Source organism: Orcinus orca, chromosome 1, assembly GCF_937001465.1.
Source record: "Orcinus orca chromosome 1, mOrcOrc1.1, whole genome shotgun sequence".
Lineage (NCBI taxonomy): Eukaryota > Metazoa > Chordata > Mammalia > Artiodactyla > Delphinidae > Orcinus > Orcinus orca.
The window spans coordinates 191368318-191491639 of NC_064559.1; the positions used below are offsets into that span (position 1 = coordinate 191368318).

General features: G+C 48.8%; 6 protein-coding genes and 1 long non-coding RNA gene across 18 annotated transcripts; 4 read left to right on the forward strand and 3 right to left on the reverse strand.

Moving 5' to 3' along the window:
- Positions 1–46605: 46605 nt before the first annotated feature.
- On the forward strand, positions 46606–71489 carry WASF2 (WASP family member 2). The gene is given in 10 exon segments (XM_012531900.3): positions 46606–49119; positions 50259–50431; positions 57153–57287; positions 57816–57969; positions 60080–60197; positions 61220–61350; positions 64049–64204; positions 65976–66336; positions 66338–66491; positions 67448–71489. Coding segments are annotated over 9 exon segments (1497 nt in total). The 5' UTR covers positions 46606–49119; positions 50259–50301; the 3' UTR covers positions 67606–71489.
- A 7009-nt stretch (positions 71490–78498) lies between these two features.
- Positions 78499–81687, reverse strand: GPR3 (G protein-coupled receptor 3). Its single transcript, XM_004266612.3, has 2 exons — positions 81562–81687; positions 78499–80506 (listed from the first exon to the last, which is right to left on the reverse strand). Exon 2 carries the CDS (start codon positions 80499–80501, stop codon positions 79509–79511), a length of 993 nt encoding a protein of 330 aa, XP_004266660.1. The 5' UTR covers positions 80502–80506; positions 81562–81687; the 3' UTR covers positions 78499–79508.
- Positions 81688–84346: 2659 nt separating this feature from the next.
- On the reverse strand, positions 84347–85588 carry LOC117200180 (uncharacterized). Its single transcript, XR_004481658.2, has 2 exons — positions 85160–85588; positions 84347–84893 (listed from the first exon to the last, which is right to left on the reverse strand). It is a non-coding gene; the product is annotated as an uncharacterized LOC117200180 (long non-coding RNA).
- A 2659-nt stretch (positions 85589–88247) lies between these two features.
- On the forward strand, positions 88248–92352 carry CD164L2 (CD164 molecule like 2). Of its 4 annotated transcripts, none has more exons than XM_033422458.2 (6): positions 88248–88456; positions 88881–89048; positions 89149–89220; positions 89709–89753; positions 91319–91463; positions 91739–92352. In XM_033422458.2, the coding sequence occupies exons 1-6, from the start codon at positions 88369–88371 to the stop codon at positions 91755–91757; spliced, it is 537 nt and encodes a 178-aa protein (XP_033278349.1). In that variant the 5' UTR covers positions 88248–88368; the 3' UTR covers positions 91758–92352. The 4 variants fall into 4 exon arrangements, with proteins under 4 accessions (XP_033278349.1, XP_033278350.1, XP_004266661.1 ...); XM_033422459.2 differs by having other exon boundaries at positions 88249–88456; positions 91742–92352; XM_033422460.2 differs by having other exon boundaries at positions 88251–88456; positions 92026–92352.
- A 3275-nt stretch (positions 92353–95627) lies between these two features.
- On the forward strand, positions 95628–99736 carry FCN3 (ficolin 3; the record flags this gene model as incomplete). Its single annotated transcript, XM_033421763.2, is given in 8 exon segments — positions 95628–95865; positions 96212–96256; positions 96486–96518; positions 96741–96861; positions 97445–97454; positions 97981–98110; positions 98217–98345; positions 99380–99736. Coding segments are annotated over 8 exon segments (948 nt in total), but the record flags the coding sequence as incomplete, so codon positions are not given.
- A 1602-nt stretch (positions 99737–101338) lies between these two features.
- MAP3K6 (mitogen-activated protein kinase kinase kinase 6) lies at positions 101339–112814 on the forward strand. Of its 7 annotated transcripts, XM_033422462.2 has the most exons (30): positions 101345–102107; positions 103189–103205; positions 103299–103328; positions 103417–103440; positions 103716–103906; positions 104023–104191; positions 104576–104682; positions 105105–105275; positions 105376–105488; positions 105885–106044; positions 106250–106412; positions 106489–106608; positions 106718–106767; positions 106857–106952; positions 107105–107192; positions 107274–107407; positions 107811–107938; positions 108176–108312; positions 108633–108738; positions 109234–109391; positions 109495–109687; positions 109791–109929; positions 110227–110386; positions 110555–110731; positions 111011–111116; positions 111394–111565; positions 111656–111741; positions 111835–111908; positions 112199–112275; positions 112498–112814. In XM_033422462.2, the coding sequence occupies exons 1-30, from the start codon at positions 101765–101767 to the stop codon at positions 112586–112588; spliced, it is 3780 nt and encodes a 1259-aa protein (XP_033278353.1). In that variant the 5' UTR covers positions 101345–101764; the 3' UTR covers positions 112589–112814. The 7 variants fall into 7 exon arrangements, 5 of the variants coding, with proteins under 5 accessions (XP_033278354.1, XP_033278353.1, XP_033278352.1 ...); XM_033422461.2 differs by having other exon boundaries at positions 101346–102107; positions 103189–103328; XM_049712077.1 differs by lacking the exon at positions 101345–102107 and adding an exon at positions 102172–102353 and having other exon boundaries at positions 103186–103328.
- Positions 112815–112968: 154 nt separating this feature from the next.
- On the reverse strand, positions 112969–121541 carry SYTL1 (synaptotagmin like 1). 3 transcript variants are annotated; one of them, XM_004266615.3, is made up of 15 exons: positions 121386–121541; positions 118991–119219; positions 117860–118008; positions 117565–117637; positions 117438–117483; positions 116892–116964; positions 116543–116646; positions 116275–116388; positions 115871–116037; positions 115502–115598; positions 115003–115161; positions 114649–114727; positions 114426–114525; positions 113412–113617; positions 112969–113203 (listed from the first exon to the last, which is right to left on the reverse strand). In XM_004266615.3, the coding sequence occupies exons 2-15, from the start codon at positions 119179–119181 to the stop codon at positions 113064–113066; spliced, it is 1698 nt and encodes a 565-aa protein (XP_004266663.1). In that variant the 5' UTR covers positions 119182–119219; positions 121386–121541; the 3' UTR covers positions 112969–113063. The 3 variants fall into 3 exon arrangements, with proteins under 3 accessions (XP_004266663.1, XP_033278361.1, XP_049568057.1); XM_033422470.2 differs by having other exon boundaries at positions 114426–114549; XM_049712100.1 differs by lacking the exon at positions 121386–121541 and adding an exon at positions 120231–120252 and having other exon boundaries at positions 114426–114549.
- Positions 121542–123322: the final 1781 nt, after the last annotated feature.

The following is a 123322-nucleotide window of genomic DNA, read 5'->3' on the forward strand; positions in this document are numbered from 1 at the left end:
GCGTTTTTACACTTTCTTAGGTGGGATTTTCCTACTTTGAATTTAGGAGTTGGTTTAGTTTAAAATCCACCCCCACTTCACTTGGTTTGCCCCTTGCTGTTTACTCCGATTACGGAAGTAGCTCGGGTGGAGCTCCCGGGACAGTACCCTTGAGTACGTCGTTTGCGTAACTATTTAACTGACATTCTACTCAGGCCAATGGAATGCCCGGAAGCACCAGGCAGGTGGGGCAGAGAGCCAATCAGGGCGTTTGGCGGGGTGTGGCTGCGTCCCGGGGCGGGGAATCGCGTAATGGCGGACGCGGGCCGGTTTAGCGCGGCTGGGGGCGTAGCGCGCTGAGGGGGGTCTGGCTGTGTGGCAGCCCGCGACGCGGCCGGCGAGAACAGACCCCGTGCGGAGAAGGGCGGCCGGCCGACCAGCCCCTCTGTTGCTGAGGGCGACCGCGCGAGACCAGGTGAGCATCAAGTCCCCGCGGGCTGGCCCGGCCGTGAGGCGCCGGGCCTGGTCGGGCCGCCCCTCCCAAGCAGCGCAGGGTCCTGGGGGAGTGGGTGCCGCGCTTCCTGCCGCAGACCGGCAGAGACCCGGTGAGCGGTCAGCGAGGGGTGGCGCCTTACAATACACTCACCTCCCCAGGGAGAGGTGTGCCGGAGATCCCCTCGGAGGCTTGGAGGGGCCCGCGAGTCTGTGAAGCTGCGAAAGTGTCCCAAGCTGACCTAGCGCTGCCACCAGCTCGTCGTGTGACCTTGGGCAAGTCACTTCTCTCTCTGGGCCTCGTTTTACCCATTTGTAAAACGAAGGCTTTGCAGGCAGATGTACATGAGTTGGATCCCAGACGTTGTCTGAGATCTTGGGCAAGTTCTTCTCCAGGCGGAGCCTCAGTTTCCATATCTGGACCATGAAGGCGTTGAAGTGCTCTTTGAGACCTCTGGCCTAAGTTGCAGAGTGGAGGAGAGGAGTGTGTGTGTGTGTGTGTGTGTGTGTGCGCGCGCGTGTGTGTGTACGTACGTGTGTGTACAGGATGGTCTGCAGAGTAAGGAGGAGAGTTAGCTAAAGGGGCCCATTGAGGAAGGCTCTGGATGGACCCTAGGCTATGATGAGGTGGAGTCCCGTTTTCTTGGTCCTCCAGGATCCTAGAGCCTCTGAGATGGGGGAAGTTTTATACAGTTAGTTCTCCATAGAATCAGAGAAGAGGAAGGAATCCTTGGAGCCTTTTGGGGCTATGATTGAAATTTAGGCCCCAAAGAATTCAGGAGGGTTAGGAGGAGGAGGAGGGGGAACATTTATGGTGCTCCTACTATGCGTCAAACATGTTCTTGTTTAATTTTTACAGCCTCATTTGAGAATTTACACATAAGGAAACTAAGTTTCAGAGGAGTTAAGTAACTTGCCCAAGGTCACACAGTAAGGTACACAGCTTACCATCATTAAGGTGTTTTCCTTTGAGAGTCACTGGGCAAGGGGGAATTGTCCACTTAAAGGAAGTTTGCTTTGTCACAGATGGGGGTCAGGTTCCAGTCCCAGACACTTGAATTGACTTCTAGCATGGAGACAGGATGGGTCTTGATCTCTGGATGGTTAATTATAAGTACGTCCCCTTTGTGCAGTCTGTGAGTTGGAAAGGACAGTTACTAAATTGGAAAAGTCACTTTGAAGTGGATCAGAACCTCAGAGAACTCAGTTTGAATCATGACTGCATGGCCTGTGGAAGAAAGTTCACCAACTATTGGTGCATAGACTTGACTCGGTTCAGAGCGGTGCTAGCCCAGTAGCTTTTTCTCTTCCCTAAGAAGGCCAAGTTTTCCTGGGGTGGAAGAAATTTCCCATTTGTTAGTGCAATCCAAAGTCTTTGGATTCCTGGGGTGAAAGGTTCAATAGCCGGCCTCTTGATTAAGGGAAATACTCCTTTCTTTGTGCTCCCTGTTATTTGACTTCTAGATGAGTGAAGATTGTGGACTTGGAGTGGGTACTATAGATAAATTGCAGCCCTTAATTTTTCCAAGCCTCAGAGCTTTTTGTTAATCAAAATGGTAGGACGGCAGTGTGTATTGTTCTCGTATGTCAACGGTAGGGAAGAAAATTGGAAGAGGAAGTTGCTGAGAAAGAGGGCGTTTCTTAGCATTGGAGCCAATATGTATTTCTTTGTTTGAAATTCTAAAACCAGAAAAGCAGCAGCTGAAGGAGGAAGGAAGGAAAGAACTGTGAAACTCTTCTTCGCTTTGAAATATCTTTAAGGACTGTTCTGTTGTTGTCCCCTGTCCAAGGCTCTGTTTTCACAGAAAAAGTCAATTGTAATTTGTTCAACGTTCAGAAGTTGTATTCTAGAATGAAAGAATTTTAAATCTTAAACTTTCTGAGATAATTTTTAAAAAATCAGAACCGAATATGTTGTTTATTAGTGGATGATTCTTTCAACATAATTACCAATCGCAGCCTTTGGGTTTTTTTTTTTTTAAACTGTGATTTAAATTAGTGGATTTCAATCTAAGAGGAATTGATCTAGATATTGCATGATGCAAATGTCCCCATCACCTGAAAAACACGTAATGGTGTGTTCGTTTTTTGACGTTTGTTAAGTCTTTATAATGCTTTATTTTACCGGATTGTGTATGTGTGAATAGTTAAGACACGGAGTTTATTGCATGTAAAATCTACATTCACTCTCAGTATTAGTTATATTTTCTATGTAAGATTTAGTCTTAATTAGTATACCAGTCTACAGTACCTTGGGGCCAAAAAAAAAAAAAAAAAGGTTCTTGGGGCCAGTTGTGCTTCTGAAATAAGAATTTTTTGAATTTTGGATAGGGAATATGGTACATATACTGTATGTTATGTAACATCCCAGAAAGGTGTGGGGCAGCACCTTGTAATCAAATGCATTACTATTTCTTCGGTAAAACATCAGAATGTTCACACCAACTGGGATAAATAAATACTATACATAGCCTCATGTCATTTCATGTCAGGATTTGCCGCCAAATGAATAATGAAAAACTTGTTTGTTTATACCTTTTGGATTTTGGAATTGAAGTTAAGGGATTGTGGACTTTTATGGATAAAACTTGTATGATGACAATAACAATTACAAGGACAAATATTGTAAACCAAGCTAATTTTAAAGTCATGGATCCTAAAAACAGTATTACGTAGAAGACACATTTTTTTCTTTCTTTCACATGGCAGTCTTATTCTAATTAATATATGCCAATATTCATTTTTCCTTAAGTACCAGATTTTACCTTTTAATACTGTCATTGGGCCCTGTTTTAGATGTTTGAATGACACCCTGCCCTGTTTTTTTTAAAAGTAATTTATAGGGTCTTGTGCTCATCAATTTTTGTACAGCAGTTAAGAGAATTGTACCTTTTCCTATATAATTCAGAGAGAGACGAATCAGGTGAGGATCTGTAGATTCATGTTTGCAGAATTTTAAAGCTGATGTTCCCTTCCAGGTGGTCTTTAGTATGAGGTCGTTGCTGCTGGATGAGATTTAGATCAAAATCTTTTAATTTTTTAAGCCTCCACAATTTGTTCATCTTAGTAAGGAGTTTACTAAAATATATTTAGAATTTTTTTTTTTTTTTTTTTTTTTTTGCGGTACGCCCACCTCTCACTGTTGTGGCCTCCGGACGCGCAGGCTCAGCGGCCATGGCTCACGGGCCCATCCGCTCTGCGGCATGTGGGATCTTCCCGGACCGGGGCAAGAACCCGTGTCCCCTGCATCGGCAGGCGGACTCTCGACCACTGCACCACCAGGGAAGCCCTAGAGTATTTTTTATTTCAAGTGTATGCCATTTGAAAAACTAGAGTTTACCAGTCTTATGAATTTGGGTGATTTCTTTAAATGGCCAAGGACCTCTAGGAGCAAATTTACAAAAATTCAGTCTACTCTTTGCTTTTCTTGGGCACTTCAACTATAGAGTGAGGTGGACTGGTATTGTTGGAGGTTAAAGAATTATTTCTTCTCTTTATTTATTAAAGAATATTTATTTATTCATTTGGCTGCATCAGGTCTTAGTTGAGGCATGTGGGATCTTTCATCGCGGCGTGCGGTCTTCTCTAGTTGTGGCGCGCGGGCTCAGTAGCTGCGGCGCTCAGGCTTTCTAGTTGTGGCACACGGGCTCTAGAGCGCGTGGGCTTAGTTGCCCCACGGCATGTGGGGTCTTAGTTCCCCAACCAGGGGCCGAACCCGCATCCCCTGAATTGGAAGGCAGATTCTTAATCACTGGACCACCAGGGAAGTCCCTGTTTCTTCCCTCCCTCCCTCCCTTCCTTCTCTTTCTTTCCTATAAATTTATTTATTTATTTTTGGCTGCGTTGGGTCTTTGTTGCAGTGCGGTGCACAGGCTTCTCATTGCGGTGGCTTCTCGTTTCTGAACATGGGCTCTAGGCATGCAGGCTTCAGTAGTTGTGGCACATGGGCTCAGTAGTTGGGACTCGCGGGCTCTAGAGCGCAACGGGCTTAGTTGCTCTGCGACGTATGGGATCTTCCTGGACCAGGGCCCGAACCCATGTCCCTTGCATTGGCAGGCGGATTCTTAACCACTGCACCACCAGGAAAGTCCCTCTGTTTCTTCTCTTTAAAAGAAGGCCCTTGACGGCATGAATTTGAGAGATTCTGGTCTTCAGGACAAACAACCACCTCTTTTGAGGGCCTCAGTTCATCTTCCTACTTGGGTTATCTCCATAGTTCTTGAGAATGGTACTTTCACTGTCTGGGAGATAGAAGGGGTATGGAACAGTGTATCAGGAGTTGAAGGTGCAGTTGGTGTGTGACTGGACTGGGGAATAAGAGCAGTTGTTATCCAGACTACCTCAGTTTCTTTTGTTTCATAAGGATTGATAATATTGCAAAAGGGTTACAAATTAGTGAACAAACATACTATTACAAGTTACTCTGTTGTGACTGTGGATAAACTCTTCAACACAAGAACTGTATTTTATACTTCTTTTGTATTCTTTAACACCTAAAGGCCAGGGCATCAGACATGTTGCATCAGAATTTACCATCAAAAAATAAATTATATCTGGGAACTCCTTTGTCAGTAAACAACCAGGGTTGAGAACCATTGAGGTAAGCACATGGTAGGTGTTCAATAAATATATGTTGATTAATTTGCTCTTGGTTCTGGCATGAATTGGGTAGGGTGGAAGAGGACCCAGATTTTTTATAAAGTAAAAATAGCTTTCCAGGATACCAACACACATCCAACAGTTGGCAGATCTGGATCCATAGTCAGTTCATTGCTAGTTACTCTACCAGCATAACCACCCTGACTTTGTGATCTAGGCAAGATTGAATACAGTCTTGTCAGCAGGCAACTGAAAGTTTTATTTAATCCTTGGGTAGTGGCCTTACTGATTAATAAGATTGGTTGGGGTGACAGTCGCTAAATTGAAAGAATTCTTGGGGATTTGGGTTGGGGAGGTAGGCTGCTGGGCACCAGCAGTGCCAGGGGAAGAAGTAGAAAGTTATAATTTGACTGTGTCTCCAACACATAACACAATGTATGGAACATAATTGGTGTTCCATAGTTTTTGTTGACTGAAGAAATGAATGGTTCTTTGTTTGAAAAGAGGCATATAAGTTGTGAAATAAGATGCTTCCTACTCATCCTTCAGAACTGAACTAAGATGTCATCTGTTCCATGAATCATTCCTAGGAAAAGTTGAGTGACTCCCTTGTATGTCTTCTCCTTCATTAAAGCATTTATCAGATATTATCAGATATTGTCAAATCAGATATAAAACTCTTTCCCCTACCTAATAATGAGCTCCATAAGGGCTGGGCTGTATTGTTCATTTTTGTATGACTGGTGTGTAACACACAATAAAGCCTTTTTTTTTTTTTTTTTTTTTTTTTTTGGCCATGTGGCACGTGGGATCTTAGTTCCCCGACCAGGGGTTGAACCCGTGCCTCCTGCTTTGGAAGCGAGGAGTCTTAACCACCGAACCGCCAAGGGAAGTCCCAATAAAGGCAAAATAGATTCTAGTAATGTTTAATTTAGGCCTCTGTCTTCTACTTCATTCTTGTAGGCTTCTCTTTCTTCCAGTTCATGGTCTTTACTTTTCAGTTCAGATCAGCAAACATCTATTGAGAGGTAGGTCTTTGTTGGGCCTTGGGGTAGGGTTTCTCATCCTTGGTGCTGTTGACATTTGGGCTGGATAATATCCTGTATTGTGATAGGCTGTGCTGTGCATATTTAGCAGTAGTCCTGACCTTTACCCACTACCTAGTATCACCCTTCCAACCCCCACCCCAGCTGTGACAACCAAAAATGTCTCCAGATATTGTCAAATGTCCTTTGGGGAGCAGAATTGCTCCCTGTTGAAAACTATGTCAAGGGTAGTGGGTTCATAGAGGGAAATAAGTGTAGATGTCCTCACGTGTGTACTATCCTTTCATTTGTTCTTTCTGGTTATACAGTCTCATGTCTCTGACTTTTGGATAAGAAAGAAAAATGAGGGAAATCAGCAGGTGACAGCCTTAAAAAAGCACCATTGGGCTTCCCTGGTGGCGCAGTGGTTGAGAGTCCGCCTGCCGATGCAGGGGACGCGGGTTCGTGCCCCGGCCAGGGAGGATCCCACATGCCGCGGAGCGGCTGGGCCCGTGAGCCATGGCCGCTGAGCCTGTGCGTCCAGAGCCTGTGCTCCGCAACGGGAGAGGCCACAACAGTGAGAGGCCCGCGTAATGCAAAAAAAAAAAAAAAAAAAAGCACCATTATTTTTTTTCTGTCTAAATTTTATTTTATTTGGTTTAAATATATTAGAGCAGTACAGACAGCTGAATTATTTACACAGATTTTTGTAAATTCAGTTTCCACCACTGATTAGGTGGAGTAAAGAACTACTAGAATATTACTACCTTGAATAAAAGACTCAGCTTTTCTCAGAAAAGCTGTTTAACACCTAAAGAATAACCAGCATTTTTTTTTTTTTTTTCTCCAGTACGCAGGCCTCTAACTGCTGTGGCCTCTCTCGTTGCGGAGCACAGGCTCCGGACGCGCAGGCTCAGTGGCTATGGCTCACGGGCCCAGCCGCTCCGCGGCATGCGGGATCTTCCCAGACCGGGGCACGAACCTGCATCCCCTGCATTGGCACGCGGACTCCCAACCACTGCGCCACCAGGGAAGCCCCCAGGATTGGTTTTATAGAGAACCTGCCAGGACTTGTCAGGATTCTTCTCAGCTAACTTTTTTTTTTTTTTTTTTTTTTTTGCGGTACGCGGGCCTCTCACTGTTGGGGCCTCTCCCGTTGCGGAGCACAGGCTCCGGACACGCAGGCTCAGCGGCCATGGCTCACGGGCCCAGCCGCTCCGCGGCATGTGGGATCCTCCCTGGCCAGGGCACGAACCCGCGTCCCTTGCATCGGCAGGTGGACTCACAACCACTGTGCCACCAGGGAAGCCCTCAGCTAACTTTTGAGCTTCATGGCTAAGATATAATATATCTTTTAGTGTTCCTACATAGATACTTTATAACTCTAAAAAACATGTTTAGCTAATGAGCATGCTTTTCTAAGCTCAGTATTTTTTGTGATAGGTAGATTGGTCAAGGCAGTGGTCGTTGGTGCCAGTGGGCATTCATAAAATGATGACAGATTAGTAGTAACACTGGGGAACTTCGCGCCTTTGGCCAGCCTTCTACAATATAACATAATCATTCATGTCTTAGTCACCATTAAAGTGAAGTTGAATGAGTGTTTTTTTTTTCCTGTTCCATTTGAAGTTATGAATAGTACTCTAGAGAATTCAAATGTATAGTTATGAATGGTATCTCAGAATAGTTACCATTTATGCAAGTGAGACACACTTCTTAACTTAGGAACCAAACAGAATTGAATTAGAAAAGAGAAGAATAGAAACAAGAATTGTTGAATGCTTGCAGAGGAAATAATGTTCAGATAAAGAAGTACCTCAGGAAACTTTGGTCTCCATCATGATTTCTATACACTAATAAAGAAAAAACAGTTTGAGGTTGATGGGAGAGGCTATTAAACTTTGCCTATGATATTACCTTTCAAGCTGTTTTTCTTTTCTGGTAAAATATGGAAAAGCTCAAGACATAGTCTCTTAGTTATAAGATTAATTCTAGTTGAACCAGGTTAAGTTTCTTAATTTTTTTAAAAATTTTATTTTATTTTTGGCTGCATTGGGGCTTCCTTGCTGTGCAAGGGCTTTCTCTAGTTGCGGCGAGCGGGGCTACTCTTCGTTGCGATGTGCTGGCTTCTCATTGTGGTGGCTTCTCTTGTCGCGGAGCATAGGCTCTAGGCCTATGGGCTTCAGTAGTTGTGGTTCGCAGGCTCTAGAGTGCAGACTTAGTAGTTGTGGCACACAGGCTTAGTTGCTCTGCGGCATGTGGGATCCTCCTGGACCAGGGCTCGAACCTGTGTCCCCTGCATTGGCAGGTGGATTCTTAACCACCGCGCCACCAGGGAAGCCCGAGTTTCTTACTTTTAAATTTATTTATTTTATTTATTTATTTTTGGCTGCATTGGGTCTTCTTTGCTGCACATGGGCTTTCTCTAGTTGCGGTGAGTGGGGGCTGCTCTTCTTTGTGGTGTGCAGGCTTCTCACTGCAGTGACCTCTCTCGTTGTGGAGCACGGGCTCTAGACGGGCAGGCCTCAGTAGTTGTGGCAGGCGGGCTCAGTAGTTGCGGCTCATAGGCTCTAGAGCACAGGCTCAGTAGTTTTTGGCGCGCAGGCTTAGTTGCTCCGCAGCATGTGGGATCTTTCCGGATCAGGGCTTGAGCCCGTGTCCCCTCTATTGGCAGGTGGATTCCTAACCACTGCGCCACCAGGGAAGTCCAAGTTTCTTATTTTTAGAATATAGAGGCCCTCTTGGGAAGAAGCAGTGGTTCAACTCAGTTCCAGTTTGAGTGAATATGTGTGTGTATATGCACACATACATACTTACACATATATTTATGATGTGGCTTACGGGGACATTTGAATTTTGTAATTGACATAGTAATGAGCAATTCTTTTACTCATGTATTTAGAATTGAGACCTTTTTCTCCTGTGATTATGCCATTGTTCTAGCAAGTCCTCAGTCTAGAAAGCTTTCTTCAAATCATATCTTGAGTAATTGTTTTTAACTGTGTAGAAGGAGGTCTTAGGTCATGTCCATGATGTTCCCTTCCATTCACAATTGAGAACTGTAAGTAAATTTCCCTTTTTAGAATACTGCTAGTCTTTAAAGAATAGTTTTCCTGATAACAAAGCCATTTGTGGAATTATGAGAAGTATAAGACCAACTTTGCCCCCTTTTTACCTTTAAAGTTCCTTCAACATTCATTGGGTGATAATTTGCAAAGCACAGTGATATGTATTGTTACAGTCAGTCCCCAGCATTGAGATAAATTATGTTATGCTGCATTTTTAAAAAAATATATTTATCTATTTGGCTGTGCTGGGTCTTAGTTGTGGCACGTGGGATCTTCCTTGCAACATGCGGGCATCTTTTAGTTGCGGCATGTGGGATCTTTAGTTGTGGCATTTGGGATCTAGTTCCCTGACCAGGGATCGAATCCGGGCCCCCTGCTTTGAGAGCTCGGAATCTTAAACCACTGGACCACCAGGGAAATCCCAGTAGCTACATTTTGCACAGATAAACAGGCTCAGAGAGGTTAAGTAATTTCCTTAAAGTCACTCAACTAATAAATAACAGATTTGAGATTGAACCCTGTCTTTTTTTTTAATGAGTTTTTTTAAAGGTAAGATTTACATACAGTAGAATGCATAAAAATGCACGTATATAATTAGATGCGTTTTGACAAATGTAAAGACATGTGTGGCCAATACCCAGTCAAGAGAATATTTCCAGAACCTTCCAAAGTTCCCTCATACCCCCTTCCAATCAGTCCCTGCTATCTTACAGGCAACCACTGTTGTGATTTCTATCCTCACATGTTAATTTTTCCTGTTCTTCACTCATACAATATGCACGCTTGTGTCTGAATTCTTCTGTTCAACGTAAAGTTTTCGAGATTAATCCATGTTGATGTGTATATCAGTATCAACCCAAGCCTTTTGGTGTATATCTGGAGTTCTTTCCAACAAACTACAACTGCTCATTTGCTAATTCTTACATCACATCCTTTTTTTTTTTTTTTTTTTGCTTTGGTATTTGCATGTAATTTACTTCCTTTTTCTAATATACTAGATGTATTTATTTTTAAAATCGCTTTGAAATTACAAAAGTAATACATGATCATTGCAACAAATTACACAATTAGAAGTGAATAAAGCGTGAAAGTTTCCTCAGATTTATTTTTATTTCTGCCTTTTTCCAATTATGAAAATGAGTGCTCTTTGTTTAAAAAAAAAAGCCAAATTCAAAAAATATGAAGCAGAGAATAAGAATCGCTCATAATCCCACTAGTTAGCATTTTGATATCTTTTCCTCTTTCTCTGCACTTTGTTTACCATGGCTGAGACCACAGTTTAGGGATTTTTAGGCTTCCCTACTTTTTTTTTTTTTTTTTAAATTAATTTATTTTGGCTGTGTTGGGTCTTTGTTGCTGTGTGCAGGTTTTCTCTAGTTGCAGCAAGCGGGAGCTACTCTTTGTTGCGGTGCAGTGCACGGGCTTCTCATTGCGGTGGTTTCTCTTGTTGCAGAGCACGGGCTCTAGGCACACAGGCTTCAGTAGTTGTGGCATGCGGGCTCAGTAGTTGTGGCTCGCAGGCTCTAGAGTGCAGGCTCAGTAGTTGTGGCGCACAAGATTAGTTGCTCCGTGGCATGTGGGATCTTCCCGGACCAGTGCTCGAACCCATGTCCCCTGCATTGGCAGGTGGATTCTTAACCACTGCGCCACCAGGGAAGTCCGAGGCTTCCCTTCTTGTATTAGGTTTCTCACATCCTCATTAATCAGGTCTTATTATTTCAGTGTTCATGCTTGTTGGCCACCCTAAATCTGAGTATCTATCTGGCAGTGTGACCTTGGCTGGGCTGGGCTCATCAAGCAAACTGTACACTCCTTCATCACTCACCTCATTCTTGCATACCCAACACCCAACATTTCTTGCAAAGTAGGAGGCAGTTAGTTCTGTGGTTATGAGTATAGATTCTGGAGGCAGTCCATCTGTTTTCAAATGTAGGCTCTGCCACTTACTATCTCTGTATGTACCCTTAGGCAATGAATCTCTTAGCTTCAGTTTTCTCATCTGTAAAGATGGGGACCTGGCTAATTTTACTGTAAAATATGGAGCATATCTCAAAGGATTTTAGAAGGATTAAATGACATCATTACTTAGTCCATTGCTCAAATAATGTTAACAGTTGTTATAAATTAAGACAATCAATGGCATGTTTGGTTGGATATGTCATCTATCTAGCCCAGAATTCTGCTGCTTGTGGGAAAGGGATGAAAATGTCAACTTCAAAATTTAGGGCTATGTTGCCCAAAGTTTATAATTTCTCTTAGGAAGGAGGTTCTTATGGAAATGTTGCCTATGAATTTATCTAGACTATCTAGACTATCTTTGAATTATTTTTTCTTACGTTCTGTACTCCCCATCTGAGTAATGAGTTTTATTACTTTATACACTGGATTGGGCAGTAAACTATTACTTTTTATTAGTCCTAATAAAAGTAGTAAGTGTATACTATGTGTCAGGCATTGTGCCTATTTCTATCCTCATAGCAGTCCTTCAAATTAGTTATTTACAGATGAGAAAAGCGAGGCTCAAAGAAATTAAGCAACATGCGCACTGTCACACAGCTAAACCTACTGGAATTAGAACTCAATTCTTTCCTCCCTCCACTTTCTTTCCCTTCCTCTTACCCCTTCCCTTCCCTTTTTCTACATAAAACTTCTGTCTTTGTGATTCTAAAACCTGGGTTTAAAATTTTTTTAAAAATATACTTTATTGTTTCTTTAGACTTCTAACTACATTGTAACTTCTAAGATTTGATGCAGTCTCTACCATTTCACACCCTTTTTGTTTCATACTAATATGTCCTTTATATATCTATATCTATATTAAAAAATATGTATGCATACATAAGCTCCTCTGTCCTTTGGTCTTTTGGGATACCTTTCTAGGCCTTGTGTATCTATTTTACCTTTTTTGTGCTATGATGGCCACAACTGCACATTCTATTCTAGGTACAGATACGCTTTGGTTTGTACAAGGGCAGGATAATGTGTTCTGTGTTTTCAAAGCCTTCGTAATAACAGCCAGCATTTTGTTGCCTTTTTGTAGCTGTATTCAGCATAAGTCCAGGGACTCTGAAACCCTTTTCTTGTATTGTAACAGGTAGCTTTAGAGCTCATCATCTGATAATTACAATTTGGACTATTTTTCCATTACTGCATTACCTTATTTTTGTCTACATAGAAGCTGTTTTCCACATTTCTCAACACACAACTTTGTACCATCATATTTCTAGCTACTGTTTTAGAGTCATCTGCAAACTGGGAAGATGTCACTAGACAGTTTTTTCTAGATAATTTCTAAAAATGTTACTTGTGATAGGTTTCAGCATTAATCCTTGGGGGACCCCTTTGTTTATACATCTTTATCTAGAGAAGGTACTATATCAGAACACTCTTATTTCTGTTTCTAAGTGAAGTCTCTGGGGAAAAAAATTAGTCTTCTTAAATAATATTTATTTACTGTTTTCAGTAGCCTTTGGAAGAGTTTTTTTTTAATTTTAATTCTATTTAATTTACATTATATCACATATCCTTTCACTTCAGATATGCATATGCTTTACCTGAAACCTTGCAAACAGTAGGTTCTCTGTAAGGCTTTGATATATTAAATGTTCAACAATAAGATAATGCCCAGTATTGGTTTATTAGTTTAACATTCAACAAATAATTATTGAGTATATGTTATGTGCCAAGTATGAAGAATACAACTCAGTGACTATGAGAGGTAAGGTCCCCAGTTTAAGAAGCCTTGGGTAGACAATAAACAAACACATAAATAAAATATTGAAAGATTGTGATATGTTAGGAAGAGAATAAAATAGGGTGCTATAATAGAGATAATAGAGGAACTTAGAGATGGTCAGGAAAGGCTTCTCTGAGGAGGTGACAAACCAAAACTGAAGAATGAAAATGAATGAGCCAAATGAAGAGGTGAGGAAAGTGTTCCAAGATAGAAGGAACTAAGAGCAAAGGTATTTCAAAGCTTTGTAGGACTGATAAAGGAGTTTTATTTTTAAGTAAAATGGGAAGTCTTGGTGAGTTTTTTTTTTTTAATTGAGGTACTTGAAAAGTTTTTTTTTTAACTTTTTTTTTTTTTTTTTTTTGGTGGCCGCACTGCAAGACTTGTGGGATCTTAGTTCCCTGACCAGGGATTGAACCCAGGCCTCGGCAGTGAAAGCATGGAGTCCTAACCACTGGACTGCCAGGGAATTCCCTAAAAAAACTTTTTAATGCAAAATTTCAAGCATATATAAAAGTAAATGGTATAATGAACCCCTGTGTATCTGTTTCCTAACTTCAACAATTATTAATGCGTGACTAATCTTTTTTCTAATATCCTATCTCCTCCCCTAATATTTTTTTCAACAGTTAATGTAGCTTTTATTTATTTTTATTTTTTAAGCTTTGAGATATAATTGACAAACAAAAATCTTATATATTAAGGTATACAACATGATAGTTCGATACATGTATACATTGTGAAATGATTAACCACAATCAAGCCAATTAACACATATTGATACATCACCTCATGTAGTAACCATATTGATGCATCACCTCACGTAGTAACCATTAATAATGTAACTTTTATTTAAAATTACTATCTAACCTGTAGACTGCAGCAGTTTAAATACTTGAATTAACAGTGCTTTTGTTTCATTTTTACAACAGTTTTATTGAGATATTATTGGCATACAATAAACCCCATACATTTAAAATATAAAATTTGATAAGTTTTGACATATGTATATACCATTAAAGCCACCACCATAATCAAGATAATGAACATATTCATCATCCCTAAATCTTTCCTCCTTTGTAATCACTCCCTCCTGCTCCGATGCCTCCCCCCACACCCCCAGGCCATAGGCAACCACTGACCTGCTGTCTATCACTATAAATTATTTTGAATCTTCTAGAATTTTATATAATCATACAGTATGTGCTCATTGACAGGGGACGGAGATCTGGTGTCTTTCATTTGGGATAATTATTTTGAGATTCATCCATGTTGTTGCAAGTTTCACTAGTTGCCGAGTAATAATGCATTACATGAATATAGTAATTTGTTCATCCATTCACCTGTTGCTGGACATTTGGGTGGTTTCCAGTTTGGGGCTGTTACAAATTAAGCTGCTGTGAACATTTGTGTACAAGTCTTTTTGTGGACTTTTTTTTTTTAAATTAATTAATTGATTATTTGTTTATTTATTTCTGGCTGTGTTGGGTCTTTGTTGCTGTGCGCAGGCCTTCTCTAGTTGCAGTGAGTGAGGGCTACTCTTCGTTGTGGTGCTCGGGCTTCTCATTGCGGTGGCTTCTCTTGTTGCGGAGCACGGGCTCTAGGCACGCAGGCTTCAGTAGTTGCAGCACGCGGGCTCAGTAGTTGCGGTGCGCAGGACCTAGAGTGCGCAGGCTTCAGTAGTTGCGGTGTGCAGGCTCAGTAGTTGTGGCGCACGGGCTTAGTTGCTCCACGGCATGTGGGACCTTCCCGGACCAGGGATTGAACCCGAGACATTTCTTTTTAATTTTTAAAACTGAAATACAATTTACATGCCAAACAATTTAGCCATTTAAAGTGTGGCATTCAGTGTTTTTTAGTATATTCACAAGGTTATGCTGTCATCACCACTGTTTAATTCCAGAACATTTTTATAACCCCAGAAAAAAACCGCATACCTATTAGCAGTCACTCCTCATTCCCCCCTCCCCATGCCCTACAAAACCATTAATCTACTTCCTATGTCTGTGGATTTGCCCATTCTGGACATTTCATATAAATTCAGTCATACAATATGTGGTCTCTTGTAATTGCCTTCTCTCACTTAGCATAATGTTTTCAAGTGTTCATCATGTTGTAGGCTTGTATCAGTACTCCACTGTATGTATGTAACACTTTTATTTATCTATTCGTCAGTTGATGGACATTTCAGTTGTTACTACTTTTTTTTTTTTTTTGCGGTACATGGGCCTCTCACTGTTGTGGCCTCTCCTGCTGCGGAGCACAGGCTCCGGACGCGCAGGCTCAGCGGCCATGGCTCACGGGCCTAGCCGCTCCGCGGCATGTGGGAACTTCCTGGACCGGGGCACGAACCCGTGGCCCCTGCATCGGCAGGCAGACTCTCATCCACTGCGCCACCAGGGAAGCCCTGTTACTACTTTTTGGCTGTTATGAATAACGGTGCTGTAGCATTCTTGTACAGATTTTTTGTGTGGACATATGTTTTCATTTCTCTTGAGTATGTACCTGTGAGTGGGTTTGCTGGGTCATATGATAACTCTTTTTGAGGAACTGCCAGACTGTTTTCCAGTGTAGCTGCACTATTTTACATTTCCACCAGCAGTGTATGAATCCAGTTTTTCCACATCCTCACCAGTATTTCTTATCTGTTTTTTTGATGATAGCCATCCTAGTGGGTGTGAAATGATATCTCGTGGGGGTTTTTTTTTGGTTATTATTATTTTTTTTTTGAAGTATAGCTGATTTAACAATGTTGTATTAGTTTCTGGTGTACAGCAAAGTGAATCAGTTATACATACATATATATGTATATTCATTTTCCGATTCTTTTCCATTATAGTTTATTACAGGATATTGAATATAGTTCCCTGTGCTATACAGTAGGATCTCATTGTTTATCTATTTTATTTTAATATTCACTTATTTTATTTATTTACTTATTTTTTGGCTCCGTCGGGTCCTAGTTGTGGCATGCGGGATCTTCGTTAAGGCATGCGGGATCTTTTGTTGTGGCGTGCAGGCTTCTCTGTAGTTGTAGAGTGCGGGTTTTCTCTTCTGTAGTTGTGGCACGCAGGCTTTCTCTTCTGTAGTTGTGGCACGCAGGCTCCAGGGTGCGTGGGCTCTGTAGTTGCGGTGCGCAGGTTCCAGAGCTCCTGGGCTCTGTAGTTTGCAGCACGTGGGCTCTCTAGTTGAGGTGCGCAACCTCAGTAGTTGTGGCACACTGGCTTAGCTGCCCCGTGGCACGTGGGAACCTAGTTCCCCGATCAGGGATCGAACCCACGTCCCCTGCATTGGAAGGTGGATTCTTTACCACTGGACCACCAGGGAAGTCCCTGTTCATCTATTTTATATATAGTAGTTTGTATCTGCTAATCCCAAACTTCTAGTTTATCCTCCCCCCAGTATCTCATGTTTTGATTTCCATTTCCCTAATGACTAGTGATGTTGAGCACTTTTCATGTGTTTGTTGGCTATTTGTGTATCTTCTTTGGAGAATGTCTATTTAAATGTTTTACCCATTCATAAGTTGGTTCATTCATCCTTTTATTATTGAATTGTAATAGTTTTATATATATTCTGGATACAAGTCCCTTATCAGATATGATATGTAAATATTTTCTTTTCATTTCTGTGGGTTGTCTTTTTACTTTCTTGACCATGACCTTTAAAACACAGAAGTTGGGCTTCCCTGGTGGCGCAGTGGTTGAGAGTCTGCCTGCCGATGTAGGGGACACGGGTTCGTGCCTTGGCCCGGGAAGATCCCATATGCCGCGGAGCGGCTGGGCTCGTGAGCCATGGCCACTGAGCCTGCGCGTCCGGAGGCTGTGCTCCGCAGCGGGAGAGGCCACAACAGTAAGAGGCCTGCGTAACGTAAAAAAAAAAAAAAAAAAAAAACAGAAGTTTTTCAGTTTTGATGAAGTACAGTTTATCTATTTTTTCTTTGGTTGTTTGTGCTTTTAGGTGTCGTATCTAAGAAACTATTGCCTAATCCAGGATTGTGAAGATTTACACCTGTGTTTTCTTCTAAGAGTTTTATACTTTTAGATCTTATATTTAAGCCTTTGATCCATGTTGAGTTAATTTTTAGTATGGTGTTAGGTAGGGGCTCAACTTTATTATTATTTTTAAAGAATTTTTAAAAATTATTTATTTTTAATTTTGGCTGTGTTGGGTCTTCGTTGCTGCGCGCGGGCTTTCTCTAGTTGTGGCGAGTGGGGGTTACTCTTCGTGTGGTGCGCAGGGTTCTCACTGCGGTGGCTTCTCTTGTTTTGGAGCACGGGCTCTAGGCGCACAGGCTTCAGTAGTTGTGGCATGCAGGCTCAGTAGTTGTGGCACACGGGCTTAGTTGCTCCACAGCATGTAGGATCTTCCCGGACCAGGGATCGAACTCATGTCCTCTGCATTGGCAGGTGGATTCTTAACCACTGCACCACCAGGGAAGTCCCGGGGTTCAACTTTATTCTTTTGCATATGAATATCCAGTTGTCCCAGCACCATTTATTGGAAAGATAAGTTGTTCCCCATTGAATTTTCTTGCATCCTTTTCAAAGATAAATTGACCATAAATGTATGGGTTTATTTTGGGGTTCTCAGTTCTATTCCACTGATCTGGATGTCTGTTCTTAATGCCAGAATCACACAGTCTTGATTACTGCAGCTCTTTTGTAAGTTTTGAAATAAAAACAGTGTGAGTCCTTCAATTTTGTTCCTTTTTCAATATTGTTTTGACTTTGCTGAGTTCCTTGCACTTCCATATGAATTTAGGCTCAACTTGTCAATTTCAGCCAAAAAAACCCAGCTGGGATTTTGATAGGGATTTTATTGAATCTGTAGATTAATTTAGGGAGTATTGCCATCTGAACAATATTAAGTCTTTCAGTCCATTAATATGGGATGTCTTTTCATTTATTTAGGTCTTTAAATTTTTTCTAGGTTTTGAAGTCTTAATATACAAGTCTTACACTTCTTTTATTAAATTTATTTCTAAATCTTCCTAAACTTATTTATTTTGATGCATTTGTAAGTGAAATTATTTCCTTAATTTCATTTTTGGATTGTTTATTGCTAGTGTGTAGAAATAAAATTGAATTTTGTATATTGATCTTGTATACTGCTACCTTACTTCTAACAGTTTTTTGGTGGATTCCTTAGCATTTTCTATTGATATAAGATCATGTCATCTGCAAATAGAGTTTTACTTCTTCATTTCCAATCTCATGCCTTTTATTTCTTTTTCTTACCTGATTGCCCTGGCTGGAACCTCCACTACAATACTGTACAGAAGTGATAAGAATGGATATTGTAGTCTTGTTCCTGACCTTAGGGGGAAGTCTTTGTCTCATTTTGATAGTACAGTAATACTGGTCTCATAGAATAAGTTCAGACTTGTTTGCCCTTATTTTTGAAGCAGATCCCAGACTTCATTTTATTTGTAAATATTTCAGCATACATCTCTAAAATACAAGTATTTCCCCTATTGAAACATGGTTATATTAACATTGTCACACCGCAGTATCTTTAAATATCCAGTCAGTTAAAACGTTTTAAGCAGGGGGTGGGTATGTGATATGATTTACATTTTTAAAAGATTAATCCAATTGCTGCAAAGAAAGTGGATTATTTGGGGGCAGGAATTGACTAAGGTGAATAACAGAAGTCCAGGTAATGATGGAGACTTCAACTAGGTTGGTAGAAAAAGAAATGAAAAGAAGTAGATGTATTTAGTATGTATTTTGGAGGCAGAGCTGATAGGCTTGATGATGAATTGGATGTGTGGGTCAAGGAAGAAAACAAGGATTGAGCATGCCTTCCTTCTGGAAACTCTTCTCTTAGCTTTTATGACAAGGCATTGTTCTGATTCTCCTACATTTCTTGATGCTTCTTTGTCAGTCTCCAAGTTGTCCTCTGTCCTTGCCTCTCTGTTTATGCTTTTGTGTTAGGAGGTCATCTCCTCTCTCATGTCTCTGACTACAGCCTTCATGTATCAATAGTAACTCCCAAATCTGTATTTCTACCTCTGAACCTCAGTCCTAGAGGTCCTATTGAACCCCTCCACTTGGGTATCCCTTCTGCACCTTCAGCTTTTCATGGATTGTTTGCTTTTGGGAACCAGTGGTCAGATTGGTGCAGCTTGTTTCCTTCTTGCTTGGGAGACATGTTTATAGGTTTTAAGGATGGATTTTATACAGATTTTAACGATGGAACCTTTGCTTTTCTGAGAAAGATGCTTAGCACACCTGGACAGCATTTTCCTTCAGCACCTTGACCTCCTCATAAGTTAAAACGGGAAGGCTGAGCTTTTCTTCTGCCTGTCCACCCCCCGCTGCACCCAGTCCCCTGACTTGCTGCCTTTTATCCTGACTCACATATTTCTATTTACTTATTCACTCAGTCATTTATTCAGCACATTTCAGGGCTAGTATAGGTCTGCCAACATACCAAACATTGGCTCTGCTGTTTTCCCACTTCATTCAGATGTAAGGCCTTAGTTGCTGTTGATTTCCCTGAACTCCCGATCTCTTTTCATGCCAACACACTCTCAGGTCCCTCCCTGTCTTTTTCTCCCACTAGGTCAGTTTTGGTCCTTTGTTACCAGTTGCCTTGACTGCTGCTTCTTATTCCAGTCTCCCCCCACCCAGCTCCATTCTTTTCTCTGCTTAAGTGAGATGTATAGCATCTTCCTAAATATTCTGTAATCTATAACTCCACTTGTGTGACTCCTAGCACTTACCGACTGAAGTACAAACTCAACCTGATATTTAATATTCTGTGATCTGGCCCTACTTGTCTTTCCAGCCTTGCTTCCTACTACTTTTGCAATAACGTACTCATCTTCATTCCCCAGAAATGCCTCATTATTTTCTGCTTACGTACCTCTGCTCACACTGTCCACCTTAGACATAATACTCCTTGTCTTTACATGTCCAAATCCTGCCTATATTTATTTATTTATTTATTTATTTATTTATTGTCTGCACTGGGTCTTTGTTACTGTACGCAGGCTTTCTCTGTAGTTGCGGTGAGCAGGGGCTACTCTTCACTGTGGTGCACGGGCTTCTCATTGTGGTGGCTTCTCTTGTTGTGGAGCATGGGCTCCAGGCGCGCGGGCTTCAGTAGCTGTGGCTCGCAGGCTCTAGAGTGCAGACTCAGTAGCTGTGGCGCACGGGCTTAGTTGCTCTGTGGCATGTGAGATCTTCCAGGACCAGGGATCGAACCCGTGTCCCTTGCATTGGCAGGTGGATTCTTAACCACTGCGCTACCAGGGAAGTCCCTCCTGCCTATTTTTTTTTTTTTTTTTGCGGTATGCAGGCCTCTCACTGTTGTGGCCTCTCCTGTTGCGGAGCATAGGCTCCAGACGCGCAGGCTCAGCAGCCATGGCTCACAGGCCCAGCCACTCCACGGCATGTGGGATCTTCCCGGACTGGGGCACGAACCCGTGTCCCCTGCATCGGCAGGCGGACTCTCAACCACTGTGCCACCAGGGAAGCCCTCTCCTGCCTATTTTTAACATCCAGTTATATGACACTCCTCTACGATGCCTTTCGTGATTTACTTAACCAGGAGTAAACCATAACTTCATCACTTTTACTTTGTTTTATATTTATGTTCTTTTCTTGTCTCTCCTGTATTAGGAAACTCTTTAAACAGAAACTGTTTCTTGTATCTGTATACATCTTCTACAATGCTATGGCCTTTGCACTTGGTGGTTACTCAATAAATGTTTGCTGAGTGAGGTAATATTGCAAGTAATGTTCCTGGAGGCAGAAAACTAGATTGAATGACTTCTTGAGGTACTTGCCAACCCCATCATTTATTTTCATAGATTTTTGTAGATTCGAGAGCAAGAAGTGTCCTTATAGGTAAAATTTTCTCTCATTAAAAAAAAGTATGGGGGGGCTTCCCTGGTGGCGCAGTGGTTGAGAGTCCGCCTGCCGATGCAGGGGACACGGGTTCATGCCCCGGTCCGGGAAGATCCCACATGCCGTGGAGCGGCTAGGCCCGTGAGCCATGGCCGCTGAGCCTGCGCGTCCAGAGCCTGTGCTCTGCAATGGGAGAGGCCACAACAGTGAGAGGCCTGTGTACTGCAAAAAAAAAAAAAAAGTATGGGGGCTTCCCTGGTGGCGCAGTGGTTAAGAATCTGCCTGCCAATGCAGGGAACACGGGTTTGAGCCCTGGCCCAGGAAGATCCCACATGCTGTGGAGCAGCTAAGCCTGTGAGCCACAACTACTGAGCCCACGTGCCACAACTATTGAAGCCTGCATGCCTAGAGCCCGTGCTCCGCAACAAGAGAAGCCACTGCAATGAGAAGCCCGTGCACCACAACGAAGAGTAGCCCCCGCTTGCCGCAACTAGAGAAAGCCCGTGCACAGCAACGAAGACCCAACGCAGCCAAAAATAAATAAATAATTTTTTTTAAAGTATGTATAGAAAATTTCAAACATATACAGATGTAGAGAAGATGATATAATGAACCGCTACATGCCCATCACTCAACTTCAACAGTTATCACCTCATGGTCAATTTTGTTCATCTGTACTATTACCTACTGTCTCATCCTCACAAGATTCTTTTGAAAGAAATCCCAGACACCATGTTATTTAAATTGTAAATAATTTCACTATGTAGCTATAAAAGATACTCTTTAAAAAAGAAAAATAACACAGTACACAGTAACATCATTGGATAGCCAGTTAATGTTCGTATTTCCAGTTGCTTTCTCTTTTCCCTCTTCCCTTCATCTGTGCCTTCCTTTCTCTCTAAACATTTGCTTTATTCGAATCAGGTTCCAAAAACTATCCATACATTGATTTGATTTATATGGCTCTTAAATCTCTTTTAATTTTTGCGTTCTGTGGCTCTTAAGTTTCTTTTAATCTTTCGGTTCTCTTGCCTTTTTTCCGTTATATTTTTGTTGTTGTTGAAGAAAGCAAGTTTTCCCATTCTAGATTTTGCTAATTGAATTTCTATGATTTATTTGTTTCTCTGTCCCTTGCATTCCCTGTAAACTGGTTGTTAGATCTAGAGCAGCATTGTCTAATAGAAATATTCAAGCCTCAAATGAAATTTAAATTTTCTGGTAGGCACATTAAAAAGGTAAGAAGAAACAGGTGAAATTTGTTTTAATAATATTTAAAATTAACCTGATAGTTGCAAGTTACTATCATTTCACCACGTAATGAATATAAAAAATATTGAGATGTTTTACATACTAAATCTTTGTGATTCAGTGTGTTTTACACTTAAAGCACATATCAATTCATATGAGCCAGACACATTTCTAAGTGCTTGATAGCTGCATGTGTGTAGTGGCCGCCTGTTGGTCAGCACAACTCTAGAGGCTTGACCTAAATCAGGTTCCTGCTTTGGCAATATAATGCTTCATAAGTGTTGTTGTATTCTATCAGGAGGCCTATAATGTCCAGATGTCTCTTTTTGTGTTGTAAGTGGTCATGGATAATGATTACCTAGCTGTTTGCAAAATGGTGATATTCTAGTGCTATCATTCTTTCTTCATTTATGAGCTGGAATACTTCAAAAAAGAAAAACTTTCCCTAATCAACTCTTTGGTTACTCTGAAGTTTTTGATTTGTACAGGAAAGGCAGGATAAATACTTGATTCTTTATCTTTAGTCCTTTACTTGCAAGTTTTCAAAATGGTAAGTTGGTTCCCTGATATGCTCCAAAGGGAATCAGTGAGTTGTTAGGTTTTTTTAAAAGTATCATTATGAATTTATGGGTATTAACATATTTAACATGTTTTAATCTATTGTAGTTATTCTTTTTTTTTAAAATAGATTTATTTATTTTGTTTATTTATTTTTGGCTGTGTTGGGTCTTCGTTGCTGCGCACAGGCTTTCTCTAGTTGCAGCGAGTGGGGGCTATTCTTTGTTGCAGTGCGCGGGCTTCTCATTGCGGTGGCTTCTCTTTTTGCCGTGCGCGGGCTCTAGGTGCATGGGCTTCAGTAGTTGCAGCGTGCAGTCTCAGTAGTTGTGGCACACGGGCCCTAGAGCACACGGGCTTCAGTAGTTGTGGCACATGGGCTCAGTAGTTGTGGCACACGGGCTTAGTAGTTGTGGCGCACAGGCTTAGTTCCTCCGTGGCACGTGGGATCTTCCCAGACCAGGTCTCGAACCCGTGTCCCCTGCATTGGCAGGCGGATTCTTAATCACTGTGCCACCAGGGAAGCCCTATTGTAGTTATTCTTACTGATGTTCAATTTGTTCCATCTTGGACCAATGGGAGCCTCTTCAAGTTGGCTCCTGATTTCTTTTGACATAACTGCAGTAGTCTTTGATAGTGTTCCTTGGTTTCTAGTTATGATAAGATGTTCCAGACTCATCTTGTACATTTCCTGCCCTTTAGTCAAGGAGCTCTGGATGCTTTTAGTGAGATATGGTATTTAAAGACCACATTTATTGCCTAGGAAACTGAAGGCTGGAGAAGTAGAGCGATTTAACCAAGGTCACACAGATTTAGCAGCATCATCTGACCTAGAACCTGAGGCTTGTGGCTCTTAACTCTATGCCATTGCCATTTTGTCTTGCTTCCTCTACCTAATTTCTGTGACAGGAGTTTTAACTGCATTTGAGCTTCTACTCTAGGCCATCAGGGGAAGATAGGTTTTGTGGGTCATCATCGGAGGTACAATCAGACCTCATTAATTTGGGCTAATTGAGGTAAATCCTAGTGAGAGTGTTGTGTTTTGTTTTTCTCTAGGTGCGACTGTTACTTTGAGTCATAACTGAAACTAGGCTATTACTGTTACCAGGTTTTTTTGTTTGGTAGAGGTCCCTGTATCTGGTTTAATGAATAGCTGAGAATGATGTGCAATTTAACTTTAATTGTATGTAAATTAGACTCCTGAAATGCTTAAAAACAGCTCATTAAACATTTCTCCCTGCAATCTTATTTACACTGGTTTCTTAGCCAGGCTTTTCTTTATTAGAGTACAGAGGTAAACTTTAGCTCAGGTCTGAATTTGTCTCAAGTTTTCAAATGGGTGTGGAGTCTATGTTAATAAAGTGTTGCCATAAAGTTCAGAGAATTTTGGGAAGAATATTTGAGAAAGTGCAGAGGAAGAGCATCTGAAAGTCAGACATCTGGCATTTTCAGCCAACCAGAATGCAACTTCTTGTGTTTGAAAGTAAGCTGAAAGTACTTTTAAAAGTCAAAAAAAGCTTTCAGAAAGCTCGTTCACTATCTAAAAAGTCGTATCATCCTAGGACTTCACTCAGAGACAACTGTATATTGAGGGACAGAGGATCTAGGTGTGCTAGGGCTATCAGTGTTGCCTGTTGGCTCTGTGGCCCAGAGTAAGTCACTTGACCTATCTGAGCCTTAATTTATTCATCTATAATGAGGTAATTAAAATTGGGAGTAGTAATACATGTTCTTTTTACCTCACAGACTTCTTGTGAAATTCAAATCAGCTAATTAATCAAATGACATAGTGGATATTTATTGAATTAATGAGAGATGACATGAAAGTGCTTTTTAAACTAAAAGCCTTGTTTGACTGTAAACATTATTAGAATAATATAGATTAGATGCACTAATACATACTAATGATCAAAAGCATGACAGCAGAAGGAAGAGATTCAAGATGTCTGTCCAGACTTTATAGCTGTTTTACTACAGAGGCATATAGCACCTCATACCTTAGGAGCCTTTGACAGCATCATGGTTTTATAGCATAGTACCACTGCTGATGTGAAGACCCTGAGTTATTAAGAAAAGGTTAAATTATATTTAACATATTCTGTTTAAGAAATAATGGATAAGCACAACATATTTTACAGAGGTTTTCATTAAAATGGCTTTAAGGAGTATAGTGTCTAAAGAGTTATTTCCATTATCTGACAATTCTACCTTGTATGGAGTCTATCACTCCCTAAAAGCAGCTAACACCTGCACTAAATGCCAAAAATTGTTCTAAATTCTTTATATTTACTCCTTTATTTCTCCCAATAATCCCATGAGGGAGAGATTAAGAAACGTGCCCACAATTCTGGATTAGGATCCTGGGTTGACGAAAAAAATTCCTATACAGAGCATTGGGACAATTGGTAGAATTTAGATATGGACTTTATGTTACATAATAATATTGTATTGTTGTTAAATTTCCTAATGTGATAATTGGACTGTAGTATGTTCTTAGGAGTTGTTCTCTGTAGTATTTAGACATAGAGGCACCATGTCTACAACCTATTATCAAAATGGTTAAAAAATTAGTAATGAAATTGTGTGTGGGGGAGATAAAAGTAAATATGGCAAAATGTTCATAATTGCTGAACCTAGGTGAAGGACATAAAGGAGTCCTTTGTACTATTGCAACTTTTCTCCAAGTTTGAAATTATTTCAAAGTAAAAAGTAAAACAGCAAAAAATTTTTTGTCACACAGCTAGAGTTTATATAGGAGGGTTGAGATATGAACTCCGGCCATTTGGTTCCAGAATCCATGTTCTTAGTCATTCTGCTATTCTGCTGTTATATTCATGGTGCTAGATAAATGAGGTAAATCTGTACTGAATTTTAAATAATTGGGACTATGATTGGATCCTGAACATTGAGCTGTTTTAGCAGCTCTGCCTCCTGGTTCTTCAAGGAAAGGGTGATCATATAATTTATTGTGTAAACTAATTCACTTAAAAAAATCTTTTTTAAGTGAAGTATAGTTGATTTACAGTGTTATATTAGTTTCAGGTGTACAACATAGTGGTTTGCTATTTTTTAAAACAGTTCACTTTTAAGAGTAAGGGGGAACACTATTAATAATTTCTCTGGGACAGTTGATGGAAATCAAGACGATGGACACCCTAAAAGGACACCTGTTGGCAGAGTTTAGTTTTAACAAATGTGACAAAACATGATAATTGCTTCATTTTAATTAAATTTTGTTTACCATGGATTCTTGTTTACACAGTGTCCACACTTTTTTCTCCTGCCAGCAAACCTCAGGCCTTCACCTGATGCATTTTCATTTTTTCTTCTCTAGATTTTGCTAATTCTTTTGCTTCCTTCCAGACCACTTGGGAAATATTCTTTGTCAAATTCCGTTTCCTCCAAGTCTGAAAAATGCCAACAAAAATTTCTGTAACACTTGTCCAGTTTTTTAAAATACTGGCATTTAAAACCAGAAATGCCCAAATATCTTTTTTTTTTTTTTTTTGGCCGCATGCTGTGCAGCTTGTGGGATCTTAGTTCCCCCATCAGGGATTAAACCTGGGCCCTCTGCAGTGAGAGCGCAGAGTCCTAACCACTGGACCGCCAAGGAATTCCTCCAAACATCTTTATTAACGTGATTTCTAAAAGGAAAAGTAGTAGTAAAATGCGTCTGTATTATGAGATAGGTAGAGAAGTATTACTACTGTCAACTTCCCATAGATATTTGGGAAATCCTTACTGTGTGGTACTGGAGGCTGTGATAATGCCTGTTAAAAAGGATTATACCAATCTAGAATCAAAGGTGTATGTATTGCCTCACTGATCTGTTGCCCAGGTAGTGTCCATTGCCTTTCTTCTGATTGTACTTATTTGCAGTAACAGTCTCCTGGACTGTGTCCAATTAAAGATGTTGACCTTCACTAATAGAGGACTAGTATTTTTTGGTCAGTCTCTAAAGAAGCTTTCAAAATTATTCCAATACAGTCTCTGGATTTTTAAAGCTCAAACTACCTCTTTGCTTCTCCTTTCTCATATAGAATGCATTTAACCAAGTGCACATCCACTAGGGCAGGAGAGGGTGGGACAGGGCAGGGACTGTGACATGTAAATCAGATAGTTTTCCTTCCAGTTACCTACTATGTTATAAGGTTTGAGGAAGGAGTGGATAAAACTGATGACTAACATAACTTTTTTTTTTTTTTTTTTTTTACGGTAGGCGGGCCCCTCACTGTTGTGGCCTCTCCCGTTGCGGAGCACAGGCTCCGGACACGCAGGCTCAGCGGCCATGGCTTACGGGCCTAGCCGCTCCGCGGCATGTGGGATTTTCCCGGTCCGGGGCACGAACCCGTGTCCCCTGCATCGGCAGGCGGACTCTCAACCACTGCACCACCAGGGAAGCCCTAGCATAACTTTTTTTTTAAACCACTAAGATGACTTTTTTTTCCTTAAATCATGAAATGTGCTTTTATAGTAGCAATAGTCTTAATAATAATTATATTTTTGTTTTTTAAAATAATGTGTATTTTGTAGTTCAAAGCTGTTAAATTTCTTATTCCTGCTGTTTTTTTTCCTTTAAATTCAAGGAATTGCTATATTTAAATGGATTGTTTTTTTAAAAATAAATTTATTTATTTATTTTTGGCTGCGTTGGGTCTTCATTGCTGTGCGTGGGCTTTCTCTGGTTGCGGCTAGCGGGGGCTACTCTTCGTTGCGGTGTGCGGGCTTCTCACTGCGGTGGCTTCTCTTGTTGCAGAGCACAGGCTCTAGGCTTGCGGGCTTCAGTAATTGCAGCATGCAGGCTCAGTAGTTGTGGCTCGCGGGCTCTAGAGCGCAGGCTCAGTAGTTGTGGCACACGGGCTTAGTTGGTCCACGGCATGTAGGATCTTTCCGGACTAGGGATCAAACCCGTGTCCCCTGCATTGACAGATTCTTAACCACTGCACCATCAGGGAAGTCCTTGTATTTTTTTATTTGATATAGGAAATTAAGAAATACTTTTAGAACACATTATGTACAAAAGACTATGATAGACGTGATCCCCGTCCCAAAGAAGCCTATATTCTAGGAACACAGAGATACATGAACATGTCACAATATTGTGAAATCTCAGACCTTTGTTTTGGATCCTTATCTCTGCCCTTATTCTATCTAGCCTTCTAGCCATCTTTTCCTAATAACAATTTTTGCTAATCAATTTAAAGAATACTATGCCAGTTTATTTTAAAATTAGATAAAATGGACAAACTTCCAGCAAAAGGAAACAAGATGACTTAAGAAAAAATTGAAAACCTTTAACTATTAAATAAATTGAATTTATAGTTAAACAACTTTTCCCACAGAGAACACCAGGCCCAAATAATTTCCAGATGAATTTCAAGATACAGCCTAAGGTTTTAGATTCAGTTATAAATCCCACTTTTTCATGCTATTGTCCCCCATTAAGAAGGTGACTGTATGGTTTACATTTTCACTTCCTGGCCTTCCTGACATGGATCTCTATTAAGGGGAGTGGATTGTTACAATTTATTCTTCATTAGCTCTCACTCCTTTTCTCCTACCTTGCCTTTTCTCTGATTTTTTTCTTCATAGTCAGCAAGAGTCAGAAAGGACCTTTTCATTGTTTAGAGATTTTTTCTTTTCTTTTCTTTTTTTTTAAAGAATTACTTTATTTACTTATTTGGCCGCGCTGTACAGCTTGCGGGATCTTAGTTCCCAGACCAGGGATTGAACCTGGGCCCTCAGCAGTGAGAGCTTGGAGTCCTAACCACTGGACCACCAAGGAATTCCCTAGAGATTTTTTCTGAGCAGATTCTGTTCATCCTTCTGTCCACTTATCCAGTATTTTATGAAGAATTGATGGGTGACCGAGTGCTGCTCAGCACCTCAGGATTTAAGAGATAGTACCTTCCTTCAAAGAGTTCACAGTCTACCCCTGTTACAACTGTAATATGGGATCGATGTCATAATAGAGGAATAATAGAGTGCTACTGAAGCAGTGGAGAGCTTGATTAATTCTTTCTGGGGAACAGGGTCAGGATGGTTTCATGGAAGCAATTACATTTGAACTGGGCAGGGAAGGATTAATAAATTTCAAGAAGCAGGGGAAAAAAAAAACTGAAAAAAAGGTATTCCAAGAAGCAGGAAATATCTTGACTGAAATCACAGGCATGAGAGTACAATAGTGGATGCAGTGTAGAGCATTGTAAAGGTGTGACCAGAAAGGAGGCTGAAGAAGTATGTTGATGTCAGATAATCAGAGGCCTTAAGTACCACAATATTTGCCCCTCTCTGATTTTTCTGTCTCAGTCTAGTCCTTCTAAAATCTCTAACTCATCTTCAATTCTCAGATGAAAAATTTCAGGTTTGCCTGTGTGTCAGGTGTCACTGTGGCTGAGATTCGGTCATACTGTTTTAGCTTAGTGCTAAGAGAGACCAGTCTTCATCTTGTTCATTGTTGGGAGGCAGCATTCTGAATGACCTCCAGCCATTCTAGGCTTTCAGAGGTTTCTGAAAAATAAAAAGTAGCTCCTTTCTACAAAAAGCATTGGGGATGTTCAGCCTCATTAGCAGGGAAATGCACATTAAAACTACAGTGATGTACTGTTTTGTGTCTATCAGGTGGGCAAAAATTAAAGTGTGACAAAAAATGTCAGCTAGGATATGAAGCAACCGGAACCCAGCAAACAGTAGTGTAAATGGGTACAACTGTTTTGCAAAATGATTTGGTGTTGTTATCTCATGATTGAAGATGTGCATACCCTCTGACCTAGCAATTCCACTCCCAGATATCTACCCTAAAGAACTCTTGAACATGTGCAGTGGGAGACAAGTACAAAAAAGTCCATAGCAACACTGTTGGCATTAGCAAAAACAAACAAAAAATCCAACCTAGGAAAAAAATCCCAGTATCCATCAACTCTAGATCGGATAAATAAATCACAGTGTGGCCATACAGTAGAGCACTACGTAACCGTGGAAATGAGTAAATTGCAACTATAGCAAAATGAATGAATCTCAACAAATTGTAGAGTGAAAAGTTGCAGAATATACATTATGATTAGATCCCTATAAAGAAACATGTGAGACTAAAAATATAATGTTTAGAGATAAGATGTGATAAAGTTATCACTATTTGGGGTAGTGTTATCTCATGGTGATGGAGGGAGATGGGTTTGGGGAGGGACATGCAGGGGACTTTAAAGCTAATAGTAATATTTTATATCTATAAATTTTAAAACATTAAGAAAAGTTTGGTGATACCTGCTCTAGTCTAGTGTTCCCCCAGTTCTGCTTTCACACACAGACACATTTTTCAGAATGTAAAAACTGAGATTAAGTAATTTAATTGTTCAAAAGAGAAAGCTTATCAGTGACAACCTGGTCTCAAACTCAGTATAGAGCAATTTCTATCATCTTATGTTGCAACTTTCCCATTGTAGATTCTATCGATCAATTAGAAGTGCTTCCACTTGGATTACTGCCTCAGTCTTTCTCCCGTTCATGTAATTCATTCTCCGCATTGCTGCCAGAGAGAGCTTTCTAAATGCAAATCCGATCATGTCACTCTCTGGCCTCAATCTTAAATAGTTCCCAGTAGCCTTCAGCACACTCCAAGTGCTATAGTGCAGCATACAAGGCTCTCTGTGCCTGGGCTTCTGTCTGCCTTATTAGCCTCACCACTCGTGACTTCCTGCACTTCAGCCACACCAGGCTATTTGCTGTTCCTGGAACGCTGTTTGCCTCTGCACACATGGCTCCCTCCACCTGAAACTTAACTAACCCTTTTTGTCTTTTAAAACACTCTTTTTTTTTTTAAATTAATTTGGCCACACTGAGTCTTAGTTGAGGCACACGGGGTCTTAGTTGCCGCGTGCGGGATCTTCGTTGTGGCATGCGTGATCTTTTTGTCGCGGCATACAAACTCTTAGTTGCGGCATGTGGGATCTAGTTCCCTGACCAGGGATCGACCCCGGGCCCCCTGCATTGGGAGCGTGGAAGCTTAGCCACTGGACCACCGGGGAGGTCCCTAAGACACTCTTTCTTAATGACCCCCTCCACCCCTGATCTGAGCTGGATGCCTCCATAACACCTTGAATTTAACATTTGTGGCCACATTTATCACTGAGTATTATTGTTCCCTTTTTTAATTTGTCTCCTTCAGTAGCTTTCGAGCTTCGTGAAGATAGGGGCAGTGTTGAATTCTATCCCCAGTGTGTGGCACAGTGTCTGGTATGTCAGGTTCGTTGAATGAATGAATGAATGAACGAACAAACGAATAATTGGATATCACTTTATACGAATGCCACGTGTAGTTTGAAGTTGTCATTTGTTTGACAAATTCTCACCAGTTCTATCTGTATTTATAAGTGCAAGAAGGAAAGGAAAGAAGGGAAAGAAAGTCAGGCAGGCTGGTGAGTGAGTAGATGAGATGGGGAAGAAGTATTGAGGGGAGGGAAGCTAGGAAAGGTTCAGAGGCTTATTAACATTTTAGGCCAAGTGCCTGGAGATTTTAATAACAGCCTGGATTTCTTTCAAGCTGAGGACATGTGCTGATATTCATGACTTACCCTATTCTAACCTTCCTTAGCCTTTTTGAAAATTTATCTTCTTTGGCTGATAACTCTATCATTCATCTCTCTTTACATTAGGAAGTAAGAGCTTTGAGGTGCATGAATAGAAGGGAGGTGGCAGATTGCTCATGTTGGTCAGGGTGGCCTTGCGCTTTTTTTGTACTAGATTAGACCCCTGATATTTTCTAGGGCTTGGAGAGTGTATGTAGATCCTGTCTTGTGATCTGGTGAGCTACCAGGAATCCTAGTCTAAAACAGAGTTTAAACTTGGACTGTTCAGATTGGGTTCTCTTCCTTCAGGAAGCAGTGCTATAAGACTGGAGGTCCAGACATTCTCCCCATCCTCACCTTCGTGAGGGCCAAAGCACAGGAGCCACTACCTGTAGCTTTATTCGCTTGGTAAATACCTATTGAGCATTCTCTCTGTGCCTAGTATGGTGGTAGGCACTAGGATTATGGATAACTGATCACCAGCCTCAAAGAATCCAGTCTTGTGGGAGAGCAGTAAGAAAATCAGTCATTTTAAAGCAGTGTGATGGGATGGGCATGCACAGGACGTTATGAAAGTTTAAAGAGTGTGTGGGGGAGGGGCACCAAGCTCCTTTGGGGCAAGGCATGTCAAGAGATGTTTCACTTGAGCTCAGCTTTGGAAGACCCTAGAAGTTGGGGGTTGTGGTAGGTGGTTAGACTTGAGCAAAAGTATGGAGGCAAGAGAGAATGTGATTCAATGGGGAGCCATGGGAAGGTCCCTGGGACTTCAGGGAAGGGTATGTATATATGAAGATGTGACAGGAGATGAGACTGGAGCCAAAGAAAGGGACCATACTGTGAATGACCTTTTCTACTTTCCTAAATAAAAAGGGTTATCAGTAGAAGTGTTTTCATTCATCTAATGTTAGATGTTTACTGTTTCTTTTATTGTTGTCTCTTGAGCAACTGAGTTTTATCTAATGTTTTATTTCTTTGGTTTGTTCTTTTTATGATCCCTGAATTTGGAGCCCTCTTTCCTTTTATTCTTTAGGTTAACTCCGCTTTAGTACTATCTAGTCAAACCCCATACTCAGGCATTGTGGAGAGGATGATGCATTGCTTTTAAGGCAGCTTGGAAGGAGGAGGATTTAAATGACCTTCAAAGACTAATGTCAGACCCTCACGTCAATGTCACTGCAATTCATGCATGCATGGAGAGTGGGAAAGGGAACTTAATTATGGAGGAGGGGAATCGTAACCCGGCTTGAATGGGTAGTTGAAAGTCCTGCATCCGCCCCTTAGCCTCAAAAAAGGACTTTCTTACATTTGCTGCCAAAGAGGTCATAGGCAGAGTCCACATAAATACCATCCTCCCTCTGGGGTATGTGAGCCTGTCTTATTCTTTTGCTTTCACAGGTGCAGAATAGGTTCAGCAAATAGTATTCTGATCTCCATTGAACAGAATTTGGCATCTTATTGTTCTTTTCCAGAAAATCAATCCCTTTAAAGCATGGAACATGGCAATTTTAGGTCAGCAGGCATTTAAAAACACCTTTTAACTTTTAAGGGCTGGCCTAATAAGATATATTTTGTACAAAAATACCAGTGTTAACCAAGATGAGACTTGAATCATTTAAATCTTGAAAGGGGCTTAGTTTTAGCTGCTAGTACACTTTTTACCTGTGAAATTACTTCTTGTTGTCTTTTAATGGCACTGTCCTTCTGGAGTTCTGTGAGCATCATCAGATATCAGGCTCCATTCCTTCTGCTAACCCTTGGTAACTGTTCAAAATTCATTACAGTGTTTGGAATGAGGGAACCCACAGTGACCCATGTCACTATCCTTTTGGACCATAAAGTAGCCTTCCATAGTTAGCCTGGATGACAGCAGAAGCCAGCCTTATGTAGTCAGGATCTGCTTCAACGTGGCTACAGTATGAATGACCAAAGGAGTTAGTCATAGTTAGGCTTATCCATTTCATTAATTTGTTTTGAGAAGTCACATCAGTGAGGCAGAGCTGCACCTTTGGCTCATTAATACAGGGGTCTGAACAGAAAAATTTATTTCAGTGAAATCCTTGAGAGTTGCTGAAAACACATGATGCTTCTTTGTACTTTATTTTTTTCAGCCGCACCTCGTGGCTTGCAGGATCTTAGTTGCCCGACCAGGGATTGAACCCGTGCCCCCTGCATTGGAAGCTTGGATTCTTAACCACTGGACTGCCAGGGAAGTCCCTCTTTGTACTTTAACTATTTATTTATTTGTTCGTTTGTTTGTTTATGGCTGCTCTGGGTCTTTGTTGCTGCACATGGGCTTTCTCTAGTTGTGGCGAGTAGGGGCTACTCTTCGTTGAGGTTCGCGGGCTTCTCATTGCGGTGGCTTCTCTTGTTGCAGAGCACGGGTTCTAGGTGCGCGTGCTCAGTAGTTGTGGCACTCGGGCTTAGTTGCTCCGCGGCATGTGGGATCTTCCCGGACCAGGGCTCGAACCCATGTCCCCTGCATTGGCAGGTGGATTCTTAACCACTGTGCCACCAGGGAAGTCCCCCTCTTTGTACTTTAAATAGAACTTTTCTACTTTGGAGGGAAAGTGCTGTACAAACATGGCCCCAGTTGTTACTGGTACAACATATATATTCATACAGTTCTTGCTATTTCTAAAGTTTGAAAAAAGTTCTGTGTTAACCTAAATACAATTTTAATTTTTCTAAACACATATTCATATCTTAAAACAAGACTCATTGATAGATTTTGGTAGGAGGTAGAAAAACAAAGCTCAGTCTTCTTAATTCCTCATCTGTGTGAGCCTTTTGCCTCTATTTTAATAGAAATTCTTCAGTGTAAAGACCATGGCAGATCCCCTTTTCAGAGCAGTTCATAGAGATTTAGGTACGCAATTTACTTACTCTTGGTCACCAAGAAAGAGTAAAAATGAAAGGACCAGATGGCTGCTAAGGGAAAATGTTGTAACATCAAACTTGAGGGGCTAGACCAGAGAGCAAGAGAAGAATGCTTGGGGGTAGTCTCAAGGAACTACAATTGCTAGTAGCAGAATAGAAATTAGGTAGTGGAAAATGTAGGCTACTATACCAGAGAGATGCTCCTAACAAATTTTGGCTTGGAATTGTCTTTCTAAGTAAAGCTTTTGTGATTATTGGAATGCCACAGAATTCAGCTCTTGGCTTTTTGTCCCACGAAGGTATTAGAATTTAAAACAGACTCTTTGACATGATTTATGGCAGACAAGAAATACCAGTTCAGTTAGGGCAGGTGTTATTTAATTACCCTTCTCTCTGGGAGTGGGGCTTTTCCCACTAAAATTGTTTGTGGGTGAAATCACAACAAAGATCCATAAAGTACAGCTTTATATATATATTTAAAATAGACATCAGTGTCTTGAATTTTTCTAATGTCAAAGGTTAATTTAAAATATTAATGCTGAAAAGATTAAGATATTAAATCTAGGCAAGAATGCATGTACATATTGTAATTACTTCCTTTTTACAATTAAAGTAATTGGATTATATTTAATGAGCTATTTACATTTAATAATTAAAAAAAGACATCTTTTCAGTATTCCCCATATGCAGAAAGAGATTGAAGGGGGGAGACTCATTTCTGATATAATTATGTTTACTTGGGCTAAAAAGGAAAAACAATTGTGCTTTTTAGAAAAATGCTCAGAAGAATATTATTTTATTTTATTTTGGGGGGGATTTTTTTTTTATTCAAACAGAAAGACACAAAAATTATAATCATCCTCATCAGTTCACTCAGTCCCATGTAATTAATTTTTTTTCATCTTAAGAATATTATTTTAAAATATACATACAGTCATCACCCGTTACCTGCAGTTTCACTTTCCTTGATTTCAGTTACCCGAAGTCAACAGCAGTCCAAAATTATTAAATGGAAAATTACAGAAATAAACAATTCGTAAATTTTAAATTGCACACCATTCTGAGTAGCATAATGAAGTCTCACACCATCCTGCTCCATCTTGCCCTGGACATGAATCATCCCTTTGTCCAGCATATCTAGCTGTGTATGCTACCTGCCCGTTAGTCACTTAACAGCCATCTCGGTTATCAGATCAGTTGTTGAGGTGTCGCAGTGCTGTGTTCAGGTAATCCTTATTTTACCTAATAATGGCCCCAAAGCGCAAGAGTAGTGATACTGGCAATTCATATATGCCAAAGAGAGGCCGTAAAGTGCTTCCTTTAAGTGAAAAGGTGAAAGTTCTCGACTTAGCAAGAAAAAAAATATCGTGTATATATAGGGTTCAGTACTTTCAGTCATCCGTGGGGGGGTCTTGGAACGTATCACCCTTGGAGAAAGGGGGACTACTGTATACAGTTTAGGAAATACCCATAGGAATGTGTTTTGTGGTTCATTGTAAAAGAAGATGAAAGATTAGGCACTTAAAAAAAAAAGTCCATGATGACAAGATTTCTTGAGCTCAACAGTGCACAGAGAATGAAGCTTAGTGACTTTCAGGGACCTCGTAGGTAAAAGTAACCCATCAGAAGTGACAGAATCCCAGATGCCTAGCTGTTTGAAAACAGGAGTTTGTTTGAAAAGCAGTAGCATCTGAACATGTTGTCTGAGGCTGGCACTTTAAATGAGCCAGTGTTTATGTTGTTTAAAATGAAAGATGTGAAGCCCCTGAGCAGCTGGCTAAAACTGGGTGTAGAGAGGGAGAAAGCAGTGTGTTATTCTCATTAACACCATTTCAGTTCTAGGGTAAATATGTCAGGAGGGCTTTCTTAGGTTAGCATGTAGTCTTTTTTTCGAGGGGGAAGAAACTGGTCTGTGGTTTGGTGGCACTTGTGTATGAAAATGAGAAATATGGGCATAGTCTTGGTTTGGGTGTTTTGTGAAGAGTCATTGTGGTGTCATGGACACAGATGGACCTGGGTTTAAAAGCTGACTGTGTGACTTTGATAAAGTTACAGAACTGCTCTTAGTTTTTAAATTCTCTGATCTGTAAAATCAGAATGCTACTACTTACCTTTCAGAAGTGTTTTAAAGGTTAGATTTGTTCAAGAAAATGTGAATGAATACCTGACACATTTTCGGCAGACACTACAGGATACAAAGAAGTTTTAAGAATCCCACCCTTGGCTCCCAATAGCTGCTGCTGTTACTACTGTTTCTGTTAGGTTTAAGGATATTTTGTTTTTCAGTTCCTATATTTAAAGAATTATACACTCCCAAAATCTGTGCTACAATATAGAATGTAGTGACCTCCATAAAAGGTTCAGCATACTTTTTGGCACTTTCGGAGAGGGAGAAATGACTTCAGACAAGAAGAGTCAAGGAAGACTTCTTAGAAGTGGTGACATTTGCCTTGGGCCTTTAAGATGAAAGGATTAAAAAAATTTTTTTTTTAATTTTTAAGAAATGCCACAATCCAAATAATAGTACCTTTGAGACTATTTGCTTTCAAAGTACATAAAGTGAAAATACTGATTTGACTCTTGACTATGATTTGGAAGACTGATACCCTTTGTCTTAATCCTTAAAATTGGTATAATGTAAGCAGAGGCCATCCATTTCTTTCTCAGCACTTGTCTTCACACTCCCAGAGAACCTGTTTCAGAAGGTAAGAGGCCCACCTACTGCTTGGTTTCCACTGAGACCAAAGAAAAGAGAACCAATTAGGAGAGCCCCTTGTGTAATGCGCAGTGCTGTTTAATTTGACTTGTTCTCCTTAAATTATTTTATTAGCACTAGGAGGTAAGTCCAAACAAACTCAGCTTTTCCTTTGAATTAGCAATAATGAGAGCTGTCAGTTATTGAGTACCTACTGGGTGCTAGATACCTCTCTAGAAGACTTACGTATGTTATCTCATTTTATCCTTAGAACCATTCTGTGAGGTAGGTTTTATTTTCCCCATTTTACAGATGAGGCTTAGAGAGATTAACCAGCCCCAAATCATATATAACTAGTGGCTCAGGGAATCGTTGAGTCTCTCAACTGAACTTGCCTCTGGGTTCACCAAGCTGTATTGATTTTTGAATATGGTAAGCACCTGTATGAGTATTAACTTTAAAAAAGAAAAGAGAAATTGTCGTTATTAATTATGATAATTCAGAAAATTAATTAAATATTTTGTTCAAGGGACTTCCTTGGTGGTCTAGTGGTTAAGGTTCCGCGCTAGCAATGCAGGGGGCCTGGGTTCAATCCCTGGTCAGGGAACTAGATCCCGCATGCCGCAACTAAGACCCGGCGCAGCCAAATTAAAAAAAAAAAAAAAAAAAAAATGTTGGGCTTCCCTGGTGGCACAGTGGTTGAGAGTCCACCTGCCGATGCAGGGGACATGGGTTCGTGCCCCGGTCTGGGAGGATCCCGCATGCTGTGGAGCGGCTAGGCCCATGAGCCATGGCCGCTGAGCCTGTGCGTCCGGAGACTGTGCTTCGCAACGGGAGAGGCCACAGCAGTGAGAGGCCCGTGTACCGCAAAAAAAAAAAAAAAAAAAAAAGTTATTCAAATATGTTATATGCGTATGATGATGATATCCTACCTACTTGCAGTGCTTTCTTATTTGTTTGATTTCAGGATACCTGTTATTCCTTTTAAAAGTACTCCATGGTATACACTTATTGAAGATAAATTGAATTAATCTGACTTTAAAAATTTTACAGTACATCTTTATGACTTGGAAGTACTTTTAAAAGTACTCCATGGTATACACTTATTGAAGATAAATTGAAATTAATCTGACTTTAAAAATTTTACAGTACATCTTTATGATTTGGGACCTTGCAAAACTAGAGTGGAAATCAATTCTGACTTAAACAGGAAGCTTGTGGCTTTAATCGCTGGGAGAAGGGAAATAAGGAGGTTGAGCCCCGTGATTACCCTTTCTGTCTAGATGTATATTCTAACCATGGAGCAAGGTGGGGGATCCCAAGCAGAGCACATTAGTCTTACTGAACTGAAGAGACAGAAATTGTAGTTCAAGGGAGGCTGAGGCAACTGGAAGCTGTGAGGTAGAGTTCTGGAAAAGAGGGAGCTATGCAGAAAACTGTTCTAGAAGTCTTCTCAGGGTCCTCTTGAGGCTTGGCGGATCACCCACATGCCTGGTGGGGTCAAGCTACAGGAGGTGGGGGAAAGAGGGACCAGGAAGTTATGAGCTAACTGGTTCTCAGTGCAGGGGTATGTTTGAATTCCTACTAGCCAGAGGAGAGAGCCCATGTGGCTCACTCTCCAGCAGAGATCCAGTAGACAGCATCCAGTAGAGATCACAGAAGGGCCACATCTGTACTGGGGCTAAAAGATCCAATAGAGTAAAGGCTGCTCAAGACCCACCCTAACAAAGCTTAAAAACAAGCCTCAGACATACCAAATTGAACCGAAAGTCACTTCACTGCCTACAGGAACAAAGCCCAGCACTCTTGCAACCAAGACAACAATGCTAGTTACTCAACATTGTAAAATCACAATGTCAAACATCCAATCAATCAAAAGTTACTAGGAAAATGTGGCCCATAATTAGGAGAAAAATCAGTCAGTAGAAACACTAAGAAATGACAAAGGTGGGACTTCCCTGGTGGTCCAGTGGCTAAGAGTCCACGCTCCAAACGTAGGGAGCCCAGGTTCAATCCCTGGTTGAGAAACTAGATCCCGCATGCATGCCGCAACTAAGAGTCCACATGCTGCAACTACAGATCCTGCATGCCTCAACTAAACATGCCGCAGTGAAGATCCCACGTGCTGCAACTAAGACCTGGTGCAACCAAAATAAATAAATAAATAAATATTTTTTTAAAAAAGAAAAGAAATGACAGAGGTGATGGAATTACCAGACCACAGGTATTAAAACAGCTGTTATATCTATGTTCAAGCATATAAAGGAAAATATGAACATACTAGTTAGGAGGTAAACATTTTAGCTTTGCAAATAAACAGTGGAATTTGGTTCCAGTCTCTTTTATTTTTATTATCTTTCTTCTTCCCATGCTGTTGATGATTTGGTAAAATTTGAATATTCTCTTGTAAGTCTGAGTCATAGAACTGTATCATTTCAGTGTTGGAAAGAACTTTTAAAGATCATCTTGTTCACCCTCTCATAGTGTAGAAAAAGAAATATTATATTTCATTGATTCTGAGATGTACATTTTCCCTACATTTGAACGTTTCTTGAATCATGATGCATTTTAGATTTGATGAAATACCATAAAAGCCCATTAGAATTGTGACTTTTCTGTAAATTCTTAGTGGTAGAATTCAAGACTTCCTAGAAAACTTCCCTTCTTTATTCTTTATATCCAGATCCTGCCCAGTTCAGCTCTTTATTCCAGGAAGTCTGTTCAGTTCAAAGTGATCTTTTCATCCTTTCTATTGTCATCATTGCATCATTCGTTTGGTAACTGAACTTCTGTTTGCTATGTTACTTAACTGTGTTTTATCTGTCTCCTCAATTAAATTATAAGCTCTTAGAGTCAGGGGAGGGATTTTATATTTCTTTGTGTTTTCTAGTGTCTACTTGATAAATATTCATTGATTGATAAGTGTACTATAATTAGTAATTAGCCATTTATACAACTGAAGCTTATTAATAGTGTTGTTTAATGGTTAACTATGTGCCAGAACTAAGTGCTAGATAGATGTAGGATTAGTACTTCTATTACTGCTGCTGCTGCTGCTGCTGCTGCTGCTACTACTAGTACTACTATTACAGTCACTACTACTATTATTGTAATTATTCTGAGCTAGGTACTATATTAAGCATTTTATACATGCATCATTTCATTTTTCTTCACAACAGCCTTAAAAACTAAGGATCATTATACTAATTTTAACAGATTAGGAAAAAGACTAAGAGATTGACTGCTTGCCAAGGTCCCAAAGCTGAAATTTGGCAGTAGTGGGTTGAAAGCCACACCTCTTTCTCTAATGTCCATGCTCTTGCTGCTCTACATCACTGCTTATTAGGTTTTGAGGGCTTTGGTAACCTAGTAAACTGAGGGTAGAAAGAAAAGAAATGGGCACTTACTTTTCACCCTGTTCAAGGACTTTTCCTTATAAATCCCATGTTTTGAATGGTGAATAGACCTTGTGAGAGGAAGTAGATGTACAGCTGCCCTTTGCTGCTCTTAGTTGCTGGCAGCTTGGCTGGTAGTGACAGATGAGTGTGTGACCCTTTTTCAGCAATGAATTCTTGTTACAGCTGGCAGAATAGAATAGTTGATGTGGAATTTCATGGCAGTTTGCTTCATAATTCCACTCCCTGGTGTTCAGATGTAGTTGTGATTGCTAGGTCTCTCTCCTCACTTAAGTTGGTATATTAACAGTCACATCCAGGACTACTGCTTCTGTCTGCTCCATGACCACACGGTGTGTTTGTGTATTGCCCTGAGCTGTCAGCAAAACATTTTGCTGAATTTCCTTTTTTGTTGTTTCTCTTTACCTTTTTTCCCCTGGCCTTTCTCATTTGTGTAAAACTGGTTTCTTTTTTGGCCTTTTTATCCCAGAGAGGGAGTAGTTACTGCAGAGAGAAGCTTGAAATATGAAGAGAAGTATCATAGAGATTAGCACGCATAGTTAGAGAGCTAGCAGGTTGAAATGAGACTTATTCAGTGCCTGACGTGCTGTTTGGCCCTGATTATCTCCTTCCTCCCTCATTTTCAAACTTGCCTCTGTATCTAATCCACCAGTGGGTGCTCCATTGCCTTGTCTGTAGGGAGCTTAACCCAGTGCAGTAGACTACTTGGAAGAACCAGGAAAGAAGGGTTACGACCTAGCCCCATTTTCTCCATCCCTGGGTAAGGTAGTAAACTGGGATTAGACACTTCCATAAAAACCCACTGTGTGTTCCCATACGGTAGCACATGTCCAGATTAGGCTTCCTCCCAGCTACTCAAGCGCATGTACTTGGAGAGGAATGCATTTTGTATCTATCCTCATCTCAAATTTTTGGCCACCACCAACTGGTGATCACTCTTTTCTGTTATTGGCTATAAATAAAGGAAGCTCTTAAAAATAAAGAAGACTTTATTAGGGCTTGTGTGAGTTATTGACACATTTCTAATAATCTTGTGAGCTGATTTGTTGAGGTTTGATACTTTGTTTTGTTTTGTGAGTTAGTCTTTTTTTTTTTTTAATATTTATTTATTTGGCAGTGCCGCGTCGTAGTTGCGGAATGCAGGATCTTTAGTTGCAGCATGAGAACTCTTAGTTGAGGCATGTGGGATCTAGTTCCCTGACCAGGGATCGAACCTGGGTCCCCCTGCATTGGGAGCATGGAGTCTTAGCCGCTGGACCACCAGGGAAGTCCCTCCTTCACCTATTTCTTTCTTCCCCCCTCCCCTCTGGCAACCACTTGTTTGTTCTCTGTATCTATAATTGTTTCTGTTACTTTTTTTTTTTTTTTTTTTGGCCACGCCATGCAGCTTGTGGGAACTTGGTTTCCCGGACCAGGGATTGAACCTGGGTCACAGCAGTGAAAGCACCGAATCTTAACCACAGACCACCGGGGAACTCCCTGTTTCTGTTACGTTTGTTCGTTTGTTTTTTAGATTCCATATATAAGTAAAATCATACAGTATTTGTCTGACTTATTGCACTTAGCATAATACCCTCTAGGTCCATCCATGTTGTTGCAAAAGCAAGATTTTATTCTTTTTTTAAAAAAAATATTTATTTATTTTATTTTTGGCTGCATCAGGTCTTAGTTGCGGCACATGGGATCTTCATTGCAGCATGCAGAATCTTTTCATTGGGGCGCGCAGGCTCTTCACTGGGATGCGCGGGCTTCTCTCTAGTTGTGTCCCAGGCGCTCAGTAGTTGCGGCACATGGGCTCTGTAGTTTCAGCATGCAGGCTCTCTAGTTGTGGCTCGATTGCTCAGTAGTTGCAGCGTGGGCTTAGTTGCCCTACAGCATGTGGGACCTTAGTTCCCTGACCAGGGATCGAACCTGCGCCCCCTGCATTGGAAGGCAGATTCTTAACCACTGGACCACCAGGGAGGTCCCATACCACATCTTCTTTATCTATTCATCTATTGATGGGCACTTGGGTTGCTTCCATATCTTGGCTATTGTAAATAATGCTGCAATGAACTTAGAGGTGCAGATATCTTTTTCTTTTTCTTTTTTTAATAAGTTTATTTATTTGTTTTTATTTTTGGCTGTGTTGGGTCTTCGTTGCAGTGCATGGGCTTTCTCTAGTTGTGGCAAGAGGGGGCTACTCTTCATTGCAGTGCATGGACTTCTCATTGTCGTGGCTTCTCTTGTTGCAGAGCACGGGCTCTAGGAGAGCGGGCTTCAGTAATTGTGGGACGCAAGCTCAGTAGTCGTGGCTCGCAGGCTCTAGAGTGCAGGCTCAGTAGTTGTGGCACATGGGCTTAGTTGCTCCGCACATGTGGGATCTTCCCAGGCCAGGGCTCGAAGCCGTGTCCCCTACATTGGCAGGCAGATTCTTAACCACTGCGCCACCAGGGAAGCCCCAGATATCTTTTCGAATTAGTGGGGGTTTTTTCCCCCTTTTGATAAATACCCAGGAGTGGAATTGCTGGATCAAAAGTAAGCCCTTTTAGATGGATAGTTTGGAGTATTTCAAACCATTCCATTTTTTAAAAATTTTTAATTTATTTTTTCATTTCTGGCTGCGTTGGGTCTTCCTTGCTGTGCAAGGGCTTTCTCTAGTTGCGGCGAGCGGGGGCTACTCTTCGTTGCGATGTGCTGGCTTCTCATTGTGGTGGCTTATCTTGTTGCAGAGCATGGGCTCTAGGCGCGCGGGCTTCAGTAGCTGTGGCGCACGGGCTTAGTTGCTCTGCAGCATGTGGGATCTTCCCGGACCAGAGCTCGAACCCGTGTCCCCTGCATCGGCAGGCGGATTCTTAACCACTGCGCCACCAGGGAAGTCCCCTAGACCATTCCATTTTGATGAATTAGGTATTGCTAGAAATTGGCTTTAGGTTGGGAAAGTAAAATGAACTTTGTGTCTGTTACTGCAAGTTATCAGTGATAACATTGTAGACTCTGTGTAATTGGGGTCTTAGAACAGGGAACTTGGGCAAAGGTGGAGATCTAGGAAATACTTTACGTTAATAAATCGTTTCTTTGGGGCGCAGAATACTTTGCAAACAAAATCTCAGTTTCGTATGGCACCTCTCAAGCATTTTTTTTAGTGCAGCTCACAGCCGAACTAGAAAGATGAATTGAAAGTTTTTCCCCAATTGCTAGTCATCATTAGACTAAGAACTAGAATCCAGGTTTCCAACTCACAGTTTTAGTGTATTTTCTTTTGGACAACCAGACGGATTCTACTAAAAAGCCTAATTTTGGCCATTTAAAAGGCAGTTTTCGGGCTTCGCTGGTGGCGCAGTGATTAAGAATCCACCTGCCAATGCCGGGGAGACGGGTTCAAGCCCTGGTCCGGGAAGATCCCACATGTCGCGGAGCAACTAAGCCCGTGCACCACGACTACTGAGCCTGCGTGCCACAGCTACTGAAGCCGGCGCGCCTAGAGACTGTGTTCCGCAACAAGAGAAGCCATGGCAATGAGAAGCCTGCGCACCGCAATGGAGAGTAGCCCCACTCGCTACAACTAGAGAAAGCCCACGTGCAGCAACGAAGACCCAACGCAGCCAAAAATAAATAAATAAATTTAAAAATAAAAGGCAGTTTTCTATGGAATAGTTGATACTAGAAGAAACTAATTTTGAAGTAAAAGTTATCCCCCAATTTTAGCTTTAAGAGCAAAGCTATGGTTAGAGCCTGAAGAGTAATAAAAGTAAGAACAAAAGGTGGTATTGCTCCCAAAAGATAATAGAAAGCTATGGAATTACCAGATGTGAATGGTCCTTGATATACAGTGTGTTCAAGGAGTAAGATACAGTAGTTTGGAAGTCCTGTTTCCCTGGGCTGCTTTCCCAAAACCAAATTAGGACAAGAAGGAGCTTTACACTTATTGAATGTAGGTCCATAGCTGGTGTCATTCCTTTATGAAATTGGAAATTTCTCCTGGTTTTAGATCACAAGTAAGCTTTTTTTCTTGGTTCTCCCAGTCACATAGTTTCTTTGTCCACCCTAGGAGTTCCATTTGTCTTGCTAGCTCTTTTGAACATTACTCTAGTGACCTAAACTGATTTGTCAGTAACTTCTTATGTTTGGAGAGAGTCTGGTTATATTTGTAGGTTTAGCCCCACCCTGTATTTCAATAGGAAGTGGGTAGATGCTTTAGTCTATAATGAGGCATTCCTCGTGATTGTTGCATGATAGTGAGGACTGCTATATGCAACAGTAAATTCATACTTCTTTAAACATTTTAACAGACAGACTTAGATTACAGTAAACCTGTGTGTTGTGTATTATTTTGAAGTCAAATGATTATTTGACTTTCAGTTGAGATTCTTGAACCGCTGTGAAACATACATTCTTTAACATAAAGAAATTTATTTCTTGAAAGAGGAAACTGGCCTACAAAGCAAAGCTCTTCTCATATGCCCCCATCCAAAGTGCTGTTAACTATAGAACAGTGGGAAATGCTGAAGTGAAAGCAGAAGTCCTAATTGCCACACATACAATATCCCCACATGTTCTCATCCCCTGCTACTGCTGATCAGCATTTTGGGGGTATGTTTCAAAGAGGAACTGCCTTGAGAAGCATTTCTGTTGTTACGGTTTTTGCTGTAGCTCAGATATACTTGCTTTTGGATGTGGCCATAGAAATCTGCAGGTGTTATCAGTGACCGTGGCTCTAAATGAAGCGTTGTTTATTTATTTATAATAAATAGCTAGTAGTACATATCATTGCCAGAATGAGTAGTCATCTGTTTTCTGTCCTGGTAATAATAAGAATTCAGAGTGTAGGGTACAGATGAGTGCATCCTCCCTCTCACATGCAGCCTTCCTTTATTATCTTCTTCCACCCTCCCAATCCCTACCTCTCACCTACTTCACCCCACTCCTGCTACAGGCTGTTGGGAACAGAATTGAGAGTTCAGAGTGTAGGGTACATGTCAAAGTCTCCTTTTGCCTTTGCACTGACCAAATGTGATATATAAATATTTCATGATAACTTCAAATATAAAGACTTGTAGAATCTTACTGTTGTGAAGGGACCTCAAAGAACACCTCATCCAGTTTCCAGTTCAAAGCATGAATCCCATAATGGTACTGGCAGTCTAGACTGGTCAATGTACTCCAGGCCATAGCTAGGAGGGGATGCCTGAAGTCTTTTATTTATTCTCAGACTCATTCTCAAGTTTCTTAGGCTGAAAATAGCCAGGGGTAAAGATGGGGGTTGCTGCTGAGTCTGGCTGGATGTCTGGAACTGGTCCAAAGCCAGTTTTTCCTTTGGACTTCTTTGGGTAGCCAACTCCCAGATTGGCTTGGGAGGTTCCCAGAGTGTAAATAACTTAACCCCAGGGCTTTGTCTGGAATGTCCTTTTTACCATTCTGGATCCTAGCCCTCCTGGTAACTAGATGAATCTAGATCTGGGAAAGGGTTTGATTCATGGTCATGATCCGCCCTTCTCTACAGTCCCTAGACCTCCCTCTGGCCTTGTGTTCAGAATGCAAGTGGCTGTTGGCCAAGTGAAGAGGTTATGGCAGCTTAGGTAGAAGCAAATCCAGGAATTTTAGAACTTCTTAAAGATCATCTAGCTCAGTCTCTTTATTTTGCAGATGAGGAAACTGAAGCCCAGAGTGAGAATTATATCATCTTTGATTTAACAGGCATTGTAGAAGTCATCCAGTCTGACCTCTCAACATCATCTTCTTACAGTCTAGGAATCTCTCCCCCAACATGCCCAATAGCTGGTATCCAGAGGATGATACTGGGGAACTTATAACTTCTGAAGAGAACCCATTCTAATATAGGACAGCTCTAATTAAAAGGAACTAACTTAATTGAAATCTACTTCCCTGTAACTTTTATCTTCTCAGTGGTTCTAATTTAATTCCTCTCCTATGTAACATCCCCCAAGGTAAGATCTTCTCAGACTCCCAAGTTAGCAAATATCTCTGTAGCATATAATTTCCCTAATCAAAATAAAGTATAACTGAAAAAGAACTTTACTGATTCTATAAAGACAGGGCATTCCACTTTCATGTGTCCAAACTTCTTTTTCCAGCCAAGAACGACTACTTTCTTGGTTTTCTTCACTTTCTTTTCATTACTGGTACTAGCATTTAGCTCTTTTCATAATACTTTTATTTTTTTTTAATTTTTTATTAGAATCAGGACCTCAGTTCCCCCGCCAGGGATCGAAACCAGGCCACAGCAGTGACAGTGCCAAATCCTAACCACTAGGCCACCAGGGAACTCCCTCATAATACGTGTAATAAAGAAACATACATTTTATCACTTTGTGAGTATAACTGTACAAAGCTATCAGGAGAGAGCTACAGATAGGGCTGAAGTGTTGGACTCACCCCTGCAGCCTGTCTATGGTTCCTCAGTTCATATTTGCTAGCTGTGGTGGGTCTCTCCATTTCTATTGTCTCCTTCTCAGCCTGGGAAGAGTTTCCCAACTGGTCTTCTTACCTCCAGTCTTCTCCTGCCCAAATACAGCTTCCAATTTCTGTTAGAATGATTTATCTAAAAATGCAGATTTGCCCATGTCACTTCCTTAATTTAGTGGTTCGTCAACACCCAGTGCTCCACACATTTTCCACTAAATGACTACTTATGATAGATAAGCTTTTCTCAACTGCATTCCCATAAGAAAATTAAACCCTAATGCTATTAGGCATCCATTGTATGTAATGTATTAACTTTTTACCAGTGCATCTGAAATGGTCCTAGTTGCTTACACTCTTGAAGAAAATTGAGGAAATAGTCATTCAAATTCTTTTCTTTGTTCTGTGGTTCAGATGAGGAACCCAGTGTAAAAGAGTAGAGAGAGAGAATGTATGTTCTTCAAGAGGTCCAGAAGCATGGCTGGGAACAATCTCCAGAAAAAAACTCCACAAATTTCATTGAAGTCTAGGGTTTCAACTTTATTATTATTTTTAAAAATATATATATATACACACACACATTTATTTATTTATTATAAATTTATTTATTTAATTTATTTATTTTTGGCTGCTTTGGGTCTTTGTTGCTGCATGCGGGCTTTCTCTAGTTGTGGCGAGCGGGGGCTACCCTTCCTTGCGGTGCACGGGCTTCTCATTGTGGTGGCTTCTTTTGTTGCAGAGCACAGGCTCTAGGTGCTCAGGCTTCAGTAGTTGTGGCTCGCGGGCTCTAGAGCGCAGGCTCAGTAGTTGTGGCACACGGGCGTAGTTGCTCCACGGCATGTGGGATCTTCCCGGACAAGGGCTTGAACCTGTGTCCCCGGCATTGGCAGTCGGATTCTTAACCACTGCGCCACCAGGGAAGACCCTAGGGTTTCATCTTTAAATTTATGTGACTATTGTATTCTACTACATAATATGTCCATTGTTAAAAGTGTTTTAAAATATTTGTCAATGAATAGAATTGATTTTACAGGAGGATTTGCCTGAGGTCCGTGGAACTAAAAATAACTACCTTTTTTCTTAGCCCTGTAGTGGACATTTTATACATGTTACATTATTTAATGTCTCTAGGAAAATCGCCCAAGATAACACAGCTAGTAAGGTGTCAAGACTCAGGGCACTAAGGGAGGTATGTCTCAACTCCACAACTTGAAGCTGAGTTGAGTCAAGAGCCTTGGAAGTCTTTGCCCCATTTCTAAGTTTGTCTTCACTGGAATAGAGGGTTTTTTTTCCCTTGGTCAAATTAGTATTGTGGTTCAGATCATGCGTAATTCCATACTTCTTTGGCATAATACAACTAACCTTGATTATCCAAAAGAAAAATGAGCAGTGATGCAGGTAATTCCATATAATAGGGAATCTTGTCTTTCTCTGGTGGCTCTGAAACATATAAAATTACTTTTTTTTTAGTAGCAGATTCACTTTTCTAATTGTTTTGTCTTGATAGATATTGACATATTGTAATTTCTTGAGTACTCTAGCTGGTTGTGGGAGCTGGCTTTTTTTGGCAAGAGGTAGCTATCTTGCTATTGAAAACTTGGTTCCTCCACCCCAGAAAACATAGAGTTGACTCCATTTGTGTCTACTTACCCAAGGTACTTGGGAAAGCATAAATGCTAAAGTACCAAGGTGTCAGAGTGGCTTCCCCAGCTCCACCCCTAATCTGACATTTACCTAGCCATCTGGAATACAGTTTCCATTAGGTGTCCAAAGAGAATGTCCGGAATGCCCTGTCAGTGGCCATTCAGCGCAGAATTTCAAGGGGATCTGGCTCCTGTAGCTCCTCTAAGAAGCTAGAACAAGTTCTGAAATAATTGCTAATGGAGGGAGCCATAGTGGCTATTTTCACTCATCTCTGGCTGTACCCCTGAATTTCTGGTTCTTCCTAAAAGCTTGAAGTTTGGGAGTCTAAGGGCATCCAGAGGATGCAGAGTCCTGTGAGGTTCTTTTATTTGTAACACCTTGCCTCCTTTGCTGTTCTAAACTCTCTTTTCAGTATGAGTTAATAAAGCTTGCATGTTAGTACCCAGTACCCTTTAGATTATGTAAAAGAGGAGAAGAGGTAGACTGGGAGGGAAAGTCCAGAGTTTGGATTAGAAAACCTGTTTAGTCAAAGGGGAACTTAGCTGAGGAACAGAATGAAAATTATTTCCTTAGACAGTAGACAAACATTCAGGAAACACCTCTGTACCCCAAAGATAGGAACAGCTGCCACACAGTGACTATTAAAGGGAGGTTCTAAGTTATGAGCAAACAGCTGATTCTCTTGGTTCTTAGGCTGTTGCTGTTGGTGACAGGAAATCTTGTTTCCCAAGCTACTGGCTTCCTGTTTTATTTTTACTCTTAGCAGATCAGAATGTCCATAACAAGGAGCAGTCTGTTCCAAAGGGTTCTACTCCCTCTTTGAGCCTGAAGGGCTTTTTTTTTTTTCTTTTGGTCAGACAATATGTTGGTTCACTTTTAAGATCTATGATGTTTAGCTTGATTTAAGCATTTCGTATTCACAATCAACTTTTTTGGTGATGAGCTGGTGTTTTGAGATTTGATGTAAGTAAACCTCTGTGGGTTTTTGTTTTTTTTTTTTAAAGAGGAGTTTGCAACCTTGGGGACTTGGGTATGTTACCTTTATGCTTTACCATTTAATTTGCCATTTTCCCTAGCACAAAAACCATTAGGCTGTTTTAAATTTCTTTAGTTTCACAAGATAGGGAAACAGTTCCAGCCCGATGTGCCTTGGCTGTAGTCATATCCATTTTGTTGGATAAAAAACCTCCTCCTGTCCTTGTAGAGCTAGGAATTTGGTAATCTAACTCTAAAACAATAGCTCAGCATGAACCTAAAGTGCTGGGGGATTTCCTAGGGAAAGGGGCTCAGCCGACAGGATAAGAAACAGTAACTGGAAGGTTTCCGGATCTGCTCCACTTCCTGCTGTTTCAAGAGCCTTTTGGCCCAGGTGTGTTGAACCGGATGGGAGAGAGAAAGGGAGCTGTGGGTAGAAGAGAAAGGACTAGGGAATCTTACAGCGCAGGGTGCTTGGCATCATGTTTGATATATTGAACGTGTAAAATTTTCCTTGATATTCTTTCATTCTGTCAATTTACAGACTAAACTTTGGTAGTGTTAATAGATACTGGCAGTATTTAGCTGTACATTAACAGTCCTCCATCAGGGAAGGACTGGAGAAGTTATGTCCTGTTGCAGATCAGTAGAATCATTATTGGCAACTTAATTTCATTGTGGAGACTGTCAGATGACAAAAGCTCTTTTTTGATTCTTATAATTGATTATCTGGAATCTGATCTGTTCTGGTTGTGGACCCCCCAAGGTTAAGATCTATACCATCCAGGACTTGCTGAATGGGCTGTTTTCTTACCATGTGTCCCTGCCTCTGGAGACTCTTGTTAGTTGGAGCATAGTTGTTATTTTAAGGTTTTTAGGTTTTTATGCTGCCTGTGTACCCTCAGTCAGCAGTCACCAGTTCAGAATTTCTAAACTTATCCAGCAAGCCTCTAATGGCAAACCTTTAAAAGGGGTGGTAGGGGTAAGGGAGGGCTTAAAACAGAAAAAAGATAGAAGATTTTTAAAGCTGTTCAGATCAGAGCAAAACAAAAGGAAAAAAGACTCACAGCCCTGGTGTGCCTGGAATTTGTGGTTGAGTAATACTTTTCCTGTTATTTCTTTTTTAGGTTGTTTTTCATCATTCAGAACGTTGCCTGAAGCAGGTCCACCATGCCGTTAGTAACGAGGAACATCGAGCCAAGGCACCTGTGCCGTCAGACGTTGCCTAGCGTTAGAAGCGAGCTGGAATGCATGACCAACATCACCCTGGCAAATGTCATCCGACAGCTGGGCAGCCTGAGTGAGTGCCGCAGAGAGCCTGTGCTTTGCCCTCAGGGGTCGTTGGTGCTCTTTATTTTGTTTCCTTCTCCTCCGTGTTCCTATTTCTCCCCCATCTGCCTTCCCTAGGTAGTGCGAAAATTTATCCCACTCCCACCCCCTCCCCAAAGAGAGGCTCCTTTTTGGTACAGATTCTTCCCCTCAACCCTTTCTTCATCTACCACCACCCTCTAGGTTCCCTCCCCCTCCCCCTCCACCTGCTTCAAAAGAAATCTGTGGGAAGGGTGGCAGGAAGGGCTGCAGCAGAAACTGCAGATGGAATGACAGAGCAGAATTCTCTGTGTGTAAAGTGGGAGGTTCACAGAGCAGTATCTTGGGTCGGGGAATGTGCCTGTAATTGCACAAAGCTATTCGATGTAGCCTGACTTTGTTGAAGCCTCAAATGTGCCAATAGTCTTTATCTACACAACACCCCCCCCCCTTTTCTTCCCAAAGAGAAGTAAAGCAAACATGCATTCAGAGAGATTCTGGCTGACTTATCTGCCTTGGTACACATTTTATTGTGCTGCAAGCCCCCAGGTCCAAGTTCAGGGTACAAATTACTTCTGTAGTCTCTGGGGTATTGGGAGTTTTGCAAGCTGTGTGAACACAGTGACACAAATTGGAGCTGGAGCCATTCTTCTCTAGGAGGAAGATGGGGGTTAACCTAGTCTGTTTTGGAGCTGAGGGAAAGCCAGCTCAACTGTAATTTTTTTTTTTAATTGATAAGAATGAATAAGACTGCCTTGGGTGGGGTACATGCATGGGTTTGGATTTCTTTCTGAATTAAGATGACTTTGTTTGCTTGGAGCCGAGATATGGGAAGGGCAGATGCTTGGATAGGCTCTGCATTTGTCTAGTGCCATTCCAGCTCCCATAAGAACCTCTGTCAAAATGCCATTTTAGTGATCTTCCTTAGCAAAAGCATCTTGGTGTGAATTATTTCAGACATTCACCTCTCCTATTGCATCACTGCCCTTAGTGAAAACAGTGGAATATCAAGAAAGCCTGCATCCCCCCTCAGATAGTAATAGGCCCTGCCTTGAAAATAGGTGCCTGAGGAGACAGAGGTCTGTGACCATATGATGTATGGGGTCTGAGATTCCTAAGCCATCGCCTAGCTCAGAGGCCATCTCAGCTGATCCAGGGCTTAGGGAAACCTGGATGGGGCGTCAAGAAAGAAATGAAACTCCGCCAGTGTCTGTCTTACACAAAGGAACATTGACAGCAGTGCAACAGCAGTATGGCTGACAAGGAAGCACATGAAGGCTGCAGAGAGCCTCACTGCTTCTTAAAAGCATCATTTCTGCTTCTGTCACCCTGAGAAAGCCAAATGGGTGGAAGTCAGTCACACACTGGTTCCTTCTCTATAGGACAAAGGACATCTAGCTAATGATACTTCTTATTCTCACTCAGCAGGAGTTATGCTCTCTCAGGTGTTTTTCCAGGGTAGTGTTGCTGGATGCCATTGCTCACTCTCCCACTTGTGATCAGAGCATTCCTATCTTGAGGAAGTTGATCTGAGGGACAGGGTTGGCTTGTGCCTGTGGAAACAAGATTTCCTCAGGTTGTAGAGCTAGCTGACCCTTTATTCATCCAGTAAACATGTATTGAACATATTTTATGTGCCAGATGCTGAGAGGATACAGCAATAGTAAGAAATGGTCTCTGCCTTCCAGGAGCTCATACTCTACCAGAGGAGAAAGAAATAAATAATTCTCAAGGGGAGAATGGGGAGAGGATGAGAAGGGAACTCACGTTTGTTGATTGCCTACTTTAAGCCGGGTTTTAATAGGATCTTCACATAGATTATCTCGTTTAATCCTTTTAATAATCCTATGACGTTAGATGTTGGCATTGCCATTTTTCAGATGAAGAAATGAAGGCTCAGAAAAGTAAGGTAACTTGCCTGCAGACACAGCAGTCAGAGGCAAAGTCAGACTTCCTAAGAATTTCTCAGTTCTGTCTCCTGTCTCTCTGTCTCTACCAACACTGCCCTGGTTTAGACCGACTGTAACTCTCACCTAAACTGTTGTCCTAGCCTCCCTCTGGCCTCCCTTTCTCTGATCAACCCCGTTAAATCTATAAACCTAAAAATTGTATAAAATCTTATAAATCTTAAACCTATACTCTTGCCAGAGTGGTCTGCCCAAAACTAAAATCTTACTTTTTACTTTTATAATTGTGAATTGTTTGAATTTTTAAAAGTTAAGTCTGTGTTAACTTTTGCAGTTTAAAAAGTGTTTTTAAAATAAGAGTATAAATGTTAGCTATGTATTTATCTCTGCTCTTCCTCACTATGGAATTATTTAAGTTCCTTGGCCTGGCATTCAAGACTTTAAGACCTGCCTTTCTTTTCAGCCTCATTTTCTGTAATCTGTCTTCTCCCATTTTACAGTCTTTTTAAGGGATTCTTTTAAAATTAAAAAGGGAAAAAAAGAAGGAAGAAAAACTGAATTACCAACTACTTGTAGCTTCTGAGACAGACCATATTCTCTCGTACTTCGACGTGGTGGCTTTGTTGTTCCCACTGCCTGGAGAGCCCTTGCCATCCTTGTAGCTGATCTTCAAGGCCCACCCAGCTCAGGGATCTCCTCCTCCAGGTTGGACTGAGTACCCCTCTGAGATCCTATTACATGCCTGTATTATTACCCGCCACATTATATTGAAATTTATCTCCTATATTAAATTGAAAGTTCTTTGGAGGCAGAAATCATGTGTTGTTTGTCCTTGAACCCCAGTGTCTATCTTGTATAGTACCTGGCACCCAGTAGGAGCTCAGTAAATACTTGCTGAATGATTCATGCATGTACTCTTTCCATGCTTCCATGCTGTTGGTGCACAGAGAATACAGGGAAGGAAGGAATATTTCCTATGGGGAATGGGAACATAACGGGAATAGGGAGAGTCAAGGAAAACTTCACAGAAGAGGTTACATTTGAATCGAGCCTTGAAAGATGACTAGGATTTCATCTAGCAGAGAGGGGTGCAGGAATGGGCTCATATGTGCTTCAGGCTCATGACCTTGGCCTCATGTATTATATTCTAGCCGGAAGTGCTTGGTCTAATAGGGAAAGTCTGATTATGGAATGAATAAAGCACAAAACTAAGATTTCACAGCCATGAATTGCTCCCTGATAGCATATCCAGGATTCTCATTTTCCCTCAGTGCAGTGAGATTGGCATTTCACATATTAGGTTGCCGTATCTTAGGAAATGTGGGCACAGCCAGCCAGCCAGCACTTCTGAATCAGTATCCTGACCACCTAGGAAAAGGGAACCCCTTCTTGGGTCATTAAGATTTGTTATGGGACTTCCCTGGTGGTCCAGTGGCTAAGACTCCACACTCCCAAGGCAGGGGGCCCAGGTTCTATCCCTGGTCAGGGAACTAGATCCCACATGTTGCAACTAAAGATTCCACATGCCACAACTAAAAAAAGATCCCGCATGCCACAAGACCCAGCGCAGCCAAATAAAATAAATAAATAAAATTTTAAAAGATATGTTATGATATTGGGTTTTCTGAGTAGAGTGGGTCCATGCCATTGGGGGGCTCCAAGACTCCCACTCAAATTCAAACGAGCAGCTTCATATTTTTAAAAATTAGTTTTACTTGTTCCATTTCCACATAAGATTTCATTTGAAAAACTACTGCTAAGAGAAAAAAAAAAAAGTTGAAGACTGCTTCTGGAATCTTGCAAAATGGGGTAGATGTCTATTATGAATGTCCTGATGTGATAGTGGATCTATCTTGGTAATCTGAATAAGTGAAATTATTAATTACTAATTAATAAATAAGTGAAATTATCGCCTGCCGATGCAGGGAATGTGGGTTCAATCCCTGGTCCGGGAAGATCCCACATTCCACAGAGCAGCTAAGCCCGTGCACCACAACTACTGAGCCTGCACTCTAGAGACTGCAAGCCACAACTACTGAGCCCGTGTGCCACAGTTACTGAAGCCCGCATGCCTAGAGCCCGTGCTCTGCAACAAGAGAAGCCACCACAATGAGAAGCCCGTGCACCGCAACGAAGAGTAGCCCACCTGCTCACTGCAACTAGAGAAAGGCCGCGTGCAGCAAATGAAGACCCAACGCGGCCAAAAAAAACACAAGTCATCTGATATGGTTGAGCAATATAAGGAGGAGTCTCATTATAACAATTTACAGGGACTTCCCTGGTGGCGCAGTGGTTAAGAATCCGCCTGCCAGTGCAGGGGACACAGGTTCGAGCCCCGGTCCGGGAAGATCCCACATGCCACGGAGCAACTAAGCCTGTGCACCACAACTACTGAGCCTGCACTATAGAACCCACGAGCCACAACTACTGAAGCCTGTGTGCCTGGAGCCTGGGCTCTGCAACAAGAGAATCCACCGCAATGTAGAGGCCCGTGCACTGCACTGCAACGAAGAATAGCCCCCACTTGCCGCAACTAGAGAAAACCTGCGTGCAGCAACGAAGACCCAACACAGCCAAAAATAAATTAATTAATTAATTTAGAAAAAGAGTTTACATTTTTGGCTTGTTTAATCCTGTGACAACTTGGTGAGATAGATATAGTTGTCCCCATTTCATAGATGAGGAAACTGAGGCTGGGAGAATTTGACTTGCTGAAAAGTACACAGGTGTAGGTAGAAAGAACTGAGACTTAAATTCAGACTTTCTGGTTTGAAGTCTACTGCTTCTTCCATGTATCATCTTGAAGTTCTAAGTATACCTAGGACCTGACATGACGTAACGTGACAGTGGGGAAGCCTTCACTCCACCTCACTCCCCCTTCAAATAGCATTCTCAATGTTACCATTTTATATGGTGGGGTTCTTTGTATGATTTCATCTTAAACCATTGTGCCACACTGATTTCTACTCCCACTATCACTGCTCCCTTCACTGAGGAGCAGGAAATCCTGCGTACTCTCGCGGTGACCTAAGGGTAAGTTGACTTGGGGTTTTCTTTTCCTCCAGAACAGCTGGATGGTTAACATATATTTTTGAGCCTGGTTTATTTTCTATGCTTAATGTGTGTTTCTCTGTTATATAGTCTTCTGATCACAGTTATTCGTTACCTAGGCAAGCATGATACAGTATGGTTTTTGGTTTGGGGTTTTTTTTTTTGAGATATGGTTGATTTACAATATTATGTAAGTGTCAGGTGTACAACATAGTGGTTCAAAATTTTTAAAGGTTATTCACCATTTATAGTTATTATAAAATATTGGCTTTATTCTCTATGCTGTACAATGTATCCTTGTAGCCTGTTTATTTTATACACAGTAGTTTGTACCTCTTAATCCCCTACCCTGTCTTGCCCCCCTCCCCCCTTCCCTCTCCCCACTGGTAACCCCTAGTTTGTTCTCTATATCTGTGAGTCAGTACAGTATGGTTCTTATACGACTTAGCCATATTATCAGGGATCAGATTGGATTCTCAACCTGTCCTGTAGAAGTGCAGCTTGTTAGCCAATTTCAGTCCTTTGAGCTCAGGAGCTTCCCATGGTTGTTTAGATCACAGAACCATTCAGTATGCAAAGACTTGCTTCTTCCTTGATTAGAAACTCTTTATTGACTAAATTTACCAGCAATTCAAAATATGCTGTTGATTGGTCTTATCCTTACCTTCCAGGTTACATTGAGTGAGCTGCATTTCACCCTGAAGGTGCAGTTTTGGCCTTTTGATCTAATTTTTTCCCCTCAAGTATGGACTAAGAATAAATGTAGTTTAGAAACTGAAGTAAGAGCCTACTTTAAATAGTTCTCAAAGAAATGATCTTTTGGTTGGGCACAGTAACTTATGCCTGCCTTCACCTTGCAAGTAACAAACTCAGATGGTGTATTTATTCGTATGCACCACTTTTCATTCTAGCAAGAATGTGCTTTGTGGCTTGGAATGACAATATGGAGGTAGTGTCAGATTGCTTTTATGTTTCTTTGGCTGCAAATTCTCCTTGCATTCCAGGGTTGAAAGTACGGAACTCTTTTCTTTTTCTAAAAAACAAGACATTGTGGAATGAGACCACTGGTATGTTGTTTTTCAGGGAGAGCTTGAATGTTTCAGCTTTCCACTTGTTCCCTGAGATGTAGATTTGAAGGATTATAACCTAAAGCAAAGACTTTCAAAGTTGTAGGTCATAAAACATAAAATAACCTTTTCACCTCTTAGAAGAAGTTATGTCTCTATTATGAGTTGTTAGTAAGTTCAGGGCCCCTCAAAGATACCACATCTCATCATGGTTGTTCAGCGTACTTTTGGGGCTCCACTAAGGATGTGATTTCTTATTTTTCATGTTAACTGTAAACACATAGAAGGTCCTTCTAACTCCCAATCTGTTTTCCACAAGCACTTTTACAAGGTGCTTTTACAGAGCAGCAAAGGGCTAAGGGCTATAGGCAAATGTATAGACTTACTCTCCACTCTTCTAGGATTAGTTTTTTGGATAACACCTGTTGATTTTATTCATCCTGTTTTGAGTTCCATGTCAGTTCATTTTGCCAAGAAGACTCTGTTAGTTATAGAGCACGTGCAGGCTGCCCAGGCTCTGAAGGGTATGTCTCTGTCTCCAGGAGCAAGCTCTGCACGTAGCCTGAACCATCTTAGAGGGGTGGGTGGGTGTGTTTGGGAGGTGGGAAATACAGTCTTTAGTAGCCAGTTTTTCTGACCATGTATGTCACTTTTAGGCACTAGTGACTTGGTTTCTTTGCTCTCTCAGGTAAATATGCCGAGGACATTTTTGGAGAGCTCTTCACTCAGGCAAATACTTTTGCCTCTCGAGTAAGCTCCCTTGCTGAGAGGGTCGACCGCCTACAAGTTAAAGTCACTCAGCTGGATCCCAAGGAAGAAGAAGGTAAGGAAGCTGAGCTCAGCGTTTGCAGGCTCTGCTGAGCAGTTGCTTAGGATTTTTTTTTTCCTGATTTATAAAAAAGTGAGGGGAGAAATCACAGAGACCTATGGAGTTCTGCTTTGAAACGACACAAGCCTGGGTGATGTAAAGAAACCTTTTAATCTCTACCACACCTCCACACACTCCCTTTCTCCCATTCCCCCAATCCCCTCTTTCTCAAATTCCCCTTCCCCCCAGTCGTATTTTGCTACCATAAAAGTACTTGGAAGATTCATTCCTCCTAAGGAGGGGCCTGCTAGATCTGGCCACATAGTAAACCTTTGTGTTGCCTCATTTTGTTCAGTCATGAAATGGCTGGGCTGCTGACAGCCTTGTGGGGCTTCCCCAGAGGGGGAGGAAAAAAAAAAAAAACCTGGCTGCAGACAGCCGCAGCCAAGAAATGCAGCAGCTGAGGCCTCTCCGACTGGTGTGACTCAGTGTTTGCTCAAATAGCCTGTCATCCATTTTCTAATGCCTTCCATCTTCTTTCAGTGTCACTACAAGGAATCAACACCCGAAAGGCCTTCAGAAGCTCTACCGTTCAAGACCAGAAGCTTTTTGACAGAAACTCTCTCCCCATACCTGTCTTGGAAACATACAACACCTGTGATACTCCTCCACCTCTCAACAATCTGACCCCTTACAGGTAACCTGGCTAGCTTCTACCTTTTTCAGCCTGTGGTTAACAACACTAGATTGTCTTTTTATTTAAAGATGTTGTTTACATCAGAGGATTGTATCAAAAAGCATACTACTACCCCAGAGTTGCTTGTGGCAGCAGAAGCTAACGTTTACCATATAAACAGTTGCCACTTATTATTGTTTGGTTTCTTAAACTCATAGTGAATATAATATATATTGAAAGTTTGCTATAGCATTGCATGCTGCAGAGTTTACTTTGGTACAAGCCAGGTCCATCTTGGATTCCATCCAAGGAATTTAGTTATTATAGAACCAAAAGGACTTTGTTACAAGGCAGTCCTATAGCATGCATCCCAGGGGCAACATTCTAGCAAGGCTCCCACTTACTCTGAAACCACTAGATTACCAGATGTTTGGGCGTGTTAGTGGGGCCAGCCTTGTGGACTGGCTGCTCTGGGCCCTGAGGGTCCTTCCAGAGCTTAAGGAGTAATTGGCATTCTTCCAAATGAGTGTCGTTCACTTCGTTTTGAACATCCTTTCATCATTCCCCTCTGAAAGGACCTACAGTGCTGTGGCTGGACTTGAAAAAGGTAGTCTTATAGACAACTTAAAGCCCCTCCCCTCTAGTAGTCTCTAGTGTTATCGTGCAAAAAATTTCCAAGCAGGGGCAGAAAGCGAATATTTATCTTGCTCGCATCCATAACTATCTTTGGAACAGGTAAAAGTAATTACAGATAGCTGGAGGCAGATGTCTTCTGTGAGACATGGGTGTACTGCAAAGTAGAATATGTGTGTGAAATTCAAGGACACCCACCTGATCCACAGAGCCAGAATAGGAGCATGGTCGCTTCTCACACAGATACAGAGGAAGTACATGGCATCTATCCTATTATTATTACTGTGTGAAATTACGTTTGCCCCTTGGCTCTCAAAGGGGCCAGCTAACATAGCAGGGCGTAGATTTGACTCTCTAGCCTGCATCATTTAGCCTAGCTGGATCTGGGCAGAGGGGTTGTAGGGCAGGAAAAGACTACACACCTGATAATATTGAAGGGACTATGGTAAGACAAGTTTATTTTTCAGTTAATGTAGGGTATTTTCCTTTTTAACATTCTCCTCTCAGTTTTCTGGATTTAGCCTAACAGAAAAGAGTGGTGGTGTGGCTAACTCAGAACAAGATTTAATATAAAAATCATTAGTGCATGATTAGGAAATGGTTTCTGTGTGTTGTGATAGGCTTGGAGGTTAGGAAAGAATTACCTTTCCAGTTCTTTTTAGTTCAGAGTAGTGTTAAAATAAATATCCACCCCTAAGTGCATGCTTTCTGGAGAATGGGAGAGACTCAGCCATGCCAAAGTGCAGGATTCCAACCAGGGTCATCGAGTCTGGTAGATGCCTCTACATCGACACTCAGTAGCTCACTCTACCTCTTTCACAGCCACTAAGAGATGGTAATGAAATCTTGTGGTCATAAAACAGCTGGCCATCTTTTCTCACTGGGGCCCCCTTGTGGCTGGGGGGTGGGGGTGGATGCTGAGCTCTTCCGGAAGGAAGCAAGTAGGTGGAATGCTGTGGTTGTCTGTATTTACAGAAGAATAACAGCTGCACACATATACACATTCATGTGTGTATGTGCATACATGTGTACACACGTGAACCTGCACATGTGTGAACAGGTTTTGGGTGGGTAGAAAGCCACTAATGCTTCCTACAGAGACCTGGGCAATTGATGGTGGTAGGGGAACCAGTGACAGAAATCCCATCTAATGTGCCAAGATATCAGAATGTCCTCAGGGAGGTGTCTGCGGCCATGGAGATCATTAGCCATAATCAGGATCCCTGCTGCTATAGCCCATTCTTGCCCTGACCATGCAAATTCCTCTACCAGGAATTGAAAGTAAGGCTAAGGTTCTTAAAAAGCCAGATAAGTAAAGAGGTGCCGTGCCATTCAGGGGCTTTGGAACGCTGGTATGGGAGAGGAAATATGCAGTCGATTTGAATGACTTCTTGATTCCTCAGTGTAAAAACTGCTAACTGGTAGGTGTTTGGAATATTGGATTTGGTTGGGAGCTCATCTGTCTACTGACAGCTACTTGTCTTCATTTCTGTCCAAGGGACGATGGGAAAGAGGCACTCAAATTCTACACAGACCCTTCGTACTTCTTTGATCTTTGGAAGGAGAAGATGCTGCAGGACACCAAGGATATCATGAAAGAGAAGAGAAAGCATAGGGTGAGGGGAAAGGGGCCTCTGTTCTACACATCAGTAGGCACGACTGTGGAGGGGGGATAAAAAGGAAGCCAGTCTTATGTTAAGTAATCATTCCGAGTGGCTGCTTGCGTGGATGTCAGGTGAGACTCTTAAAAAAAAATGTGTCCACTCCAAGCACAACCAAGATGAAAGTATAAATCACACCAAAAATGTGTTTGTTCCTCCCGGTGCTATTAACAATTGAGTATATTCAGGCTGAGTTTTAGAAATTGACTTTTCTATTCACCATTTATTTCTCTTGCAATTTGCACCTGACTCTGCTGGACACTCAAGCTAGGCTAGTTCCCTTCCCTGCCAGTTTTGCAGCTCATTTCTCAGAGATCAGCACAAGGCTCTACAGTGTTTGATTTGCAACAAGAGTGGTTTAACACCTTGACTACTGGTTGGGTGAGGCAGTGGTGGGGGCATAGGCCTGGTTTTGGTAGATGCTCCCCTCCCCTTAGGCTGCCAGTGATGTGTGTAAGCATATGACCTACCAGTTGCAACCTCACAATCCCATTAGCATGGCTGCCGGGAGGCCCAAGAGAGCGCCAGGGGCTAGTGCAGCTGCACAGGCTGAAGAATTCTTCATTGGTTGTTTTGGTTTGTTCTTTAACTATTTCCTTATATCTGTCCCAGATATCTACCGCTATCATTATTTCTCTTCTCTCTTGACTGACCTTTGCGGCATAACAAATAATAAATAGCTGTTTACTAACTGCCTAACAATTGGAGCTGCTGAAAAACATGAATGAATTACCCAAAGAGGTAGTGGGTAGAGGTGTTTGAGTATGGGATTGAGGAAATGTGTTTGAGCCCAGGAGGTGGTTTGGATTAGATGACCTCTAGGTCACTCTAAACCCAGCAATTCTGTAAATTCTATAGTTACTGTATGTTGTCTAGGCAAATCTTCTCTTGGGTATATATCCATGAAGCTGGGTGGAATTTTAATGAAGAACTTTGGGAAATGTTTATTAAGGCTTTTCTGTTTCTTTTCATTGTAGAAAGAGAAGAAGGATAATCCAAATCGAGGAAATGTAAACCCACGTAAAATCAAGACACGTAAGGAAGAGTGGGAGAAAATGAAGATGGGTCAAGAATTTGTAGAATCCAAAGAAAAGCTGGGGCCTTCTGGGTAGGTGATGCTTCTCTCCTCTTGGTAGCATTCTTTGAAGGGGCTGGGCACCTGGGGGCAACAGTCTGACAGCTCTGGTGTGACACCTTTCATACCCCCTGAAGTCTTGCTGTGTGGCTTAAATCAATACCACTGTTAATCAGCTACTTTAAAGTGCCTCCATCTGGTGATTAAAATTTGCTAAAAAAATCAAGAGACTTGGCGACGAGAGTGGTCTGGAAAATAAAGCCTATGGCTTCTAGTGCCCTTGCTCTGCCAGACACTGGTATGTCTGAGGCACTCAAAGGAAAGACTAGAAAGGGAAGTAAAGTGGCTTTGGGAGGCCTTTGCCTCCAGAGCATTGATTCGAAGGTTGTGGCTAAAGAGCTGGGCATTTCGTGGGAGTGGGGAGGGCCAGGCAGAGAATTTGTGCACATCACCAAAGCAACTTTTCAGTCAGCCTTTGTCAGTCTTGGGAGAGAGGCTGGCCAAGGGACTGAAAGCAGACCTCAGAGACAGTGTGGGAAAGGTCGTGCGGCCAATATTGAGGCTATATATTTCCGTGAAGAAATGGTAGATGTCAGTCTGACCCCATTTCCCAACACCAAATCACACTAGAGGTTTAAAAGGAAAAAAATGGTTTTAAAGCTTGGTTTGATGCTTATCCTGGTGTCTGACCTGTGTGACATTCAAAGCCAAGTCACCACGATTGCTTGGCATAAATGTCGCCCTGGTTTTTCCCCTAAATACCTTGCATCCTGGCTGTCAGAGAACCATGCCAGCCCATGCCGGGTGTCTAGGAATGATAAAAGGAAAGAGTTGAGTTGTTCTTGCTTTTAGGAATAATTCTACCATGAAAATCTTGACTTTTAGAAATCTTGACACTTCTGACACTTGTTCTTCCTAGATTAAGAGATTTGTTTTAAAGAGTGATGAGGATGGTGAGAGGAAAAATGAGCCTTTCTTTCTACAGGGGAATCAGCCCTGAGGGTACCTCCATTATCTTCACCTCCCAATAAAAAGGGGCCATTTTGTTCTGTGGTCCCTCCTGTTCAGACAGGCCCTTGTTGTATGAAGGTTCAGTGACTCTAAGGGCAGAAGCATGTTCAGGATGCCGACCAACTGTGTGTGTGTGTGTGTGTGTGTGTGTGTGTGTGTGTGTGTGTATTGAGGTGGTGAAAATAAGGACTTTGGATCAGGCTGCATGGCTGCTCTACCTGGACATGCTTGTTGGTGAGCCTGTAAAGAGATATGCCAAGTCTATAGGGCTTCAGGCCTTGGGGATTTTCCACATCAGAGCATCATTTGACTCAGTTAGTTCCCTCCAACTCTGTTCTCCCTGGGGTCTGCTTTAGATGAGTTCCTTATAATCCAACAATGGTGGAAAGAAGCGGGAGGTGGAGCAGAACAGGCCACATTTTGTTAGCTGCTGCTTGGTATGTTCGTGCTTGTTTAGAAGTTTGTTGCTGTTCACCCAGAGCAAATTCACCCAAGGCCCAGTGCTATGAGGGACAGGTTTTCGTGAGGCAAGCCCTAGCACCCCACTTTAATCAGCAGCTCCTTTTGTTAGATAAGAGACCACGTCTAACTACCACACAGCAACTTGCATTTGTCCTCAGCTTGGTTTTGCAATCAGATGCCTCCTTGGCCTTTGAGCGCTCCAGAGGCTTGCCGACCTCAAAACCAGGCTGTGTGCCAGTCACGTGCTTGCAGCTCACTAGCCTTGGGGCTTGGCTTTGCCCTTTGCTGCAAGACAGACTTTGGGATTTGGGTCTGGGCTGCTCCTAACATTTGGGAGAGAATTTCAAAGAACTGCTGGGTTTGACAAGGCCAACATTGGGAAAGGAACAGCATGGTTTTGATAATCTGGGTTCAGTCCCATTTCTACAGACAATCCAACAGAAATATCTGGGAGAGGGTAGGGATAAATTGGGAGATTGGGTTGGACATATACACACTACTATGTTATAACTAATAAGGACCTACTGTATAGCACAGGGAACTCTACTCAGTACTCTGTAATGACCTATATGGGAAAAGAATCTAAAAAAGAGTGGATATATGTATATGTATAGCTGATTCACTTTGCTGTACACCTGAAACTAGCACAACATTGTAAATCAACTATACTCCAATAAAAATTCTTTTTAAATAAATAAATTACAACTACAGCAAGTGGGGGAAAAAACAAAAGAAATATCTGGGAGGTTTTTTTGTTTGTTTAAATTTATTTATTTATGGCCGCATTGGGTCTCTGTTGCTACGCGCAGGCTTTCTCTAGTTGGGGCGAGCGGGGGCTGCTCTTCGTTGCAGTGCGCATGCTTCTCATTGTGGTGGCTTCTCTTGCTGCGGAGCACGGGCTCTAGACGCACGGGCTTCAGTAGTTGTGGCACGCAGGCTCAGTAGTTGTGGCTCACGGGCTTAGTTGCTCCACAGCATGTGGGATCTTCCCGGACCAGGGCTCGAACCCGTGTCCCCTGCATTGGCAGGCAGATTCTTAACCCCTGCGCCACCAGGGAAGTCCTGGGAGATATTTAACAATAGAATATTTAGTCCTAAAATAAAACTTCAGTACAACAGAAACTATATGAGAAATATACTAATTTTATTTCTCCCTAATAGCTTTTGTATCAAATGCATTTTTATGGGGTCTTTTAAGAAAACAAGAGAGTACCACTCAGACTTTAAATGACAGTTTTGGCATTGGGTTCATTGTCAGGTATCCACCCACCTTGGTGTACCAGAATGGCAGCGTTGGGTCTGTTGATAACGTGGATGCAAGCAACTACCCACCACCACCACAGTCAGACTCCACTTCTCCGCCTTCTCCTTCCTTCTCTGAGGACAGCTTGCCTCCCCCACCAGCAGAATTCAGGTAAATGGTGATACCTCTTCCATCTACTAGGGGTGGTTAAATGCTCAAGAACAAAGTAAGAGTTCTAAATCCAGGCCAGGACCACTAAAGTGACTCCAGACAAGTGTGTCTAGATAATAGAAATAATTAGTATTTATTAAGTGTTTGTAAAGTGCCAGGCATTATGCCAAACACTATATATGTTACTTAATCCCCACAAGAGTCCTCTTGAGATAGGTACCCATTTTACAGATGAGTAAACAGTGAAGCACAGAGAGGTCAATGAACTTACCTAAGATCTCACAGCCAGTAAGAGGCAGAGTCATGATTGGAAAGCAGGTCAGTCATGATTGGAAAGCAGGTCAGGCTTTCTTTCCAGAGCCTGTGTTCTTAACTACTAGCTACACCTGAGCAGATAGAAGTCACCAACTTATCTCTTGCTTTTTTTACTTGGCTCTGACTCAGCATGACATAAAGTGGTATAATCTCCTGCTGTACATAAAATATTGAACAGCCTCCTTCCCAGTTATCTAGGAACGTAGAAGATAGTCACCCTTTTCTCCTGTCACCTCTGGTCCATTTCACCGTGGATAAAATCTCCAGAAAGAAGGAAACAAAAGAAAAAGAGATGAAACTTAGAATCTGACCATTTTGGTATTTGTCAGTGTCCCTGGCAGAGGTATATAGAGGAAGAGTTAGCAAGTAATGGCTGAAAGAGGAAGGGATCTGAGGAGTGTTAGATTTCAGTGTTTCCTCATAGTTACCTTTCTTTCTGATGCCTGACAAGTGAGAGCTTTGAAAAGTATGCTTGTCTCCTTGCACACTGTTTAATCAGAGATTGGGTATGTTGAAGACCCCTCAGATGGAGACCTAAAGCAGTGCTGTCACCCCCACCGCCCGCCCCATTCTTGGCGCTTGAAACCACTAATCCCAAGTCTCCTTCTGCCTCCCAAATCACTTCCTGCTTGTTGCCATGTTGGATGCAGCTAAGGCTCGAAGGTCTGTGGAAAATTCCAAGATGGATGCTTTTCTAAGGAGTAGCTATTAGTGTAGGGCAGATAAAAAGGTGGAAAAAGAATCCCTGCAGTCTCACACATGGCCTGAGACCTTGCAGCCTCAGTCAAGTAGGCCTGACCCAGGAGAGGTGCACCTTAATTCTCTCTCAACCCGGGTCAAGTCTGGCAGCACATTCATTTCCCGTCTCTGCTGATCCTCAGGCCCTCGTTCTGTCTCAAGTTTTTCCACATGAGCACTGAAGGTACATTCACCTAAATCTGTACCCCGCTCAGGTTCGGTCAGCTTGGCTTGGATTTCCTGCCCTCATAAGATCTGGTGAATGTTAATAGCCTGTGGAGCAGAGCCTGTGGGTAGTGGTGTTTGAATTTTTATTCCAGTTCTTTCTTGCGTGCCTTCTTAGTCCTGGCTCCAAGATTGAACTGACCCTTCTTCTTAGAAGGGTGCCTTCCCTTGGAGAGCTGAAAAGTTTGAGGGGGACCTAAGAGAGGATCTTGGCCAGCCCTTACCTGTTGGAAAAATCCTAAGTCCACTTTTTTCAGGTAGTTTTTCTCAATTTCTGCTTATACTCCTCTGCTAATGGGATGCTCATTACCTTACAAGGGTGCCCATTCCATTGTTGGTCTGTTCTGACCATCCCCAGGTTCTTCTTTCTATTTGAGGCAAAATGAATTGATACTGTCAACCAAAATGAACCTAGGCTTATAGATAAACTTAACTAAAAGTGGAGGTTTGCATCCTGAGAGTGATGGTGGGTCTTTTTGCTTTGTCCTTTTAGCTACCCAGCAGACAGTATCCAAAGAGGGTCTGGCTTAGCTGGGCCCAAAAGATCCAGTGTGGTCAGCCCAAGCCATCCACCACCAGCTCCTCCTCTGGGCTCTCCGCCAGGCCCCAAACCTGGGTTTGCTCCACCACCTGCCCCTCCGCCTCCACCTCTGATGATGAGCACTCCACCCCCACCACCGCTTGGAGGATTTGGGTCTCCAGGGACGCCACCACCACCTTCACCCCCATCTTTCCCACCTCACCCCGATTTTGCTGCCCCTCCACCTCCTCCCCCACCGCCAGCAGCTGACTACTCACCTCTGCCACCACCTCCCTTGTCCCAACCAGCAGGAGGAGCACCTCCGCCTCCCCCGCCCCCCCCCTCCTCCAGGGCCCCCTCCTCCCCCTTTCAGTGGTGTAGATGGCCAGCCTGCTGCACCTTCACCACTTTCTGACACCACCAAGCCCAAGTCCTCCTTGCCTCCTGTGAGCGATGCCCGCAGCGACTTGCTTTCAGCCATCCGTCAAGGTAAAATCCCAATGGTGGGTCCGGGATCATGAAGCCTTTCTGCAGCTGGAAGACTGATTGGAGGGTGGACAAGGGGTTCTGCGACCTTCCAAGGGAATAGCTTTCGTTGGGTGGGGAGAGATTAAGACCTCAGATCAGCGTGAAGAAAGGCTTCACTCTAAAAATACAGAGGTTTATATTTCTTTCCACCTTGGTTTAAAGTAAAGACTTCTTATCGTGGGATCTTTGAACTCCTTGGAAATTTATGCTTTGTGTATGTTTGCATCCATTTTGTGCCCCAGAGAAAAACAAGAATCACTGTCTTAGAAGGTACTTCCTCAGCTGGACTCACACACTCCTTGTCCTCCACTTTTTTGCCTTTCATATCCTTCCTCCCTACTCTCCCCCACTTCCCACCCCCTTCCTTCTCCCCTTTTTCTCCTATCCCCTTCCCTTCCTTTCACCCTACCTTCCTCCCCTCCCTCATCATCATCTCACCATCATGGGGCATTTATTCTCTTTCTGTCAGAGGCCGGTTCTGGTCCCAAGGGACTGGAGTGGTTTCTTCTGTCTGATCCTCCAGGAACTGAAGGGTTGTCTAGTGGAGACAACCTAAGGCAGCTGAGCTTCATGAAAACAATGACTTGGGCAGACTGAGTGCCCACTAGGTGGGGATTGGCAGCCACTCCCCACTCAGTCTTGGGAGAAGTACCATCCTCACCAGCCTGAGAAACTGGGAAGCGTGGAAACTGGGAAGAATGGCAGGCTCCTTTCAGACACACCTGTAGCACTGGGGCCACAATTTCATAAAACCTGTCTTTACTTCTTGTCCTGAGGATCTTGCTTTCCCAGAGGGTCCTTCTTTTTCACTGTCCTTTCCAATACCCACCACCACCAGGGGCTGCTCCCTCTTCCACAGTCCTGGATGGATTCGGAGACTGACGCACCCCTTAACCCTTCTCTCTCTCTCCCACCAGGCTTTCAGCTGCGCAGGGTTGAGGAGCAGCGGGAACAAGAGAAGCGGGATGTTGTGGGCAACGACGTGGCCACCATCTTGTCACGTCGCATTGCTGTGGAGTACAGCGACTCAGAAGATGACTCCTCTGAGTTTGATGAGGACGAGTGGTCGGATTAACTCTTCTGCCTGCTGCCCGCTTCCTTTTTCTTTCCTTCCTACCTGCCTCCTTTGATGCCTACCCCGACAGTCCCAAGGGGAAAAAAGGGAGGAAAAAAAGAATCTCAAGGGGCCAGAGCCTTCCCTGAAGCAACCAAAGATATATCCAAGTGCTTCCTCCAAATCAACATGTATTTCCCATCTCCCCGAGGTCAGGCCCATGGGGCTCCTGAGGTTCAGTAGCTGAGATATTCCCTCTTCCCTTCAAGTGACTGTTGCATATTGAAGAGAAGGGAAAACCCCAAAGCAGATCCCTTTGATTGGATTTAAATTTGGAGTTGGTGCCTTCCCCTAGAAGCCATTTTCTGTGGTCTTCTAGAATCCTTGCCCTCAGCTACTTTGAATAATGCCAGCCATCTTCTGGTCCTAAAGCCTGCCTGGACACAGCTGGCCCCTTTCCCATGCACTGAGAGGGCGGAGCAGCCGCATACCCCGTGCCTCCCCCTTCTGCCCTCATCAGCAGGGTGAGGCTGCCTTTTGCTAAGCCATCTCTATGTCTGGATGCCCTTTATTCCAGGAGCCATCCAGCCCCTAAAGAAACGTCTTACCCCTCTGCTCAGAAACAATGCCTTTCTGGAGGCAGGGGTGGTTCCCTCCCTCCCAGGGTCCCTCTCCTGAATGTGGTGTTCCACGTTCCTTAAATGCCCCTCCCTCACCACCAGGTGCCTCCAAGCACCACAGCCCGGTTCTAACCTCTAATACTCACGACCAAACTAGCCCTGACACACAGGGATCTGGGCCTCTTCTGGCTCTCGGGAGCCAAGCTTAGAGACTTGTAACTGCAGGACTGGAAAAAGGCGGAACTGGGTTGAATGATGCTGAAGCCTAGAGATGGGAAGTGACTTGCTCAAGGTCACACAGTTGGATGATGACAGAGCTAGACCCCAGAGTTCCTGATTCCAAGTCACCTGTGCTTTCTGGGACCAAATGGTGGGCACCTGCTGGAGCCCGGGCAGAGCAGTTCTTGGCTCTGTGCTACTTCAGACCTCACCACAGGTGGGGGTCCCAGTAGAAGGGCTCAGGGCCTGTGCCAGGCCTATCAGTGCTGCTCAGACCCTCATGGCCTCTCTTGTAATTGTTTGCTCCCCCTTTCCTATCACCAGCTAAGCACCTGGCCTTGAGAGCTGCTCTTTTGGGGGACCAGAGGTAGTGAGAGAAGGAAGCGGGTAGGCAGCGTGACAGGTGCTGCTTTCAATTCCTCTGCAACTCCTCCCCCTTTTATTTCCCCAGTTTAAGCATAGGTCCTTCCAACTGTAGAAACTTCAGTCCCTCGGGCTGGCAGCCGCTGCAGGTAGCTGCCCCGGGGCAGGGGGCGCTGGCGGCTGGCGGCCATGAGGAGGGTCGAAAGGCAGAAGGACTCTGGGTCTTGTTTCCAGCTCCCCTCCTCACTGCACAGTGACGTTCCCTCCCTCACTCCCCCTTTTTCCCAGAGCTAATACACAGGTGCTATTATTCAGAAAAAAACTGGTCAACTTTGGCCAACAGTGAGGTTTCTTCTCTTCTGCCCTAACTATTGTGTAGCCTCTTGTGCTGAAACTGGCTTCTGGCTTCTCCGGCTTCTCCGGCTTTCCGAGCCCTGAAACAAAGAGAAACAGGATCTGTCTCTACCCAGCACAGCAAATGGTTATAGTAATTGCCAAAGCCCTCATCAACCCCTCCGGCTTGAGGAGAGGGTGTAATCGTGGGTACTGCCGCTGTGCCCTGGCTGAATCTCCCCCTCAGCCTTCTTGCTGTGAACTTGGGGCGTGGGGACCGAGTCTTTAGAGGCCAGCGTGCCCTCCTGCAGGGGCTGCTCCAGAGTGTGCCCTCCTTCCTCTCCTAGATCACACATCTCTGGCACAGGGCTGGCGTCAGGCCCCAGTGCTGAGCGTACCAGACGGTGTGCACCCCCTCCTTGCCTCCCACTGTGCACTCTGGAAGCTGAAGGTGCTTTCTTCAGAACTCTAAAATGGCTGTCGAAGGTGCCCCCGGCTGCAACCCAGCAGTGACCAAAGTGGCAGGTGGAGGGCAGTGGTTCTCCCAAATAGGAGTCCTGGGGCCTGGCTAGGCCAGGGTTTGGGCCTAATGGCTTTGACTAAATTACCCCCATCCCCCTCCTTTCCGGAGAAGGGGGAGCCAGCACTACTCACTATCATTCTTCTCTGACCTTGAAGGGGGCGGTGTTGGCCTGGCTTCTGGAATGGACGGAGTCTGCCTTGGAAAGGGCTGGGGGCAGGAGGAGGTGGGGAGGGCCACTGCCTGCAGAAGGTAGGATTAGATCATTAGCTCAGTGACCTCCTAGGGTTTCGATATGCTGTGTTCTCATCCTACAGCTGGTTTGGTAATGATCTGAAAGTCCCGGAGAGCAACAGCACAGCTCTGCCCGATGCTCTCATTAAAATCTATGCAGCCAAGCTCGGCGCTTTGTAGCAGCCGGCCTTGCGAAGCCTCCTCAGCTCGGGGGGCTGGGGACCCAGTCAGCCGAGAGGCCCTCTGGGCTCTACTTATGCATATGTGCACCAAAAAAAAAAAAAAAAAAAGCTTCTTTAAACACAGAGCCCTTTAAGATGATAAAGGACCCTATGCAGGTAATTGTGTTATCTTTGGAATCCTGTAATTGTAGAATGCAAAGTTTAGTGATTATTTAAACTGGGCTGAGGCTGGTAAGAGTATGGAGCAATGGCCCCTAAGGACTCTAAGGGCTGAAGCCAAGGAGCCGCCTCCCTTCCCTATTCTGCCCAGCCCAGGGGACCTGCCCCCATTCCTGTGGCCCAGGGGCCCAGCTTCCACTCGGCAGTGTCAGAAGTGAGTTGTGACTCTGCCTTGGTTGTGAGATGAGTACATTCCAAGGGAGCAGCCACGGGGAGGGGGCAGGCTCAGCGATCCCTTGGAGGCTCCGAGCAGCTGGCCCGAGCTCCAGCTCGCCTCCAACGGAAGCTCAAGCGCCCTCAGAAATGACCCTGGCCGGTGTCACCGCAGAGCTGAGGCAGTGTTGTCAGGGCTAATGTGAAATCTCTTCCCGTGGCGCCGATTCTCCGGCTCGGCAGCGCCATCTCGGACAGATTGAGGTCTCTGTGGCTTTGGTGACCCTGCGTAAGCATTCCCACCGTGTCCCAGCTCTGCTTTCAGCCTGCTGCCCACTGCAACCCCCCTCACCTGACCTCAGGGCTTGAGGAGGGGGGCAGTGACCCCAAGGCCAGGGGCTTTTGCTCAGGAGAGAGGTCAGGCTTCCTGGGGGCTTTGAGCTCTACCGGGGTTCAGCCGACCTGGGACCAGGTGTCACCCAGAGATGTGCCTCAGGAAGGGCTAGGGAACAATTTTGTTACTGTATTAACTTTAGTCACTTAACTCACTTGAGAAACTAACCAATTTTTACTTTCTGTCTAGAATGATGTATGTGTAGGAGAGAGAGCCATCATGCTCCTGAAGTGCCTTGTTTTCTCTGATATAAATATATTTATGAGGACCTGGTCCAGTGGATTCTTGGGTGTGTTTGCCACATCAAGATTTTAGGGAGTGGGCTTGTTACGTAGTGGGGTTACAGTCTGAAAATGAGTCCCCTTCCCCTGAAGATGGGAACGGAGCTTGAGATGCAGCTCTGAGCTCTAACCTTCAGGGGTTAAGCCAGACCCCTGACGTGACCCTTTCCTTGTCACCCTATTCCTCTCAGGTCCTTAGAAGGAGGACTAGTTTTTCAAAGCCCCATGCCTCCAAGCCTGGTCCTACTTGAGTCCCTGCCAGGCTCGTGTGTGTACCACATTAGCACCCCAGTGACCTGAAGATTCTGTGTAATTGTTTTACGTATACATGCAAATGCATAAATGCCAACATCTTAAATAATTTGATAAAGTCTTTGTAACCATGCAGCCACCTCTGGGGTGTGTGTGTGTGCACATATATGTGTGTAATGGGAGAAGCATTTATAAGGGGACGACTGATAGCCACGGGTGGTGGCCAGAGCTCCAGAGGGTGGTCGGTGTGGGTGGGCTTGGAGGGCGGGAGGCCTCTGGGCCTGGATGGTGCACCCTGTGCAGGAGGTGGGGGAATGAAGGCCGGAAACCATTTTGGGTTAGGGTGAGACCCAACTGGGGGACCTAGAGGCCCTCAGCTGGCTGAGAGGGGGGTGCTGGGGCCAGGGAGACTCCTTGCATCAGGCAGGAGAGGAACACAGGCTGAATGCTGATGCTGCCTCCCAACATCTGGCCGGCATCTTGTCTGCCTCTCAGACCCAAGCAACTTACCTTAAATAGAATGATTTACAATGGAATCTGATAAAAGGTTTAGGGTGCTGCATGCCCTTTCTGCCTGGGAAGGTGAGGGAGCTGGGTTTATATTCTGACCCCCAAAAAATGACCTACCCAGGAAGCAACGGTTGTTCCGAGCCCAGCTGCTGCGGGTGACTGTCCCTGGGGGTAATTTATGAGTAGACACCCAGTTCTGGGCCCAGCAAACAGTGCGGTGGCCCCGGGAGAGGGTTGGGAGCAGGGTTGGTGACTTGGCTGGTCACGCCTGCTGTTCAGAGAGGGTCACCCGCTGGCATCCCAGGAGAGGGGGCAGAAGTTTTGAATTGTCAGCAAGTGCTGCGCCAGCCACTCTGAGCTCATCGCTGGAGGTGGGGTGCAGGGGAGGGGGCGCGGGAGCCAGCTCGCCCCGGGCGGAGCCCCTCGCTCCACCCTTCTGCTCAGGCCTGTGTTTAGTCAGCACTTGGCTTCCCGAGGCCGGTGACTGACAGGCAGCCAGATGCCCGCCCTGGGAGAAGACAAAATGGTGGTGTCAGGAGCCGCCCTTGGTGGGGAATTGGAGGGAAGGAATGTGGTTCTGGGAAGAAGGAGGCCTGAGCTTGAATTCCGGCTCCTCCGCTTGGGAGCTTCAGCTCTCTGGGCTAATCCTGAGAAGAATGAGCATTTACTACTACCTGCCCAAGACTGCATACATTTTATTTCAACCTCATGAACCAAGAGTCTCCCATTTTACACACGAGAAAAAGATTCAGAGAGGTTGAGTTGCTTAAGATCACATAGCTGGCCAGGAGCAGAGCCATAGTTCGCACATGGGTCTCTTGTGCTCTGTCCACCATGGAACTTAAACCGTTTTCAGAATCTCTCCATCTAGCATCATGGTCTTTGGTGTGAGGGGGTGTGTTAAAGGTTTTCTGTTACAGTCTACCCTACCCCCTGGTGCCCAGTTTTATAGGTGATGGTTATTTTTGCTCTTACTTTGAAATCAAGTGGGCTAGACTGAGGGTTTGGCTATCCTAGACCTTTATAGTTAGAAGTACCCTGTGCCCTCAACTGCCTGGGACAAAGTGAGTTCCCTAGGTATGGGCTGGGGCTTCCGTCGGGCATGCCTTCAGTATATGCACGCACCTGTTCAGATGGGTGCATCTATGCACACTCGGACATGGATACACACGGAGATGTGCACACACTGCACAGAGAGTCTTATCCTTGTGCAAACAAGGGCACAGATCAGCACACAGTTACAGGAACACACATAGGTGCAAGCAGACCTCACACAAAGTCCTCAGGAGCCACCCCTCCCTTCGTGCTCCCTCCGCCAGTTCCTCACTGCCCCCTCCTGGTCACCCAGCGGCCAGGGCAACCTGGCACCACTTCCTGTAAGTTCTGCTCTGGGGTGGTTGTCAGCTAGTTCCCTCCCAGATCATGCAGCTAGGAGCTGTTTCAGGTGCTCCCCAAGCCAGCCTTAGCCCCAGGAGAAGAGGTGTCTGGGGGGGGGCCTGAAGCTGGAAGACAAAAAATAAGCCTTTCACACCCAAAAGAATCTCTTCATGGTAGAATTGTCAGTACCATGGTGGCAGGAGTCCTGCAGAGACACCTTCCCACCACAGCAGGCAGCCATCCCCACCCTTACCTGGGGAATTGTGCACACACCTGCTGACGCTCTGCATACATATTTAAAGAAGAGTAGATATCCTGGCTGAGAAGTCAGAGGTCAGCTCTTCTAGCTCCCACCTTGCTGCTCCCTCTCTGGGCCTCAGCTTCTTCCACTATTCAATGAGGGGTTGACCAGGATGATGTATGCTGCACCCCCCACCCCCAGCCCCCTGGTATCTCAGTATCTTGGAAACTAACCTCTCCCAGACGTGTTCCTGAGTAAGGCACACCTATAAACATGACCCCATGGACTCCTCAGGCCAGTTCTGCAAGGATTACCAACACTTTAAAAGCTTTTTATTCCTATTTTATGGTTGAGGAAACAGAAGCACAGAGAGATACAGCAACTTGTCTGAAGTCACACAGCAAGTTGACAGCAGGCATGGAAATAGAAACCCTCTTCTTTCCAATGCCCCAGGCTGCCTGGGGCATTGGTAGAAAGTAGAACACCCTATGGGCTTGGGTCCAGAGCCAAGGAGACAGGAACTACAGAAGCAAAAGCCAGAACCTCTGCCCTGAAGGCTGAGAACCCAGAGGAAGTACCAGGCTTAGGCATTAGTTGAGTTCCACCACTCCCCACCCCTGCCTATAGACTGCAGGAACCTCAAGCTCCCTATTCCTCTGCAAAGCCAGTGGCTGGCTATGGGGGTTCTCCCTATCCTGTGGCTACTTGCTAGTTCATCAAGGCAGGCACACACCGGAGTGGTGTGTGCACGCATGCCTGGACTCCACGGGTGTGCACACACAGATGTGGATGTATGTTCTTGCACACCTACAGGTATACTTAGGTGTACATTCCTAGGCATGTGTAACATGTAAATTTGTATGTTTGCAACCCTGTATACATGTGATACATTTGTGTGTTTAGGTGAAGTATGTTTGGATGTATGTACGTAAATGGTCTTTGCGTTTCTGGCGGTTGAATTTATGAACAGGCAAGATTTTGCCTGTATGCTTATTGGGTTTGTTCGTGAGTGTACTTGGGTGTGTGCAGATGTTCACATGCATTTGTGTGGAGAAGTGGGGTGGGGCATGTCCACCCACATGACTAGTAAGTGTGTGTAAAAGTGCATTCAGGGAAAGCTCAGGTGACTGGGTACACATGAATACTAGAGTGCCCTCCCATGAGAATACAATACCAGTGCCCCCCCAGCCCTGGTATAGGGGGTGCCCTGCCTGGCTCCAGCCAGGCCCTGAGCTCATAGCACCCCCCACCCCCCACCTCGCACTCTATTCCCCAGACCCATCCTGCTTGGCCAATTTGCAGCCTCTCGCTCCCAGCTCCCGAGAAGGCCTGCAGCAAAGTCAAGGGGCTGGTGGCCAATTAGTGAGGGGGTTAATCAGGGATCTGGGGACCCCCGGGGGGCGGGAAGCCAAAGGCGGGCATTGGGGTTGGCAGGAGCATGAGCTGCCTGTCATGAGGCTGGGGAGGGGAGACTGAGCCAGCCGGATGGTGCTGGAAGCCAAGGGTCTGACTGTGAATTCATGGTTGCTGAGCACTCACAGTGAGGAGCCTGTGTGACTGTGTGTACACTGTGTGCAAAAGACATGTACGTGCATTCAAGTCCTTGCATGTAGTCCTGTATGCAAATGTATGGACATGATTGTGGATGCCATCTGTATGCACGTGTGCAGTTTTGTGCCTGTGTATATGTGGGTGTGCAGTGGTATGCAGATGGGTCTGGGTATGCAAGCATGTCTGGACCTGTGTGCACACATGTATATATAAGGATAAGTGTCTGTGTATACATGTGTGTGCAAGGGCATTGCATACATTTAAGTATGTGCTTCTGCATGCGAACATGTGCACATGAAGTTGACATGGTCCGTGTACATATGTACCATGATATATCTGTGTGCACAGGTGTGCGTACCAGTATGCAGATACATCTGGGTATATGTGCGTGTCTGGATATGTGTGCATGTGTGTGTGTTCTCTGAACAGCCAGAGGCCTGGACCCCCACGTGTGTGCCTGTGTGCACGTGTCTGTGTGCGCCCAGGTCTCAGCCTGTAGGGGGATGCGGGGCTGATGGGCTCCAGGCTCCAGGAGAGAATCTGACAGACGAGACTTGCCGTAGCCCCCGGCCCCGGGAGCCTGTTTTCCAGCTTGCAGAAGCTGTGAGCCCGTGAACTCATCTTATATTAATAGCTGCTGTCTCCTCACTTATTGCAGGGAGAGGCGGTCATGGCCCTGGCGGGGCTGCCCCCCTCCTCTACACAGGACCTGGGAAGGAGGGGAGGAGAGGTGGGCCCCACCCCCACCCCAAGGCCTACCCTGGCAGAGAGGCAGGGTTCTGAGCCCCAGCCTTTGCCTCCCCCAAGCCAGGGAGCCCCCACTGCCCAGTTCACCCTCCTAGGCCTCTGCAACTGGGTGGGGTCAGGCATGGGGTTGGACAACTGGCAAAGGCAGAGAGGCTGGAAGGCTTGACTACTCCCCCCCAAAAAAAACACACACACAGGCGCGCACGCACACACACACAGGCATGTGGTGCTGAGCAGCCCCAGGCCGAGCACCAGCTGAGTCTGAGGCTGAAAGAGACATAGAGGCTTCAGTTTGGGGGGGCAGACATGTCCCTTCTCTCAGGGACCCTCAGTTGGAGAGGGGACACAGCCTTTAGGGGAACGAGGAAGGCAAGACTTCTCTATAAATATTTACTAAGGAGAAGCGCAGCACGGTGTGTTGTATAAACCGCATCTTTACAGCCACAGGAGGGCTTAGCCAAGGAGGCTTCCTGGAGGAAACACAGAGCGGGAAGCACAGGGAAGACCTGAGGTGTATCTGAAGAATCCCGGGAGCAGGGAGAAGCCAGCTAGCCCCACCACGCACAGAGGCCCCAACCCAGGGACAGAGTCAGACACCCTCAGGGTGGGCCCAGGACCCAAGGCAGAGACCGCAGATACAGGCTCCCGGAAATGTCTCAGATCCACCACACAGCCACACCCAGACAGACAGACGAGGACTCACAGCATGAGGGTCCATCATAGGCCCTTGCAGACATGAGGCTGGCCAGCATTCGGCCCTGCTGGGCCCTGGAGCCAGAAGCTAGGATGGGGAAGCAAAGGGCCAAGCCCCCCCAGGGCAGGAGAGGCACCTGGCCCCTCTCCTTCTGGTCCTTGGTGGGTGCTCCTTGGGAGTGAGGCGGAGGCAGCAAGGAGGCCTGTTCCTACACCGCCCCTCCCAAAGGTCTAGGGGTAGCCTGGAGAGCCCCAAATTTTCCCTAGCCTGGGGACAGAGCTCCCTGCCCTGGTTTCCTTGCTTGCTGTTTCTGAGCTGCTCCTGAAACCCATTCCCTCACCTAGGAAAGAAACAGATTTGGAGTCAAATGGACCTGGGTTCAAATCTCAGCTCAACTGTTTTACTATGTGACTTTAGGCAAATCAAACGTCACCTTCAGGAAGACCTTTTGGGGGCACCCTCTTTTAGAGATTACACGCGCTCCCTGTGCCCCTTCTCTGTTTTTCTCTGAGGACTCATCACTCTCTGACATTACCATGTTTTAGCTTATCTCTTTATTACTGTCTCCCCTGGCTAGAATTTAAGCTGTCCATGAGGACAGTAGTGAATAAATGAAAACCCATTACTCTCAGAGCCTCAACTTTCTCTTCTGTAAAGTGGGGAGAGCAATAGTACCACCCAGTGGACCATGGTGATGTGTGCGATGTTTGCCATAGAACAGGTGATTCCTGAGTGGGGGTCTTTTCCCAGGGACCTTCCAGGAAGGTGGGGAGAGAGAGAAGCCTCAGCCAGATCTGGTGGACCCTCCCCACTTTGTGCCTGGACTGGAGCTATGTGTACCTAGGCCCAGGGCCGCCCTCCACCAGCTCTGACCCAGCCCCTGTTGGTGTGTCCACTCCCCTTGGATTCCTGTGGCTACTACTGGGGAGGGGTCTTGAACACCAGGCAGAACTCTCTGGCCAGGGAAATGGAGAAAGACCTGAGTCCTAGCCTGGCACAGCTGTGTGAGTTTGAGCAAGTGGCTGTTCTTCGGGCCTCAGTCTCCCCATCTGTACAGTGGAGATGCTCTGAGGGCTCCACCTCCAGGCTTTGCCCACCCAGGAAGATGGGGGGTTTGGGTAGTCAGAGCTTCCTCTTCAGCCACACCCCAAACCTGCTCCTGCCCTTGCCTGTTGAACATGTCCTTTCTGGTTCCCAAACACCAAAATTCAGGGTTCTGAACACTTACATCCTCAAATGCACACAAGGGCACACGCACACACTTACCATCACTCACCTTTGCATAGCAAAAAAGCTCTTTCAGCTCCTGAATGAACAGACCCCAACCAGCCACCTCCCAAAATGTGGCAGCTGGCTGTGAGAATGAACCCCAATACAAATCTGAGTCCAGAATGTCGTAAGCCCTAGGGTTGGGAAGGAAGGAGATGGGGGAGCATTGGCCAGTAGACAGTGCACAGGTTCTGGAAACAAGTGTTCCTGGTTTGAATTCTGGCTCTATCATTTCCTAGCTGTATGACCTTGAGCTGGCCACTGAATTTCCCTCGGCCAGTTTCCTCATCCATAAAATGGAGAAGTTATTATTACCTGTGCCATGGAATGCTTGTTAGGCATAAATGTGGTAATGGGTGTAGTACACTTAGCGCAGTGCCTACCACACAGCAAACACCCATGACTGGGAAGGGCTGTTGTTAAGAATACCTACATGCTTTGAGTATATACTTCATGCCAAAGCCCAAGCTAAAGCTCATGTGGGCACGATGTAGGCATCTTCAACCCCAAAAGGGTCTAGCAACAGGGGTTCCAGTCCCCAGGGGGAGGTGGGGTTCTTGCCTGGCGGTGCCTGTGTCTGAGCAGGGGGACCCATCAGATTGGCATCCTGGGGTGGGAGGTGTCACCTGCCGGCCACATTCCACCTGGGTCTCCAGCTCTTCATATACCCCACAGGCCCCCAGGCCTGGCATGATCCTCCCATTCCAGGCTGTCCCCCATCAGGCCCCACTCCACCCCCTGCACACACAGACAAATTTATCACAAAATCATTTTTTATTGAGGGTTGGGTCAGGGACAGGAATAGGGATCGCACTGGGGACCATACCCCAGTTGGCAGAGGGGTCTGGTGTTGGCTCGCACCCTTGCCTCCTCTAGGGCACCGCAGGGTGAGGCCTGGCCGCCAGGCTCTGGCTGTGGCGCTGGAGTGGAGCTGGGGTTGCTTGGCCTGGTCCCGGCTGCCGGCCGGGCTGCAGTTTCCCCAAAACGGCCACCAGAGGGCAGCCGGCCCCCAGCGCAGAGGAATTCTCGGTTTCTCAGGTGATGGTTTCTTAAAAAAATAAAAAACCAGAGGCTGGTGTGTTCCCCCTGCAAACCCGAGGGTGGCGGGCCCTGGGAGAAGGCTCTGGTTTCTATGATCTCTTTGATAAAAAACAAGCAAAAATAATAACAAAATACGTGGTTTCTCTCTCTCCCTTTCCCCCCTCTAGGAACTGAGGTCAGAAATGAGGGTGTTGGGGACTGGGAGTACCCTGCTATGGCCTGGATTTCAAGGTGTGGGTCTCTTTTTTTCCCGTTAACACCCATAAATAAATTCATAAATAAATAAATAATAATAGATACTCTCTTTGTATGTGCACATATATACAGATAAATCTTTGTCTTATCTATCAACAGAGTAACTAACCTCTCTGACTCTTTAGTTCAGAAACTCAAAAGTAAAGCGACATGGTCAAGGTCAAGGGAGGGGGAAGATCAGGGACTTGGAATGGCACTGTAAAACACCCAGCAGCATACTGGAACTCCAAGCCAGCTGGGCTGTGCGACATTTCTGAGTGGAACCCTGACCACCTGAACATTCTAGAACCATGGAGCCAGCTGGGCCCTGCAGGGATCTGAACAGAATCCTGTGAAACACCCAAAGTCCTAGAACTCCAGAACCAGCTGGGTCTTGGGGTGCAGAGCTGGAGGGTTGGAACAAAGCCCTGGAGGACCTAACACTCTGGAATTCTGTAGTGATCAGGGCTGAAGGGTCACCAGGATGCGACTAGACATCACTGGGGGAACGGGATCGGAAGAGGATCTTGGAAGAGGAACAGCAGCAGCAGACAGCCCACAGCACCTTCTGCACATCCTGGTTGCGGAAGGCATAGATGATGGGGTTGATCATGGAGTTGTAGGTGGCAGGGAGCAGGGTGAGATAGGTGTAGAGGGGTGGGGAGTGGGCATCGCCCAACAGGCAGTAGACGGTGAAGGGCAGCCAGCAGGCGGCAAAGGCGCCAAGCACCACGGCCAAGGTGGCAATGCCCTTTCGGGTGGCCACGTAGTGGGAGGCAGGCAGCAGGTGCCGCTGGAGGGCAATCTGCTGGGCATGGCGGCAGACGATGCGACAGATCTGGGCATAGAGCTGCAGCATGATGCCAAACACCATGAAGAAAGCAACGGCCAGGACCACCAGATGGTTCTTGGAGAGTGGATATACCACGCCACACGTGGCCCGGGCATCCAGGCAGTTCCAGGCCAGCACAGGCAGCAGCCCCAGGCCCAATGCGCATCCCCACACTAGGGCCAGCATCACATAGGTCCGCGTCACTGTCGTCTCTGAGTAGTAGGTGAGGGCATTGTACAGAGAAAGGTAGCGATCAACGGTGATGGCCAGTAGGCTGCCAATGCTGGCAGTAAAGGCCATGGCCAGCATGCCGACCAGCACCAGGCTCATCTCTGCCGAGCCAATGCAGAAGACAGCAGCAAAGTGCATGACCAGACCCAGGCCTGCCAGCAGGTCTGCCACAGCCAGGCTGCCCACCAGCAGGAACATGGGGGCGTGGAAGGCAGGAGTGCCCACGATGATGGCCACCACCAGCGCGTTCTCACAGGACACTAGTGTACCTGAGATGCACAGCACTACATCCCAGGCCCTAGGTGAGGGCAGTGGCATGGCTGGGCCTGTGGGCCCCTCTGTTGAGCCCACGCTGCTCGTGTTCATGTTTCCTGGGCCAGCAGAGAGCCAGGCCAGGGGGCTGCCTGCACCCCACATCATGGTACCTGTAGAAGAAAGGCCCTATGAGAAGCTGGCAGGGCTGGGTGCTGAGTGGAGGGGTCTGGAAACAGTGGGAGTCTCACCTCAGGATACCTGGCTGAGTCCCAATGCCTTGTCGCCCCCACTCCTGCCCTGAAGCTCCTTCCAGGGTACCTTTAACCTCCCCTATGCCACCGGGCTAGCAGGAGTCTCTTTTCCTGGGGATCCCTGTCCTGGGTCTCTTCATTCTCCCTTCCAACTCCCTGAGTCCTGCAGGTCTCTTTCTCCTACATGTGTAGCCAGAGGAGGGCAAGATGAAGGACTACCATGAGTGGATGGAGGCCCATTGGATCCAGGAGAAGCTGGGAGAGGCCCAGGACTGGGGGAGGGAAAAACATCTTAAAACTGAGAGCAGCTCTGCTCCCTCCCCACCAGGGAGGATGACGCTCAGCTTCTGAGGCTCACCAGACCCCTCACGATTCTCGGTACTGCCAAACCCAGACTCCGCCCCCAGAGAATGCTCGTGAAGCTCCCGCCAGCCCCCACCCTGCGCTCCTGGGGTAACAACACCTGGGAACTCGGCCTCCCCCAACACACACACACCTAGACTTCTGTCCCCAGCCAGACCTCTCTTTCTGCCTGAACCTCTGGGTCTTTGGAACAGACACCCCCGCTGGAAGCGTGGATCCCTGAGTCAGACCCCTCCCTCTGCCCGGACACCTGGATCTTAGGCCTGACTCCGCCTCCTGCCCGGAGGTCTGGATTCCTAAGTCAGACACCTCCTCCTGCTCGGACGCTTGGGTCCTTGCCCCAGACGCCTCCTGCCGGACCAAACTCAGATGACCATCAGTCCCTTCAGGGCCTCGGGTCCCTGCAGGAGGTCTCACCCCGCGCCGGGCTACCCAGCTGACGGCTCTCAGCACTCAGACACTGGCTCCCCTCCTGCTAGCCCAGACTCAGGGTTCCTGGTCTCGACCTCCGACCCCAGTCAGCCGCTGCGAGCCTTACCGCTTGCCCAGCGCCCCAGAATCCTGACTGCCCTCCCGGACGCCTGGTGTCCGCGGCGGGGCCCGCTACTCACCCCTCGGCACCGGGCGCGGCCGGGCCCCGGGGAGGCTCCGCTCGGGTCCAGGCTGCGCAGGGTGTATGCGGACCCCGAGAAGCCCCCACGGCCACGGGAGAAGCGACGTGAGTCACCCCGCCCCGCCCCCGGCCACCGGTTTGGTGACGTCAGCGGCCCGCCTGGCCAATGGGTGAGCCGCGCTGGGGCGCAGCGCGCGCCGCTCGGCATAGTAATGAGGCCTCGTGCCGCCCGCTCCCCCATTCATAAAAAGCGACCGTGGCTGCGGCCCCGCCCCCTCCTAAGTCGGCCCGCGCTGTCCTTGACGCGGCGCCCTCTAGGGGCCGGGGGTTTCGGGGGCGCTGGTGCGAGAGCCTGGAAGTCCACGGGAGGTTGAGGGGGATGTGTAGGGGGAGCGGAAAGGGAACGCGGATAGACTGTGGGGTGGTGGGACTCTCGGGTGGCAAAGGCTGATGGAATTCAGGTGACGGAAACCGAGTGATGGGGCTGAATGGGCGTCCCCGGTGAGGATGGCAGGGGTTGCCAAGACGAAACGGCCCTGAGGTGATGGTGACAGGAGCATGAGGGAACAGGGAGGTGGGTGGCAGTGACGGTATGATCATGGTGACAGGATCTTGGGGGGTGGTGGCAGTGGGACGCTGAGGTAGAGAGGGAAGCCCCCAGGGCAACCATAGCAGTGTCAGGGTGATTCTGTGGCATGATGGGGTTCAGGGATTGCAGGGTGGCAAAAGGCGGTGGCAAAGGAAAGGGAAGATGGAGTGTCCAGGTGATAGGACTTCAGGTCACCGTGACCCTGTCACAAGTGCTGAAGTGACAAGGCTGTGATGAGGGTTGTAGGGTCCTGGAATGAAGATACCAGGTGACTGTGGTGAGTGGACCCCAGGGTGAGTAGGACAGGGTAGAGGGTCTGGACTGACAGTGACCAGGCAGGTAAGTTGCTGCCAGGGCAGGTCCTCGTGATGCTGGGGCTGGCATAAGGAGCTGGGTGACGTCAATCATGTCAGCCCAATAGCGCCCTCACAGCATGGGAGGAGTGGGCCTGGCAAGATTTCAAAACCTAAATTATTTAATCAAGGATCTGGAAAGCCAGCGGGGTGGTGGTAAGGGGCACTCCCCCAGAGCAGCAGGAGTGGGGGAGCCGGGAGGAACTTGGAAGCAGGAAACCTAGCAGCTCAGTCCCCAGGGCAGGCCCCTCTCAACCTCCCATCTTAGACACCCTGGCAGGGTAGGGCATGGAGAAGGAGCTCCCTCTTCCCCAACCCTGCCTGTCCCCAGGGAACCTCTCTCAGCTGACTTCTCCAGATGTGACAGGTATGGCCAGTTCTGGGGGAGGGGAACTGGCTGCTCCTCCTCCCTCTGTCTCTAGCTTTGATCCTCACTGGAATCAACCAGGCCTGTGGGATGGGGATGGGGGGCAGGGACCAGGTTAGGGCTTGAGGAAACCGCGGCGGCCCAGATCGTAGGCCCCACCAACTTCTCCCTGCAACACAGAACCACTGCAGCTCCCACAGTCAGTGTAGGGCAGGGAGAAGGAGGTGACAGGCGGTGGCAGGTACATGGGGAGAGGATAGGGTCAGGGCTGGGGAAGATAATGCACTTCAGGTTGGACATGGTGAGTTCGGGGTGTTTAGCAGGTGGTGTGGTCAGGAGTGTAGACTGGTTTCAAATCCCAGTTCCTCCATTTTCTAGCTGCGTGACTTTGGGTGAGTGTCTTAGGCTCTTTGTGCCTAGATTCTCTCATCTATAAGATAGAGGCAATGTTAGTATCTTCTTCATGGGATTGTTGGGAGGGGCCTGGCACATTATCAACACTGGCTATGTTGGCTGCCAATATATCTGGCAGGAGGAGGACACCTGGGAGGCCTAGATGTGCAGGTTCAAGGGGTAGATGACATCACCCAGGGGAGGGAGCAGAGAGTGAGGAGGAGCCTCAGGGAACCCTGCCATTGAGAGCATAGACTGTGGATGAGAATATTGCTGCTCCTGGGCCTTTGCACTGGCTGTTCCCTCTGCCTGGAACCCCTTCACTTCATTCTGGGCACGGAACCCAAGTCACTTCTTCAGGAGCAGGCTTTCCTGACCTCTACCCTAGATTACCACTCCCCTCCCCATCACTCTTTGCCCTCTTTCCTTGATTTATTATTCTTCAGAGCACTTAGCACTCCTGAAATTCTAAATTTATTCCTTTCCAAAAAAGTACGTGTCAGCCCCACCAGGACTGAACAGACTTTGTTCTGTTCTGTGCTGGAGAACAATGCCTGGCATGGAGTAAGTGTTCAATAAATACTTGCTGACAGGATGATTAAACAAAAAGCAGCATCTAGAGAAAGAGAAGGAAAACAGAGAAGGAAAACAGTAGTAATACGCACGGTGTCAAGGAAGGCGGGGGCATCAGAGAGAATACAGGGGCATTAGCGCCCCAGAACCCAGGTATTCACTTTCTCCCCAATCAGAGCCGGGTCCCAACAGCTGTCCAGTTGGTCTCAGAGAAGGGTGAAGGCTGTTGGGAGGTTGGCATGAAAGGGTGTATGAGAGGTAATTTCCTGGCCGTCCAGTGGTTAGGACTCTGTGATCCCACTGCAGGGGGCACGGGTTCCATTCCTGGTCGGGGAACAAAGATGCTGCAAGCACATGGAAGAAAGAAAGAAAGAGAGGAAGAGAGAGACAGAGAGGAAGGAAGGAAGGAAGGAAGGAAGGAAGGAAGGAAGGAAGGAAGGAAGGGAGGGAGGGAGAAAGAAAGAAGGGGTGTATGAGAGACTATCTTCTATTCTGAGCAGCAGTGGTCTTTTCTATTTTTTCACAGTTTATTAATCCTCTCATGAAATATAGGCAAAATCACCACAGATAATGTCACTGCAGAATCTTTACTTCTTCCTTTTGCTGGCAGCAACACTGGTCCTTGTGGTCCGCCGACCTCCCTCATTCTGTTCTCGCATTTCTTACGCTGCTTCCTTGAGTTCTTTTTCTTCTCAGGCAGGCCATGTCTTGCAGGGTTGTGTTGGTTTACTTTTCCTTGCATAACCCAAGGAATCGTAAATCACGCCCAAGCCAGTTGTCTTGTCACCACCAAAATGGGTTCTGACTCCAAGTATAAAGATGACGTCTCGTGTGGTCTTGTAGATTTTGGCTACTTTTCCCCAAATGTCTGTCTCGGACACTGTTGCCCTTCCAGGGTGAAGCACATCAGCAACCATGTTTCCACTGAAGTAGTTGGTTGGCCGGAACTTCCTGATCCGGAGAGGTACGGTGTCATTCATGATGGAGACGATCCTCAGCCAGCCGGGGAGGAAAAGAGTGCACTGATGTTTCTAACCATGAGAAACGCCGGAGACCTAAGAGACGCAAGTGGGGCTGTGGATTTTCATGTGAATACTCTCCCTCATGCTCCAAAACTGCCCCGTGTCAACAGGACAATTGAGGCCATCGCTGCCAACCAGGTCTCCTTTCCGCAAAGATCTGCTGTCTAGAGGAAGGGGCAGCCCTTCCTCTTCTCTCCTACTCATGCCCTCTGCCCTGCCTCCTTGATTCCTTCCCATCACTGACACCCCCCTCCAGTCCTTCCCACCTACCAGGTGCCAGATGAGAGCCCAGTACTTACAAGAGTCCTGAATCACCATTTCACAGGTGAAGCCTAGAGAAGCCAGGGACTTGCCCCAAATTGCACAGTAAATGGCAGAGCTGGGATCTGAAGCCATTCCATCTGCAACCAAATCCAGTGTGTCTTCATTCTAGCCTAGATGTCACCATCTCCTCAGAAGGGGCTGGGAGTGAAGTTGAACTAGGGCTGATAGTACTTGCAGTTCCCCAGGTGACCACCAGATGGCTGTGAGGGCTCACCTCCAGGTAAGACTTCTTACCTCTTCACCAATCTGCAGAATCCTATAGGCCTAGGCTCTGGAGGGAGGTGTGTGTGAGAGAGACACAGATACTGTCTACACAAGCTCCTTGTCCAAGCCCCAAGAATCTGGGCATCATCAGCGCACACATTCTTAGCACTGACTCATTCATTCAGCCAATATTCACTGACAGTTCCCCTGGGCTTGGGTTTGAGAGGGTGCTGCAGACAGAAAGATGATGTGGCCATATCCCTGCATTTTGAACATTCAATAAATATTTATTGAGCATATACTATTTGCCAGGCACCATTCTAGGCACAGAGGATACAGCAATGAACAAAAATCTCTGCCTTCTTCATGGAGCTTCCATTCTGATGGGGAGATGGACAATCTATGAATAAAAACTTAATATGATACTAAGTAGGGACCCCTTGAGGGTCTCACAGACCAGTGAGACAGGCAAACATGTACACAGTCACAAGATGGTACAGTATGGTTATTTGGTAATCACCTGCTTAGCTTTTATGTGTGCAGGGAGTTAACTACAGATGAAGATAAACATGGTCCCTGCCTTCCTGGAACTCACTTATAGCCTAAGAAACAAATGAGTAATTAATTATACAGTTGATACGTGTTCTGAAGGAACAAAAGGAGGCATGATGATGTAGAATAACCAGGAGACCTGTTTTAAGTAGGGAAGTCATGGAGCAGGTCAGTTGAAGAGAGGATAGAGGAGTTTCAAGGAGAGGGCACAGCAGGTACCAAGTCTTAGGAGGAAAAGAGTTGATGTGTTTGAGGAACAGAGAGGAGGCTAGTGTGTCTGGAGCCAAAGGACCATGGGGAGAGTAGGAGTTGAGCTCAGAGAGGTAGGCAGGGGGAAGATCATGCTAGTATTGGAGAGCAGTGAGCCATTGGTGGCTTAAACATGGGAATGGTACGATTTGACTTACATTTTCAAAGGATTGCTCTGGCTGCTGAGTGGGGAACAGACTGGAGGTGGGGAGCAGAAGCAGAAGCCCTACCAGGAGGCCAGTGCAGTCACCAAGGCAAGATATGGTGAGGGGATGAGGGCTTCGGTGCGGGAAAGCAGATGGATTTGGATCCACCACCTGGGACAAGTGCCACAGCAGCTCAGCCTTGCTCCACGACAGTCACAGAGGGCTTCCTGCAGGCGGTGCCCATTTTGCATTGTCCTGAAGGATTAGTCTGCCAGACACATGTAGTCAGGAGAGGAGGAGGACCCTCCAGGAGAGAGAACAGCTATAGGATAAAGGCAAGGAGGTACAAAAGAGGGTGTGTGTTGGGGGAAAGGCTGTTCTATTTTCTCAGAGGGTAAGAAGATGTTGGGGTGAGCACAAGACTTCTAAAGACTTCTAGAGCCATGAATCACAGGGCTGTGAAGGCCAAGCTGAATTGAAAATTGTTTCATGGTTGAATCGATGTTTTCAGGACAGCCCTGCACTGTGAGGGCCGAGCTGGGAGGGTCCTGGAGGCTGAGAGGCAGTGTGAGGCCAGCAAAGGGAAGATGAGGGAGCAGGACACAGGAGAGACGTAGAGGCAGAATCTGCAGGACTAAAGTCTGAGGGCTGAGACAGTGGGAGGGAGTGAGGATGAGACCATGGTTTCCAGTCAGGTGCCGGGGAGAATGAAGGGGCCTCCCTGAGTGGGGAAGGGAGACCAGGCAGTTTCAGGGGCCTGAGGCACACTCAGGTAGAGGTGCCCAGGAAGCAGATGGACCCTCAGGAGGCATAGCAGAGGGGAGAGTAGCCTCTGACCTCACTGGATCCTGGGTCCACATCCTGGCCCCCCTCCTAACTGTGTGCCCCTGAGCAAGTGATTTTACTAGAGGCCTGCAAACTGGAGAAAACAAAACCCGTGCTTAGAGGGTAGTTGAGGACATCAGAAGAGAAGCTGCAAGTAAAACTGCTTAGTAGAATGTACATTCTGCTAGTAGTAAGTCGTTAATAGTTGTTAATTATGTATTATTAGTTACAGGTGTGGCCGCTGGGGAGCGAGCACTGGGCTGGAGATGGAGATATGGGACTCGTTGGCTTTCAGTTGGGAACTGATGGCAGAGTAATGGATGAGATGACCCCAGGAGAGGAGAAACAGAGCTCAGGACTGAACTGGGCCACCGGAGATGAAGAGGGGGAAGGAGGAAAAGGAGGAGTAGAGAAGGGGGAGAAGGAGAGAGGAGGGGTGGGGAAAGGGGAGAATGGAGGATGGGGAGAAGAGGAAGAGGAGGTGTATTCTAAGGAACCTGAGAAGTGGCTGCAGAGAGAGAAGAACCAGAAGAGGCAGAGGAAGGCTGTGGAAAGGCCCACTTGTCCCAGTAACAATGAGACCGCCGACTTGGCCAGAGGGGATGTGGTGGGTCAGAGGTAGACGCAGTGTGTTGAGGGGCAGAAGAGAGGAGGGTGCAACGAGTGAAGCGAGGTGGGCTGCCAGAGCCTGGAGGCCGATCCTCGCGGTCCTGGGGCCTGGCTGGAGGACGCCCTTGACGCAAGCCCGGAAGTCAGGAAAGTGACTTTGCTTCAAATCCAGATTTTGCCACTAACTCTGTGACCTCCGACTAGTCACTCACTTTTTCTGAGCCTCAGTTTCCTCACCTGTGAAGTAGGGATAATAATGCAGCAGTTTTCGTGAAACTGAGGGTGGGGGAATCCAGCAACCTGTCCGGCTACCAGTCCTGGACTCCGCCCCCTTTTGCAGGAGCCCCGCCCCAGACCCCGAACCCCCGCCCCCACCAGGCCGCGCCTACTACCCACGCCCTACCTGACCCCGCCTCAGACCACAAAACCCCGCCCCACCTGGTGGCGTCACTAGCCCCCTCCCTGCCAGAGCCACGCCCACCTGGCCTCGCCCAGGTTGCCCGGGTCTCGCTCCCTACACCCCGGCGGAGCCGAGTCCAGAAGGGACGCGCCACACCAGCACTCCGCAGACCCCGACCCCCAGGCTCCGCCTCCGCGCCATGGCCGCGCCGGGACCCCGCGCCTTACGGGCTGCGCTCTGTGGCGGCTGCTGCTGCCTCCTCCTGTGTGCCCAGCTCGTTGTGGCTGGTAACGCGTGCCCTTCACCCTTCACCCAGCCGCCTGCCAGGAGCAGTCGGGGGTTGGGGGGGCGGGAGGGGAGTTTTCCACATGTGTGCGGGGCTCCTGGGGTGGGTAGAAGGGGACTCCAGCTGTGTGTGGATTCCTGTGTGTACATATAGGCGCCAGGTGTGAGGGAGCTTCAGGTGTATGGAAGTGAAGCGGCCCTAAGTGTATGGGGGGTTAGCTCCCGATGTATGCAAAGGGAGGGTGCTCTGGGTGAATGTCAGGGAGGTTCCTGGTGTGTGTAACCATGTGTTTGTGGAAACTGCAGATGGGCAGAGGGGCTTGGGGGATCCAGGTGAGTGTATGTGTGCAGAGGGGTGAGATCCACCGAAGTGGGGAAGGGGGGCTGTAGCTTGGGTTCAAAGTGCTGCACCCATGCTACTCCCAGGTAAAGGAGCTCGAGGCTTTGGGCGGGGAGCCCTGCTCCGCATGAACATCTGGCCAGCTGTCCGAGGGGCCTGCAAACAGCTGAAGCTCTGTGAGCATTGTGTGGAGGGGAACAGAGCACACAACCTCACTGGCTGCGTGTGGGAGCAGTGTCAGCCGGAGGAGCCAGGTATGGAGTCAGGCCCTCCCCAAGTTTAGTGCCCCCAGTTATGAACACCAAGGCCTTGGCCCCACCCCCTAAACCTCTTCCCTGAACCTTCTCCCACCAGGACACTGTGTGGCCCAAGCTGAGGTGGTCAAGGAAGGTTGCTCTGTCTACAACCGCTCAGAGTCATGTCCAGGTAAGGGGGCTCCTGCTGGCCTAAGTCAAGTTGGAGGGAAGGGGCTGAGGTGTCCCCAGTCAGAGCCTGCCTCCAATATGGAATTGGCCTCTCCCAGAGAGTAGACTATGCCCACGAACACCGGGGTCCAGTTTCAGTTCTGCCTTTAGCTCACTGAGAAGTCCCTTCCCCTCTCTGGCCTGTTTCCTCCTCTGTAAATTGGTGCAGCCAGAGGATCTAGGACAAGCATGTAGAGAGGATGGGGGAGCTAGCTCTTCTATTTTAAACCATAGTGAGGACTTTGGAAGTTCAGAAGGGAATGGGGGGAGGGCTTCCTGGAGGAGGTGGCATCAGAGATGACACTTAAAGGTAGAGTGGAAAGAGGGCACATCTGGTGGAAGGAACTGTGTGAACTAAGGCTTGAAAGTGTGTTGGGTGGGCCTGGGTTGGGGTCTTGATGGGAATTGGGGGTGGGGATCTGGATTATTATGGATTCCCTGTCTCTTCAGCTGTGCACCACCATCCCACTTATGAACCGAAGACCATCACAACAGGTAGGTACTACCTGGGGGAATGGGAGGTCTAGAGGTGCAGGGAAAGACAGAGCTGGGCTCAGGCACTGACGAGATCTGTGACCTCAGCCCTGTGATTTCTCCCTCTGAGCCTGTTTCCACATCTGTCAAGTGAGTTGGATAATACTTCACAAAGTTGCTGTGAGGATTTTATGAGAAGATGTATAGCACCTAGTTCAGTTTCTGATGCATAGAAGGTGATTGAGAAATGATGGTTCCCATCCCTTCTCCCAACACCAGAGAACTCAGGATGACCCCCTCCGGACCTACTTGGTGCTGAGGGTGTATGGCTCAGGTTGCCAAGGTGTCCTCAGTGACTACCTACTGCAACGTCCAGGCCCAGAGAGGGTCACAAAGCAGGTTCCTGGCAGAACAGAGGCAAGAACCCCACCCCTTGGTTCCCACTGCCCCTCAGGGCCTGGAGGTCAGCAGGCTTGGCAAGGATGGCTGAAGAGGCTCTTGGTTAATTAAAGCCAGAAACGTGATCTTAGGGGCTGAATTATTGATGGCTCAGCTCCCTCCGGCTTGAGCCCCAGATCAGTGTTGTACAGCTTATTTCTTCCCTCTTCTGCTCCTCTTTCCCCAATGCCCTTCTCTGGGGCTCCCTGAGCTGCAGCTGGGACTACCCTTTGCCCTTCATATTCTCAGACACCCCCCCTTCCACAAGCTACTCCCTCTGGGAGGTGGACCCAGCTCCCAACTGGGCCCCTTTCACTGCCCCAGAATGATCTTCCACCACCATCCCTGCCCTGCCCTGCTCTGGGCACCTGGCCCAGGGCCTGAAATTGAATCCCTGGTGGGAGTTGATGGCTAACGTGGCACAGCTGGGAGCCACCCAGACGTCCTGGCAACCGTGGGCCACAAGGCGGGGGCAGGGGAAAGGGTCAGGGGATGCTGTGTGAGTCTGGCTATGCCCTAACTGTGGGGTGACTTTGGACAGGCCTGGCACTCAGAGCCTGGCTTCTCCCTCTGACGTACGTCATCAAGTCTTCATTTATCTACTTGGTAGGGTGTGGGCCTCCACTTCTTCCTCTGCTCCTTCCCTCCCTAAGTGAGGGCTCTGGCATTGGGTGACTCCAGGGTCTCGGGACTTAGGAGTCCTGAAAGGAGACCACAGCATCTGTATCTGGGCTTCAAACCCCAAGACCCAAGGCTGAGAGCGACTCTGAGCTGAAGCGGGTGTGGATGTCCAAGTTCTGGGTCTGTCCTCACCCTGTTGGGCCCCTGTGGAAGAGGGAGGCTGGCAGGGAGCTCAGTCACCATCTGGTCCCTGCAGTCAGGAGGCTCAGAGAGGGTGTAAGAGGCATCAAGCCACCGAGCAGCTCAGCAGCAGAGCCAGGGCCGAGCCAAGGCCCTGTCTCCCCAGCCAGGCACTGGCCCTCCCCACAGGCACTTGCCAACCGCCCACGGGGTCTGGGTTGAACTTCTGAGCCTGCCGCTCAAGGCTCCCATGGTGAGGACTGGGGCCTCCAGATGACCTGTGCCGGGTATTGGGGTGGGGCTGGGCTCCTGGCCCACAGCGGCCTGCTGTGACCTCCTCCCTGCAGAGGGCCCTTCGGTCCCCGAGGCGCACGGCCCTGGCTTTGATGGGGCCAGCTTCATTGGTGGCGTCGTGCTGGTACTGAGCCTGCAGACAGTGGCCTTCTTTGTCCTGCGCTTCCTCAAGGCCAAGGACAGCACCTACCAGACACTGTGAGTACCCAGCCCGCCGAGTTCCAGCTCACTGCCCACCTGCCCCCCTCTCTTGCCCCTCAGGTCCCTGTTAGCGCAGATGCGTTGTCTTCCCCATGGGGCAGCCTTAGGGGCGATGAGTCCCTCCCAACCTCCCCCATGTGAGCCACACCCCTTCTCCCTCCTCCAGCTGTGGGATTCTCTCCGCTGGGTGTTGGCCGGGGCAGGACTCAGCCTGGGCCCGGTGTCTGCGAGCCCAACTGAGCCCACCTGTCTTTGTCCCCTCATGCTGCCAGCAGGGAGGAGAACCAGTAGGTGACAGCACAGGCAGCCTTCGGCCTGCAGCTCTGTGGCCACGGGCAGGAGCCTGGGCCCTGTGTGCAGTTTGGTTTTCCTCTGAGAAGGGGAGCTGCTCTGAGGCCCCCGTGTGCTGTGGCCCCATGTGTGCTGTGGGGCGGATCGCTGCAGCCTCCATTAAAGTGTTTGCTCTTTTGACCACCGCCTGCTCTCTGAGGGTGGGTGTCCTTGGCCTGGCTGAGGTGGGGCCACTGCCCTGAGTGCCCTCTCTGTCTGGCCTCTGCAGAATCTGACCCCCTTCAGGCCTGGATTCCACACTCAGGGGAAAAAGGATGAAGAGGCTGCCCTCTTGACCCACTTGTGGGCACTAGGGGTGGGAGAAACTGTGGTCACCAAATTCTGGCCCCTGTGGGCACCGAGCAGGCTCGGTGCCCAGTACCTGACATCCCCTCCTGTCTGGGCCTGGTACCTGCAGATGAGAGCATCCTTCAACCACCTCCTGTCTCATCCATCATCCCTGTGGGGCCCCCTGCCTGGTACTAGGTCTGGAGCCTGCCTCCTCCCATCAACCTGGCCTGGACACTGCCCCCAAATAAAGGAGCTCTTTCCAGCACTGTGTTTTATTCCCATGTCTTGGGCTGTGTGTGGATTGGATAGGGTGGGGGTATGGCCACTGTCCTCTCCTTAATGGAAATTCTGACTTGAACTGATACTGTCATCTTTTAAAATATTTTTATTTGCGGGAATTCCCCTGGTGGTCCAGTGGTTAGGACTCAGCGCTCTTACTTCTGGGGCCGGGTTCAATCCCTGGTTGGGGAACTAAGATCCCACAAGCCACATGGCACAGCCAAAACAAAAAATATTTTTATTTGTTACATGTGTTTAATCCCCTCCTCCACCACTTTATAGATAAGGGTACAGAGACACAGAAAGGTAAGCACACCTGCTTAAGATCGCACAGAGTGGAATGGGGCAGGGCTGGGATTTGAATCCAGGTTTTTCTGACTCTAGAATGAGCAGAACTTCAGAACTCCTCTGCAGAGGCATCTCCAGGCTCTTTTGCCTTCTAAAGTTGGGTCTCTGCCCCAGTGCCAAGGTGGAGGTGCCCCCGGGACCCTCCACAGGGTACTTCTGGCCTTCCTTGAGCAGGCCCTTCTGGAAAGCTCCACCCGTGCCCACCTCCCCCTCTTTACCCCCCATCCCTGGGCCCAGAAGTCTTCCCTGACTAGTAACATCACCTATCAATGGGGTACTTGCTGGAAACCAGGCATGTGGCTGAGAGTCTAACATCAGTATCTGATTTAGTCCCATGACTGTCCTAGGAAGCTGAGACGCAATAGAGAGTCATGGGTGAAAGTTCAGCCTGTGGAGCCTGACTGCTCTGTGTGAATGGGAACAAGTTAATTGAACAGCTCTTGGCCTCAGTTTCCTCGTCTGTAAAGTTGGGTAGCAGTGGTTCCATCTCTGTGGGATATGGGGAAGGTTCAGAGCAGGTGCATGTGCTCCGTCTGCTTCATTCCAGGGCATCCATCCACCCTACCAGCTGGGCAGCCTGTGGTCAGCCACCTGCACCTCTTCTTGCCCCAGGCCTAGTCTCCGTGCAGGGTCTCCGGCTGCAGCTGGAAGGGCTTTAGGGCCCCTGGGCTCCACAGGGAGTTCCAGCTACTCCTTGGCCTCACAGAGGGCTCACCTGCCTAGACATTGCACCACCATGGACAATGCCAAACACAGTCCACCTCCGTGTCCCTCCCCTCCATGCTCACTTCCATCAACACCCCCCTCCCTTCAGACATCAGCCTCCCCTTTAGCCTCCCCTCCAGCTCCTTGCATCTGTGTTACCCAGCCTGCCTTGCTCTCTCTTCTTCAAGCCCCTGCACACGCAGTTTCTCCTGCCTGGGTCACCCTCCCTTGGCTTCTCCACCTAGCACTTAATCCTGGCTGGTATAATGCCCAATTCCTCCCAGGCCAAGGGAGGAAATGCCCCTATATCTTTCTGGCTTTCCACCCAGTTAAGGAAATTTCTCTATAGAATGTTTTCTTTTTCAAAATTAGTAAATACCGGGAATTCCCTGGCGGTCCAGTGGTTAGGGCTCCACACTTCCACTGCAGAGGGCACGGGTTTGATCCCTGTTTGGGGAACTAGGATCCCATAAGCCGTGTGTTCCCCCCCCCAAAAAAAAGTAAATGCCTGTAAGGAACAAGAGGACTACACAGAAGTTTATATAAAGAGCAAGAATCCCTCTCCCCCGGTCCCACTCCCCAGAAATAACTATGCTTAACAGGCTGTGTCAGACCTTCTTCTGTGAATTCACAGCACACATTTAGCGTTTTTAAAATACAAAGTGGGAGCGTGCTTTACATATTGTTCTGCAATGTTGCCCCTTTCGTTATAGATCACACTTGCCCTATGACTTGTACAGATGGGGATGATTTATTTGCCTGCATCCTCTCAATGTGCAGCTGGGTCATTTCCACTTTATCATAAACAGCATCATGGTAAAGGGGCTTGTCTGCAGATCTTGGCACACCTGTGGGAGAGAGTAGGGAGGACAGATTCCTAGAACTGGAATTGCAGCGTCTCAGCGCCCATCTCATGGATCCACCTTGTCTGGCAAACTTGGCCTCTACGTTCCCTACACCCTCTTGAACCTCAGCCTTCGCCACCCCCACAAGCACTGGGCCTGGAAAAAGGAGGCCCTCAGGGAGCGTTTGATGAAGGAATGAATGAGTGAAGGAATGAGTGAGCCTTTCCTCTCCTCCCCTCCCCTATCACCGGAGGTCCCTCTCCAGCTCAGACCTCACCACTCACATCTGGACCAAGGCTGCTGCCTCTTCACTGGCCTCCCAGCCTCCATGCCTGCCCTGCACGGTCTGCCCATTCGATGGCCTATATTAGCAGCTGTTTTCTAGGCACTGCCAGGGGCTTCTCAGTGGACCTGAGGGTGGGCATGAAGTCACCTTGCTAAGGGGGTTGGGACATGGGCTTGGGCAAAATCTATGGCATATAAGTGCCAGAGAGAACACAAATCATGTCCTGTCTCTGGGCCCGTTTCTCCATTTTTATTCATTCATTTAACCAACATTAACTGAGCACCTGCTATGTACCAGCCTATAACCCAGGGCCAGTAATAACGACCATGAGGGGGGCTGTGTAACGATGGGAGGTAACGTACCGCACCCAGCGTGACTCGTGGGGTGCAGTAGGTGCCCAACAGACGGTAGCAGCGGTCATTCCTGACACTGGTGACAAGGATCAAAGAAGGATTCCTAGTGGAGATGGCATTAGGGCTGGACCTTCATGGATGGGCGGAGCTTCACAAGGGGAGAAGAGGAGGAGGCTTCCGGATGGAAGGCAAAGACTTAGCTAAAGTTCAAAGGTAGAAAAACCCTATGTGAATCCCGAAGTCTGAAGAGATGGCTGCAGAGCCCTAGAGGCCAGGAGCAGAAGTTGGACTCCATCCTGGTTGGAGCAGGCAGGGATTCTGCCCATTCTCTCCAGGGCTGAGGAAGGAAATGCCCCCACCTTCTGCTGGTTCCAGCCTGGGTGGGATGTCCCTGGGGAGGGACAACAGGAGGAAGTCTTGTTTCATGTCCTCTCACCAGCCTGGCTGCTTATAAACTGGCACTCTCCCTCAGGGGCTCCAGCAAGGTGGGCCCACTCTGGACCCCACTCTCCCTTTTGCTCCTCTTGTTTGGGGAGCCCGCCTGAGAAGCCAGGATGCCCCAGCTGCCCAGGTAGAGGCCTAGGGCGCCCTCCGTACCCATCTGCCCTCATTCCCTCCCTAGGTATGCTTCTCCCAGCCAGGCTCACTAGCCTCAAGGAGCAGTGTGGGAGTTTGATAATCTGGACTCTGCACAAAAACATATGCAAATAGATGCAAATGGTGAAAAACCTTGCCAGCTCCGGAGGCCAGTGTCCTGACAGCTAGAATCTGGGGGGTGAAAACAGAAGTGCAGAGGGGTCTGGGAGAGAAATGCCCACTCCCCCCATGCCCATCCTATGCCCACCCAGCCCCATGTCTCCCTGCAGAACCCAGGGAACTGGAAGCCAGCAAAGTTGTCCTCCTGCCCAGTTGTCCTGGAGCCCCAGGAAGTCCTGGGGAGAAGGGAGCGCCAGGTCCTCAAGGTGAGAGATGCCGCGGAGCAGGCAGGGACCTGGGGCAAGCTGGGGAGGACGGGGTGCAGCAGTTACAGTCTGTGCTGAGAGCCCATGACAAAAGGGCAAAGAACCTACTGCATGCCAGGCTCCAGGCCGGATGCCCAGCATCCGAAGATTGATCTTGTGAGGTAGGTGGTACCATCCCCATTTTGCTAGGGGGAAAGTGAGGCTCAGAGAGGATAAGCAGTTTGCCCACATTCACAGAGCCAGGAAAGGCTGCAGCTGGGATTTGATTTCTGGCTCCAAATCCCTCGTTGCTTTTTGGCCCCTGACACGGGGTGGAATGTAATGCATCTCTGCCTTGGGATTTCAGGGCAACTTGGACCACCAGGCAAGATGGGCCCCAAGGGTAAGCCTGGTGAGTATGTGCGGCCAGAGGTCTCCTCGTCTTTCTTTGCTCTGTCCCTGCCTCTGCTTGGCTGCCGTTCAGGAATTGGCTATGATTTCTCTCCTGCAGAGGGGGTGGAAGGCTGGGAGGAGTGGGGAGAATTAGAAGGGCCTGGGCACCCTCCCCTCTGGTGGTTAATGGGCATTCCCTTGGAGGTACTCAGACCTCAAGAGCCAACACTCATCTTTCCCTGGGGAAGGAGATTCAGCGAACCTGCTCCGGGGCCAGGAGAGTGAGGCTGCCTTCACAGGAGCCAGGCACTTGGAGTCAGTTGTTGCTGGGGTGTTGGTGGACCCCAGGTGTCACCCAGCGCACCTTGGAACCCCTCTTCAGGGGTCTAAAGGAATCAAGAGGGCTCTTGGGTCCCACACTTGGCCTGTTCCATTGCCTGTGAGGGGGGTGGAGGGTGGGGAATAACTTGGGGGCCCCCCTCAGTCCATCTCCCCTTCCCCAGGCCCCAGGAGCTGCCAGGAGCTGCTGAGCTGGGGTGCCACCTTGAGCAGCTGGTACCATCTGTGCCTACCCGAGGGCCGAGGCTTCCCAGTCTTTTGTGACGTGGACATCACAAACGGGGGGCTGGCTGGTGAGCGAGTGTCCGGGAGAGAAGGGACTCAGAAGTCAGGCCCAGTGTGCACTTCTTCCCCTTGGCCCCTAGGGGGAGCCAGAGCCTACCAGAGCCAAGGCATCCCTTAAGCGTAACTCACTAAGGAATGAAGTCTGAGAAGGCTTCACAGAGGAGATGCCATTTGAAAGGGCCTTGAAGGCTGTGTAGAAGTTCTCGAGATAGATGAGGTGCAGAAGGGCATTCCAGGTAGGGGGAAAGACAAATGTAAGGAGGCAGGAGAGTACAAGAGGGTGTGGGGGGACTGTATGAATCAGCTGAGAGCAGGTGGAGTGGTTGGCTGAGGTCTACTGCTGTGGGTCAAGAATGGACTGAGGGCCCCTGAAAAGACCAGTTCACAGAGGGCACTGAATGACCTACCGAGGAGTGTGGAGGGCAGTGGGGAGCCATGGAAGAGTTTTCAGCAGAGGAGGGACCAGGTCAGACATGTTTTAGAAAGAAGACTCAGGCTACACTCTGGCAGGTGCATTGAGTGGGGACCAGACTGCAGGTAGGGACACAGGTTAGGACAACTGCAGGGGTCGGGGCAGGAGAAGAGGGTGGGCAGTGGCAACAATGGAAGTAGAGGCTCTTAGACGGAAAGATATTTAGGAGAGAAACTCTGCAGGGCCTGGGGTCTGCTTGGCTTGAAGAGGAAAGTGGGGTTGGGAGGGAGCATCAGGGTAAGGCTGGGTGGGCCTCTGGAGGTGACTTCTCTGCTCTAATATCTTGGTTCTTATGATAGTAAATTAAAACAGGTTATTTTGAATCTGACCCCCAACTGGACTGACCGTCTCCCGAGGACAGGGACGATGTTTCTCTCATTTCATTTCCCCCAGGGCTTTCAAGGCTGCAGTGTGAAGTTGAGAGTCAGTAAAAGGTAATAAGTGTGTGTCGAGCTCATCAGCATATTCACAGGCAAGGCTCACTTGGACTCACACTTTATCAACAAGCCCCCAATCCAAAGAGGGGGTGCCTGTCCACCTACCCCCCACAGTGCATCCATTCTCAGCTGCCTCTGCCCCCTGCTTCTCCTCATCCCATGCTCAGCCTGGAGTAATGGCTGCCGTGCTAGCCTTCTCTGCCTCCCTAGCTATTCCAGCGGTGACAGGATGGTTCCGTGGATTTCATCTGCTCTTGGTCCTCCTACAAAGCAGGTCTTGGGAGCCAGGAGTCTGAATTCTGGCTAGATAATGAGAATTTGCCCCAGCTTACTCTCCAGAGTAGGTTCTCAGTAGGGTCCAGGGAGCTGGAGGGGCATTTCCCTGGCATTCTGACTTCCCACCTGGGATCTGAGGATTCCTCCATCTCTGCCTCCCTGTCCCCCAGGTACCTGGGACCTGCGGGTGGAGGTGGAGGACTTTGAAGGCAATCGCACCTTTGCTCACTGTGGGGCCTCTTTGGGGAGGCAGGTCACTACCCAGCTAGTGCTGGGCAGGTTCTCAGAGGGCACTGCAGGTGAGCGAGACTACAGTGGGGCCCTGGAGTAGGCAAAGAAGGTGAGGGAGGCTGGGTTCTTTCCCAGGGCTGCCACGGCCTCCATGAATGACCCAGGACAACTCCTTCCCCTCTGTGGGCCTCAGTTTCCTCATCTGAAAAATGGCAGTTGTGAGACAGGGTGGTGTAGGAGTGAAGAAGCTGGGCTCTGGAGGCAAACAATCCTGAGTTTAAAAGTCCAGCTCTGTCATTTACTAACTATGTGACCTTGGGCAAGTCCCTTCTGGGTCAGAGCCTCAGTTTCCTCCCCTGTAAAATGGGTAAGGAGGCAGGGAGGGAGGGTGTGGGAGACTCTGAGGCTCTGTTGAGTGTTAGCATTATCTGCCTTTTTAAAAAAAATACTTATTCATTCATTTATTTATTTAGGCTCTGCCAGTTCTTAGTTGCGGCATGTGGGATCTTCATTGCCGCGTGCGGGATCTTTAGTTGCGGCATGCATGTGGGATCTAGTTCCCTGACCAGAAATCGAACCCGGGCCCCCTGCATTGGTAGTGTGGAGTCTTAACCACTGGACCACCAGGGAAGTCCCCAGCATTATATGCTTTGGAAGAGGAACCAGAGAAGGCTTTTTTCAAAGAAACACCAACTGTTAAGGAGAAATCTGAAAGAGGGAAGTGGTTATGAGGAGGTGCCTCAGGAGAGCCCCCTTTCCTGCCCAGGCATCTGAGAAATCCCTCCCAGCTCTCCCTGGCACAGTTGCTCAGGCTGCAGATGGGAGCTGGGAGGAGACAAAGGAGCAAGAGGGAAGCTGAGGATTCTGGGAGGGGAAAAGGTAGGGGGAGGAGCCAGTGGCTTTGGAGCCACAGTCCTGAGCTCAAGTCCCAGTGCCCCTGTGTAGCCTTGGGCAAACACCCTGGCTCCTTGGCACTGCTGTTTTCTCATGGGGGCTGAAAACATCCACCTCACCATTACTCTGAGGCTCCTGTGAGATCATCTCTCCAAGGGTGCCAGGCATGGTGCCGGCACCTAGGTGCCTCTCATCCCCTTCCTGCCAGGGGACACCCTGAGCTTCCACGGCAGGAAGCCCTTTACCACCTATGACACCAACCATGATACAAACGAGAGGAACTGCAAGGTGACTGTCCGTGGTGCCTGGTGTTTCAGATCCTGCTATCAGTCCAATCTCAACGGGCGCCACTGGATGTCCGAAGCCACTGCCCGCAACTATGACATTGACTGGGCCTCAGACTGTGGCGTGGGCCACTCTTACCACAGGGTTCACATAATGCTTTGCTAGGGCATCCTGGCAACAAGCAGGGTTATCTCATCTCTCCCGTACAGTTTCTGGACCCTCGGCTACCCCTCCCCATTGCTAACCATCTTTGCTCCTCTGTCCACGTTAAAAAAAAAAAAAAATCACTTTAACCCTTTCCTGGCTTGCAGACCTGTTCCAGTTATTGGGAAAAACTCACAAGGGCAGAGCAGGGCACAGGTTTCAGTTCCATTCAAGGAAGATATTCCCTCCAGTCAGGAAGACGGATGAATCGGCCTCAAAATGTAGTGAGGCTTCCATCCCAAGAGGTGTGCAAGCCAAGGCCAGAGGAGCATTGAGTGGTGGACTTGGAAGGATTCAGGCATCCACTGAGAATACTCTTGGGCCCCCTGGGTCCTACAAGTGGATGGTTTTGTGGTGGGAATTGCACAGCTATCTCACCCTCTCTGTTGCCCCCTCCTTGTCCCTTCTAAGTTGTCTCTTTTCCAGGCTCTGTTGTAAGTCAAGTTCTCATTCTTTGCTACTTCTTGCCTGTCCCATTAGGGATTAGTTTGAACTTAGTCAAACCAAGGCAGGTACATTTTTCTTCCATGGGGCAACAAGGCAGTGAAACAGCAGTACTGAGCTGGCATTTACTGAGCAGTTAGTTAATTTGCCAGTGTCACATTCTAGACAGTGTTAGAGCAATAGTTAAGAGTCTGATCTCTGAGCCTGACAGATAGTGCTGGGCTTGCATCCTGCTCTGTCATGTAGATGAGTTATCTTGAACAAGTTACTCAACCTCTCTAAGTCCCCAGTTCCTGATTTCAGAGTTCACTGAAGTTTATACCAGGCTGCTGCCTCACTAATTCACACTAGAAGGTTAGGGATTCTTGGGGATTGGAGCTGGGAAGCTGTTGTAGCCCAAGGGCTGGGGTTTCTGGCGTTCTCCAGGTAGTAGAGAAACGTTTGCATGGGGATTCTTCTCAGGTTCCATGGTCATGTTCTGGGTGGAGGTCATAGATCAGAAGGGCTCCACGGCAGATTGGGTTACGGGAAAAGCAGCCCCCTGGCAAAAGTGCAAAGGACCGGGCTCAGATGCCAAGTCCCATGCTCCTGGCAGGCTGAGGACCAGGCTTCCCCCAGTCTCTAGTCCCTCCCAGCCTGCACAGCAGGGACCCGGAGGACAGGCACTCTTCGTGGCACTCTACGCTGTGTTCTACACACACTAATGTCTCTGGAGATCCTTTCTTTCAACAGACCCCGCAGGGGGCAGGGCCTGCAATCTGCAATTCCTGCCTCTGCCTTCCTTAGCCCTGGCCTGGGCACACACACACACACACACACACACACACGTGTGTGTGTGTGTGTGTGTGTATTTATTTATTTATATATATATTTATTTACTTATCTATTTTTATATATTTATATATATATATTTATTTATTTAACTCTTCTTTGCGGCATGTGGGATCTTTTAGTTGTGGCATGCGAACTCTTAGTTGTGGCATGTGGGATCTCGTTCCCCGACCAGGGATCAAACCTGGGCCCCCTACATTGGGAGTGCGGAGTCTCAGCCACTGGACCACCAGAGAAGTCCCCTGGGTACACATCTTACGAGTGCCTGCTGTGAGCAGTCCACAGTGGTTGGCGTGCACAGGGACACAGGCTGTTCCGGAAGCGGCCTGTCTCAGAGGCGGGAGAGGAGGGAGGGAAGAGGCCGAGTCCCAGGGCGCTAGGGAGCGGTGCTGCCCCAGGGCCGAGGGTGGAGCTTTCCCTTGTCGTCCAGGAAAGGGCTGGGCCCGGCCTGTATACATGTGAGGGCAGGAGAGAGCGACTGCCGGCGCTCTCCTGCGGAATCCGGGTGGTGAGCACTGCCTGACCGATTCTCGGGACTCCCCCACGTGACTCTGAGTCGCGGATCACCGGATGCCCAAGATTCCCTGGACCCCAATCCCCGATTTCAGATCCTCAGGACCTTACAAGTCAGAGGCCGGATTTCGCCCTGGACACCAGATTCCCAAACGGGACCTCCGGCCGGACTCCGGATCTCCAGATCTTCAGATCCCGTAGGAGATTCCCGATCCTGACCTGATTCCCGATCCCGAGATCCCGGTATCTGTTGTCTCTGGCTCCTGTCCCGCCCCGGGTGCCCAAAGCCCGGCGCCCGACGCCCGAGCGCCCCCGCATGGCGGGGCAGTGCCTGAGGTCCGGAGCCGCGGAGCGCGCGGGCAGCTGCTGGCAGGACCCGCTGGCCGAGGCGCTGAGCCGGGGCCGGCCGCTCGCGGCGTCCCCGGGCCGGGGCTGCGCGAGAAGCCGGCCGCTTAGCGTGGTCTACGTGTTGACCCGGGAGCCGCAGCCCTTGGCGGAACCCGAGACTGGAGCCGAGGCGGAGCCGCTGCCTCTGCGCTGCCTGCGTGAGGCCTGCGCGCAGCTCCCCGGACCGCGGCCACGACCTCAGCTGCGCAGCCTGCCTTTTGGGACCCTGGCGCTGGGAGACACCTCAGCGCTCGATTCCTTCTACAACGCGGGTGAGCGCTCCTGGGGGCGGGGCGGGGCGCTGGGGCGGGGCTTAGGGTCTGGGGAGGAGCCGAAGGGGCGTGGCTTGGCGACTCTCGGGAGATCCCGAGGTGTGGTGTGTAGGGGGCTATGCGGGCATAAAGTGAGCTAAAGTCTAGGGGCTCGAGGCGGGGCCGTGATAAAAGTGGAGTTTAGGGGATCTGGAGCACGGCCGGACTCGGGCAGGGATTTAGCGGATCCAGGCCTGGCTCGTGGTTCAGGGTTGGAGCTTAAGCACTCTGGAGTCGTCACCGTGCCTAGGGAGAGGCTGGGAGCGGGGCAGGGTGTGGTATCTCACGAGTGGGATTGGAGAACTCAGCCTCGGGATGATCTCGCACGGATCTCATGACGGAGAATCCTGGGAGGTGGAACTTGGACTAGGGAAAGGAGTCGTAACATGTGGGCCTGGAATTCAGGGGTCCTAGCATACTACTTCCGAGGATCCGGCTGGAGAGGCAGAAAGAGAAGTGAAGGGGACCAACTGCCCAACTGCACTGGATTCTAGGCGAGGGAGCTTGGGTAATGAGACCCCAGTAGTTCCGAGAGAATGCGCCGAGCCTGGGTGGGGGGGCTGGAGGCGGAGCAGGGTCGTCCGGGGGCGGCTATTCCCGCGCGGGTCACCCCGCCCTCTCGCATCCCGGACGCCCCGCCGCCGATACTTATTTGTTCATCCAAGAGTCCAGGAACCGTACTTACAGGATGTCCATAAAACCTCAGCCTAAAAATGAAAGCTGACTCGACCTTGAGGACAGAGACACACAGAGTCACAGACTCACAAATTGTACATATCTTGATTCACATAAACTGTCGCAGACAGTATCACACACAGAGATACAGACACAGCAAGCTGCACACACACACACACACACACACACACACAGAGGCACAGTGTTTGTACACGCACAGGGCAAACTGAGGGAAACTGAGGCCCAGAGCAAAACTGGACCCTGCTGGAGTCACAATGGGAAGGCAGGCTGAGCCAGGATGGATCCCCAGGCTACTTCCCCACAAGCTGGGCTTCAGGGCTCAGGGCCCCCACCCGTGTGCCCGCAGATGTGGTGGTGCTGGAGGTGAGCAGCTCCCTGGCGCAGCCCTCCCTGTTCTACCACCTGGGTGTGCGGGAGAGCTTCAGCATGACCAACAACGTGCTCCTCTGCTCCCAGGCCGACCTCCCTGACCTGCAGGCCCTGCGGGTAGGTGGCCAGCGGGCTGGTGGGGGCCGGCACAAAGCTGGGGTGGCCTTACTCAGAACACCAGTATCTGAATGTCTGTCCCCTGCAGGAGGACATTTTCCAGAAGAACTCGGTGAGCAGAAACCACCCCTACTCCAATGTGCCCTTTGACCTCCATTATGACCTCTGACCTCTACTATCTTTCCTGGCCTCCTCATTCCTCTCTGACCTCCCTAGTGCCCCCTGACATCCATGTGACCCTTTGTTCCCTGTGGTCTTCCTTCATGAAGTGTGCCCCTTCCCTGCTATTTTAGTCCCCACTGGTGCTGACCTCTGACCCCCTCACTGCCCCTCTCTAACCTGGTACTGACCTCTGACCTCCACTGATTCCCACCTCCCTCCCACCAGGATTGCGTTGGCAGCTACACGCTGATCCCCTATGTGGTGACAGCCACTGGTCGGGTGCTATGTGGAGATGCGGGCCTCCTGAGGGGCCTGGCTGACGGCCTGGTACAGGCTGGGGTGGGCACCGAGGTGCTGCTCACACCCCTGGTGGGCCGGCTTGCCTGCCTGCTGGAGACCACGCCCACGGACTCCTGGTAATGGGGGCCCTCAGCAGGTGCACCAGGAGGAGGCTGGTGAGGGTACAGGGGGCTGGGGCTGAGGGGCGAGCCTGGCCATTCTCTCTCCCCCGCTCCCCTGCCGTGGACGTTAGTGGCTATTTCCGGGAGACCATTCGGCGGGACATCCGGCAGGCGCGGGAGCGGTTCAGCGGGCAGCAGCTGCGGCAGGAGCTGGCTCGCCTGCAGCGGAGACTGGACAGCGTAGAGCTGCTCAGCCCTGACATCATCATCAACCTGCTGCTCTCCTACCGTGATGTGCAGGTGTGTGGTGCTCAGAGAGGCGGGCAGTGGGGGCAGCGGCATTCAGTGTCGGACAAGCCCGAGTCCAGCTCCTGGACTCACTTGCTCACTGGTGGCTTTGAACAAATTATCTGACGTCTCTGAGCCTCGGTTTCCTCGTCTGTAATAGGGGACGATCTTGTCTCCCAGGGCAGCTGGGAGGCTGGGGCACACAGTGGGTTCTCCGTGTATGGTGTGGTGTCTACACTACCTGCTGGGCCTGAAGGAGGTGTGCAGAGGATGGTGGGTGGGAAGATGGGGTGCCGGGGTGGGAGGGGACCCCAGCTCAAGGTTTACCTCAGGGTCTGTGGGCCGATGGGACCCACCAGAGGCCAACAGGCCAGGGCATGCTATTCCCTCCTGCAGGACTACTCAGCCATCATTGAGCTGGTGGAGACACTGCAGGCCTTGCCCACCTGTGACGTGGCCGAGCAGCACAATGTCTGCTTCCACTACACATTTGCCCTCAACCGGTGGGTAGCAGAGCAAGGCTCAGGTCGTAGCATGTGGGGACACGGGTCTCTGCTGTGCAAAGTCATTGCTGTCTGCAATCACTGCTGTTCAGGGAATTTGCTGACCAAGGTCACACTGATGTCAAATGGTCCCTATTGTTCTGTTCTTGCTGCCCAGAGTGGGGTGGGGTGGTGGCGCTGCCCTTGGAGTGGTCACAGCTATCCAAGGTCACTGCTTCTCAGAGTCACTGCAGCTAGAAATCACTTCCATCTGGGATTGCTACCTCTAGAAAGATCAGAGCTGACCAGAGTCACTGCTATTCTGGGTTCATGATTGTCAGGCCCTTGGAAGGGTCCCTGCTGTTTAGGGTCTGGGGGTTCCTAGACAGAGAGTGGAGGCAGGGCCATCAAGTGGGTTCCCAGCCTTCTTCCCCTTCCCCTAGGAGGAACAGGCCTGGGGACCGGGAGAAGGCACTGGCTGTGCTGCTGCCACTGGTACAGTTTGAGGGCTCAGTGGCACCTGACCTATATTGCATGTGTGGCCGTATCTATAAGGACATGTTCTTCAGCTCTGGCTTCCAGGATGCTGGGCACCGGGAGCAGGCCTATCACTGGTAAGGGGCCCAAACGAGTGGACAGTGGGCTGAGCTAGAGGGATGAGGAATGAGGCTGTGGGCATCAGTCCAGCCCCGTGTCCCCCCACCCTTACCCCAGGTATCGCAAGGCTTTTGATGTGGAGCCCAGCCTCCACTCGGGCATCAATGCAGCTGTGCTTCTCATTGCTGCTGGGCAGCGCTTTGAGGACTCCAAGGAGCTCCGGCTCATAGGTGAACCCCAATCCTGCACCCCCATCCCCTACCCACAGGAGCTCAGAGGGGCCTGGGGAGAGGGCAAGGAGAGAAGACACTGGGCTGGAGCTGAGGCCGACCACATCCCCTTTTGGACCTGTTCTGCCTGAACCCACCCCAGTCCTGGGCCCTCGTGAGCCCTTGAGCCCACAACTGTTCCTAAGCTCACACCTGTGTTCCTTACACACTGAATTCCACGTACACTTGTTCCCAAACCCTTACCTGTGCCTGAGCTCCTACTCCCACCTGAGATCTGGCCACACCTAAGTTTTTAGCCATTTCTATGTTCCTGCCCACATGAATTTTGTGGCCTACACCTGGGCTTTGCCCAAAGTTGTAATCACATTCAATACAACCCATGCCCCTCCCTCCCAGGCATGAAGCTGGGCTGCCTGCTGGCCCGAAAAGGCTGTGTGGAGAAGATGCAGTATTACTGGGATGTTGGCTTCTACCTGGGAGCTCAGATCCTTGTCAATGACCTCACCCAGGTGGCACTGGCTGCAGAGCAGCTGTACAAGCTCAATGCCCCCATATGGTAGGTGGCCCCTTCTGTGGTGGTCCTGGGCTGGCCTGGTCTATCAGCTTCTGCACCTATATCCACTGGCTTCTAGTCCGAACCTCTTTCAGACCAGTGCCCATGGCACCCAATGGCCACATTCTGGCTGCATCCAAGCCAGTCTACTCCCCTGGCAGTGCTAGCTGGTGCCTGGGCTGAGCTGAGGGCAAGGTTGTGTCTGCAGGTACCTGGTGTCTGTGATGGAAACCTTCCTGCTGTACCAGCACTTCAGACCCACACTAGAGCCTCCTGGAGAAACCCCACACCACGCCCACTTCTGGCTCCACTTTTTGCTACAGTCCTGCCAGCCACTCAAGATGACTTCTCCCCAAGGGGAGCAGTGCTTGGTGAGGCCCGTGGGGTGTGGGACCTGGGAGAGGGGCAGGTCCCTTTTGACCAACCCCTCTCCCCTGTCATCTGCAGGTGCTGGTCCTGGAGATGAATAAGGTGCTGCTACCGGCCAGGCTGGAGGCTCAGGGTACCAACCCGGTGAGCGCAGTGACAGTGAGCCTGCTGGAGCCCGGTAAACAGGTGGTATCGCCGGTGAGTCACCCCCATTCACATCTATGCACCCCTTCTCTCCAGCCTTTCCCCCATCCCCAGACCCCTCTCCCGGTCCCCACATCCCTCTCGGACCTTTTTCTTCTCACAGGACGTTCCCTCCAGCTGGACCTTCCCGGTGGCCTCCATCAGCGGTGTCAGGTGAGAGGGGAGACCTGGGGGAGGTCGGACGGGGGCGGGGGCGGCGCTGCTGGGCTGCCCGGCTCACTGGGGTTCTTCATCCCTTCCAGCGTGTCGAAGCGAGACGAGCGCTGCTGCTTCCTCTACGCGCTTCCCCCGGCTCAGGACGTCCAGCTGTGCTTCCCCAGCGGAGGGCACTGCCAGTGGTGCGCGCAGCCCTTCGGGGTCGGGGTGCTCTGAGGGCAAGGGTGCCCGGGGTATTGAGGGAAAGGAAGGGACATGTTCCCTGGGTGCTCTCGGCAAAGGGGACAGTTTCCGCCCAAGGTGCCCCTCCCATCAGTCTGCTCTCCGCCCTCAGGTTCTGCGGGCTGATCCAGGCCTTGGTGAAGAATCCGGACTCCACGTCGGCCGCAGAGGAGGCGGAGGGCGGAGGGGAGGTATTGGAGGTGAGGAAGGGGTTGCTGGGAGCTTGAGGAGGGGGAAGTGCTGAGGGCCCAGCTGAACCCCGCATCTCACCCGCCCCCCAGTTTGATTATGAGTACACGGAGTCGGGAGAGCGGCTGGTGCTGGGCAAGGGCACCTACGGGGTGGTGTACGCCGGCCGCGATCGGCGCACGCGGATGCGCATCGCCATCAAGGAGATCCCGGAGCGGGACAGCAGGTTTGGGACCTGAGGCCACGCGGGCGGGGCTCAGGGCTCGGGGTGGGGGGCTGGGGGACCAGGTGGGCGGGTCAAATGGGCGGGACCGCGAGTTGAGAGGGTCCTGTGGGCGGGACTGCAGGCGGGGGCGACGCGGATGCCCAAGTGGTCGAGCCGAGTGCGCTGGCTCACAGAAGCGAGACTACGAGCCCAGTGCGCCCAGGCCTGTGCGCAGAACTGCAGGGACCCGGAGGGCGGGCTGTGGTCTGGAGGGCATGTGGGCTGGGTGATTAAGTTGCGGAAGGTCAGGAGCGGGGGTGCTGGTGGGCGGGGCAGATCCTGGGGGCCTGCCTTGCTGGCGCTGGAGTTGGGTAAGCATCTCTGCCCCAATCTGGCCTGTTCTTTACTCCCTACCTGCCCCCAGGTTCTCTCAGCCACTGCATGAAGAGATCGCTCTGCACAAACGCCTGCGCCACAAGAACATCGTGCGCTATCTGGGCTCAGCCAGTCAGGGCGGCTACCTCAAGATCTTCATGGAGGAAGTGCCTGGAGGTTCCTGCCCTGCGTGGGATGGGAACGGAACTGGAGTTGTGGGGCATGGGGCTGGAGCCAAGCAGGGGTGGAGAGCCCTCCGGGAAAATGAACCCTAGCGTGTGTGGGTAGTGTAGCCCAGAATTAGCTGAGGCAGTGCAGTTGGGTGATGGAGTCTGGGCCATCGCCTGGCCTTTGAGCAGAGCTGTGCGCTGGAGTAAGTGGGTGCCAATTATGACCTTGGACTCATCTTCCCAGGCAGCCTGTCCTCCTTGCTGCGGTCAGTGTGGGGACCCCTGCAGGACAACGAGAGCACCATCAGTTTCTACATCCGCCAGATCCTGCAGGGACTCAGCTACCTGCACGACAACCGCATCGTGCATCGAGATATCAAGGTCAGCGTGTAGCTGGCTCACCCTGGTGGGGAGTGGGGAGGAAGAGATATGGCCCCAGACAGAGGCTGACAGTTTAGACTAAGTGGACAGACCCTTTGCAAAGGGCTGGGGAATTCATCAAGAAGGTTCCCTAGAGAAGGCAAGAAGTTCAGATCTGAAGCTAACTTCCAGAGGGGGATAAGTGGGATGGCAGGGGGAGGAGGTTGACAGAGGCACGGTAAGGCTGGGAGTCCCAGGAGTCAGGGTCTCGGGATAGAGTCCAGTTCTGGCACCAGGAGCCCAGCCTGATGTCTGCTGAGCACAATGTCCACTCTACTCAGGGGGACAATGTACTGATCAACACCTTCAGCGGGCTGCTCAAGATTTCCGACTTCGGTACCTCCAAGCGACTAGCAGGCATCACACCCTGCACTGAGACCTTCACAGGTAACAGGGGGTGGGGTGGTGAATGGGGTTGCTGATGTGGGGCAGAGAACTCTTGGGACCTTCCAGGGAATGCTGTTTCTCCTGGGCATGGAGTTAGAGTCCTAATGGGGGATGGAACCCGGGGCAGGTGATTGAGCCAGAGGTTAGCTGATAGAATCTAGAACTGGAGCTTGCATAGCTGATGACATTGAGTTTAGTCCCTGAAACGGAGCCCAGAAGTGTTGATGCGGCCAAAGGTCAAAGCGGATGATGCAGTCCAGGTTAGATCATGGCACCTACTGTGGGTGATGGAGCCCACGAACGTGACAGAGCCTGAGAGCCTGAGATGAGCGAGGAGGCTCAGGATAGATGTCTGATGACCAGGGGAGGTGATAGGAACTGTTCTGGATACTAAAGTTCAGGGTGAATGCAGGTGGCCAGAGGATGACAGAGCCCCCTGCCACCCCCACAGCGACGAAGCCTAGATGCACATTATTGCTACTGCTCCTGTCCTAGGGACCCTACAGTATATGGCCCCAGAAATCATTGACCAGGGCCCACGAGGGTATGGGAAGGCGGCGGACATCTGGTCATTGGGCTGCACTGTAATCGAGATGGCCACAGGTCGCCCACCCTTCCACGAGCTGGGGAGCCCGCAGGCTGCCATGTTTCAGGTGAGATCCCTCACGGCCTGGCTTATGAGGTGGGGTGGGGACAGACTGGGCCTGGAACACCTCTAAACTTGTCCCTTGTGTCCCCTCCCTGCCCTCTTCCCAGGTGGGCATGTACAAGGTGCACCCACCAATGCCCAGTTCTCTGTCAGCCGAGGCTCAAGCCTTCCTCCTCCGAACTTTTGAGCCGGACCCACGCCTCCGAGCCAGTGCTCAAGCGCTGCTGGAGGACCCCTTCCTGCAACCTGGGAAGAGGAGCCGCAACCCCGGCTCCCCCCAGTACGCTCTAAGGCCCTCAGGTACCAAGCGGGTGGAGGGAGTGAGCACGCTGGGGTGAGGGCAGAGGAGCTGTGGCGGTGAGAGGGCTCGGGGCCCCGGATGACAGCCTTGTCCCTCCCTCAGACGCCCCTTCCGCCAGCCCCACTCCTTTAGCTGCCTTGACCTCCCAGTCCCAGACATTCCCGCGGCCTCAGGCACCCTCTCAGCACCCTCCCAGTCCCCCCAAGCGCTGGCTCAGTTATGGGGACACCAGCCAGCTCCGGTAAGAACCCAGGGTCCTGGGGGGGGTTTGCTTCATCTGGTTTTGTCCTGGTACGCTCCCTCCAGAAAAAGCCCTCCTTGGGGACTTGGGCACTTTGACCACTTGTAAGGATGGCATTTGGTGCCCTCCTCCCACATGCTCTTACTTATATTTATTGTGCCCTCTCAATGCTGAGTTCATCTCTTTTGTCCCTGTGAGGTGGGCATAAAGGTAAAAGCCAGGATTCAAACTCTGGGGTGGAGGTGGCGGGATGGTGTTGCTGCCCACCCTCCAACAGCCGCTCTTCACTGCACCCAGGGTGCCGGAGGAGCCTGGGGCCGAGGAGCCCGCGTCGCCTGAGGAGAGCTCGGGGCTTAGCCTCCTGCACCAAGAGAGCAAGCGCCGGGCCATGTTGGCTACGGTACTGGAGCAGGAGCTACAGGCCCTGGCAGAGAGTCTGCACCTGGAGCAGGAACAGGTGGGCGGCTCGCCCCGGCCCCCCCTGCTGGTCGAGCACCGACAGCACTCCTGCTGAAGGCCTCCCCCATCCCTCCGCTCCCCACCCCACCGCGCCCTGCACCCTCCCACCAGCATCTCCCCCGGCTCAGGTGGGAATACTCGCTGATGACCTTCTCTTCCTCCTCAGGGTTCCCATCTGGGGAGGAATCATGTGGAACAGCTACTGCGCTGCCTCAGGGCGCACATCCACACTCCCAACCGCCGGCAGCTGGCCCAGGAGCTGCAGGAGCTGCAAGAGCAGCTTCGGGCCCAGGGCCTTGGTCCCGAGATTCTGCAAGGACCACTCTTCGCCTTCCCAGATGCGGTGAGGGAGCTTTCTCAGTTAGGGCTGCCCAATAAGAGGTAGTGAGCTCCCCATGCTTGGGAATGTACAAGGACTTGATGTTGCAAGATTCCATGTCTTCCCCGATAGAACCACCGGGAAAGGGACATCGGCCCAGTCCTAGCTTCCCAGCCCCTCCTTTGATCCCAAGCCCGCCCACCCCACTTGCCTCCGATAGAAGACTTTCTAGGCCTTTCCAACTCAAGCCCCATCTCTGTCTGAAGCTCTGCTGTCTCAGCCGCACCCTTCCTCCTGCTCCAGGTGAAGCAGATCCTCCACAGGCGCCAGATCCGCCCACACTGGATGTTCGTGCTGGACTCGCTGCTCAGCCGCGCTGTGCTGGCAGCCCTGGCTGTTCTGGCCCCAGGTGGGTGGGGGACTGGAGCCTGCCTGCCTGCCTGCCTGCCTGCGGGGCGAGGATGTGATCCTTGGGGGCGTGGCGAACACAAATAGGGCAGGTAGGGGCGTGGTCAGCGAGGCGCTGGCTTGACCCGGCGCCAAGCAGGGGGATGGCATAACCAAATGGATATCTCCCGGGCTGACACTGCCTAGTCCGTGCCCAGAGCCCCGCGTCCTCTGCCGATGTCTGGGGTCCTAAATGGGCATTCTCGCCCTGCCTGAGTTCACCCCACTCGGATTGGCAGAGGCGGAGAAGGAGGCAGTCCCACCGAAGTCGGAGGAGTCCAGTAAAGAAGAGGAGTCCCAGGAGAAGCAGCAGGAGACCCCAGTCCAGCGGAGCCCGCTCCCAGGGGAACCCGAGCAGGAAACCCCACCTTCGATGGTGCAGCTGGGCCTCTTGCGAGCAGAGACCGATAGGTACAGCTTCTGGGACTCGCCCATAGCCTCTGCAGGAGCTTCACCCCTACCTACGCCCCCTCCATTCTATTGCCTTCTGCCTTCTAACAGGCTACGAGATGTCCTGGCTGAGAAGGAACGGGAGTGCCAGGCCCTGGTGCAGCTAACCCTACAGCGCGTCAGTGGGGAGCCCGCAGGTGAGGGGGAGCAGTCTGGAGAGCTCGAACGGTGGGTGTGAGGCAGCTTCTTGGCAGAGGCGTCCTTGGGTTCACCAGCTTTCTCCCCGACAGCTGCTCTCACAGTGGACCATGGCCTGGTGCGGTGGCTACAGGAACTGAATGTGGATTCAGGCACCATCCGGACGGTGAGGGGGCGAGTATTGGCAGTCCCTGACCCGCACCAACCAAAGACTCCAACTATGCCCATCTTTCAGCTCTTCTCACTTTCTCCCTCTGATGCAGAGAATCTCAATACTGAATTAGCACTTTGTATATGCCTCCCATTGGACAGATGAGAAAACTGAGGCCCAGCAAGGAGTGTGATCTGTCCTAGCATGTTGGTAGTAGAACAGAGCTAGTTCCTGGGTCTCTGGACCCATCTTTCTCTGATTTTAACCCTCCCTGTTTCTGTGTATGTGTCTTTGTCCACAACTAGCTACTGAACCACAGCTTCACCCTCCATGCCTTACTGACCTGTGCCACTAGAGATGACCTCGTCTACACACGCATCAGGTATGTCCTGGGCCCTTGAGGGATAACCCACACATATGGCCTCATGCTGGCCAGATCGTGACACCACCCCCCTAGTTACAGGCCTGCCTGGGTTCCTCTCTGAAAACTATAGGGACCCTAAGGTCCCTTGGGGACAGAGGGGGCATCAGGCAGACAGTGGGTACCAGAGAGAGAGCCCAGGGCCTTCTTCTGCCTGAGGCTCATTGAGCCTGGTACCCCCAGGGGAGGGATGGTATGCCGCATCTGGAGAGCCATCTTGGCACAGCGAGCAAGGTCCACGCCAGTTACCCCTGGCCCGCGGGAGGCTGAATGAGGACATCAGAGACGGGAGGCCAGACCCAAGGATGGACGAATGCAGGAAACACAGCGGCTTCTGACACACCTGCCCCAGGACCCAGGGGCAACTGGAGGAGGCCAGGTGGGTGGGGGGCAGGGTAGGGCCCAAGCCTAGCCCCAGTGGGGGGGACCAACCAGAGAGGTGTCTCAAGCTCACGGAGTGCCGGCAGGCAAAGACTACTAAACAATACTTTTGTACCCTTGGGCCTTGGTGATGTCTGAAGTATGGGGAGGAGTCCTAGGACCAGCTCCCTAAAGTCTTCATGTCTGAGTCTAAAGGTCCTTCATCTGGCCCTCTTCACTTCCCTGCTATCACTGCCCTCCCCACACTCCCACCCCCAAGCCGACATCAGCCCCTTGTTGCCCTCAGAATAGACTTTATTGACTTTAGCCAAGGGCAGGCCGTGAGACGGGGGTCCAGAAAGAGGGGTTTTGTAGGGCTTGTAAGGCAGCTATGTCCTGGGGGCCAGGTTGGTTCTGAGGGGCAGAAGGCCATGCACCCACTCACATGGCCGCTCCAGAAGGGTCTGCCACAGCTGCCTCTCCTCAGGTGTGGAGTCCATCCAGGGCACCTGGAGCCCATAGCTGCTGCCTAGATGTGGGCGGGCAGGGGTGGAAGACACGGTCACACTGGACACCCCAGGTCCCAAGGAACACCTGCCTGGTCCCAGATCATGAACTATCACCCTCACGTTCTCCGTGGACACCAAAGCTCAGGAAAGGACAGAGAAGTGCCCAGGGCCACATGTCAAGCCCCTGCCTCCTAGCATCGGGTCCCCTCAGGGCTCTGCCCCACTCACCGGTGCCCAGGCTGAGGCGTGTGCCCCCCAGCTGGCGACTGGCCAGGGGCCCATGGTCCCAGAGAGAGAGCTCAGCACAGGCCTGGCGCAGGTCAGCAGGACCGAAGCCATCATAAACCATGGTGTGATTGAACGTGGGGCTGAGGCTGCGTCGCACCACCCTTGTCCGTTGGCGGCTAGCCTGGCTGTCATCAGGCAGCACCAAACTGTGGGGGGGTGGGCTGGTGTCAAGTGGCCACCCCCTCACCCTCCCCAGAACCAACCAGTCACCGAGTCCTACCCATACTTCCTCATAATGTCCATGTCCTCTGGCTCCTGCCTGAGAACTGGCCTCAAACCCTCAGTATCCTGGGACCTTTGCGCCAACCTCCTCTCAGATCTCCTGCCTTTAAAAGTCACAACACCTATTCACAGGACCCCAGAGTAATGTCTCTGAAATGCAGTTCTTCTACTCCTCAGCTCAGTCACCTTCACAGCCCCCCAGAAGTAATTTCCAAACTTTTTAAAGCCTTGGAGCCCTTTCTGCAAGACAAAAATATTACTCAGAAGTACAAAACCTAAAAGAAAAACAATGTCTTTTGTTGCATCAAGGCTGGGGACTCAGAACCTCACTGGCCTGCCTCTATTTTACTCTCTGAGGGTGGGACAGCACCTGGAGGCACCCCTAGAATTCCTCCGGTGCTTACTTGCAAAACCACTGAACTGCAAGTTCAGGACCAAACCCCACAGCCTGGCTTTCCAGGTCCTCCATGGACAGGCCCCTGAGACCTCCCAGGTCTCAGCCTCAGCTCTCCAACAAGTCCTATGCTCCAGTCACTGAAATGCAGCTGCTCAGAGCAGTCCTCAACTCTCCTGACTCCAGGCCTTGGCTCAAGCTGTCCCCTCCACCTCCGCTCAGCGGTCAAAGCCCAGAGTAGGGAATCAAGGGTGGGTGATCAGAAGGGGTCTGTTGAAGGTGGGGAGCTCTACTGCATGAGAAGGGAAGGGAGGCGGGAAAGTACCGATGCCCCTCACCATTGTATGTAGGTATCCAGGGATCCTGGGCGCAGAGGCACGAGGTCCTGAGCTTCCTTCACCCAGAAGTGCAGCTCCCCACTCGGGGGCAGTCCTGCGCCTGCGAAGAGGCTCGGCTCAGGCCCTGCCCCAAGGACAGACACTTGTCCCTCACCCTTGCGGGACAGAGATTCCCTGCCTCTCAAGGCCTGTCCAGCTTGGCCTCTCGCCGGCGGTCACTCACCCTCAGAGCCAGCGGGCACGTACTTGAGGGACAGAGAGAGCAGTCCGCGGCTGGGAAGGTCGTCGGGAGAGGGCGGGACCTGCGAGAGGCGGGCTCGTCAGGGGGTGGGGACAAAGTCCTAGGGAAAAGGGGCCGGAAGGGAGCGGAGTCTCCAGACACCGACGGGGCGGGGTCTTGGAGGGGGCTGCCGAGAGAACAGCCTGGGGAATCCGACAGCCCTGCCACCGGCAGTCAGGGACAGACCTCTGCATGGGGCCCTAAGGTTTCGAGGCTGACGGGGACTGGGGGAAAGACCAGTGCGGTAAAGGCGGGAGATCTGCGCCGCGGGTCTATCCGCGCGGGCCAGCTGCTCACCCGGGGCTGCAGGGGGAGCCAGGTGGGCTCGGAGTCCCAGTCCCACGTGTCCAGGGGCACTTCGACTTCGCCCAGAAAGATGTTGCGACCCAGGCTTTCGCGGTGCCACACGGACAGGCTCAGCACGCGTCCCCGGAGCTCGGCCTGCGGGACAGAGTACTGGGGACAGGAGGTGTGCTTTAATGAAGCAGCGTCGATGGCCCCGGCCTCAGTGTTGCAGGAGTGTTGGCTGGGGCCTATCCTACCACGCTCCTTGCTGGAAGGAATTCTGGGGAACCCCGGACGGTATTAATGGGGGTCTGGACTAGCGCCGCGCCCACCTCTAGACTGACATGTTGGAGAGCGCGTTAATGCGAGGGCCTCCCTGCCGTTCCTCCCCCAGAATGGAGGACTGGAACGACCGACAATGACGACACCATGGCTGCCCCCGCCACCCGGTCCCCGCAGGAAGGGGCGTTCGGTTCCTTAATGGGGGGCCGCCCTGGCGTCGCGGCCTCACCCAGAGAGTCTCGTTGAAGACCGGGTTCAGATTCCGTTTCTTCACTGAGGTCTTGCGCTTGCTCTGCTTATCCGGGAGGAGTTTGCTTTTGACGTAGCTGGAGCGGGGCAGGTGAGGACCGGAGGTGAAGGGGGACCCCTTTACCCCTCCAGCCCCTTCCAGCGCCTACTTCCCAGCCACAGCCGGGAACACAGCTTCGCGTGCCAGGCCTCGTGCAGCGCTTTACAGGAGTTATCTCACCCAGCTCCCGCGTCTACCAAGAACGTTATTCCCATTTTGAAGATGAGGAAACTGAGGCCAAGAAAAGCGGTGGGGTTGGGCAGTGAGAGCGGCTCCCTAGCGCCCCTCCTCGCGGGGTCAGACACTCACGGGTCGGAGCGGCGGCGCCGGGCGGCGGCCAGGCCCTGGCACTGGATCACGTGCACGCGCAGCTGGGCGGCACCAGGTTCGTAGCGCAGCGCGAAGTACAGGGAGCCGCGCACCTGCACCGCGCCCGCCTCCGCCTCCCCGGACAGGCTCGTTTGGCTGCTGCTCAGCTGCGGGCGGAGGGTGGGGAGGTCAGGGCGGGCTGCGGGGCTCACGTCGGGGCCGGGGAAGGGGAGCGCGGAGAGTTCAGATGGGAGGGGAGGGGGGTAAAGTGAGGTAGCTTGCCTGGAGGCTGGAGTGTCAGGTCCGGGGGTCAAGGGAGGGGTCATGCAGGGGCAACGCCTCGGGATACGGGGAGGGGAGGCGCACCCCACCCCCACTCCAGGCCTTCTCCCTCACCCCCTCACCGTGGAGGAGTTGAGGCTGGGCGTGGAGGAGCTGCTGCTGAGCACGCGTTCGAGTGACAGGTCGGGCCCCGGGGCCTCCTCCCCATTCTCCAGGATCTCGGACGCCTCCAGGGTCTGAGGAGGAGGTAAATGACGGGGGCGTCCCCTAACCCCCCGCCACTCCCGCGACCGCTCTCGGTCCCGGACCGCTCGCAGCCTCGCGCAGCTGCACTCCCCGCCCAGAGTCCGCTCCGGGTCTTGAGAGCAGCCGCGGGCCGCTCCCGCCTACCTGGGCAGGCGGGGGCTGCGGCTCCTCCTCTCCCCTCGACGGAGGCTCCAGCTCAGGGTCAGCCTCCTCTGCGGCGAAGGCCTGAACGCCCCCGGGGCCAGGGGCTGGGAGGGGCACAAACAGCTCAGCGAGCCCCTCCCCAGCCCACCCTGGCCCTGAGCAAATTTGGAGGGACTGGTTTACAACCCCCATTCAGACCCCAGTGCTGCCCTGCGGTCTCCGGTGGAGACCGCACCTACCGGCCCCCTAAGCAGGACGAGGAAGGTGAACACAGGTGGCTGGGGTCACTTAGAGCTGCCTCTGATCCCCGCAACCTCTCTGTGCTCCCAGCACACACCTTCCCACTCACCTTCTTGGGCCTGGGGCTCCTCCTCATGATCTGAAGCCTTTGGGGGGACATATGGTGAGGGGAAATCAGGTCCCTGAAAGAAGCAAGGGGTAGAAGTCACAGAGGGGGCCAGTGGTGAAGGGGTCAGAGGTTCCAGCTTCAGATTCTGCACTGCCCTCAGGGCAGAGCTGGCAACCAGCTGCAGGACCTGTCTGGCCTGTACTTTACACCCCTTCACACTTCAGGGCCTGTCCTACCTAACTCCAGTCTGGCCTGTACTTCACACCCCTTCACACCTCAGGGCCTGCCCTACCTAACTCCCAGGGTCCCACTGGTGGCATCTGAGTCTTGGACCTCACCCAGCTCAGTCCACACTCCACCCCTAGTAACCAATTCAGAGTTTCCTTAGAGGATGGGCCCACACCCCCATTTGACAGAGGAGGATGACAGAGGCCCAGGCCAGGGTCTCCTAATTCTCAGGCTGGGCTCTTTCCCCAGCACATCCCACCTCCATGCCAGGGACACTGTACATTCATTCATTAGCCCATTCAGTCATTCATTACTCACCTCAGCCTCGCTGAACCTCTCTTGGGGGGCCTCGTCCATGGGGAGCCTGGGAGGAGGGAGAGGTATAGTCAGAGATGGGCCCCAGGTGACTGGGAGGCACCCTCCACTCCCTGCCATGCCTCCTCACCTGGGCTCCAGCGCCTCTTCGGTCTCTTTCCCAGCAGCCTGAGCCTCCCCATCGCTGCCCTGAGCCTGGTCTCCTGCACCCAGGTGAGAAGTTCTGTGAAACTCTCTTCTCAGGATGTCTGGCCCTTGGAGATGCCCACCCACCTCCTGTAGCCCATGGAGGGGTGGTGCCCACCCAAAGTCACACAGTGCCAGGGGCAGCTGGAACTGAAACCAGGGGCCCTCTGTCCTCGTCCACATACACCCGGTGACCTGGGCTGCCCAAGGCGTGCCCCACTCTGGGGAGCTCCTCTCACCCCTGGAGCCCTTCTTCCTGCGGATGGAGGCGCGAACAAGGTCAGAGCCAAGGTGGGCGTGGTGGTGCCGCTGGAAGCGTGCTTCCTGGAACCAGTCCCCTGTAAGGATCTTCAGCTGCCCAGGGTCTGCCAGCGATGTCCGGAGCTTGCTGGAGGATGGGGGAGGGCGCGGCTGTCACCACTCATGCAATCAACGTTATTGCCACCCACTCTGTGCCAGGCCCTGTACCTGGGGCCAGGGATACAACAGCAAATCAGACCTGATCCCTGCTTTGGAGGAGCTCAGGTTGGTGGGGAGACTGAGTCCAGAATAGACAAGTACACTATAGTGAGGTAGAGCCATGATGTATGTAAGAGGGCCAGCTTTGCCTGTGAGAATACTGGAGGGCTTCCCAGAGGAGGTGACATGTGAATTGCTCTTAAATGACAAATTGGAGTTCTCCAGGTAGAGAAGAAAAATAATTATTATTCATTAAATGACTGTGTATAATCCTTCCTAATTCTATGAGGTAGGGCTCGTTAGCTGCATTTTACAGATGAGGAGAGTGGTACTGGGGGGGTCCAAGGTTACAAGCTAGGAGGTGTCTGTCTGTCCCCAAACACTACTTGTAAGTCCCATGCTGCGCTGCCATTGTGCTCTTCCAGGCAGGAGAAACATCATAAAAGCGAAGGGTGTGTTCGGGGACCTGTGGAGCACCCGAGTGGCTGTAGTGGACATTCTGTGTATGTGTGTCAGGGGGTGAGGCTTACTGGTGGAAGAGGCTGGCAGGGTCCAACCAGGGAGGCCTGTGGACCACACTTCGGAGCTTGCCCCTGACAGGAGATGTGGAGGAACCATGTGAGGTTTCAGGAGAGGATATTAAAGACAGATCTGGAGAGTCCCAGCTGCAGCATGGAGGGTGGGCCAGAAAGGGCGAGCCCGGAGGCAGGGAGGCCGGCAAGGGAGCTGGTGCAGCCACCCTGAGAGAGGTGATGAACTGAGCTGGCTAAGGGTGGAGTGGACCAGTGGGCAAAAACAAGACCTACCCAGATATCTGACAGGCTGCACGTTGGTAGGGGAGAGGGTGGGAGTCACCCAAGCCCCCCAGTGCCTGAGGCCCCTTCCTCTGGGGCTCCCTTACTCTGCCTTACCTGACCCGTCGCTCCTCCAGCTGGCGCAGGCGGGCATCTCGCTTCAGGACCTTGGCAATAGCCTCTTGCTCCTCCTCTGTCAGGAAGCTGAGATCCAATAGCCCATCAGCCTCAGGCTGTGGCTCATGGGCCATGAGGAGGCCAGGCAGGGACCAGAGCCCCTTTTGAGATGGGTGGCCCCTCTGGGGCATCAGCTGGGGCAGCGCCCAGGCTGGGCACACGTGGCTCCCTGGGGGCAGAGCAAGGGTCAGGTAAAGGCCTGCCCATATACAGGGCACATCCTGGAGCCAATTGCCTTTTCTGCCCAAATATACACTCCCCATGGTGGGCGGGGTACAAGCCCAGGAAGGCTGAGATCAAGGTGGCATGAGATGCATTCGTGGACACATGCACACCGACACCCATGAACATACTCAGGGACACACTCAAAGACATGTAGAGACGCACATGCGCACACTGATACATGTAGATATAGTTCCCCACAGTGAGATGCACACCTGGTCACACATGCACACTGACACCTATATAAAGACAGGCTCACGCATACCCGGTCCCCCATAAAGGGCCCTATGCAGTCATAGGCCCAGATCCATGTCCAGACCAAGAGATGTATGTAACATATCCTTAAACCTGCGCACAGGCGCACGCACACGGGAGACAAGGACCCACAGAGGGGTTCACCTGTACAAGAATAAGTCCAGGGACAAAGACCTGTCCTTAGATATATACAAATCACACACACTTTTGCACACACATACTGCATCCCCCAAACTAGATTGTGAGCTCCTTGAAGTCAGGGACAGGGCCTCATCCTCAAAGCCAGAACCGTGCACACAGCAGATGGTTAGTAAAAGTTTGCCGAGTTAAATGCAGAAATACGTGCACCTGCACACACATGGGAAATGCACACACACGAACACGCAGCCGGACACACAGGTGCACACACATATCTGCTCACCACCCTGCCCCGGGAATCTCCCGACTTGGGTCCTTTCCCTCCACCCTTCACCTCCACCCTTCACCTCCACCCTGCTCTGGCCTATTTGGCCTTCCTGTCTGAGGCAGCCTCCTCCCCAGCTCACAGCCTAACTTCCTCCCCCGGAGGTAACTGCTGCACCCACTCCCACGGAGGCCTGCAGCCCAAGGTTGCCCCTGCTGCCAGCCCTGCCCCCTGGCCTGGAGCCCCTCCCTGGACCCCTTTACTCTGGCCACATGGGTTCCCCACGCCCTGACCCAGGACCTGGCTGGGGTGGGACCTGGTGGTGGAGGCCGAGTGCTGCAAAGCAGCTAAGGTACCACGGTGACTCCGGAAGGAAAACATTTGCCCAGCCCTGAGGGGCGTGTGGACGTGGCAAGGAGCCTGTGACTGGGCCGTGGGCAGAGCCGTGGCCCGAGCCCACTGGGCGGTCTCTCCTCTCCTCCCGCCCCTTTAGTCCCCTCCCTCCCGGGGCACCAGGCAGGGCTGAGATGGGAAGAGGACACTCAGCGGGCAGGTCCTGGCTTGTGCCTGCCGCCAGCCCGCGCTCTGTGCCCTCCCAGCTGAGTCAGCGAACCCCTCAAGCGAGCCCTCTCCCCCTGCTGCCCCACCCTCACCTGGGGGGGACTGGGTGTCTCTATCGGGTGTCGTGTGTGACACTGTGGAAATGCCTGTGTGACGGATGTTAACAGCATTTCCTGAACATCTACTGTGTGCAGGTCCCGGGTGTTGCAGACGCACTGTTTAGGGCTCTTCTGGGGCCTGGTGTGTGAGCCTGTGTGGCTGCCCCTGTGTTACCCGGTGCCACTGTGAGTCTCTGTTCAGCAGGCGTCTGCAGACTGTGGGATTTGGGAGGCTGTTTATTTTGTGGGTGTGAATGTTGTATCACTGCGTGTGTGTCTGGGCGTCATGTCACAGTGTGGTGCTGCATGGGGGACTCTCGTCTGTGTGGTATGTTCTGTGACTTTCTGGGCGACAGCGCGGTGGGGTGTGTGCACATGTGTGACTGGGCTGTGTGTTGTGGTGTGTACTCTGATGCCCTGGGGACCACCAGATGTGTGTGTATGATGGAGGTGGAGGGACGTTCCACAGAACTGACCCTCCCCGCCCTTGTCCTGAGGTCTGCTTGGGCTGGGCTGTGGGTATCTGAGCCCAGGGTCCCCAGCAGCACACCCCTCCCTGCAGTCCCCTCTGGTTCCAGAGGCAGAATCCAGTGTCTGGTCTTCCCCACTCTGTTTCAACACTTATGGGACAGACCCATTGGTCAGTTTAAGGGTCTGTCCATCTGTCTGGCTGTTCCAGCCCCAGACACGTCCCACCTCCCCGACCCCTGGGTCCTACAGGGTGCTCAGGACACCAGGTGGCAGTGCCCACCCCTCGGGACACTGGCAGGGGCCCTCTGGCCCCGAGGTGTATTACCTGTAGGGGTCCAGTATGGAGGGGACACCTTCGTCGGGTAACCCCGGCTTCCCTGGCAGCTGAGTTTCAGGGACCAGAAGAAGAGCAGTGAGGGCCTAAGGCTGACTCAACCGGCCCAGCGGAGTGGCTGCCCCACTGAGGAGGAGGAAACACCTTCTCACAGGGCCTGATGCAAAACCGGGCCTGGACTCCCGGCTCCCCAGGGGCGCAGCCTGGGCTTTCAGCAACCCCAGAGCAGGTTTGGTGGGTAGGAGATGCCTGGGGCTTGGCCCCAGCTCCTCTGCAGACTTATTCTGTAACTCCTGTGACTCGAGCTGGCCCCAACCCCTCAGAGCCTTGGTTGCCCCATCTGTAGAATGGGTAGCAGCCCCACCCTGCCCACTAAGGAGCTGATAGGAACTTGCTTTGAAAGCAAAGTTAGAAACGTTTCTGATAACCAGGGTGGTGGAAGGATTGCAGACTGCAGCCAGACAACCCCGAATACTTCCTGCTGTGCCACTGTGTGACCTTAAGCAGGTCTCTCAACAATTCTGAGCGGCACTTTCCTCCCGTGCAGACTGCAGGCAGCAGAGTGTGAAGAGCCTCTGAGGGAAATGAAAGTGCTTGGCACAAGCTGGCATATAGGAGGTACCAGGTGTTCCCGGGCCAACAGAGTCCCCTCCATGTCCACATATGCCTCCTAGGAAGTGCTGGCCTCAGCAGAGCTGCCCTCTGTCCCCTCTGCCACCCTGGGCCCCATCTGTCTGAGGAGGCCTGGATTCTTCCAGGGCCAAAATGAGGCTCCCATACCCTCCCTCTGTCCGTGGGGAGCCCCTCTGAGCACCCCCCATTCTGCTCCCAGATTCTTCCTCACCCTGAGAATAGGTTGGGCCCTGGATTACATTTGCTTTGGGACCATGAGCCGAGGCCACAGCAAAGCTTCCGGATGCCCCCAAGTCTGCTTCATTTCAATCCGCCCGTCTTGCCCCACCTGCACCATGGCTTAAAGATCAGAGGGCACCTCACAGACCCCCAAGAGGGGAGGTGGATAAGGAGTGGACTTACCCCACTCCTCCTCCCCAGCATCGGAAGTGGCTTCAGAAGGTTACCACCACTCGGAGCCCCTGAGGGTCCCTCCTCCACCCCCAGCCCAAGGTCCAGCTCCTGTCCTTGCCTCTGTGACTCTCCTGGACCCCTCTCCTGCTGTCTTCTCAACCCCAACTCCTCTGTGTCCTCCCCACCTGAAACCTTCTCCTATTTCCAAGTTTCCACTTTTGTGAACAGCCCTCATGACCTGGCCCCCAGGCCTCCTAATGCTTGCTGCCAGTCATTGGACTCTCTCCCATCTGTCCCCCACCTCTGCCACCCTCCCACTGCCCAGGTTTCAGTCCCTGCCCAGCCTCTCCTGGAAGCCTCCTCCTCCCTGTCTCCTGGCCTCCACACTCAGCACCCCACCCCGCCCCAGCCCTTTATTGCACAGCTGTCAGAGGGCCCTTTCAGCATCCCACTTTTATCTGTCATTCCTCAGCTTTGGAAGGTGCCAGCAGACAACCAGGGGAACCCCCTGACCCCTTACCAAATCTACTCCAAACCAGCAGGAGTCTCACCTCCCAAGACAGTCCATCATCCTTTGGGCTGCCTGCCCTCTCAACCCAACCCTCGGGGCCCTGCCTAGCTCTGGCTGCTCCTCATTTCCTGTCTCCTACGTCCTTAGAGCCCTACCTACGGGCTCTGCTTCCTGTCCCTTCAACACCCAGACCCATTTGTGCTCCCAGCTCCTCAGCTGCAGAATGCCTTCCCCACCCGTCGCAACCCCTGCAGGGCCTTGATGCTCTGCACTGCGGCTGGTCTCCAGGCAACACCCCCTGGCTAAGAGTTCCCAGGCCTGGTTAAAATTCTGACTCTGCCACATGGCCTGTGGCCTTGGATCAGTGACAATCATCTCTGTAAGCCTTACT

Excerpts from the sequence above, each read along its gene's own strand:
- GPR3 (XM_004266612.3), bottom strand. The coding sequence starts at position 80,501 with ATGATGTGGGGTGCAGGCAGCCCCCTGGCCTGGCTCTCTGCTGGCCCA.
- CD164L2 (XM_033422458.2), top strand. The coding sequence starts at position 88,369 with ATGGCCGCGCCGGGACCCCGCGCCTTACGGGCTGCGCTCTGTGGCGGC. Across the intron at positions 89,049-89,148 it reads GTGTCAGCCGGAGGAGCCAG|GACACTGTGTGGCCCAAGCT; the intron begins GTATGGAGTCAG and ends TTCTCCCACCAG. Across the intron at positions 89,754-91,318 it reads ACCGAAGACCATCACAACAG|AGGGCCCTTCGGTCCCCGAG; the intron begins GTAGGTACTACC and ends TCCTCCCTGCAG.
- SYTL1 (XM_033422470.2), bottom strand. The coding sequence starts at position 119,181 with ATGCCCCAGAGGGGCCACCCATCTCAAAAGGGGCTCTGGTCCCTGCCT. Across the intron at positions 116,647-116,891 it reads GGAGCCCCAGGCCCAAGAAG|CCCCTGGCCCCGGGGGCGTT; the intron begins GTGAGTGGGAAG and ends TGCCCCTCCCAG. Across the intron at positions 113,204-113,411 it reads ACGCCTCAGCCTGGGCACCG|GCAGCAGCTATGGGCTCCAG; the intron begins GTGAGTGGGGCA and ends GCCCACATCTAG.
- MAP3K6 (XM_033422461.2), top strand. The coding sequence starts at position 101,765 with ATGGCGGGGCAGTGCCTGAGGTCCGGAGCCGCGGAGCGCGCGGGCAGC. Across the intron at positions 106,413-106,488 it reads CCCAAGGGGAGCAGTGCTTG|GTGCTGGTCCTGGAGATGAA; the intron begins GTGAGGCCCGTG and ends TGTCATCTGCAG. Across the intron at positions 112,276-112,497 it reads CTCGTCTACACACGCATCAG|GGGAGGGATGGTATGCCGCA; the intron begins GTATGTCCTGGG and ends TGGTACCCCCAG.